The sequence below is a fragment of the Scardinius erythrophthalmus genome, assembly GCF_964197995.2.
Source record: "Scardinius erythrophthalmus genome assembly, chromosome: 8".
Taxonomy (NCBI): domain Eukaryota; kingdom Metazoa; phylum Chordata; class Actinopteri; order Cypriniformes; family Leuciscidae; genus Scardinius; species Scardinius erythrophthalmus.
Genome location: NC_138228.1, coordinates 18173545 through 18295575, shown reverse-complemented (window position 1 = coordinate 18295575; position 122031 = coordinate 18173545). Strand labels below are relative to the sequence as shown.

At 39.8% G+C, this 122031-nt stretch overlaps 6 protein-coding genes across 9 annotated transcripts; 2 read left to right on the top strand and 4 right to left on the bottom strand.

Annotated features, from left to right (window-relative positions):
- Nucleotides 1-3467: 3467 nt before the first annotated feature.
- On the bottom strand, nt 3468-14704 carry LOC308694504 (uncharacterized protein). Of its 2 annotated transcripts, XM_081372069.1 has the most exons (9): nt 14516-14704; nt 13726-13759; nt 11827-11903; nt 10473-10616; nt 6975-9036; nt 6811-6888; nt 6623-6667; nt 6299-6358; nt 3468-3767 (listed from the first exon to the last, which is right to left on the bottom strand). In XM_081372069.1, the coding sequence occupies exons 1-9, from the start codon at nt 14549-14551 to the stop codon at nt 3553-3555; spliced, it is 2751 nt and encodes a 916-aa protein (XP_081228195.1). In that variant the 5' UTR covers nt 14552-14704; the 3' UTR covers nt 3468-3552. The 2 variants fall into 2 exon arrangements, with proteins under 2 accessions (XP_081228195.1, XP_081228196.1); XM_081372070.1 differs by lacking the exon at nt 10473-10616 and having other exon boundaries at nt 14516-14702.
- Nucleotides 14705-18478: 3774 nt separating this feature from the next.
- LOC308694493 (cyclic nucleotide-gated potassium channel-like) lies at nt 18479-21040 on the bottom strand. Its single transcript, XM_081372049.1, has 3 exons — nt 20947-21040; nt 19843-20010; nt 18479-18603 (listed from the first exon to the last, which is right to left on the bottom strand). Exons 1-3 carry the CDS (start codon nt 21026-21028, stop codon nt 18569-18571), a joined length of 285 nt encoding a protein of 94 aa, XP_081228175.1. The 5' UTR covers nt 21029-21040; the 3' UTR covers nt 18479-18568.
- A 15541-nt stretch (nt 21041-36581) lies between these two features.
- Nucleotides 36582-47643, bottom strand: fkbp4 (FKBP prolyl isomerase 4). Of its 2 annotated transcripts, none has more exons than XM_081372360.1 (10): nt 47234-47643; nt 46164-46308; nt 45902-46044; nt 45695-45815; nt 42615-42771; nt 42441-42531; nt 42044-42127; nt 39312-39497; nt 37731-37970; nt 36582-37625 (listed from the first exon to the last, which is right to left on the bottom strand). In XM_081372360.1, exons 1-10 carry the CDS (start codon nt 47321-47323, stop codon nt 37530-37532), a joined length of 1353 nt encoding a protein of 450 aa, XP_081228486.1. In that variant the 5' UTR covers nt 47324-47643; the 3' UTR covers nt 36582-37529. The 2 variants fall into 2 exon arrangements, with proteins under 2 accessions (XP_081228486.1, XP_081228487.1); XM_081372361.1 differs by having other exon boundaries at nt 37383-37622.
- A 940-nt stretch (nt 47644-48583) lies between these two features.
- ddx11 (DEAD/H (Asp-Glu-Ala-Asp/His) box helicase 11) lies at nt 48584-75944 on the top strand. Of its 2 annotated transcripts, XM_081372965.1 has the most exons (27): nt 48584-48974; nt 49062-49271; nt 50324-50410; nt 51317-51453; nt 51522-51573; nt 51666-51773; nt 53646-53733; nt 53857-54065; nt 54142-54294; nt 55592-55638; nt 66294-66373; nt 66465-66506; nt 66606-66673; nt 66942-66980; nt 67063-67183; nt 67579-67707; nt 67787-67899; nt 68056-68128; nt 68213-68316; nt 70713-70862; nt 70934-71002; nt 72006-72106; nt 72420-72504; nt 72586-72661; nt 72903-73057; nt 74580-74649; nt 75294-75944. In XM_081372965.1, the coding sequence occupies exons 1-26, from the start codon at nt 48846-48848 to the stop codon at nt 74613-74615; spliced, it is 2661 nt and encodes an 886-aa protein (XP_081229091.1). In that variant the 5' UTR covers nt 48584-48845; the 3' UTR covers nt 74616-74649; nt 75294-75944. The 2 variants fall into 2 exon arrangements, with proteins under 2 accessions (XP_081229091.1, XP_081229090.1); XM_081372964.1 differs by lacking the exon at nt 75294-75944 and having other exon boundaries at nt 74580-75013.
- wash1 (WAS protein family homolog 1) lies at nt 74814-88074 on the bottom strand. Its single transcript, XM_081372966.1, has 11 exons — nt 87964-88074; nt 87105-87245; nt 83287-83398; nt 80106-80252; nt 79021-79157; nt 78793-78928; nt 78500-78707; nt 78143-78313; nt 76993-77151; nt 75616-75684; nt 74814-75528 (listed from the first exon to the last, which is right to left on the bottom strand). The coding sequence occupies exons 1-11, from the start codon at nt 87969-87971 to the stop codon at nt 75380-75382; spliced, it is 1437 nt and encodes a 478-aa protein (XP_081229092.1). The 5' UTR covers nt 87972-88074; the 3' UTR covers nt 74814-75379.
- Nucleotides 88075-89150: 1076 nt separating this feature from the next.
- iqsec3b (IQ motif and Sec7 domain ArfGEF 3b) lies at nt 89151-117361 on the top strand (the record flags this gene model as incomplete). The annotated part of the gene is made up of 15 exons (XM_081372072.1): nt 89151-89617; nt 92143-92217; nt 104038-104155; nt 104388-104696; nt 105108-105775; nt 108116-108277; nt 108991-109113; nt 109311-109477; nt 110353-110492; nt 112999-113124; nt 113208-113307; nt 113711-113869; nt 114578-114667; nt 114757-114797; nt 116948-117361. 15 exons carry the CDS (start codon nt 89151-89153, stop codon nt 117359-117361), a joined length of 3159 nt encoding a protein of 1052 aa, XP_081228198.1.
- Between the last annotated feature and the right edge of the window lie 4670 nt (nt 117362-122031).

The following is a 122031-nucleotide window of genomic DNA, read 5'->3' as shown; positions in this document are numbered from 1 at the left end:
CCTGAAACTGTGGTTCATTTATTTTGGCACTGCCCATTTGTAAGACCATTTTGGCAAAATGTTTGTGATTTTATCACAAGAAACATTGATGACCAATTTATGTTGTTTTGGAAACATATTTGATTTGGTCTTTGGGAGAACAGTAGAATCAAGCATAGTCAGGTTTATATAATACATTTTATTTTTTTAATGGCAAAATTTTATGTTCACAAATGTAAATTCTCCTGTAAAAAAAAAAAAACGTGTTTTACTTCATTCAGGAAAGAAATTGAGCTTTATACTGATTCACTCTGATTTTCTATGAAGCAAAAAGCAATTACTGTAAAACATTGAAAATTTGTAAATGCTTTACTATCTTCATGTAAATTAGCAATAGCCCCCTAGTGTGTATCTCAATGTATACACAAATGTTTGTAAAAAACTTTTTATTGATAATAAAAATAAATAAAAAAACAACAAGGGGAAATTCAACTATCGAGCAATATCCATATTTCCTTTTTAAAGAACTCCAAAGCTCTTAAGACAGGTAAATCTGTGCTGCATTCTTAATTTATTTTGTTAAAGGATATATTTTGACGAGATGTAATAATTTATTTTATTATTATTTTTCTCTTTATTCTTATCTATTTATTGTGTGCTTGTTCATCTGTAATAATGTGTATTTTTCATTCCTTGTTAAACGTTCAGTATTAAGTCAGTACATTTGTTATATAATTTTTATACCTTGAAAAAAAAAATATATATAGGCTATATATAGATAGATGCCTAATGCCTATGCCTAAATATCTATATTAATATTATTTATGATTATTGATGCAGAAATATAATCGATAACAGTCGATCGGCAGGAGCAGGATTTTTTTTTTTTTTTGATAAATCATGAAAATATTTTTTTCAGTGTACAAGTAACTTTGCAACTAAATGTTACCTACTGGTCATTAAAGTATTAATAGATGTCAACTTATTATAATAACCCTAACCCAAATTAATGAGTTAGTTGACATGTTGCAGTTACTTAGTTAGTAGAAAATCTAAAGTGGATCATCAAATTAAATTGTAACCATTTTTATCTTGTTTCCTCATTTATTTATACTTTCAAGTTAATGTTTATTAGGCTATTATTTTTTCCTGAAAGTGTTTGTACATTTTTCAATTTTCAAATGTGAATTTTCAAGAAACTGTGATTGTCTCTTAAAAGTCCTTCAAGGAGGACAAATGAATATGTTTGGATGTGCAGTGCTGGTCTGGAAAAACCTGTATGACCTGCTGCTGCTGTTGTTTTGCATGCAGCTTTTTCTGGCAGATCTTTGCATAAGCCATAATTTTAAACCTGAAAACTTAAAAGCAGAGAGATGTGCTTAGCACTTGACAAACAAACACATCTGCCTGGGGACTTCACTGTCTCTAATGACCAATGTGTTACCTAGTTACACACCAGGCAGGGAGGGAAGGGCTCAAGTTTACAACATTTTATTTAACCCTAAATGCAAGCATTGTTTGCTATATTTTTTTTATATAAACTATTACCTGATATTTCTCAATTTAGATATCTGTGAACTAATCCTTTTCCTATTTACTTTAGATAAAAATGGGTTCATATTAACACCCCTGGCTACTTCAAACGTTTTGTCATTTGCATGTTATCTTTTTGTCATCACATACAGGCGATGTTTATCATGTTCAGATTTTTATTAAGAAAGTAGGCTAAATAAGCTGTCATTTATGAGATGTTTTTATTAACAGAGACTTTTTAGAGAAAATTCCCTTGAAGAAACCTGAGTTTCGGTACACGCACGCACGCACACACACCCACCCTCTCACACACACGCACAGACATGTTGCGTTTTCATGTTTTATGGGAACTTTTCATAGACATAGTTATTTCTATGCTGTTCAAACTGTATACTCTATCCTCTTACTTCATTTGAGATCATTATTTACTTGTGGGAGCTGTTGGCTGATCGCCACAGTGTGGATTTCAGGTCTTTGTGGTGTCATTTGGTCATTGTTGGCAAACCCTGACATGCACAATCAAAATGATCATTACATTTTTTATTTTCATCAACAAAACAAGTGTTATATGCATCTAAATTGTACGGATACACTTCTAAATTATCCACTGTATCCACATATGCGTTTTAGAAAGAAGAAGAGTCTAGAAACTGAGACATAAGGTGTAAGTGTTGCATAGTACCACAAGATGGCAGCGTGAACATAAAAGTTTCATGGCATTATTGTATTGCTTCTTATTCACATGGTAGAGTTGTGGATCAGCTGACACGCGTGTATTCACTGACTCGTTTCTGAGGCAATCCTATTTGATTAACCCATCACAGAAAACTTTCTGCATTTTTACATTTCCAAAAAAACTCATTCTGTATGATTTATAAGCTTAAGTGTGACACGAGTCCCCATGAGTCTGTGTGCATTCAGGTTGAAGTCCCCACCGGGATAGAAAAACAGGTACACACACACACACACACACACACACACACACACATACTTGTTTTTGCTACGTCGTGGGGACTCCTGACTAGAAGGTGACACGTGGGGACACCAATTTCTAAATACAATAAAGCCATAATTTTTAGTCAGAAGTGTCTGGGGGAATTTTTGAATCCCAAAAATCAACTTTTTTTTCAGAAATTCTTAATTTTAAAAAGGTGAATATTTGTCTGGTTTTTCTATTCCGGTGGGGACCTGCCTATTGTGTCTTACCCCAAACCACCACCGAGGGGCGCTATTATGAGTTAGCTTTTGGTTATCTAGTTTTAATACAAATTTAAACTTGTACCAGATAAACAATAAATATTAAGTTTACATCATCATTAAAGAGTTGTTTAAAAGGGAGAATTGTCTATATTTATATTTTTATGGATTTTTACTTTATTTTACAATTTACAAATTCCCATAAACTCTTGTATTTGAATAGAGCATTTGTATGGATGTAAACAGTGACAACAGCCTCACCTCACTTCCTGTTTAACAGGAATCTATTATTCTTCAACTGAGAATCTGAAAAGGTTTACATTTGGATAAATAAGACAGTCATGTTGTATGGCAAGCAGGAAATGTTCACGGGTATCATTGTGTTTGCTGAATAATTATTTGTGCATACTGGAATCAACTCTGAATTAAAACAAGAGCACATGCTGGCATTCAACAGGGTTGCAAGATATATTGCCATTTGCTATTTGTGTTTTTTCTTATTCGTCATCCTAAAAATATTTCACGCACAGAAACCTATGAAACCCAATGATTTGTATTTGCGATGTGTATTAATGCGTTGCGGAATAATTCGCAATAATTACTTTTTTTAATTTTTTTTTATGCAAATGTGCCACAGTTTTGGACCACACTGAATTATTTTGAGTAGAAGACATTTGATGTACAACCCCCCATAAACCTCCCCAAGAAAAGTTTGGAAATTTGGGTAATTACAACAAAAACAAGAATCTACAATTTCTTAATGCTCTTGAACATTTATTTAACTTGTGTTTTGAAACACATTTTGAACATCTTGTTGCCTTCAACAAACATCTTCCTTTTCTTCTACATTTTTCGCTTTAAGGCATCAATACGATTCTTAACATAAAATTTCACCCCCTCCCAACTTCTCCCCCGAAGTGCCGCTGGTGACCTTTCAATGCACTCCATGCACTGGGCTTTACCAGGAACCTTCCCAGAGTGGATGTAGTCCATCAGAGTTTTTTCCACAGCCTGGATCTCTTCTTTAGACCACTTTCTCCGTGGGTTTTGTGTAGATACTGAATAAAAGAAAAATAAATAGGCTATTAGTAATTGTGATTGGGATAAAAGTAATTGTTAACCCACACAACATGAACGTGAATAACATCAAATAAATACATGGTATTCAGTTTTTCTCTCATTGTCTCAGTTTTATACATACTTTTTTGCTAAAATCTAGTTCGCATGGTTGAAAATCTGTAAATTCTGGCACATGTTTGCAAGCATGATACCTAGTAACAATATAAACATTGATACTGTATTAAAAAAGGACTATTTTGACAAAAATATCGCTGGTAATTTAGTCACTATCTAAGATGTGTATTGGATCTGGGCTGAAAATGGACCAAGCCAAACATGACAAAATATTTAGGTTTTATTGGTCATAACCATAAATGGCTGCTTGGGAAATTGAAATTGAAGTAAATTTGTAGGACCTTTCCCTTTTCTTTTCTTTACATATTTAAGCCTTTAGAAATGAAACATTTACGATATAGGACCTAATTAAAGCTGCACATAATGGGAGGGGTTTACCCAAGCTTAAATTATATTGGCCCACGGTGACCAACGGCAACACATCTAAAAAAACACAATTATAAGGATTTTGCTTGGAAATGAAAATATAATTACATATTTATGATCAATTTATTATATGGTGTAAATATACTGAAAAATATATGAAATACAATATATTGAATAATACACAAGGTATTGCCACTTTTCATTTATGAAAAATATATATTTAAAATATATTTACACTGTAAAATGTCATTAATTGAGTGTACTTCAAAAACACGAGGAACAAGATTTCCTTACATTTCTTAAGGGGGTGTTTTAATCAAAGTTGTAAGTTACTAGTACAAAGACTTAAGGGTGTTGGGACAATGATAGACTTTGTATTTATTTCTATTTATTAAACTGTAAATACTTTGTGCATGTCTGAAACTTCACTGAATAAATGCATTTAAAAAAGAATAACTCCAATACAGTTTAGATAAAGCAACATGTAGCATATTCTCAATGTTTCTTGATCTTCTGCTGGACTGAAGCACAGGCTCTGTTCTTCAGCACAAACCCTTTAAACCCCAACAGAACATTAAACACTAACAGGTCTGTGAAGATCTCAGCAGAGGAGGGTTAAACAGCTCCACAAACAGCATTACCAACTTCACTTATTACTAACCAGACTGACTTTATTTCTGTCAGACGTCTACACAAGTTCTTACTGAGAATTAACATTTAGATTTAGATTGATATTTAGATGTTGATGATTTATTGAAAATAACATAATATTAGTCACCAGATTGTGATCAGTGTTTGATTTTAGTTGGGCTCTCGACTTTATAACATTATAACATCAGCAGAAGAACAAGAAACATTGAGAATATGCTGCATGTTGCTTTATTTAAAATGTAGAAATCTATTGAAGTGATTTCTATTAACTTCTATGTTAAGTTGATGTTTTTTTGTATTTATTCAGTAAAGTTCAGTCAATAAATACAAATAAATTCAGTCATTGTCCCGACACTCTTTTGTATGTCATTCTATTAGAAACTTTCAAATTTGATTAAAACGCCCTTGAAATTTAAGCAAATCCATAAATGTTTTCCACGTTTTCGAAGTACACTCAACTAATGACATTTTACAGTGTAAATATATTGTGAATACATTTCTCCAATAAGTATATTTACACCATATACTTATCATAATATATTGATCATAAATATTGGAAATATATTTTCATTCCGTAAGGGTATCTAGTCGCGAGCCTGAATTCTCAGACAGTTCTGTCCAATACAACACTTGTAGATTAAGAAATGGTCCGTACACAGTCGCCGTATGGAGAGAAGTAGCCAGTAAAATAAGCACTTCCTCCACTTTGGATCTGCCATGCTGCTGTTACAAAGCTCTATCAGCACAGATCACTGAAACAAAGACGTTTTCCACTTTTCACCAAATTTGACCTCCACATTAAATTTAAAGGGTTAGTTCACCCAAAAATGAAACTTCTGTCATTAATTACTCTCCCTCATGTCGTTCCAAACCTGTTAGACCTTAGTTTATCTGCAAAACACAAATGAAGATATTTTTGATGAAATACGAGAGGATTCGGTCCTTACATAGGCAGCAACGTCACTACAACTTTCAAGGCCCAGAAAGGAAGTAAAGACATTGTTAAATAGTCCAAGTTATGAAGCGATGAGAAAACCTTTTGTGCACATATTTTAATAATGTCTTTATTAACTTTCTGGGCCTTGAAAGTTGCAATGGCGTTGTTGCATATGAATGGATCAGAATCCTCTTAGATTTCGTCAAAAATAACTTCATTTGTGTTTCAAAGATGAACAAATGTCTTACGGGTTTGGAACAACATTATGGGGAGTAATTAATGACAGAATTCTTCCATTTTTAGGTGAACTAACCCTTTAAGGGAACCCTGTTGTCAATATAAATGGGTCTCTTTGTAGATTCCAATTAAAATGACTTAATTCTGACTTTCACAAAAAATGGAAAGTGTGACATTTCATAAGACATTTGAAAAACAGCTTACCCTTTGTTGTGTGTGGTTTGTCCAAGTGCTTGCCAATTGGCTGCAGTTCTTTATCCTTGCCTGTTATAAAACATATGAGTATAACAGAGGAGACTTTAAATACAGATAATATACAGTAATGGCACAAAATGCTGACTAAATGGATACCAGTAATTGTGCCATACATCTAATTTCCCAAATATATTGGGGTTTATTTTGATATGAAATGATATGAAAAAAAATAAAAGCAAGTGAAACCATGCAAATCATAAAGTACTGGTTCTTTAAAAGGAAAACATTATCAGAAGTCTTCATAATCCTCCTGTTTAATTTAAATCGTATTACCTTTGGATGGTTGTTCAACTTCATTAGTGGACTCCATGGATTTGTCTGGACAAATAATAGCTCTCTTAGTAAAAGAATATTAAACAAGCAATCCTAAATATCAGTAAGCACACTCAAACTGTTCTTCCAGTAATATTCTAGCCTTTTCTAGCTTTCCCATCATTCCCTTTCAGTAGCTGACTACATACCTGCTGAATCTGAAGGTGAAGCAGCATTTCCAGTCTCATTTTCAGAGTCTGATCCATCACTGTCCATCAGTACTCTCTCTATAAAACATTTGACAAAAAAAAAACATCTATGGAGGAATACGTGTAAATGAATTTACTTAGTTATTAACTCAGGCCTGTTTTACCTTGTGGATCAATCTGGATCTCATCAAGATTCCTTCCTTTGAACTCAGATAGCTGTCCTCGTTCCATGGCCATAAGAATCTTACTTATCTTCGCAAGCTGTAATGTGCCTTCGGGTAACCTATAATACTGCCGATGGACCCTGATGTCATGTCCGAGAAAGTCAGCGAGGTCATCCATTTCATTGTCCTTTAAGTTGAGCACCTTGGACATAGTGGCCATGTGCTTTCTCAGTTTCGTGGAGGATAATGCCTCTGGGTGTTTTGCTCCGCAGCTTTGAGCAATCTTACGAATAACATCTGATCCTCTGAAGTGACTGAGTGCTTGTGGTCTTCCAAACATGAACACATTCTCATCGGGCACTTCACAGTTACGGCGAGTCTTGACAAGTAGCTCCATCGATGTCAGCATATCCGGTGTGAGAAGAATGGGGACCTTTCGTCCTCGTTTGCCTCTTATCTCAATTCTTTGGAAGTGCTCACAAAGTTTCTTCTCAAGGTCTGACAAAGCGAGCTCTACATCTGGATGAGTCAACGAGGTATCCCTCAGTGTAAAAGCAATAAGGGACATCTTGGATACTTCTCCTTCTCTTCTACGATTAAAAAGTATTACCTGACAAAGTGTCATTTTTGCAAGTTCTGCCCAGTTCTTGTTACTGGGTTCTTCCTCAAGTTTTGTTTGGTACTCCTTACTCTGTCTGTCAAGATACTGGTGCATTTTTTTCACATCTTCAGCGAAGGGAAGGAGTTGCGGAGAGTTCCATTTTGCCTCGCTCAAATTTCGGAGGGCCTGGGATGACACACACTCACTCCATTTAGTGTCACAGATTTGTTTGAAGGCCTGCACATTGTTAAGAGCATTCTTATCGCCTGACATCATTGCCTCGCATTCAATAATGCTGGCCAGTTTCTTGAGGTTGTGCCCTAACTTTAGTGCTAAAGATGGTGCTTTGAATGTGTTCGTTTCATCATTCAAGCCAGACACACTGTGAACTGCTTCGATCACATGGGGAAAATTAGCCGGTACAAAGAAATCTGACACCTCCTTCAACTTGCCAGTCTCTTTTCCTTGGAGAACTAGTCGCCCTGTCTCGCGCATCTTTTGCCTGATATATTCATGTTTTGTGACATCATGGCCATGCTTATTTAAGAGATGTTGCCCTAATTTTAATATGATTTTCTCTTTGCGGACAACATTTGTTATCTTATCCTCATGCATTTCAAGCACCATTTTCCAAAATCGTGCATTCACACTCTCTGGAACTGGTTCAGTATACGAGCAAAGGGCCTGAACTCGAGTTTTTCCTGGCTTCATTCCTTTGACTTTTTTGCTAAGATGGCATCTCTGCATGTGTCTCCATAATGATTTCCTCTTTAAGTAGGCCTCACAGTTTACACAGTGTAAGTAATCACTTGCTGTTACTGGTGCAATGGATTGCTGTCGGGGTATCACCAGTCCTTCTTCTTTAAGCACCCGAGTATTATGACAACGGTTCCCTTTATTTCTCAATAAACTCAGCTGTAATCTTCGCTCTTTAGACCCTTTCGGAAATGCAACTGCTCTTGCCACCTCTGGCTTATCTTTGTGCTTTGATTCCAAATGGCGAGCCATTTTACTGAATGGTTTAGAGCAGAACAAGCAGAAGTACTTTTTGCTGTATAGTCGGCCGCCATCTGTTTTCTTCTTCAGCATCATGACCTTCACATTAGAAGTATCAGGTGAAGAGGATTGGCCGCTGATATGCTCATCCGATGAAGAGGAGTCGCCGTTGTCATGTTCGTCACATGAAGAGGATTGTCCAGTGTCATTTTCAACAGATGAAGAGGAATCTTTGGTTCCACTGGTAGCCGAGGAACTAGAACGTGTCACACGCTTTCTTTTACATGGTTTAGATCTTGATGCTTTTGACTGAAACTTTCTTCTCTTTTGCTGTTTGACATTTTTTGCTAAACTCTCTTCCGTTGCTGACCTGTCACTCTCTGATTGATCCTCTGTGTCCGGTATATACTCGCTGAACTCTGAATTTGATTCTTCGGTTTCATAACCAAGCATTTTCCTGTCAGGCTGTGAATAAAACGTACGAGTTAGAAGTCTTGATCAGGAATGACAAGACAAACAAACATACTGCAATTACGAATGCCTGTCCAAAGTGAAACATTCAGTGTGCAGATTTTATAAATAATTATGCAACTTAATTTTCAGACTGTAGTGGCAATACTAGTAGTAGTGGCATTAGCAATGCATGAATATAGCAAAAAATTATAACCATTGAGTCGATTCATTGCTGATAGAGAAATATGTCAAGAAATCCGATCAGACATGAAGATGTGAGCTTAAGGAAATACAAGATTATGAACAAAAGAAAAAAGATAGCAACACAGGTTTCTCATTTGCTCTGCATTCAGATATTATTGGCGCTTTTTTCGCAGACACTCATAGCACGAGCGTGATCATCTGATGAGTGAATAACTCTTCTGACAGCCATCTAAGAAGGGGGGAGTTGGGCGGGTGGGATGAGCATCCCTATTGGATGAATCTATTAGTAATGACCATGAGCACAGTCTGTATTTGCATCAAGGCATGCAAGAATTGAGAGGTCTGATGATTCACCAAACACCGGTGGCACAAGGGACAAGTGGAGCAATGCAGTAGCAAGCATTCAAAGTTTCAAGGTGCGGGCCAAGGTGGGCCCCCCCCCCCCATATCCTAATATCCTAGAGAAGACATCGAGGGGCAATGGGAAACTCCAGACTATGTGCACACTCATAATGAACATAGGCACAGAATGTTTCGGTGTCATTGAAGAAGTTCAAAATTGATCTAGCTAAACCTATCAGAAGTATCTCCTCAGGGAGGACTGTTCACCACAGCACAGGACTGGCAGTGCCAGGTTGACCTAGGAAGGCAGCTTCAGTTCCCAAAGAACATCGCATATCCCACGGCTCCGCCCAAGCATGGTGTTGACATTGGTAGCGAAACCAAGTGGTTTTGATAGAACTAACTGTCCTCTAAAGACAGGATTGACAGGATAATACAGCAAAATATGAAGAGCTCGTCTCAATGTGTTGGAGCAATGGCGGGAGATCTCGGTGCGAGCCAGTTGAAGTTGGATGTCAGAGCTTTGCTGGGAAATTAGTTCAGCAGACTCTAAAACTTCTCGGTTTTAAAGGGAAGAAGAGCTATCAAGAACATTCATGAGGCTTCTGAAGAGGCCTTGCAATGGGCGGATCTGTGGCTTTATTTTGGGGAACCCTGTGGCTCACTGTCTAGGGTGCAGACTGAGCACTGTGACCTGGGCTCAAATCTAACCCAGGCCCTCTACTGCATGCCAACAAATTACCAATGTGTGGGCCAACTGCTGACTAGAAGGGCCTGCTGACTGAAAACGGCAAGCTCAATGTTATGATGTTGAAAAATGCCCCAACGTTCACTTGTTTTACAAACATAAGAATGACCTAGCAACCGAAGATATATAAACGAAAGCATTTAATACAACTAACCTTTGTTTTCATGCTCTGATATAAAAACATGGTCTTCTCCCGTTCATCATTTACAGTTTTCGTGTGCGCCTTCATGTATCGGTTTTCACAAGCATTGTGATGTGCTCTAAGTTTCTGGAGGTGACCCAAGTGACAGCTTTGAACCTACAAAACAAACAAACAAAAAAGGTTTTTGGAAGCTTTTCTTTTGCCATTTATGCTACCTCCAGAACTGAACCTTCACATAAGGATTTATTGTTGACAGCAAACACTCTACCATGTGAGCCACAGGGGATCCCCTATATTCCACGGAACAACTCATAAAGAGCAGCAAAATAAAAGGATAAAATAGAATTCAAATAGAATTTCTCAAATTAGAAATGTCTTAGTTATGGATACAGTGTCCTGTAACACAATTGTGACCCTGGACCACAAAACCACAAAAATCTGAATACATAATCTTTCCATTGATGTATGGTTTGTCAGGACAGGACAATATTTGGCTGAGATACAACTATTTGAAAATCTGGAATCTGAGGGTCCAGAAAAATCGGAATATTGAGAAAATCTCCTTTAAAGTTGTCCATTTCTATTGGCGATTGTGCTGCATCCATAAATGTTTTATATATTTGATGTAGGAAATTTACAAAATATCTTCATGGATCATAATCTTTACTTAATATCCTAATGATTTTTCGCATAAGAAAAATCGATAATTTTGACCCATACAATGTATTGTTGGCTATTGCCACAAATATACCCGTGCAACTTAAGACTGGTTTTGTGATCCAGGGTCACAATTGTGTTTGTCCGGTATAGGTTCAGTTGGTTGCCAACTATATAGTTAGTTAGTTGATAAATTTGTTGTCTTGTCAATCAGTTAGTCAGTCAGCTCCTTTACTGAACACAATAATTACATTATAACATACTTTATACTGCTGTTGGATGAATCAAATTAAAATAGCATGCTTTTTAATGCGTCTAACGAAGTTATTTCATTTTCAGAAAAACCTGTTCCCTTATATGGGTCATTAGCTGAGACCTTAATCTAGAAATATATCAATTTACAATAATGTAGTATTAAATAATAAAAACTAAAAACTAACTTCTAAAACTGTTTTGTCCCTTACCTCAACCAACAGTTTTATTTATATAACCCTGATGGCAGATGGCAGATTCTTCTAGAATGATCATTTTTATCAAGCTTGTATATTTAAATTCAATAATTTCACTTAAATGACAATGAAGATTACCTATTAATTGTCATTTAAGTGAAATTACAGAACTTAAATATACAAGCTTGATAAAAATGATCATTCTATAAGAAAATTTCAGATGGCAGATATATATATGTTTATCTGTGGATATAGCCTACCTTTGTCTTCTCTTCTGTCACATCATCTGTCACATCATCTGTCACATCATCTGTCACATCATCTGTCACATCATTCACTGCAATGTAAATCACAAAGACAAAAAAAAGTATTGTTATTTAAAATATTTTTCCATTTTACTTCCTCCTACTATAGCCCTTATGCACCAGAGAAACAAGCGCGCTGCATCTTTAGAATATTGTCTTTGAACTTCAGTTTTTGCGGACGCTCTGTATATCTCTCTGGCATTCGCTCTCCAGGAGTAATTAGCTTTTGAATTGGATTTTCTTAATGTAAAGTTAACGAAGATGTCTTAACAAATGTCAGTAGAACGGGAAGATTTTAAAACGAGCCGTTCATTCATAAATAGACAAGATCGCTGTGAAAATACAGACCGGAAGACAAAAGACAACGAGCTACATAAGGTCTATAGGATTAGGCTTAAACAAGAGAATCATCAGTATCGAATAACAAACTAATACATTTAAAATAAGTATATCAAAATAAGGCTGATATCAATGACACCAATTTAGCAAAACCTGTATTTACCACAAATTTAATGTGAACTGTGACTTTTAATTTCATACAATGATAAAAAATTACAACAAAAACTTAACTATCGTATCGGCTGAAATTGACAGTACACAGGACAACATGTTGTATTTCCTCAGCACGAAGTTAATTATATCAGTGGTTCAGTAACTGGACATTACTAACATGTCAAGTTTAGGGATAATTGGCCAAATTTATTTAGCCATTAGAAATTCATTTTCACCAACGATGAATGCATGTAAAATACATTTTTTAGATATCAGCGAGGTATTTTTTTATCTTTATATTGAACATGAAGAAAAGTACACTTGGTTTCACAATAACATGATCATATGGCTAGACATTTATCTCGTTTAATGCCACAATACCAAATCTTCTGTCCTTTGAAAGCGTCTCAAATGTTTAACAAAAAAGTAAAAATACTGAAATGTTTTTTTAAATGAACTTTTTCACTAAAATAAGCAGATATAATCACCTACTTGACTTTAATTTCTAATTTCTAAAATTTCGTAAAGAAAATGTACAGATCAAGTTATAACAAAAAAAATGTAAGTTTACAAAAATCAACCTTAGATTATATTAATTACTACAATCATCCCTTAATTACTTTGTGATAATGTAGTGGCCTCTAAACTTCTATTTAAACTGACCGGTTATTAATTAAAACATTATTTACCTAAACAAAAGATAGCAGATTAAAAACTTGAATTTCATGCACATCCATGAACTTGGCATGGTGTTGCAAGAGAATGAAAGGAGGGCGCATGGGGGGCTATGATGGATATTTCTTTTTCTCCAAGATTGTGCTTTTAAAAACCTTGGTTACTCTGGCTCATTAAGCTACATATATAAGCTTTAAGAATTAGGCTATTTTAAGTAATAAATGACGCACTACAATTTGACATAGCGTACCACAAATGAGTAAAATGTGTTTTGTAACCTACTATGTGCGTTCGATATAGAGGCGATGTCAAAAGCGTCAGTATATTACGCCCTAGGATGAGAATGCCCAAGGCGTCATATACTGACGCTTTTGACATCGCGTCTATATCGAACGCACATGGCACCCTTTAGCGTCAATATGAGACGCAGATAGATATGGGCCAGAAGGCGCGTCAGTATATGACGCCCTAGGATGAGAATGCCCAAGGCGTCATATACTGACGCTTTTGACATCGCCTCTATATCGAACGCACATGGCACCCTTTAGCGTCAATATGAGACGCAGATAGATATGGGCCAGAAGGCGCGTCAGCATATGACGCCCTAGGATGCCATGTGCGTTCGATGTAGACGCGACGTCAAAAGCAACTGACGCCCTAGAGTGAGAATGCGTTGCATTATCTCACCTGTGCATCCAGAGCTGCCATTCGTAACGTTAGTCTGCAAGCACAAGTGTCATAGACAGTCAGACATCATGGTCAAACATCACATTACACTGTATTTAAAACTGCAATGATAAAATTTGGCAATGTATTAAAGTAATTGACACTGTAACATAAGCCAATACAATACTGAAAATAAATGCCATTTATTGTCTGATCTTGAAAACTGCATTACAGAAGTAGAAAAAATTGTTCTGAATTTATTAAACTTCCCTCTTGCTTTTTTGAAACCCATTATTAGTGTTTATAGTGATAAAACGCATGAATCTCAGGCCTGGCCTCAGACTCCTCATGGCTGCACGTGTAGGCCGCAAAAGATCCAACTCCTGGCCATCTCACATTAATGTTACCAAAAGTGAGCTAAACATCTAGGTGAAGTAACAGGGACGCAAAATATGTCTTTCAGAAGTAACAAAGACAACAACATATTAAATTAGGCGAAGTTTAAAAGCGGATTACCGCAAAAAATGCAGTCACCTATGCAATCCTAACTGTGGCCTTAAAACATGAGCTTAAGACTCTTAGGAATCTAAAGCCCTAATTAATATATTATTGTTAGACTATCATTATTTTCATTTTGGTAGATTAATCTATACTTTATGCAAAGCTGCTTTGAGATTATGATTAATGTGAAAAGCGCTATGGAAAATAAAATGACGTGACATTTACGTTACGATATATGTGCAAACAATGCAAGTTAAATAAACAGCACCATATTATTTTGAGAACCTTGTACAAAAAGTCAAAAACTTACTTTTTCGTCGGATGTCTCGTCTCCTCTCGTCTCCATCTCGCCGTGTCCGTCTCATCCCTGCCTCTCGAGCATCTGAGTGTCGCAGGTGTGAGACGCGGGGGGTGTGTGTGTGAGACCCGGGAGAGTGGGGGAGGGGACGGTCGCGGTGGGGACTCGAACCTCAGGTTCTGTGTGATCTGGGTCCGCCATTACTGACATTCACTCGGCGCACTATATATATAGCTATGTTTATTACCCGCGAAAAAAAAAATTTCTTGTGCAGTTTTTGTATTATTTTAAAAAATGATGTATGCACATATGCTCTGATAATATAGTGTATAGGATATATTATGTTATAAAAGAAATACATTTTCTGCTCAAATTCAGATATGTTTTTTTTTAAGTACAAATAAAATTTCAGAATGTAGATGTTAAAATACATATTAAATGTGATATTAAAAAAAAAAACACATTAATGAATGGAACCAATTTGGAACTTTTAAAACAACTCACAAAAAGATTGACATTCATAAAAATAAAAAAAAATAAAAAAAATATTAGTAGACCTTGTACTCACCAGAACAGATATTATTTTTACCCTCTGAGAGGAGATCAAATAAATAAAATAGGTTTGAAAGCAGTGAGGCTTATTATGGATACGAGGCCTCCGCACACGATAACGTCCTTTAGAAACTGTCTATACTGATTCTGAAACTCTTTAACTGCATTCTCCTCCTCACTACTGTTAAAATAACAACAAACATCTTCACAGAAAGTGCTCTCCTTGCTGTTCAAGATAATGACTGACACCATGTATTGCTAGCACTTCTCTTGCTACTGCTTTCTCTCCAGACACACTGCTTGTTGTATTCCTCATTAGTCGCTCTGGATAAAAGCGTCTGCTAAATTAATAAATGTACATGTAAATGCGCTCACCTAAACAGCAGTTCGCCAGGTAGAGGAGAATGGAGAGAGACTTTATTTGCAAACTACATAAATTAACTGTCAATTCAAGTTAAAAACACTATCACGTGATTTCATTTATGGTAAGAATAACACATAGTAAAAATAATTCAACAAACGCTGAAGCAGTTTCTCCACACTGGGAACCCTTCCGGCTCAGCACTGGAGCAGATTCTCCCACAATGACATGAAATTACTTAGAGTAACACCTAACTTAAACAGAAATAAGAGTGTGTTGTAGACATTTACGTTTGCATGCACAGTACTGCATACATCCATACACTGGTGTGTGTTAGACTAGTGATTATGACACAGTGCTCATCATGTCCAGGATCTGAGTTCACCTGGTCAGATTAGCCATAATGATTTAGCACCTGCTCTCACCAACATCTGGACCCAGAGGTCAATGTGCAGCTAGGGTTAGGGTTAAGGTCAGGGAGAGGTACTGGTCCACCACATCCAGATGCTGACAGCATTAGGGTTAGGGTGGGGTCGGGTCAGGTTAGGGTCAGGGTACTGGTCCACCACATCCAGATGCTGACAGCACCTCTGCTTCATGCCCTGCTGGTTCTATTATCTGCTCTGCTAACAGGACTGGTGATGGTCAGTCCTCCACTGTGGCCTGTGGCTGCTCCTGCTGTGACACTGGGAACGGGAGCGCAGACGCTGGCACATGCTTACCTCAGCAGCACAGGGGCATTAGCCATGTTCTTAGCTAGCCATCATTGCCCCTCTTCTGCTTTACAGCAGCACATCTGGATGCTGGATCAGTAGATTATTTCTACATCTGTTTATCTCTCACGCTGTGCTGTTCACTTCCGTTAGCTTCATGAGAAGAGCTGTGTCTGGCCCGTTCTCTCACACTGAGCGCTCTTCTGCTGAGAGTTCTGCTAAAGCAGTGTCAGTCTCTCTCTGCTAGCTCACAGCATCTAGTAAGGCACACGGTGTTGAAGACTATATAAACTGTGAGATATGAGGTATGATGAGGGTGTAATGTGCTGCTAGGGTTAGGGTTAGGGAGAGGTAAGGCACAGGGTGTTGAAGACTACTGATATACTGTGAGATATGAGGTATGATGAGGGTGTCATGTGCAGCTCTGTTAGCCTAGCGGCTAGCATTTACCAGATAATAAAGGCATGAAACATTTTTATAAATAGTGTGTTAGTAGTTCACTTTTAAGGCTTTTGAGAGAGCACAGAGAATGTGTGTATCAAATATCACACCATTTGTGCAAAGGAATTACAAAAACAGACCAAAATATGTTGAATCCCATTTGTGATATACTTAAAAAAGCCAGAAGATTAGAAATAACAGCAGCTGCCAATTTTAGAAACAAAGATTGTATATTGTCAGGGCCTGTTCATTTATTAATATATATATATGCTCCTCTTTGATTCTGTGTAATGTATGCAGAAAGGCTCTGTCAGAAGGGTATCCCAGAGTGGAAAAACTATTATCATTTACTGATCATGATTTAATTAGTTTAGAATTAAATGATAATTACATATTATAGTAATGAAATAATAATGTATTATAATTACATTAACAAAATCACTTTGGAGTGTTTTTAACTAATTAATTAATTAATTAATTAATTAATTAAGTAATTAAGTAATTAATTAATTAATTAATTAATTAATTAATTAATTAATTAATTAATTAATTAATTAATTAATTAATGAATTATTAATTAATTTAATTAATTGATTTAGATTTAGTATATAATCCCCCCCCCCATTTAGTTTGTGGCTCAGTCTATCCAGAATCTTCATTCTAGTGTATCAACAGTAAATTTATTTAATTATGTTTATTTTATAAAGTAATATAAATAACTAAATAGTATACTAATATCCAGTATAAATATATATATATATATACCCTATTAACTCATATCTTACTATTACTAAATACTTTAATTTCATTATTGACCAATACCCCCAATAGGGCGCTAGAGAGTGACACACTTTTCAAGAACAATGTGACTCGTGGGGACAGCAATTCTCTGTGTGACCACCAGGGGCGCATAGATACACACTCACACAGATTTTTGTCTTGAAAACGGTCCTCATGAGGACTTCAGAAAAAACTGCATGGGGCGGGTCTAGACACTGTCTGGGAGGTGCCTAGGGGGCTTTGCCGGTGGGGACCTCAATTTAGGTCCCCACGGTGACACGAGTCCCCACGAGTCTGTGTGCATTCAGGTTGAAGTCCCCACCGGGATAGAAGAACAAGAACACACACACACACACACACACAGCTGTCTGAGAAAACCTGCTACCACTAGATGGCAGTATGTGCTAAAACAGACAACGGCACCGTAATCAAGCGTTCTTTTCTCATATAATACGCAAAATGTGGCTTAAGAAAGTGATATTGAAGTACCAAATATAGTACACAATATAGGCTTAACTTATTAATAAAGCATAGCCTACTTTGTAGAGGCAAACAGATTATGAACAACACCAATAGAACCACAAAGAAAACTGGAAGTACTTGGAAAGAAGTAGAATACATGAACAATGTGTTTTTCCCCTTTTTGCTTATTACAACATCTATTCTGTTTACTTGATTAATAATAATAATGATGATTAATTTTATAGCACCCTCTGAACTGATACTTGTAAATAAAGAATATTAATCTTGTTACTGATGATGGTAATGAACCAATAACAGCCACGGAGTGTGATGGATAAGACACATTTAAACTATTTTACAGATTGTTTGGGTCGATTTCCATCCTTTGCAAATATTTAAACAATTATAAATTGTAGGGTATAAAAATATCCTGAGAATAGAATTAGTTTCACAGCACCAGAGAGTAATCTTGACGGCACTCGCAAGAAAATGGATAAGATGGCTACATAATCAAATTCACAAATATTACACCATTTAAACATTGTTAAAAATACATAGGCTATTGAGTTACTAAAACAATCTTTGTCAAAGCTGTTACGAACCTTTGTTTTTAAAATGCTCGTTGGAAAAGGGGTAAGCAACATAAAAGGACATGCGGGGCAAAGTGCAGTTTAAACATTTATTAGAAGGCTAGCCAGGTTTCACCCCTGCATGCCTCATTCTGTTTCACTCCGCTTGTAAACTCAACAGGAGCCATTAGAGCAACGGGGGACAGGTGCGCGGGGCGGAGCCTAACAAGAGAAAGAGAAAGAAACTAATCAGAGCACAGAAACAAATACACACAAAATACAAATACAACACTCATAAGGCCTAGGCCGTAACAAAGAATATACTTGTTTGTTCACAGTTTAAACGTTCTTGTTTCCATTTGTTTCATTTCAAGATCTGAGGTGAATTATGCATTGTTGCTTTTACAATTACAAAGCTGGAGCACTAAATCACATTGCATGCTTTTAACATTAAATAAAGCACATAAATCATTGCCACACTTTGTGTTTGTTGTTCCAGCACAGAAAAATAAAAACCGTTTCTAAAATAAAATCGTTGTCTGTCGCCGTTGCGGCTGGTTAGGACAAACACTCTGATTAACATGGAAAAGATACCTTTTATCGGCGTCGCAGCATCGCGTGTAGTTAGGACACAGTGTAATATGACTCGTGACTACCGAGTTGTCTCAGAGAGTGATTTGTTCATTTTGTGTTGATCGCGCATGCGCAGCATCCAATAGGTTCTGCACTGGAAACAGAAATGATTAGTTTATCTCTCGAGTCTTCGGGTTCGGGTCCGAGTCATTCGTTCTTCCTGTCAGCCCCATAGAGGCTTTGCTGTCGGTACGGGAAACAGAAATGATTAGTTCACCTCTCGAGTCTTCGGGTCTGATTCTTCTGAGTCTTTGGTTCTTCTGTCACGTGATGAACGAATGACTCGAACCCGAAGTCGATAGACTCGAAACGTGAACTAATCAATTCTGTATCCGGTACTACAGACTGCAAAGCTCAGTTTATGAGGATGTCACGGGATGAACGAACAGCTTCGGTAGGTGAGGTAAACTAACAGACTGCATAGCCTGAAGACCAAGATCAATTAAGTACTCGTTTCTGTTTCTCATAATTTGGCCTTTTCCTTGCATTGCAATTTTTTTCTTATTCTAAATGCGATCAACATTTGATGTGTTTGGGGAATTTGGCTAACAAGTAACATTTTAAATACATTCTGCTGAAATGAACGAAATGACTCGAAAAAAGATTTGTTCATTTTGATGAACGAGATTCAAAGATCCGAGTTAGTAAAATGATCCGAATTTCCCACTACTAAACGAAATAAGGATGCATTAGCTCGACAAAATGATCTCGTGGCCACAACTTATCACGTTCCCACAAGTTAATGTGTCATGGCCACGACAAAATGAAGTGAACCGAACATGTCTCCTCCTGATGACCGTACAAAGCAACTCATAATGCAAGACTTACTTTCTCGATCATTTTCATGCTGTTGAACTGCTCCCCTCAGTTCGTTCACAACATGTGGGAACTCTTCCTCAATCTCCTGAAACTCTTGTAATGACAGGGTGAAAAGGCTGCAGGTGGTCAGCGTAGAAACTGTGGCCAACTGCCTTCCACCAAACAGGAAGCTGATCTCTGCAGAAACACAAAACTTAAAATGGTGAGTATGAGGCTGGTTGTTTAAAACACATTGGAGTTTCACAGCAAAGATTATCTGACTGACCATCTGATCAATCCGGCACACAAAACTGGGAAAACGTTTTCTTGATCTGGCAAGCTCTGTAATCTTTTTGAGCATTTTTGAGTGTGAAACTCATGTAATTGACGCTGTCCTCACGCTCTTACACAACACGTCTGTTTTCTCGTGTAGTGAAAAACATTGCAGAGTAAAGAGGACACTGACAACGTAGCGACAGACAAGAGGTTCTGTTTTATATGAAACAAATTGCATTTAAAGCAAAAGTTTAAACACCCGCTTTAAGTGTGCATGTTTTGATGTCCAAATGTTCTTGTTCTTGAATATTTAAATAGCATATAAAATAGCATATTTTTTAAAATATATATATATAAAATATATATAAATTTAACATATATATATAGTATATCATATATATCTATTATGTGTGTGTATGTATATATATAAAAATCAGGCAGCTGAAACTATTTAAATAGTCTCGGGTGATTTTTTTATTTCATTGCAAAATGTTATAACATTTTTGCCCAGCTCTTTATATAAGGTTGGATATTTAAGCATGTCCAACTTTATTCGCATTCATACAGTATCAGCATAATGTATACAGCAGATCTCAACTGCTTGATTGCTTGTATTGTTGCAGAATGTAAACTATACTATCACCCAGCTCTAATCTGATAAATGTGACTATCAGAGGCATGCAGAAATTCAGATATTTTAAACATTAATATGATTTTCTGTAAAGCTGCTTTGAAACAATGTGTATTTGAAAAGTGCTAAATTTGACTTGACTAACACTGCAATGTGGACCAGACCGTTACTCTACACGAGACTACTTCTCAACCGAATCACACAACAGTAAGTTTCTCATACATCACCTCCAAAGTAATCTCCATCACACAGCTCCATCTGGAAAGCCTCGTTCTTCACAAGCACCCGTCCACAGTCAATGAAGAACATTTTGTCGGGTTGAGCACTCTGATGAATGATGATGTCACCAGCATTGAAGAACTCCTTGTCCAACTTCATCAAGATGGCTTCGGTGAATTCTTTGTTGTGCGACAAAAATATGCCTTTGTTCAACAGGTTGGAGCATATTTCTGCCATGATATCCTTTGAAACAGAAAACATAGCACTATTAAATATTATTTTTATAAAAAGATACTGTTTGAGCCAAATGATTGTTTGAACAGCAGAAAAACGTATTGTTTGTTATCTGAAGTTTATATTTATGAATCAATTAGAAACCTTTCTGAGCTGTTTTGACACGATGTCAAGGATGTTCTTCTTATCCCGGTGCCACTTGTACTGGGCAGTGGTACGTTGGCGCAACACTCTGGGCAGCTTTTGGAACATTGTGGAGGATTGTAGCTGGTTTATCTGAAATATTTATATATCATGGCATAATATCATCAGAGCCGCCTTGTATTTATTTGTTTAATAAACAAACTTAAAGGGTTAGTTCACCCAAAAATGAAAATTGTGTCATTAATGACTCACCCTCATGTCTTTCCAAGCCCGTAAGACCTCCGTTCATCTTTGGAACACAGTTTAAGATACTTTAGATTTAGTCCGAGAGCTTTCTGTCCCTCCATTGAAAATGTATGTACGGTATACTGTCCATGTCAATAAAGGTAATAAAGACATCATCAAAGTAGTCCATGTGACATCAGTGGGTTAGTTAGAATTTTTTGAAGCATCGAAAATTCGTTGCTTATATATGCGTTCACGACTCCGCAGTGACTTTTTTGCCCAGCCATATTTATTTGAACCCGAAGCTCGGGCGCACCAGGTAACACGTCAGCAGCGTCACTGCGGATTGACAACAGACCCGGAAGAGAATACAATGCTGAATAAAGTCGTAGTTTTTGTTATTTTTGGACCAAAATGTATATTCGATGCTTCAAAAAATTCTAACTTACCCACTGAAGTCAAATGGACTAATTTGATGATGTCTTTATTACCTTTATGGACATGGACAGTATACCGTACATACATTTTCAATAGAGGGACAGAAAGCTCTCGGACTAAATCTAAAATATCTTAAACTGTGTTCCAAAGATGAACGGAGGTCTTACGGGCTTGGAAAGACATGAGGGTGAGTCATTAATGACACAATTTTCATTTTTGGGTGAACTAACCCTTTAACAAATACAAACAATAAACAAACAGCTTTAATTTTAACTCTTAAAATTCACCTTTACCTTGTATGCATTGCCAGTCGCAGACATGCTCCCAAATGATGTGATCACCCAAGAAATAAATGCAATACACATTATATATCCAATCACCATACTTACAATAGCTATCCACTGTTCATCCACACCTAAAAAAACAAACAAAAGGGAATTACTTTAGTTCAATGTAAACTACTTTTTTTTTTTCCAGTTCTTCAGCGGTGTTTGCTCATGTAAAACCTTATGCCACAATGCTAGGGTGCCATGGTATGACTAAGCCATTGCCTTTTTTGTTTTCATCTGGCAGATGTAAATCATATGTCTGATCACTTAAAAGTAACAGCACATCATAGATGAAATAACTTTGTATCACAGGTTTGAAAAAAAATCCCAAATCCTGATCGTAAAAGTGATGCTGTCCTTAGCAAACACCACCGATTAAAGTGATTTCAGGAGACATTTTTCTAGTACCAAAGACCAATTATAAGATTGATTATCATTTCTCAAAAAATAATTAATGTGGAAAGAATGTTGTGCGGCGTACGTGTTGGTGAGTCAGTTGATCTCCAGACCATTTGAGAGAAAGCTCTGGAGGAAGCATAGGAGTATTTTTCCCCGATCGAGGTATTCTGCAAAATGTAACAGGAAGAAAGGAAGACATGTTGAACACATCATGTCAAACAAATGCCTGCATAAGCAATGAAAAATAAGACGTACCTCAATTTTCTCTCTTACAACCCAGCAGTCTTGGGGAAACTCTTCCATTCCAGATATGAAGTACTGAATGCAAGTGTTCCAGTGCCAAATGAGGACCATCATCAGGAAAACTGAGACAACCCTGAATAACTTCTTGACTTCAAGCTGTACATCAGACAACTAAAATTATAGATAATAAAACATAAAGATCCATAGAACAGTAAGGGTGTACAAAATACAACCAAAAATGTCCTGTTGCTTGCTGGTTTTTTCATGTTACGACAGAGGAGGAAAAATGTAAGAAAAAAAAAAATGAAGCAAGCCTGTGAGCAAGCCAAAGGCGACTGTGGCAAGGAAATTTCTCCTCTGACTGTACAGTGTGAACATATTGCCATTGAAAATTTCTTGCATAAACATGACGGTGAGCTGAAACTTACACTTTCCAATTCAAACCAGGATCTCAGAAGCGCATGGAGTAAACCGGTCATACTGAGAATCTTCACAAACATGAGTATCTGCACCAACTCCGAAGCCACCAGTGAAGTAGTGTCAGTGTGATCAAAATGCTCCTGTGGTGAATTGGTTGTACTGTAAGAAGTATCTCTACAATTTGATCAGTGTGAGGGATATTAACTGATGAATACAATTACCACAATAATAATGATAGTGTCGACCGGAAATGCAATCATCACATCAGGAACAAACCAAGACCTGAAATCCTTTCTTCTTAATTTCGGATCAAGGATGACCTAGACAAAAACAGGAATGCATTGTATCCATTTTTAACCGTATTTTAGAAAGGTAAAGCCATAATAAATAATTCATATTACAGTATAGACATACAAGACAATGAAGGCATGTTCATACCTGACCGTCTTCACTGAAAATGCCCATTCGAAAATTAAGGCCAACATCAACACAAAACAGGAGGTCTGAGAATACATTGAAAGTCACCCAGTATTTGTGGGCACTTCCATGCATATCATCAGAAAATGCAATGTCCAGAGGAATCGTTATAAGGTTCACAAATGTTAAGACCACCATATACACAAGATAGTAGTGCCTAAAAGACAGAAAAAGGCCAATTTTAACATTTCTTTTTAGATCACTGTGATGGCATTAATGGCACATTGACAGACACAAGAAGACATTACATCCTCATGACAACATATGTATTTATTTAAATAAATAGGCTAGTGATAATGCCAAAGAAGACTTTATACCTTGAATTACCATGCAAAAACATGGTACATATCACATAGTATCATTAGTAGCACACGTTCTGTATTAATTTCAATTGCAAGTGTAACATTTTTAATTTTATCGTTACATTTTATATTACTTATAAGTTATATTTATTTAAATTGAATCGAGTGTATTAAAAATGTGAATGTGAAATATGTATTTAAATTGTGTTTGATTTTATTAAGATATTACAAAAAATATTTGTTCAGTGTAATCAGTTATCGTCTGTCATTCATGTTCACTAATAACTGTCCTAGAGATTAAAAAAGACGTTATAATATAGCCTAAATATATTTTTACGTTACAACGATCACACTTCTAATTAAGTTACCATTATGCTGATGCTGAATAATTAGAAACTGAATTATGTTAGCTTGGTTAATATGAAATATGGTGAGCGTTAGTTTCCAGGCTAGTGAGTCTCTGTGTTAACGTTAACGTTACCTGAAGTGACTCCGTGGGTTCAAGACGCAGCGGTGGGTTTCACCTTCAGCTTCTTTTTTCTCTTCATTTTCGTTGCCTTCAACACACACTGATCGTCTTCCTTTTACGAGATCTTTAAGTTCCGACCAGTTTGTATTTCCCTGACCAGTTGAGCTATTTTCATTAATCATCGCGACTGAGAAACTGCCTGGTAAACAACAGACCGCAGAAGTATTTGTTATTTGTTTCTGTTTGAATTTTAGAATGATGCGATTGCGAACTGGCGCGTGACAGTCGAGCAGTGACGGCAAATTACACTTTTTTAAAATTTCGTCTTCGTTCACCGGATTGTTTTCATTGGACTTATTGACTTGTAATATATTAAGAAATTATCCTGAAATCGTAAGACATTTTCGTGGACAAATTTTAGTACACTCCAATGACACATGCGCGCGCGCTGCGCGCACACACGGGTGTTGTTCATAATCTGTTTGCCTCTACAAAGCAGTGCCGGCCCGAGCCTTTTGGGGGCCCTAAGCAGAATTTGATTTGGGGGCCCCCTCCCACCACCTGTGCTTGACGATTATTGACACAATGTCACTCTATAATGTTACATTATAAATTAATACAATGAGGTTATGTATCAATACAAAATAAATAGCCTACTTAATAAAAAATAGATACTTAAATAAAAATGTTTTAACTTTTTCTTTACTCTTTTACTAACTCTTTCAAACTTCTGAAAACAAACTGTCAAAAAACATATTAAAAAAAAATTATTTGCAAAATATCCTCCAACGTTTTGCAACCCTTTGCAGTTTGAATGATGTCTTATATGAACATGACGGAGTATGTGTTTATGTTTCCACTGTTCGATCGCGCCTGCGCCTCACACACACACACACACACACTCACACACACACACACACACACACAACATATTCCAGCACTGCAATCTTGACATCGCAGCATGTTCGTTATAGCCGTAATAAAATATAATAATAAAATAGTCAACCTAACATATAAAAATTACACTGCTCTTTTTAAATAGTCAGTAGTAGCCTACAATTCGTACCATTCAGCGCTGCGTAGCCTAAGCACCGCTCCACTGTGATGTTTCCAAGCACATTTTTGCGCATGTGAAGAGAATGATTTTTTCCCTCGATATTGGATTTCAAGCACATTTTTGCGCTTGTGAAGACTAGGATGATTTTTTTCCCTCGATATTGGAACGTGGGTGAAGTACAAAGAAGCCTATAATAGAGCATAGTTTACCATCCAAATCCATCGCGAATGTTGAAACATTTTGATTCTAATGAGAGAGATCCGCTTTCACTTTCGCTTTAAATTATTTCGTTTTGGCTTGTTTATAGTTATTTTTTTATTCTTGTTCTGTTCTGAATATCATTAAATTTAAAGGATAAATCATTGATCAAATCAAATTTGTGTGAAATGGCTTAACATTACCGTGACTTTGCGCACGAATTTTCTATGCACGCGAGGTTATGCGCATATGACTCAAACACTGGCAGACACAGCAGCAGTTGTAGGCAGGTATATTGATCATGAAATCAGAATATTCTTGTCTTGAATTATTAATCCATTCATTAATTTATGTCACTTGTTTAATTTAATTAATATGTAAAAAAAAAAAAAAAAAAAAAAAAAACTCGCTTGGGGGCCCCCTGGTGGCGAGGGGGCCCCAAGCAGCCGCTTAGTTCGCTTATGCGTCGGGCCGGCCCTGCTACAAAGTATGCTTTATTAATAAGTTAGGCCTATATTGTATACTAAATTTGGTTCTTCAATATCACTTTCTTAAAGGAGAACTTTTTTATTACCAATTTTAACATGAGCTCATTTTTTTGTAAATTTGGAGTGCTGTCAATACAGAGAACAACGACAAAAATCGGTGTTGCCTACACTGTGTTATCCTCTTTTTAAAATTTGCACCCTGTTGACTTCAATGAGGCAAGTTTTAAACCTGCTTTTAGCCTCTTAACATCCTTGATGTGTCAATACAATTGCACAGCTAATGTGAGTGAGTGATCACGGGTGAATCTGACTGCAGTAGATGTGAAAGATATTAATAAAAAGCCAGCGCACATACCTGTATTTTCCGTTTATATACTGTCTATGGTATTTTCTTCCTGTTTTCGGTCGAAGTCCATAGTAATCGATTGTCGAGTTCACGCGCGTGATCATAACTAAACCTATGCGTGTGAACTCGAGCTTCGATCGATTACTATGGACTTCACCCGAAAACAGGATGTAAACACAGGTATTTGCGCTGGCTTAAATAACATAATTTTTATTAATATCTTTCACATCTACTGCAGTCAGATTCACCCGTGATCACTCTGAAGGAATCACTCACATTAGCTGTGCACTTGTGACACATCAAGGATGTTAAGAGGCTAAAATCTGGTTTAAAACTTGCCCCATTGAAGTCAACAGGGTGCAAATTTTAAAAAGAGGATAACACGGTGTAGGCAACACCGATTTTTGTCGTTGTTCTCTGTATTGACAGCACTCCAAATTTACAAAAAAATGAGCTCAATGTTAAAATTGACCGGAGTTCTCCTTTAAGCCACATTTTGCGTATTAAATGAGAAAAGAACGCTTGATTACGGTGCCGTTGTGTGTTTTAGCACATACTGCCATCTAGTGGTAGCAGGTTCCCTTATCGAGTCGGTCTCTCGACATTACGTATGGGGAAATCCATTTTCCTCGAATTATGAAGTCTGATTTGAATAACTCTTTTGCTTGCAAATAGCCAATGGCGATCCCGCCTTCACCTGATTGGCTGACAACTCCCAATATAGGTGACGGCGGGCGCCAAAAACCTCAGAATCTTTTTTCTTCACTCGAGTCTGGTTTCACCGTTGATGTACGCATTAGAGCGGAATATAGTAAGGAATAATATCCCCTCTCGCGTTCCGGTGGATTATCATCATGTCTCTTTGCTGCATGTGTGGTGGACCCATCGAATTCCCAGACGCACACGAGCAGTGTGTGCAGTGCCTGGGTCGGGCCCACACGGAGGCGGCATTCAGAGGATCGGGATGTCCTGCCTGTGAGGAGCTTCCCGTTAAGATCCTTCGTGCAAGGCTGGCCGTTACACGTAACGACGGTCTTGTTTCTCCTGCCTCTCCCCAGTCTGCCGCCCTCGTGCCGCGGACCGGGAGACGGCAGAGAACTCCATCTGTGGATTCTGTCGAGGCGCGCTGGCGTCGGCCCAACACCCACGCCATCCTCACGTGGCAGAGCCCTTATCTTACTCTGAGGCCAGTTTCCGCCCTCCCGAAGAAGCGCGGGAGATGGTCTCGTTTGGATACGACAGTGACGACGGCATGTCTACCAGTGCCTCCGACCCGGGAGCGTGGTCTGAGTCTCCATCTTAAGGCGCCCCCGCCTCGTTGGACGCAGAGCTTATGGCCATTCTCACAGAGGCTGTGGCGGATATGGAGCTGGAGTGGACAGCTCCCAAGGAGCTGCCGTCTAAGAGATGGATGGACGGTTCCTTCCTCGGCGCGGGCCGTCAGGCTGAAAGCCCGCAGAGACCCGCGCCCTTTTTCGCGGAGGTCCACGAGGAGCTCACCAGGTCATGGCGCTCCCCTTTTTCAGCTCGAGCCCATGCACAAGGTACCCAACTGCTCACGACAGTAGAAGGAGCGGAGAAATTGGGGTACGCGCGACTGCCTTCCGTCGAGGATGCCATCGCGGCCCATCTGGCGTCTGCTCCCGGCTGGAAGACCGCCCAGCTGCCTTCTAGGCCATGTCGGGCTACTGCCCACATCGCCGAGAAAGCCTACACTTCAGCTGGACATGCAGCATCTGCCCTCCACACGATGGTGATCTTGCAAGTTTTCCAAACAAGACTCCTAGGGTCCCTGGACGAGGGAAGCCCTGACCCGGAGCTGCTCAGGAAACTGCGCACGGCGGCGGATCTCTCTCTGGCGGCGTCTAAAAAGATCGCCCAGGGAATCGGCCGCAATATGGGCAGTCTGGTGGCCCTACATCGCCATCTGTGGCTGACGCTGTCAGGGATGCGCGACGCGGATAAAAGGCAGTTCCTGGACGTGCCTCAAGCCCCCCCCCCCCACAGCGAGGTCCAGGTCTTCATCAGCACAGCGCCCGGTGGGACACACCAGGCGCGCGTCCCCGAGTGCGGCAGAGCGTCGCGAGCCGGAGCCTCCCTTCCGCCAGAGGCAGTTTAGAAAGCCCCGTTTTGGTGCGAAGCCGGCCTCTAGCAGCCAAGGGCGCCCGGCGGGCAAGAAGGGGCAGCGTTCCTTATGTGCGTGTCGGGGGGAAGAGAGCGCGGGACGTGTTCGTCGGACCCGTTGCAAAGAGGGCATGTTCCCGCCCAGAGTTCGACGTGAATGTCTTGATTTTGAAACCGCTGTGTTCTGTTTCAATAAACAAAGTGCATTACATGTCTCAGCAAAAGAGCTTTCTTCCTCCCTACACTATTACCCGCGTCATAAGCGAAACCTCTCCCCCGGGGGACGTTTCGCAGAGCGGAAGCTCGGGGAAACCCGAGGAGGTGGCTGTTTATGTCCCCTTGCGAAAAGCCGCGGACGAGTCACCTGTCATTCATGTAGCGGTCAATGCTTCCCCGGTGGCTGGCGCTCAGCCCCCGCCGCAGCATGCATTAAAACCCCCCTTATCGAGCCACCTGAGCGCGTGGTCGACGCTCCCGACGGCATCATATTGGGTGTTAAACACAATAAAACGCGGCTATACACTCCAATTCGCTCGCAGACCACCCCGCTTCGGCGGTGTGATTATGACAGAGGTGTCAGAACAGAGCGCCCCGCTACTTCGGGCAGAAATCTCTTCTCTCCTGGCCAAACAAGCAGTAGAGATAGTACCCGAAGAGCGGAGAAATTCCGGTTTTTACAGCCGTTATTTTCTAGTACCGAAGAAGGACGGAGGTATGCGCCCCATCTTAGATCTGAGATTACTGAACAAAGCGCTCGCGAAACGCGCGTTCAAAATGATAACTGTGAAGCAGATCCTCGCGCACATTCAGCCCGACGATTACTTCATTGCAGTGGATCTGAAGGATGCATACTTCCACATTCAGATAGCCCCGCATCACAGGCGCTTCCTCCGTTTTGCATTCGAAGGTGTGGCATACCAGTTCAAAGTGTTGCCGTTCGGGCTGGCTCTAACCCCCGTTTGTATTTACAATGTGCATGAATGCAGCGCTTGCTCCCCTGAAGCTCAGTGGAATGCGCATTCTGAACTATCTCGACGACTGGTTAGTCATCGCGCGGTCGGAGTGTGTTCTCGAGGAACACAAACGCAGACTCCTCGCCCACCTGACGGGTTTGGGACTGTCTGTGAACATGCAGAAGAGCGCCCTTCAACCGTGCCAGTCTATCACATTCCTCGGTATGGTGCTGGACTCGCGCGCTATGATCGCGAAGCTGTCAGAGTCGAGAATCCAGTCGATTCGCAATACATTAGCCCTATTCGTTCAAGGCAGAGCCATCCCCCTAAAAACGTTTCAGAGGCTACTCGGTCTGATGGCAGCTGCAGCCTCCGTCTGCAGACTGGGCTTGTTGCACATGAGACCGCTTCAACACTGGTTACAGAGCCGAGTACAGCCGCGGGCGTGGAGAGCAGGAACGGAACGCCTTGTTATAACGAGTTCATGTCTGGAGACTCTAGCGCCTTGGTTTGATTCGACCATGTTAGAGCAGGGTACTGCTTTGGGCAGAGTGGTCAGACGAGTAGTGGTCACTACGGATGCGTCACTGTCAGGCTGGGGAGCCCTCTGCGATGGCAGACCGGCATTCGGTACGTGGACAGGGGACCAGACGCGCTGGCATATAAACTGCTTGGAGATGGAAGCGGTTCATCTAGCGCTGCGGAGTTTCCTCCCGTTTGTGAAAGACCGTCATGTTCTCATCAGAACGGACAGCACGGCAGTGGTGGCGTACATCAATTGCCAGGGAGGTTTACGTTCGCGATCCCTGCAGGGGCTAGCGAGACGGCTGCTATTATGGACGGACAGAGTACTCCTGTCGATTCGAGCAGTGCACGTGCCGGGCAGTTTGAATTGCGGCGCGGACATGCTGTCCAGGGAAGGCATTGTGCACGGAGAGTGGAGGCTTCACCCGCAGACGATAAACATGATCTGGAATCTGTTTGGCAAAGCGGAGATCAACCTCTTTGCATCGCAGGAGAACGCACACTGCCCGCTGTACTTCGCATTGACAACAGCCCCTCTAGAGGGAGACGCACTGTCGAGCCACTGGCCGAAGGGACAGAAGTATGCTTTCCCTCCGATCAAGTTAATGCTGCTGGTGCTGCAAAAGATCAGAGAGGAGAGATGTGCGTTAATTTTGGTAGCGCCCAAATGGCCCAACCAGCCGTGGTTCCCGGATCTGGTGAACATGTCGCGGTTTCCCCCGTGGCGGATACCACCGAGAAGGGACCTCCTATCTCAGGCGAAGGGCACCATATGGCACCCCAACCCGGAGCTATGGGACCTGCATGTGTGGCAGGTCAGCGCGGAGTATCACAGCGAGTGCTGCAGACAATAGCAGAGTCTAGAGCCCCTTCGACGAGGCGCTTATACACTCTGAAGTGGAAAGTGTTTGCTAACTGGTGTGTTGTCAAAAAGGAGGACCCCAGGAATTGTGATATTTCCGTTATTCTGACCTTCCTTTGAAACGTCAACACCACTAGCACACGGACTAGCTCACGGATCCCGTTAAACATGGCTGTGTCTTTGGTGCACTTCACCGCCTTCTTTCAGGGAGAGGACAAAATCGTTGAAGTTGGTGAAAACCACGGGTAAGTCAACTTTATGGGGTGACGTCACATAGGCGACATGTAGTCTTTCTCGTTATGTCTTTTCCACAACTGCTAGCCGAAGAATCATACCATATACTGTCAAACTCATAACATGAAAAGTTATATAAAAAATTCACAGACAACATATGTTCAATTCATGGCACAATTCAAACGGGATCAGAAAATAATTATTTTCTCCCATTCACTTGCATTGACGGTTTTTCAACTTTGAGGTCCAGCGGGGTTTTACGGAAGGGGCGGGACTTACCAGCTCTCTAGTCATGGTTTCGACCAGGTCGTGTAGGCAGTGCGAGCCATTAGCAATAGCTGCATTATGTTCACTATATCTATGTCCCCTTATTATGCCCGCATTTTTGCCGGCAGTGTATTCCTAAGCACCAATCACATTGCTGCAATCCCCCATTCACTTCAGTTCAGTGTTGCTTAACTAGGTGAGCGGGGCTACGTTGGTGCGGGCGCCGACTTGGCTCTGTGCCAGTAGGTGTTTCAACCAGGTCCGGTGCCTGAACCTGAGCTGTGTGAGGTAGGGATTAATGCTTGTGCTCTACTTGAGCTCGTGCGAGCTGGGCCGTGCTTTTCCCACACGGCGGGGGTTTTATTGTTCCCCATACGTAATGTCGAGAGACCGACTCGATAAGGGAACGTCTCTGGTTACTCACGTAACCTTAGTTCCCTGAGAGGAGGGAACGAGACATTACGTAACCTGCCGTGTGGGAAAGACTTCTGTCTCCTTACTCTCGTTCAGCTAAGATTCTGAGGTTTTTGGCGCCCGCCGTCACCTATATTGGGAGTTGTCAGCCAATCAGGTGAAGGCGGGATCGCCATTGGCTATTTGCAAGCAAAAGAGTTATTCAAATCAGACTTCATAATTTTTAGGAAAATGGATTTCCCCATACGTAATGTCTCGTTCCCTCCTCTCAGGGAACTAAGGTTACGTGAGTAACCAGAGACGTTTTCTCACACAGCTGTGTAGATCGTGCAAGGCTAAACTGGCGAAATGAAAGTCTCAAAATCCAAATGAATCAAATAGGATTGACTCAGAAACGAGTCAATGAATGCACAATGAATGATACACAAATGCACATCTTACTTGTTGCATGGAAATATTCTGACCTACATTAATACAAAATCGAGGTTTTGTACAACTATGTCTCTATTTGTACAAAATGCTGCACATTCATGCATTTCTGGATTTTGCACACACAAGTTGAATTGTATTAGTTTAAATGTAAGGACGCACATTTGTGAATTTGTCAAATAAATGGGTTGTTGTGCTGCACAACTTGTGCACACATTAATAATAAGCACCAGGCCTATTAACTTGTAGTTGTTTGTGTGTGGGTTGTGAAATGCTTAAAAACCGCGAAAAGAAAGTCTCAAAATCCAAATGAATCAAATGAGATTGACTCAGAAAAGACGTCAATGAATGCACGCGTGTCACCTGATCCACAAACGCACATCTTATTTGTTGCATGCGCAAATTATGATACACTAATACAAAAGAAAACATTTGTATTCACAAAAAAAATGTCTCTATTTGTACAAATTGCTACACTTTTATTAAATTCAGAATTTTGCACACGCAAGTTGAAAGGCATTTGGTTGTCAAGTCAAGTGTTTATTTATTTAGCGCTTTTCACAACACTGGAATAGCTTCCCACGCTTTTGCATGCAGCCAGGTGCAGAATGGCCTCCGGGCTCTGATCGCCACGCGTCGCGGGTTGTATCAAAGCAGCTTCACAGTATTAAATTAAAATAATAGATCAATGTTTTTTCCTAGTGGAAAACGTCCACGTTTGGTAATGCTGATCAATAGTATTGTTGATTGCTTAATTAAATAAATAATAATAATAATAATAATAATAAATGAATATTGTAAATAGTTGTAAATAGTAAAACATATCTGCAACCTTTATCAAGTTCATGGATTATTGAGCTTGCACGTGTTAATCATTTTGATACTACACTGCTCAAAAAAATAAAGGGAACACTTAAACAACACAATGTAAATCCAAGTCAATCACACTTATGTAAAATCAAACTGTCCACTTAGGAAGCAACACTGATTGACAATCAATTCCACATGCTGTTGTGCAAATGGAATAGACAACAGGTGGAAATTATAGACAATTAGCAAGACACCCCCAATAAAGGAGTGGTTCTGCAGGTGGTGACCACAGACCACTTCTCAGTTCCTATGCTTCCTGGCTGATGTTTTGGTCACTTTTGAATGCTGGCGGTGCTTTCACTCTAGTGGCAGCATGAGACGGAGTCTACAACCCACACAAGTGGCTTAGGTAGTGCAGCTCATCCAGGATGGCACATCAATGCGAGCTGTGGCTAGAAGGTTTGCTGTGTCTGTCAGCGTAGTGTCCAGACCCTGTGGACGTTGGGCCCTCATACCACCCTCATGGAGTCTGTTTCTGACCGTTTGAGCAGACACATGCACATTTTTGGCCTGCTGGAGGTCATTTTGCAGGGCTCTGGCAGTGCTCCTCCTGCTCCTCCTTGCACAAAGGCGGAGGTAGCGGTCCTGCTGCTGGGTTGTTGCCCTTCTACAGCCTCCTCCACGTCTCCTGATGTACTGGCCTGTCTCCTGGTAGCGCCTCCATGCTCTGGACACTACGCTGACAGACACAGCAAACCTTCTAGCCACAGCTCGCATTGATGTGCCATCCTGGATGAGCTGCACTACCTGAGCCACTTGTGTGGGTTGTAGACTCCGTCTCATGCTACCACTAGAGTGAAAGCACCACCAGCATTCAAAAGTGACCAAAACATCAGCCAGGATATGGAAGGAATATCCTGCCAAATTTAAATTGGCTTTTAGTGATACATTTTACTTCATGATAGTTGCATAGATACATATGTTTCGGGATTAATATTTGTATTGCGTGGTAACCGTTTTATAAAAGCAATAAGGTACTCTAGGCTAGTGCTGTATCTGAATAAGTCACGGCTGAAGGGCGTTGTTAGGCACGACGCGAATATGAAACATTGGCCAAGGTCCTCGGTTAAAGCCAGTGGGTATTAATGTCTGGCTATAATTGTTGTAGAAACTGTGTTACTAAGACTTCTGTACACCCAAATAGTTGAATTTCCAAAACAGCCTAATACATGAATGAACCTCATAGTCGATTATGGTCTAGTCTTGAGTCTAACATCATAACTAACATGGTCAGGCTGGTTGTTTCCATGTTCTAATGCTGCGGCAGCTTCCCGCAAAAGCTCACTAACAGATTTCGCCATATCTTGTCGTCTCGATTACAATATAATCACATTTAAATTATTTCGTTTCACACATTCAACTCATGCGGGACATCGATGACTTAGCTAGAAGGCGTGTCTCAGCGCCGTTACTAGAATAAGCCACACCCACTCATTAACATAGAATTTGCATGCAGGTTGTCTTTGAAAATGAAAACGAAAATGAAAACTGAAATAAAAGAGGAATTAAAATGAAAACGAAAATTTACATTTGTATTTGAATTGTGTCATTATTATTGCGTGAGCATTACTAAAGAGCATTATAAAAACTGTATTTGTAGTTTCTTTTTCACGTTTGGCTTTTCATTTTAATATTGGCACTTGGCAGTCTTGCCGCGAGACTGTAGTGAAAATGAAATGTGAAATCACCAATTGCATTTTATTTTTCAATTTGACAGGGATAATGCTGTGAAAATGAAATCATTTTATTTCATTCTCAATTTTGTCACAAATTTTGCGTGCTGTTTTCTGTAATGAAATCGTTAATATGGTTTTAATTTTCATTTTAATCATTTAATTTATTTATTTAAATTTGGCAGGATATTCCTTCCATACCAGGAAGCATAGGAACTGAGAAGTGGTCTGTGGTCACCACCTGCAGAACCACTCCTTTATTGGGGGTGTCTTGCTAATTGTCTATAACCTGTTGTCTATTCCATTTGCACAACAGCATTTGAAATTGATTGTCAATCAGTGTTGCTTCCTAAGTGGACAGTTTGATTTCACAGAAGTGTGATTGACTTGGAGTTGCATTGTGTTGTTTAAGTTTTCCCTTTATTTTTTTTGAGCAGTGTATATTCATCCCATAATAAACCATGGTACATTTGATTGAAAACAAGTCTGCCTAATTCAGTGGTGGTCAACTTTTGGGGCAATATTTAAAGGGCCCACAATATATTTCTGATAATTCTGCTGTGACAAAGCTGCTTATGTTCAAACTTTTTTATTTACAAAAACTAAGAATGGTTATATATAACAATAACTAAATAATTCCGTAAGTTTTAATAACAATGCTGTTCAGGGTTTACACTTTTTATAACTGACCTTTCTAGTTGTCTGTGATTACAGGAATTTTAGGAATTCAGTTACAGGAACTGTGATTTTATTTTTATATTGACCATAATACTTAGATAATACTATAATACTATTTTTATCCAATAAAATATATTAAAGCTTAAAGTTAATATAAATTTTGAAAAATTATATTCATTATAAAAAAATGTCAACGGATGTGATATTTTTTCCGAATCTCCATGACTTATCCATGAGCACCCTGTTTCGTAAATAATAAATGTCAGTTAAAGAAACATATGAAAGGATTTTAGTTTACTTTTAGATTGTTTATTAGCCAAACATTTATCTAGTTTTTCTGTATATTTGCAGACTGCAATTTCACTGGCTTATATACACTTCCCGGCCGGAAAAAAAGAAGAAAGCTCTCGGATTTCATTAAAAAGATCTGGGTAAACTAACCCTTTAAGGTCTGGACTCTGGACCTTTTAAGGTCTGAAAATGATTCTTCATTTTCCCTCCCAACCATTCTTTCACAATTTGAGCCTGATGAATCTTGACATTGTCATCCAGTGTCTTCCTACATGGTTGTTTAAGAAATGAAAAGCAACACACTCCATCAATTAGGGTTAGAAGAACTGTTGCCAAACATATAACATGATAGAAACATAATAATCACAGCAACAATGATCCAATCATAGACACTTGAGCATTTGTCTATTTAAATCCAAACAGCGACCCTTTTTTTTTTTTGGGGCCAGGCATTGTATCTTTAGAGAGATACTGACCCATTTTGTACTTCCACATTGTCCTAATGCTACAATCCAGACAATACAGCAGGATGATTTTGAGTTTGTTTTATTGTTCTAGTCAACATCAGAGTTTCAAGGACATGGGAACAGAACTGTCTGTATGTCTCTCTTACACACAAATCCTGTCCTGGTTGAGCTCCGTCACACAGCGCCGCAGGGTAAAGCGAGCCTCTTCTGCCATGACGATCCACCATGAGATATACAATGTGCAAGTACAATTTATGGAGAAATCATAGGTAATCTTGTCCAAAAGATAAAAAAAGACAGTGTAAGACTGCAGGTCTAAGTTCATGATCTCACTTTGTAAAATGACAAACATGTCAGCCCTATATTGATGTTCACTGCTAGAAAAGACTACACACAGAGTGAAGCAGACAAGAGGGCTCTTCACAGGAAATGTGTGTGGTTTCTCTAGAGATTCTCTATCAAAAGATTTCCAGTTGTGATAAGTTGTACACAATAAACTTGGAGAATTAAAAAAAAAAAACACTCAAAAGCTTACAAATCAAAGAAAACAATTGTCTTTTTGCCCTGGTGATCACCTCCATGCACGTGAAGTTTAGTGACGGGACAGAAAAGCGCTTTATTGTACAGCAGTGCGACTCAAAGAGTTTCTAAGGATCAGCATCAGTTTTTGCAGCCGACACGAGAGGCTGCAGTGCAAGCTACAGGCTGAGAATCGTTTTATTTCCACGTTCTCCAAGTGTAAAGAGACGCAGCAGAGAACATGGCCAGGCTGACTAGCTGCCTTACAGTAATGCACACACTAGCATTCATACTCACCCTGGCCATAAGGGTCTGGCCACAGTACAAAAGCAAACGTCTCGCTACATTAGATTAGAAACTAAAGCACGCACGCATCCTCACTTGCACAAACACACTTCAGGGGAACAGAAATTATAGAAGGTATATATATATATGACGTATATACATATATATATATATATATAAAAAAAAACTCTTAAAAAAAAAAAACACAGTAATTCATAGAAACGCATGCCATTATGCTGCGGTTTGTTCCTGGGCTCCGTTTTCTTCTATTTCCATTGCACTACCATTCTGTTTCTTTTCCTGCTCCTTTTCTTGATCCGCCTCCTTCTGAAAAACAGCAACCAAAAAAACAATATTAGATGGAAGACAAAAGATATTTGGCGGGTATTTCTTTTGTGCAGTGACTAAGAGCTAGTAACCTTAGACACTTACTTTAGCGTCTCTCTCTGCAAACTTCTGGAACATGTTGGCATAGAGGCGTTTGTCCTTCTCGTGTTGCGCTTTGATATGTTTCTGGCAGAGCACGATCTGGCTCTTCGCTGCCTTATTGGCTGGATACAACTGAGTGACGCGCTGGAAATCTGCTCTCGCCCTGTCAAACTCCTTCATGACAACCAGTGCCTCTCCTCGCCTAAACAAAGCCTTCTCATTATTTGGGTCCAGCTCCAGTGCCTTCACACACAAAAGAATGGAAAGCAAAAAACAAAAAACAAAAAAAACAACAACGATGAGAACAGTTTGGAAGGGTGCAATGGTCAGATTTACTTGCAATTTAAGCAAGAAACCATTTCTAAACAGCCTACTTAGCCACCAAATAAAAGAATTAGGACTTTTCAAAGTCAAAATCACAATGGCTGCGTTTACACTTTAAGTCTTAATGCACAGATCGAATCTTTTGACCATAGCCGATTTGATGTCCCACCTGATTACATTCATGTTAGACACGACTGGTAGCCGATATCCGTGTTTATATTGAGTGAGCGAGTTTGAGTTTAGTGAAGCTTGTTTATGTACAAAAACAGTGAAGTTATCACCTCACTGCTGTGAAAAATAGTGTAGCTTTCAGTAGCAAAGCAGTTTTATTTATAAAATTTTAAAACCAGTTTCCGTTCTCCTGAATGTTTCTGTGTGTGCGCGCAATTTCTTAACTATAAAGTTTCCACCTCACTAAAAAAAAAAAGCTGTGAGTTTAAGTGTGAGCGTCTGTTTCAGCTATCTTTGTGGGCAAAGTGTCGTCATCACCTTGTGGTGGCTTGGAATTCCAGGCGGAATCGGATATGCAAGTTTAGACATGTCAGATGTCCAGATATCGGATATGTACCCGATTTAAAACCACATTTAGAAGTGCCTCAGATCAGATGCGGAAAAAAAAAACGGATCTCGTGTGGATTTTTGTTTAAATGTGTGCAACAAATTATGATCTGCATCAGATGCGAGTAAAAAAATAAATAAAAACTTGTGCCAGTGTAAGCGCAGCCAGTAAGGCCCATTGCAATTAATTATAAATCATTAATAAAAAGTTTGATTTAAAATGTGTAGAACTGAGTAAGTAACAAGTGACAACAGAATCTATTGTGTACATATATACATACATACTATATATATATAAAATATATATTGAACAATTGACAATACTGAGCAAGTATGGTACCTTTAAAGAAGACTCAAGTGTGAACCCACATTAAGAGCAACTTTTTTTTTTTTTTTACTTGATACATGAGCAGCAATATGAAATGCCACATGAAATGCTCATTTACGTGAATCTATTTTGCACATTAACCATTTTATTTCAAGGCATTACATATTCAGAGCCATTATTAAGCATTCCTGTAGCTCAAACTATAGAGCACTAGCAACACTTAGGGTTGGGTTTGGGGAATGGGTTTGATTCCTTGGGAATGCATGAATTGATAAATGCATTAATGCAATGGATAAAAGTGTCTACTAAATGATTTATTAACTTTGGCAGCACTTGAATATGACTACCTTAAACCTTAAGTATTCATATCCTACCTTGTCACAGCTCTCGAGGGCAGGACTTGCTTCCTGCAGCTTTAGGTAGCACATAGCTAGGTTTAGGTGAGCAGCCAATCGCAGCGCTTTGGCTTTCTCTTCTTCATCCGGCTCCATACTGGACTCGTGCTCTAACCAGGACACAATGCGTTTGTACTGCACAGCTGCCTGCTTGTATTTCCCCTCCTGTGCACACGAAACACTCCAATTAATCAAACAAATCATTCAATGAGGGCAACCTCATAACAAACAACGACACACACTCATTATTGTGGTGATCTTGTACAATAAATAGGTTTTAAAATAATATACTATTAGATAGAGCTGGGTGGTATGACCAAAAATCTGTATCAGTATCTTTCAAGATTTTGGTGGTTTTAATGATACATCATGGTACTTTTTTTATGACTGGACCTTAATATATGTTTATAGTGGCTTATTTTGCTATCATAAGATGGTAACTCTTTTAAAATGTAATCATTAATCAAATAAAAATTTAATAATTGCTTTATTTTTGGCAGGTTTTGCCAGTAAGCAATTTGAAGTACGTACCCGATCGTCACACTATTCAAATTCTCAGTGTTAAGCACGATGACATGGTAGCATTTTACACTGAAGTAGGCTGCTTTTAAATAATTATTTAAAGCAAAAGTTCCTCTTTAGCAAAATTACATTTCTTTAATAGCCTAAACCAGCTATTATACCAGCTTTAATAGCCTAAAAAGTTAGGAGCTATAAATATGATTTAAGTGTGAGATTTAAATTATGCAAGTCAATGAAAGCGCACAGGTCTGAAAGACTAGATTATATTACCAGCCCTCTCCTATTGTGGTCTTTAGTTTTGAAATTAGCCGATGATAAATAAAATTAAGCCCATTCTGTTGCTTTTGTTGACGTGAACTCTGTTGAATTTGCATGAATTTGACCAAATTAAAAAGAAAATTATGGGAAACTGCTTCCATCAATATGTTGGAAACCACTCTTATCAGAATCATGTTTCTTAAACTTAGGTATATTTTTAGTTAAAGCTGTCAAGTTATTAAGCAATGTCTCATGTAGGTTCCTTTGTGTTTTATAAAATGAGCACTAGGAGGTGCTTTGATTTATTCATCCAAAAATGTCCAAATTCCATGACATTCCACTCTATACAGAAAGTTCCATTTGTGACTGGATCATGGGGCTCTGCATGATATTTGCCATGTTAAATTATTCTTGTTATAAAGTTATAACCATTAGAAAGAAGGGTTTGCATTCAATAGAGGTCCTCTCTCAATACACTATATATAGCGTTCCAGGGTTCCTGCAGGTTTCAGTTAGTCAAATTTAAGACCTTTTTAAGACATTTTAAGACCATAAAGATTGAAATTTAAGACCTACATGACGCATTGCCAAAACATATTCAAATCAAAGAATTCATTTTATTTCAATGAATTCAGTAATTGAAAAAGCATTAACTTAATTTACAGATAAAGCAATCACATTAGTAACCTTCCAGACCCAACAACGCGTGTCAGAGAAAATAACAGAATCAGATATAATTTTGAAAATTGTACTTTGCATATTATAGGCTAGACCTAATGTAAAAAACACATAATTAAATGATTTTAGTTGATCATAACTAGAGATGAAATGGCATGAACATTTCACTTAATTATTATAGTGCCAAAAATTATCACTGTTATCACAGAATCCTGTTCAAAAGTACTAATACTACACAATGAAATCAATTCACCAAGTTTTGTCGAAAAACAGCAAATAACAAATAAAATTAGCATCAATACGCACTAACATAAACATTAAAATAATACGATTAAAAATGATAGCCAGATTTTAAAAGTGTCTTGCAACATGTTATATACTAACATGTACAAGTTCAAATTAAGTTGACAAAAAAGGTTTTTATAAAAAGATAAACCTCACATATTTCAGACTTTAATTTATCTTTTTTGACTCATTCTATTTATAAAAAAATGATTTAGTGACATTTACAATACACTTTAGCTTATCTTTTATTATTAATAGTAAAATTCGGTCCGATTTTCCCGTGGCGTCTGTCGTTGCTATGCAACCATGCCCTGCGCTCTCCATAATGACAAAAAAGTTTTAGTGGCTAATGGCTTTCCACTGCCGAAAAACGCTTGCTGTAACTCTGTTACAAGATTTATTTACGGAGAAGAGAAAAACACCCGTAGTGTTTGGGTGCACCCGCTTCCTTCATGTCTTTTTTCCTGTTGCTGCGCCTGGAAAAAAACGAGCGCGTCGATTCTATTATAAGCGCGCTTACATTTGAATGAACTTGAGCGCGAAAAAGACGCAATATGTGAACTGCCTCTTGGCGAGCGACTTCGATACTTTTTTGCTACTTTGTAATAACTTTCTGCGGCCAGCGTTTCTGGAAATGAACGACGGTAAAACCTTTTTTAAGACCTGACTAAATGTAATTTAAGACCGCGGATGAAAATCTGCCTGTTTTTAAGACATTTTAAGGCCTTAAATTTTAAGTTCAGAATTTAAGACATTTTAAGACTTTTTAAGACCCCGCGGGAACCCTGGCGTTCTTCGTGGCCATTGAATAGATGCAGCAGTTCTTTCAGCTATGTACCGGTGTGGTGGCATTTAAAAAATACATACGAAAAACTGAAACTGGTAAACTGGATGAACCGTTATGCCGCATAGCACTACTATTACATTAAAATGGGATGTAGAGCATAAATACATGACATTGCTTCTACCTTAAAATACTGAGTTCCTTTCTCTTTGACGATGGCGCTCTGTTCCAGTTTCTCACTCGAGTTCATTTCCCAGGATTCTTTGGCCTGTGTGACAGGACACAGCATCTTAACCTCCTGACAATGACTTAGTACAGACATTACTGCATAACTGATCATTTACGGTCTGTACTAAGTATTAAAGCATGATTATTTTTACAAAGCTAGAAAAAAATTATATCATACATTACTGTTGTTCTTAGGGGTGGAGGTACGCTACGATCACGATACGCTTAATTTTATATTAAAAACCCACAAGTTCCCTACAATATAAACCCCCATAACATAACATTCCCATATACTGAGTAATGTGGGTGTAAATTTAGCTCTGCACTGCTTTTATTCAGGAGGACACACTGACCTTCTCAAATGCTTTCAGTTTAATTGTGTACTGCAGTGTAGCATTAGGTGGAATGTCGAATTTTTTGCTGCCAGCAGTTCCATAGCCATACCTGAAATTCAAAAATAAATTCATGAATAAATGAATTAAAACTTTCACAGATACTGTGCACAGGTGTAAGAAATGTGTGTTTACTTTGGTTTGATGGTGAAGAGCGCCTCCTCTCCCTGCTCCATGGACTGCAAGGCTTTCTCTACGCCTGGAGGCAGACCCAAACTCTCTCCATCTCCCACCTCAAACTTCAACTCACGCTCGTCGAAAACACGCTCTTCGTGACGGCCCACCAAACACACTAAACCAAAGAAAAGGAAAAATTAACTATGATGCACATACAAAGAATGATTAAATTAGTTTTGCTTCTTTCTTCTGATAACTTTGCATTAACTCACTTAGTGGACACTTGCAGACTGCCGTGTAGATCACGCGACCACTAAACAGCAATGTGAGTTCCAATGAGAAGCGCTTGAATTCAGCGAAGAACAAAAAATGTCTTGGCGATTTAAACTAGTTAAGCCAGATGAAACAACGCTGACAAACAGGAGAAACAGTGTGCGCAACGATACAGTCAGAAGGATTTTCAATCTACAAATCTTCATCATTCATTATGAATTTACTGTAGTAACACTAACTGCACCATGGCAGAAATGTGGGATATTCAGAACGAAAATTAAATTATTAATGTGGACATGTACTAAATGTATTAGAGGAGAAATGGAATATAATTGCAGTATTTTTTGTGATTAAATTATTGTGTTTGAGCATTTATAGTAAATGTATTTAGGCTACTGTTTTTCATACAAATACCATAGAAACCACATAGTTACATTTTACAATGGTATTGATTGAGGATGCATGTTTTTAACTATGGTTAACGTAATCTAAATCTATGCTACTATGGAAGACCAATGGTTAATTTAAATAAAACTCAAACAGTCAGAATATCTACATTTTACAATATAAAACAATTTACCGTTTTTGTAAATGACATAAATTTACATCTGCACCCTAACTCAAGCTACTGTGAAATGTGCATTTCTAAGAGACAAAACATGTAACATTAGTATTGCAGCCTGCGCTGATATGTGTCAAAGTTAGGCAACACACGTTTCATGACTTGAAACAATATCAGCCATTAGTGCAAGCAACTTAGTTTTAGCAACTAAGACATTTTTTCATTACAATCTTTATTTTGTTAAGTAAAAATTACTGGAAAAGTGTAAAGAATTCAAAAATGTGTTTGTCATGATAAAGAGTAGTTTAAAGCCACAATTAACAGTCTGGCTTCTATGACATTTTTACTTGGGAGCAAAAATCTGCCTGTAAACTAGGAAATAAAAGATTTGACATTTATCATGATAATTATCAATTTCAACTGATATGAAAAATGTTAGTGTGAATTTTTTTTTTCAATCACCCAGCCATCTTGAATATTTAAATATTTTTTTTTTTTTTTTTATACATATTTTACTTTTCTGCAGCACCTATCTTCCCAGTCTGTCAGTAACACTGTGTTTAGTTCATGTCTCTATGAAGCCCTTTCTGGCACAATGTGCTCTGATTGGTTGGCTGGACCATTGTGTTATGATTGGTTATCCACTTCGATCTAGTTTCGGAAATGTCACATCCCTTACCACTATGGATGTTCAAGACTAGTCGACTAAACAGTACAGCTGCTACTAGTCGATTACGCAGGAATATATATATATATATATATATATATATATATATATAAAAATTGAAGGGAGTTTGATTGACAGGCAATCTGACCAATCATAACTGAGGCAATCTGTCACGACACATTAAAAAGCCAAAAAACAGTATGCCTATTTATGGTTTAATTTTCTTTGACTGACCAAATTTGAAAGTTGAGACTTTGTTTCATATTAAATGTTACCTGCTCGGTCCTGTCTGTCAGCACGTTGTCAGTGTCCTCTATGTATTTTTCACGACATTAATAGCTCTAAGCAATTAAAGCGTGTGTGAATTGCACGTAGAAAATTAAGTTAAGGAACAACCTCGATCCATCAGGAAACGCCACATAGGTCGCTGCATTTCACTGCGCTTTATGAAGAGTTTTTCTTTTGCGCGAAGAAGCCGTTCACCGGAGATGTGTTAAGATAGCAGAGTGCATTCATGATTATCAGGCTGCAGGAATGAGCAAGTAATTTACCTCGTAACACTTACCTCTTACCTTTGTAACACTTTAAGACCAGCCGCTTCTGCAAATGACGCGGATCTGAGACGGATCCCATTTTCTCACAAATCTTTCCGTTTATTTAAGTATTTATTTTACTCTTTTAAGACTGCTCTTATGAGGACACATTTGACAAAACGGACATTTTGGCATAATTTGTGTTATGGTTCGTTCAATCCCGAAAGAGAACTCGATACGGACAAACTCTTTCTGTGGGTCGTGTGTGTGTGTGTCACATAGGACAGACAGCGCGGGCTCTTTTGTCTTGTCGCGCTTGAATGGTTTAAAAGCATTTGCATTAATAAGAGCATGATTATCCAACGCCAGTCAACGGGTGACGGAAAAAAACGTATAATGCGTTAATTGCATTAAATATTTTTAACACTTTAAACTGAAAAAAAGTTTAAAGTTTAAGTGATGAAACCGGTGTTGCGACTGAACACCATGTAACACCGACTTATGGTAGCAAGCCTGCTTACTGATATAGAGAATAACTCCCTTTGGAGTGGACTTTGTTCAATGTTCAACGTTCAATTTATTTATAAAGCACATATTAATACAACAAAGGTTGACCACAGTGCTGTACTGATGGGACAGAGTAAAATAATCATAAAATCACGTTCAAATTCTATAACATTGCCACAGACAATCACAAAATAAAACCTCAAAATCAGCGCGGCATTAATAATAACCCGTTACACCACTAACACAGCACTCATGAATGATCAAATGCCAATATGAAAAAATATGCTTTTAAATGTCGTTTAAACTCTCTAAGAGAGGAACATTGCCGGATATAATGAGGTAAACTATTCCACAGCCTGGGAGCAGCGGCCACAAAGGAGCGGCCTCCTCTCATTTTCCGGTACATCCGCGGGACCACCAAGAGATTTATGACTCGGAACGCAATACTCTCTTTGGTTTCTTCACCTGGATCAGAGTGCTTTGTGCTTTGCAGCCAATTGCATGCTCAAACAGCAACAAAAAAGCATGATAGAAGCATAAGAACAATATGTTTTACCTTCCACAGATGCACCCTCATTAGGCTTTGTGTAGCCCTCCCCCTTAGTGATGATCCTGCGAATAATTCCACCATCTTCTCCATCGGTGATGTCCTCCCCATGAAACTCGAACAACTCCACCTGCCAGACAAACAAATGGAAACGTCAATACAAAAACACTCCTTGTAATACTCCGAGAAGTCTGTTCACCTGCGTCTAGTCCTAACCTGGAACACAAGGGTAGCGTTGGGTGGGATTTTGGGTGGGCTGCCAGCAGCTCCATAGGCATACTCGGGTTTGCAAATCAATTGGCAGATCTCGCCAGTCTTCATCGTGGCCACACCGATGTCCCATGCTTTGATCACCTGACCTGTAAGACAGAGCAAATAATATTTTAAAGTAGTTGTGTTGCATGCTCAACAAAGTTTTTTACAATGTTGTCAGAGAGGTCACACTAACATTTAATCCCCTTTACCTTATAATACCCACCTTTGCCCAACTCAAAGGAGAACTTCTCCCCTCGATCACGGCTGGAGTCGAACTGTGTACCATCAAGCAGGGTTCCGACATAGTGCACAAATACTTTATCACCGGTCATAGGCAACTCAGAGCCTGTACCCTCCTTCTTGACCATCTGTAGAAGAGAGAAAGAGATTAATCATCAATCTGTTAGTAGCACTGACTGCACTACACCTGTGACCTGTCAATCTTCAAAGGCCATGGGGCAGAAAGATGTTCACGCCTAACGCTAATTAGGCTATACATTACACAATAACAGATAATTTTATCAACGTTTGTACATGGCAAATTCTAAAGGTGTGTTATATTGCACGTTATAATTAGAGCCATTCAGACGCTTATTTTTTTAACGCATTACATTGAAAATGTTTAACTAGCCCAAACATAAATGTGTCAGTTGTATATGAATACAAATTCGATGACACTTTATTGTTTACCGGACACGTGGGTAAATCTGTGCAAATGGAACAACATTGCAACGCTGTTTAAATCAACGGAAAATTCACCTTTTTGTCATCATTTACTCGTCCTAGTGTCATTCCAAAACATAATTACTTAATTTTTGTCTAAGGAACTCGAAAGGAGATGTTATTCATGTATCAGTCGGCAGTCGCCTTTCGCTTTCGTTGTGTAGGACAAGATGCAATGAAAGTGAATGGTGCCATTCGCTAATGTTTTGCTGTATCTCATTTTGTGGTTCACACAAGAAAGAGACTCATAATGTGTAAGTGTTAGACATTGAGAGTGAGTGAATGACGACAAAAGTGTAAAAAAATTTTTTATGTGGTTGACCTACCCCTTTAAGCTCGACAAAATCTCTAGCGACAGGCGGTGTGGGAAACCAGTTAATATTAACGTTTAAATAAATTAAACGTTTATACGTATGGTATTTGCCTGCATAGAACAGCTAAGTTATAGCTGGAGTAAAGTGAGCTAACAGAGTGAAATATTGGCTCTAACGTTAACGTTAAGTTACATGCATTCAGCCAGTCACACCTCCCTCATGGAGTCAATGCGGCTCAGTGCACTGCAGTATTTACCTTTAAAACACCTCCATCTTTCTTTGGGGTGATGTCTTCACCCTCGACGGGGATGCTGCAACCTTCAGTCACCACCTCTTCTGCAGTCATCTTTGATTTAATATGAAAATTTCCTTTTAAATAGCCCAAACAATAGATCCTATCTCCTCACAGAGCGGTCTTTCCTTTAAAGAATCACTGAAGACTCGACGTCTGCAGAACTAAACGGCTTTAATGGCGCTATTAGGAACGGACTTGGTTATCTACAGCGCGAATGTGTAGGTTAGAGGCCGTTAAATGTGGTTTTTGAGTCCACAAACTGGCTGAGCGATGCGTTTATATAACGTTCGGCCCCGTCGCTGAAAACTGAACCGACTCAGCGAACTTTCCAGAGCTTGTGTACTGTGTGGAGGCTCTAGAATTGACTAGGCACCGTCGCTAAAATCTTAACCAAGTCATTAACGAAAAAGGGGTTATACTGTTTGTTTATATGATCAGATTATATTGTAGATTATATTCAAATCACTTTATGTGTACTGAACAAATAGAATACATATTTGATTGATAAAATACATTTTAACATGAAGCATGTAGCTTGTCATGCAGTTTCCCACTGCATACTGTACTCAATGTAACATGTATAATGAAAGATAATAAGATTGTTTAAAATAAAATACACATTTGTATTATACAACACACTTTAAAACAATACTATGTCACGTGTAAGTGTCAGAATTTACCCATGGAGATAGATAGATAGATAGATAGATAGATAGATAGATAGATAGATAGATACCAATATTAAATAGACAGACATTTTAAACAAAACATGACTAATGTTTAAACAAAAGAATGACAGATGGAAGATTTAAGAAAGCAGTGTTGTCACTGTTAACTAAATAAAACTATTAAGTCATTGAAATAAATCTGGAATAAAATAAAATAAAATTAGAATAAAAAATTACTAAAACTGAAATAAAAATAAATTATGGCTAAATAGAAACAAAAAAAATCTAATGAAAAGAGCACATAAAAAATGACGGAAACTGAAAATATAAAAAATAATTCAAAATATGACTAAATACTTTAACAGTATATAAATAATACAAAATGAACACTGACATAAATCAAACAATGCAATAAAACATAACATATACAATAAAATATTTAATAAACAGACGACTTTAAAAATTCTGATGTTTAAACAAAAGAATATTAGTTAGTGAAAATCAACGGAAGGCGTTCAAGAAAGGGTGAAAATCTCCCAAATCTGTTCTTGTCTCGGTTTTTATGAAAGAGTGAAATTTGATGCGGGTCCCTAGCTTCTAAGAAAATTTCCCTGGTTTTCATTGGCTAAAGCAGAAGGCTGGCGCGTTTGTTCGACGAGGAAGTTTACGCGAACGTGTTTTCTGTGATATGGATTAACGCGATATTTCTTTACAGCCATTTGTGATTTCAGTGCAATTGCGAGGGAAAGCCGACAGATTTAGATATGAACTTTTTCACATAGTGAGTTGACACTGTGAAGAGTTTATTGTCAGCGTGTAACTGGCCCAAATGCAGTGTTGATTTGTTGAGTTTATGTGGTGTTTAGTCTGTATTTTGGAATCTAACCTGATCCCGATTATATGATATGGAGAGCAAGAGCGGTCGGTTTCCTTTCCCCTTCCAGCCCTATCCTATTCAGGAGAGCTTCATGGAGGCACTTTACACTGCTCTTGATCAGGGGAAAGTCGGTATATTCGAGAGTCCCACTGGCACGGTCAGTCTGCGCATTAGATCGGTTCATCTCACCATCTCAGTACAGATGACAGTGGATGTTTGAGCTTTCTTGTGTTTGCTCCTGCAGGGAAAGTCTCTGAGTCTTATATGCGGCGCACTGACGTGGCTGAGAGACCAAGAGGAGGAGAAGAAACGAGAGGCTGCCAGACTTCTGGATAAACCGGAGGAGTGTGACGCTGTGAAGGAGGAGAACGGCAACAGCCAACTGTCAGAGCCAGACTGGGTGTCTGAGTTTGTGCAGAAGAAAGCGGAACGAGACATGGTGAACAAGCTAAAGGTACGAGAACCTTTCACAGTTCATCAGCTCTTCAAGTCACGTGTTTCTAAGCAGGGGTTTTCGTGGGCTGTAAGGTAGTGCTAAGGGAAAATGTGAGAAAAAACTGAAAAAATAAAAATAATATTAAAATTATTCAATAAATAATTTGATAAAATACTATTTTACAAATAAAATGACTAAAATTATTTTTACATTTGTTTAAAAATTGTATATATATATATATATATATATATAATATATATCATTATACACTATAGTTCATTTATGTAAGTGAGGATAGCAAAATAAAGTAAACTGTGACATATTATACCCCAAAATTCTTTATACAGTGGACTACCAGTAAAATGTATTTATAGACCAAAAATTATTCAGACACTTTGACCTGACCATGTTTTGCGGTGGTCTTGGAAATGATTGGCTGGAGTTTTTCGAGTCCTGCCCGTTCCACAGATGATTAAATTGCTTAATTTTCATTTCAGTGCTTCTAACTCAGTGGCTGTAAGTGGGTTAGGAATAGGATTTCAAGTGATTTTGAAAAAATGGACAAAAAAGAGAATCACATACCCCACCTTTAAGTGTTTTTTCTTTAATTGCTAATGCGACATTTTAACAGACATTTTAACACTAGGACAGTCTAACAGAAGGATGGCCAAAACCAGTGAAATATCAACTGATTTGATAACTCTGAGTTCTTGTCAAATTTTACATTACATTTTACATTTATTCATTTAGCAGACGCTTTTATCCAAAGCGACTTACAAATGAGAACAATAGAAGCAGTTAAACTAGCAGTAGGACAACAAAATGCAAGTGCTATGACCCTTCTCAGTATAATTCAACGAAATTTTATTACCATTTTCTAAACTATAGCGAATAAACTGTTATAATGTGAGAAATGTTGATGTCTAAAAAAAGTTTGGTTTGACTGTATATATATCTAGCTGCCTTTCACGAGGTTGATCATATATGCAAGTCCATGGTATCTAAAAGATTGAAAACCCCTGTATATAAAAATGTAAAATAAAATCATCCTTGTCCTCAATTTCATTCAGGATGAAGAGCTGAAACGGAAGAAGCGTGAGGAGAGACTGGAGATGATCCGACACAATGCCCAGCTCAGATATGATATGAAGAGAAAAGTGAGTGCATGAACAGTGGGATCTGAAAAGCCCTATTCGGACGGGACAAGTTGAACATGGAGAGGTGGGGTAAAGTAATAATTACCAGAGCTTCTCTGTGATTTTAGTCCCGTCCGAATGTGCCATCTCAGTAATCATTGCAGACAATGTCAGTGACTTTTACCTTCAGTAAAAAGGTCCGGAAAAATTACCTCAGGTAATACTAATCCAGTGCGAATAGACCTGCTGTAAATATGTATGTAAATATTCCGTCATTCCCGGTTTTTCAAGTATGGAGATGCTTGAAAAAGCATTCAGTTGCGTTCTAGATGCTGGGACAAATCTGTGGCAAAACTCAAGTGTTTCCCACATACCATTCAGATCAGAAAGAAGATCGAAAGCACTTGTTAGAGGCACGAAACATCTTTTAGTGTTAGGTAAGTGCCTTTTACCAACACAATCCAATCTGAAGTTAATTAATACATCGTTCAACCGAACATAACTGTTTTATATATATATAAATATAGGTTATGTGTATGTTGCGCAAGTGATATCAGGAAGCAACGTAATACACACATGACGACAGGAGTGACTGCGATGCGCAAATCGAGTTACTCCTCTCACTTCTGCTAGTTTTACTGAGATATCTTATCCCGTGCGAATTGGCCATTAATATTACAGACGTCCGGTGGTAAAATAAGATTACTCCATCTACCCTTGTAAAGTTAATCCCATCCGAATAGGGCTAAAGACTGCAATCTGGGGTTTACCTGGAAATAAACAAAAGGTTGTTTATTTTTTATTTTTTTAATATTCAATAGTCTAATCTTCACAAATAAACACATCAAGTTAGGATCTGCTTTCTTTCATTTGCTCATATGGATATTTACCCAGTTAAAGTCATGTCACTAATTGCACCTTTAACAGGCCAATGGAGATGATGAGGCTGTAAAATTACTGCAGCTCAGCAGAGAGGGGGTAGAGTCAGAGAGCCACGATCCAGAGGAGGAGAGGCTTATTGTAGCAGAATATGAGAGTGATGATGAGGCCACGACAAAGAGCAGGTATTGATTGTGTTTGTGGATGAGTGTGTGTCTCCCAGCCTTGAGTTCTCATAGCGTTCCCTCTACAGGCTGTGTGTTGATGACGATGATGAAGATCTAGAGGAGGATCATGTCACTAAGGTGCATGTTTAAACTGCATGTTTAAATCCATCCTGCATTGGTGAACAAGGTTTTTGTGCATGTTTAACAGTGTATTTGTTTTATATCTTAAGATTTATTACTGTAGCCGAACTCACTCTCAGCTGGCTCAGTTTGTGCACGAGGTACAGAAGAGTCCATACGGGGACACTGTCCACTTGGTTAACCTGGGCTCTAGACAGGTAAACATGCACCAGATTTATTCTTGCGATTACAGTTTGATTGATTTTTAAACGCTTATGCCATTATTGTATACACACACTACCGTTCAAAAGTTTGGGGTCTGTGATATTTTTTTTTAATGTTTTGAAAAGAAGTCTCTAATGCTGCATTTATTTGCATATATTATTACAGTAAAAAACATACATTTTGTGAAACATTATTGCAATTTTTAATAACTGTTTTCTATTTTATAATATATTTAAAATGCGATTCATTTCTGTGATGTTAAGCTGAATTTTCAGCATCATTACTCCAGTCTTCAGTGTCACATGATCCTTCAGAAACCATTCTAATATGATGATTTGATGCTCAAACATTTATTATTATCAATGTTGAAAACAGTTGTGCTGCTTAATATTTTTGTGGAAACTGATGCATTTCTTTTTAGGATTTATTGATGAATTAAAAGTTCAAAAGAACTGCATTTATTTGAAATATAATTTTTTTTTTGGTAAAATTACAAATGTCTTGTGCGTTTCCATTACAGATTTGCGCAAAACTTTTGCGATTTTTATTTATTTTTTTCTCTCTAAATGTCGACAAAAAACTCGACGGCGTTTCCATTAACCGATGTTATGCGACTAAAACTTTTTTTAAACATTTTTTCCTCTCGCGAAAAGTCATTCCAAAAATCATGGCAACGGACGTTGGTTTTACGTATATCCCAGCCACTGCACTAGCCATTATTAATTAAAGGAGCCGTATGTGTGTTATCCAAGCATTAATGGTAAGGAAAGATTATATTTGGAGCAGCACATATGAGGTGTTTCTGAGTGTTTTTCCCTCATTTCTGCTTCGAGGTCTTGATTGTGGCATTTCTTTGTGGTTTAGAATCCAGTATTCCTGTAATTATTTTGTCTTTTATGAATTTAATAAAGAACTCTGTCTCATATTCTGTCCAAACATACAGCGTCATCTACGTCAAGTGACTGTAAATGCGCAAAAACTGTTTCCATTGTAGTTTTGCGAAATATTCCTTTTTCGAATTTCCTGAAAAACCACCTCATGCGAGCGTAAATTTTCTTTGCGATAAATGGGAGTTTTTGCGAAATTTACGTGTTTCCATTGGGCGTATTTTCAATTCGCAATTTCAATTTGCGCAATTTGAAGGGTAATGGAAACGTGGCTACTGTCACTTTTGATCAATTAAATGAATCCTTTCTGAAAAAAAGTATTAATTTCTTTCAAAAACAATTTACTGACCCCAAAAATGATAAACAGTAGTGTATAATGCTGCAATTATACTAATCAATATATTTAATATGATAAAAATCATTATAATAAAAACGAAATAATGAGTACCTATAACAAGGATTATGCTTTTACTTTTTTTTAAGGGATAGTTCACCCAAAAATCACACTTAAGATTAGGGTTCAATTCTCACTATAAAGTAACTGTTAACTTTGACATTTGCCACAATAAACACCTAATTACTGCTTATTAATAGTTAGTAAGGTCTTTGTTAATTAAGTATTGGGTAGGATTAAGGGATATAGAAAAAGGTCATGCAGAATAAGGCATTAATATGTGCTTAATAAACAGCCAATATCCTAGTAATATGCATGCTAATAAGCAACTAGTTAATTGTGAGAACTAGACCCAAAACTAAAGTGTTACAGAAAATTCTGTCATCATTTACTTACATTTTTGGGCGAACTATCCATTTAACCTAAAATTTTTAAATTTTCTGAAGAAAATGAGTGCTGCTTGCCTGAGCAAAAGTCGCAGCTACAATGCTAGGCCAGCTCTCAACAATAAATAATTATGAACACATTGACGAGTTCATTAAAGGCAAAACAGATGATTTCTGTGTAATTTTTGCCCTTATTAGAACCTGTGCATTAATCCAGAGGTCATCCGGCTCAGAAACGTCCAAATGATGAACGACCGCTGTTTGGAAATGCAGAAAAACAAACATGGTCAGAAATATAAACACAATCTCAACCATTTCAAGCCTAGTGTCATTGCTATTTGAAATGCCCCAGTGATTACATAATCTGGAGAGAATGACATAATGAGGAAGTTCTGACCTGCATCTGCAGAGAAACGAAAAAAAGCACCAGACTTGGAGCCGAAGCGGCGTCGTGGTGATGCCAAGGCGACGTGTGCCTTCTCGGGTTTTGAGAATTTGATGGCGATGAGGGATGAAGTGCTGGTGAAGGTGCGAGACGTGGAGCAGCTCCTACAGCACGGCCGGGAAACACACACGTGTCCTTACTACAGCACACGGATGGCCATACCTGCAGCTCAGGTACGCACATACCCACTGGAATACACTCTCATTAATATAAAACTGTGTGCATTCAGTCTTTCTCTCTTTTTCTCAGGTGGTGGTATTGCCGTATCAGTCGTTGCTCCATGCTTCCACCCGCAAAGCGTCGGGGATCAAACTAAAGGATCAGATTGTCATTATAGATGAGGCTCATAATCTGACTGACACCATCTCAGCCATACACAGTACAGAAATCAGTGGAGCACAGGTACATGCATGCACAAACTCACTGATCTAGAGAACTCAAGACTAGTTAAAGGTAGGGTAGGTCATTTCGGAGAGGCTAGCAATAGCAAGCTGACTTTGAAAGCATAAGATCCAGCCGTCTGAGCGTCTACAAAGCCACGCCTCCTTCAAAACACATGAACACAACTCACACAGCAGAGTCTGCTAAGCGTCACGAGAGACGGCACTAAACTACCTCATGTCTCAAAGCACATAACGTTACAATAATAATGGGTCTCATTCATACAAGTATGCGTCCACACAAATTTGTGTGAAATGTGCGTACAAACGATTTTAAGAACAAATCATGATTCACCAAAAAATGTGTAATAATTTTTATCTACATTTATGAAAAGATATAGGAACAACTGAAACCACACGTACGCAAAAAGCACTTTGTACGGCCTTATAATCGTGTGAAGTTATATTTCATCCTAACACGACTATAATTATATTGAAGTGTGTTCATAAAATTCTATATTAAAATCATTAAATAATACACTTTAATTTAATCTTAAATACATTTCATAGGCTTCAGTAAAAGAGTAAGAAAAGCTGTGTTCTAGCTTCAGCTGCGAGGTTTCTCTGAATAACGCAGATATACACGTTTGGCCAGCTGGCTAATGAGAGGTCTGTAATCTGGGTCTGTATAAAAGGTGTTTATTGTGAGAACTGGTGAGAATGGCACACTTGGCATTACTCGAGGATCGGGCGAGAGTGCGCCTGCAAACAGCGGCAAGTTTGAAGAGACACGAGAGTGAGGAAAGCGTGTGCGGAAAGCCCATATATGGAGATGGTTTTGGCGTGTTTTATGCGTGTTTTATGCAAATTCATTTGGGAACGTATAACGTCATGGGTTGCCAACTCGTAATTACGGTTACGACATGGCGTGAACGCAGCATAAGCTTGTTGTTTTGGTTCAGGAGGAACTGTTTGTTTGCGGCACTTGGTGGCTTTCTGTCTACAACTCTGCATAGCCTTACAGAACGCGCTGATGGCTTGAATGTCTGCGTGAGCAGGTTTGTGGAGGTTTGGAAATACATATGTTGACAGGCAGGTCGGACAACGTATCATTGCATTTGGACCGAATGCAATGATTGGACGCACATTTTTTGGCCTAGAGACAACCATAGAAGATACATGTACATGTTTTAATATTTAGAACACTTCTATTATTGATTGCTATCAGGATGTGAAGAGAGTTTCAACCAGAATAACAAAAGTGTTTATAAAAAAATGCTTACCCTACATTTAACTAATCTGCATTTCTTATGTTTCAGCTCTGCAGGGCTCATTCACAGCTCTCTCAGTACTGTGAGCGCTACAGGTAAAAAAAACACATTTCAAACATTTTGTACATTCTGTTGCAAACCCATTCTTCTGTGGAACACAAAAGAAGAACTTTTGAAGAATGTTCGCACACTGAAAATGAATGGTACTTAGGGATGGGACAGTATGAAAATTTAATATCACGATTATAGTGACCGAAATTATCGCGATTATCAATATTATCACGGTTTTGTTAAAACGAGATGAAAGTGTTCAAAAAGAGTTGATGCTCACACAGAAGACATTTCAACAAGTTTTATATATGAAAATCAACAAACAACAAATAAAACAAGCAGCTCTATGCACTTTTTAAAGCATTTCCTTCCTTATAATGACGGTCGTCAATAGCAACGCATTATAACACCGCGCACATCCATTGTAACGGCCACCTAGTGTTAAGTAGTGTTCATGACATGAATGTGGATGTGCCTTTAAAGGAGAACTCTGGTCATTTTTAACATTGAGCTCATTTTTTTGTACATTCGGAGTGCTGTCAGTACAGAGAACAACGACAAAAATCGGTGTTGCCTACACCGAGTTATTCTATTTTTAAAATTTGCACCCTGTTGACTTCAATGGGGCAAGTACTAAACCTGCTTTTAGCCTCTTAACATCCTTTATGTGTCATTACAAGTGCCCAGAAGATGTGAGTGATTCCTTCAGAGTGATCACGGGTGAATCTGACTGCAGTAGATGTGAAAGATATTAATAAAAATTATGTTAATTCAGCCAGCGCAAATACCTGTGTTTACATCCTGTTTTTCGGTTGAAGTCCAAAGTAGTCGATTGCCGAGTTCACGCGCGTGATCATATGTACTAAACCTATGCGCGTGAACTCGGCAATCGACTACTTTAATTTTGTATTTTGAGAGAATTTTATTGAATTTATTAATATTTATGCAATATTTATGGTCCATTTTTGCCATTATAAATAATAATAAAAAAAAAAAAAAAAAAAATATATATATATATATATATATATATATATATATATATATGTATTTTTTATTTTATTTTTTAATGCAGTATTTTAGTTTAATATAGAGTCTAGGTCTAGGCCTTCAAAAAAATGTTTTAAGCAGATTAGCACCATCTGGTGAGAGTATGGAGAGAAAGCGTAGAACCATGGTGTAACCACTAGATGGCATGTACAGCTCTCTATGGAGAGGCATCTGAATTCCCCAGCTGTTTATGGACACATTTTTTTTTATTTTTTTTTTACAGAATTTGTAACAAAAAATGCAATTCATTCAATTATAACACTTTATGTAAAATAATTTTTTTTTTTTTTTTTTTTTTTCTATTTCCCATTCATTTTCTATGGGGGTCATTTTTAAACGAAGACCACAAGTGTGACTATTTTTTTACAACTACTTAGCATGCTCGGATCATGACCTCAATTTTTTTGTGTGTTCACATACCTAATGCCATAAAAGTCACCAAGTTTCGTAAAATTTCGATGAAGCTGTGATTTTTAAAAATTCAAAACAGATTTTTTGTAATCAAAATTTTTGGTGTGTATGTGTATAAAAGTGTGTTTGTATGTGTGTGTGTGTGTGTGTGTGTGTGGGTGGGTGTGTCTTTTTTGCACTCTTGATGTTGTAGAGTGTCACCCCTTTACAGCTGTGTACTTTTTTTTTTTAGGATTGTGGCCGATTTGTAGATTGTACACCAAAAATTCGGAGAATTATTTTTTTTTGTCAATTTCCCATTCATTTCCTATGGGTCTGTCTTTTTTGACAGTCATGTGACAATTTTTTTTACGACCACTTAGCATGCTCGGATCATGACCCCAATTGTTTTTTATTCACATACCTAATGCCATAAGTCACCACGTTTCATAACATTCCGATGAAGCTGTGGTTTTTAGAAATTCAAAACAGAAAATGTTTCGGTCAGAAATGACCGAGGAGGACCGTCTGAGGGTTAAGATAACGTTTCGGTTACTCACGTAACCTCTGTTCTCTCTAGAAGAGGGAACGAGTATTGCGTAGTTGCTTACGCTACGGGAAAGCCTTTCTTTCTCGAGATACTGAAGCCAAAAATTATCCTTAATTTTTATAATCTTGTCAACGCAGTGCGGCAGCCTGCAGACCTAGGGCAAGCTAACTAGCGTGCCCATTGGCTGCCCTGCGGCAACTGCAGCAGCCTACCGCTGAGCCCTTGGCGTGACGTCACGACCAATGAGCGCGCTTGGCGCGCTTAATGCGTCACAGCCCGCGAAAAGGGGTGTGGCTTAGCGTATATAAACAGGGCTCGGAGGCTGCTTCTCTGGTTTCTGTCGCATGAAGCGAAATGAGCTCGTGGCGCGAGCACGGCGGGCTACGCAATACTCGTTCCCTCTTCTAGAGAGAACAGAGGTTACGTGAGTAACCGAAACGTTCTCTTACGAGAGGTTCTCTCGTATTGCGTAGTTGCTTACGCTACGGGAACGCCCTTGTCAACGCCGTGCGCGCCCAGCATCCACTGAATGAGTCCCAGGGAGAGCCCGGGGAACGTGATAGCGGAGAGCCGGGCAGCCCGAAGAGGGCTAGCGCCGTACATAAGCACACACTAGGGGGTTAGGAGCGGCACGGCCGGTCCTAACTGACAACCTTGCATAGTGCAGCTCAACCAGTAGAGCTAAATCACACAACGTAGCCCGCGCACAGATAGTGGGCTGGCATACGCGAGACTTAGACTGATAACACTTTCGCCTGCAAGGCGGGAACATCCAGGTTGTAAAACCTAACAAATGTGGAGGGGGAGGCCCAGCCTGCCGCTGCACAAATGTCATGAATGGGAATCCCGCTGGACCATGCCCACGACGAGGCCATGCCTCTAGTGGAATGAGCTCGAACGCCCAATGGGCACTGCAGGTCTTAAGACGCATAAGCAGCAGCAATAGCGTCCACTATCCATCTGGACAGGCTGTGTTTCGAGGCGGCGAGACCCTTGGTGCGCCCACCAAACGAAACAAAGAGCTGATCCGAGCGCCTGAAAGCGGCGGACCGTGAAATGTAGTTTCTCAACGCCCTGACCGGGCAGAGGAGATTACTATCGGCCTCGCTGCCGTGCGTCGGCAGGGCTAAGAGGGAAATGACCTGTGCTCTGAAGGGAGTGCCCAAAATCGATGGCTGGCAGCCATCTGAAGGGAGTACCCATGCCTCGGTCTGAGAATGACTTTGGAGTCATTAGGTCCGAACTCGAGGCACGCGGCGTTAACAGATAACGCGTGAAGGTCTCCCACTCGTTTGACTGACGACAGAGCTATCAGAAAAACGGTTTTGAGCGTGAGGTATTTCATATCCACAGTTTCCAAGGGTTCGAAGGGATGCGCTCTCAGGGCCTCCAAGACCAGAGAAAGATCCCACATAGGAACCGAGGGGGGTCGCGGGGGGTTCATCCTCCTGGCTCCCCTAAGGAAGCGGATGACGAGCTCGTTCCTTCCTAATGCGCGGCCCTGCTCAGAAACAGAGAGCGCTGAAATGGCCGCAACATAGACTTTGAGCGTGGAGGGGGACCTGCCCGCGTCCAGTAGCTCTTGAAGGAAACACAGTATTCGCGATACCCCACATGTCTGTGGATCGAGCCCCTTAGCAGTGCACCATGTGTTAAACACTGACCATTTCGACATGTAGAGCCGCCTCGTAGAGGGGGCTCTAGATTGTATGATCGTGTTCATGACCCCGTCTGGCAGATCAGCGTGTAATCGTTGAGGCTCCACGCATGCAGAGACCAGCGCTCTGGATGGGGATGCCATATCGATCCGCGTGCTTGAGAGAGAAGGTCTCTCCTCACCGGTATCGGCCAGGGGGCTGAGTCTGCCAGCTGTATTAGATCCGGGAACCAAGCTTGGTTCTCCCAGCATGGGGCTATGAGGAGCACTGAGTGGCGCGCTTCCCTGATTCTCTCGATGACCTGAGGCAGCAGAGAGACCGGGGGAAAAGCGTACAACGGGCCGCTGGGCCAGATCTGGGCCAGCGCGTCCTCGTTCTTCGAGAAGAACTCTGGGCAGTGAGCGTTGTCTTTTGACGCAAAAAGGTCGACTTTCGCTTTGCCGAACCGTCGCCACAGTCACTGGACTGTTTGGGGGTGTAGAGACCACTCCCCAGGGGGAACGTTGTCCCTGGACAGCCTGTCGGGGCCCTCGTTCAGGTGGCCAGGCACATGCGCGGCTCTCAGCGAGCGCAGAGAGTGCTGAGCCCACACGAGGAGGCGTTCCGCCAGGGTGCAGAGCATCTTTGATCTGACACCGCCCTGGTGATTCACGTAGGCCACTACCGATGTATTGTCCGTGCGGACTAGAACATGGTGACCGTGGAGGAATGGGAGGAAGTGTTTGAGCGCTTTCTCGACCGCGAGCATCTCTAGACAGTTAATGTGTAGGAGATTCTCCTGGTCTGACCAGCGGCCATAGACCGGTCTGCCTTCGAAGAGCGCTCCCCAACCTAGGTTGGAAGCGTCTGTCGAGACAACTTTCCGGTGTGAAATCACTCCCATAGTCACTCCTGTGTGATACCATTCGGCTGCCAGCCAGGGCTGCAGGGCTGAAATGCAGCCCTGATTCACTCTGACTCGCAAGCCGCCGGCCGCCCAGGCTCGGTGGGGCACGCGCATTTTCAGCCAGCGTTGGAGCGGGCGCATGCGCAGTAAACCCAGCTGGAGCACTGCTGCAGCTGAGGCCATATGCCCCAGGATACGCTGGAATGTCCTCAGCGGAACCCGGCTGCCTATTTGGAGGGATGCGGCGAGGAGGCGGATGCGGCGCGCGCGCTGCTCCGACAGTCTGGCCGTCATAGCCACCGAGTCCAGTTCTATTCCAAGAAAGGAAATTGACTGACGGGGTGATAGCGAGCTCTTGGTCCAGTTGACCGAGAGACCCAGCTCCTCCAGATGGCTGAGAAGCGCTGTTCTGTGAGACACAAGTTCCGTCTCTGACTGCGCTAGAATAAGCCAATCGTCCAGATAATTCAGTATTCGCATTCCCTGTTTCCTCAGGGGAGCGAGGGCCGTGTCCATGCATTTCGTAAATGTACGGGGTGCCAAAGACAGGCCGAACGGCAGGACTGTGTACTGATATACTCGACCCTCGAAGGCGAATCTCAAGAATGGCCTGTGACGGGGAGTTATCTGGATCTGAAACTATGCGTCTTTTAGATCGAGAGAGATAAACCAGTCTCCTGGGCGAATCTGCGCGAGGATTTTTCTGGTTGTGATCATTTTGAACGGCCGTCTCATGAGGGCTTTGTTCAGATGTCTCAGATCTAAAATAGGTCTGAACGCTCCGTCCTTCTTGGGCACGAGGAAGTAGCGGCTGTAAAAGCCCGACTCGCTCAAAGAAGGATGAACCTGTTCTATAGCCCCTTTGCGCAGCAGCTTCGCTATTTCTGCTTGAAGCAAGTGCGCAGCTTCTGAACTCACTCTCGTCTCCGTCTGTGCTGTATAGCGCGGAGGGCGACGAGCGAATTGAAGCGAATAGCCGTGTTTTATAGTTTTCAGCACCCATTCTGACGCGCCCTGAATCGCTTCCCATGCTTCCGCATGCATAGCTAGGGGTCGAATGGTCTCTGGGCTCAGATCGCCGCGCTGCGCGGGATGGGGAGCCTGTATCAGAGAGAAAGGCGCGGCGCGCGCGCCGCTGGTGCTCGAACACGGGGGCTGGTAAACAGTATTGGCCGACTGTACAGCGTTCAGTAGCTCGGTCCCATCGGATGGAGCGTGATTTGCTGTCAAACATCCCAGGCGCGAGAGTGGCGTGGGGATTATAATGTCTGCAAGTGAGTGCGCGTGCTCGTGAGCGGGCGCAGGGTTTACACTTATGACACGGCCAGTGTTTGGGAGCTTTAGAGGGTTCGTGACCCAAGGTAACTGGCTGGCAGAGCGAGCAGCGGGTAGGTGTGAGCACAAGGTTGTGGGCACATTTTCTACACTTAATACTCGAGCGGCTTGCGACCGCTTTATGAGAGAGCGCTCTGTACGCGTTACCATGGGGACCCTGTTTGTGTGAAGCAGTGAGCACATGGGAGTGGGCACATTTTCTACACTTATAACACCCTCGGCTTGAGCCGCTGTTGCCCGGGGTAACCGAGTGGCAGAGCGAGTTACAGGTAGATGTGAGCACAGAGTTGTGGGCACATTTACTACACTTATTACTCGAGCGGCGTGTGACCGCTTTATGAGAGAGCGCTCTGAACGCGTTACCATGGGGACCGTGTTTGTGTGAAGCAGTGAGCACGTGGGAGTGGGCACATTTTCTACACTTACAACACCTTCGGCCGGAGCCGGAAAGCCCGAATTTACACTCTTTCTGAGATTTATTTGGGCCGCCGTAAAAACGGCGTTTGTGTGCAGGCGAGCGAGTGGTATTACTGGCTCGTTGGCTGCGGTGTAAGCTGCTGCAGTAGCCTGCACTGAGGGGACTGACAGAGCTGGGCGTTTTGATGGCGGTCCGGCCGCAGCGGGACTCAGCCATCTCTTCCTCCCTGCGGATGCTAGGAGGACTTCGCGGGCTCAGACTTCAGCGTTATCTTGGGACGCGGACCCCGGGGGGGCGGCGGTCTGTGACGGCTGGTCGAGCGCGACCTAGGGCGGCCGCCCTGGCGTCGCTGCGAAGTGGTTGGTGGCCGAGACGAGCGCTGTGTGGAGCTGCGCGCAGGAGGCTGAGCTTGAGAGCGGCCTGCGGCTGGGCTCGAGCGGCGAGGCAGGAAGAGATTCATAGCCTGCGACGCCTTCTGCACTTCAGAGAAGCGGTCCACAATCCCGCTGACCGCAGGGCCGAAGAGGCCGGTGGGCGAGAGCGGGGCGTTGAGGAAAACAGCGCGTTCTGACTCACTCATATCCGCCAGCGTCAACCATAAGTGTCTGTCGATGACGGTGAGCGCGGCCATAGATCTGCCGATGGCTTGTGCAGCGGTCTTGGTAGCACGGAGCGAAAGGTCCGTCGCGCTGTGCAGATCTGTCAAGGCTGTATGATCCGAGCCCTTCTCGTCCAATTCGCGGAGGAGGTCGGCTTGCAGGATCTGAAGAACAGCCATCGAGTGCAGGGCAGAAGCAGCTTGGCCGGAGGCGGCGAATGCGCGGCCGGCGAGAGCTGATGTGGTCCTGCAGGCTTTAGACGGCAGGGCAGACTTTGAGCGCCATCTAGCAGACGGCGGGCAAAGGTGCGTTGCCACCGCTTCCTCAACGGAAGGGATGCCGGTGTAGCCTTTCTCGGCGGCCCCGTCCACCTGGGAGAGGGCCGAGGAGACAGACGAGCGGAGTCTAGCGGAGAAGGGCGCGCTCCACGACTTCGATAGCTCCTCGTGGAGCTCAGGCAGGAAGGGTGCTGACCTAGAGGCTGGCGCTTGGCGGCGGCTAGGCAGAAAACACCCGTCGAGTCGGTTAGGCGCGGGCTCCTTGGGTGGGGACCAGTCCAACCCCAGTCGGTCGACCGCTTTGGTGAGGAGGCGGATAAGCTCCGCGTCGACACTGGAGCGGGACCTGCCAGACTCAGGAGTCGAGGAGGCGGAGCGGTGAGAGCCCGACCACTCCTCGCTGTCCGAAGCAAGCAGAGAGCAGCTGTCAGCGGCGTCATCTGCTTCATCCCCTGAGGCGACGGCAGTGCGGGCAGTAGCCGGCCGCTGCGCGTCGGTGAAGGGCGGGGGAGAAGGAGAAAGCGAGGCTCGCGGGAGGGGCTCCGGCGAGCGCTCAGCTATAACCACCGGCTCGGGAGGCCTTTGAGAGCGGCGTTTCCTGAAAACCCTGAAGAGGCAGCCGGGGAAGATGGAGGATCGTCAAACATGGCGAGTCGAGCCCGCAGGGTCGACATCGGCAAGTCCTCACACTGTTCGCAGCCGCCCGAGGAGAGGGCGCGGGCTGCGTGGTCGAAGCCCAGGCAGAGAGCGCAAACCACGTGGCGGTCTCCATCGCTGAGCGGGGCTCTGCACGAGCCACAGGATGAGCGAGGCATTTGAAACAACGCCTCGCGCTCTTTTAGATGCAAAAGTGTGTCGCGGGGCGAACACGCAAACACATACAACACAGAGCAGTAAAGGATATAATCGCCGGATAGCGAAGCAGGCAGGGAAAGCTGAAGGCGGCGAAGGCGGCCGGCGTCCTCAGGCTGAGATCCTCGGCGTGCTGGTCGCTTGTTTCGACGGCGGCTTCCTCAGAGAGCAGCGATGCGAAGAGCTTCGCTGAAAAGACAGAAATCAGAGAAGCAGCCTCCGAGCCCTGTTTATATACGCTAAGCCACACCCCTTTTCGCGGGCTGTGACGCATTAAGCGCGCCAAGCGCGCTCATTGGTCGTGACGTCACGCCAAGGGCTCAGCGGTAGGCTGCTGCAGTTGCCGCAGGGCAGCCAATGGGCACGCTAGTTAGCTTGCCCTAGGTCTGCAGGCTGCCGCACTGCGTTGACAAGATTATAAAAATTAAGGATAATTTTTGGCTTCAGTATCTCGAGAAAGAAAGGCTTTCCCGTAGCGTAAGCAACTACGCAATACGAGAGAACCTCTCGTAAGAGAACTACTTCTATTGATACTTTGCAGTCACGTGACTACCACGGATACCTGGCAGGCAACAAACGGGTATTTTCAACGTTGAGTCCTGTAGTTCCAGGACTTTCTAGTAGCTATCAAGTCTGTTAGCGAGCTAGCTGCATAACTATGGACTAGGATTAACTCCAAGGTAGCTAAATTGTGTAAAGCAGACAAGTTTTTTTAAGATAATCGAGCAGTAATAATTCCTCCATAAATAATCTAGCTCTACTGTTGGGTCATCTCTGGTTCTCATTGAAAATCATAGATATCGCAAACCTCAAAACAACCTATCACACACTTCTGTTATTGTTAGCAAAAGACGACAGCTGTTAATGTGCGTTCACACCGCCACCGGCGAGAGCGTCAAAGTGCCCGTAAATCATTCATTTTCAATGAATTATTACTGCTCGATTATCTTTAAAAAAACTTGTCTGCTTTACACAATTTAGCTACCTTGGAGTTAATCCTAGTCCATAGTTATGCAGCTAGCTCGCTAACAAACTTGATAGCTACTAGAAAGTACTGGAACTACAGGACTCAACGTTGAAAATACCCGTTTGTTGCCCGCCAGGTATCCGTGGTAGTCACGTGACTGTGAAGGTTGCTTATCTCATCTGCGGTTAGTGCATCCAATTGCACAACAACTATCTGGCATGTCGTTTACACCTCAAAAAACAACTTTTGTATAGTAAAACTGGCGACCCTTGATTAGTTTACTGGGTTTCGTTGCTGGAGAACGACGTTCTTGCCCGCCAGCCAGTACTTGTGACGTCACGTGCAAGGTATCAATGGCGTACGTTTTTGTATGCATGCTGTTTTTTATGCGAGTGAGATTGCTCGCGCAGAGGAAGATGAAACTCTACTGACGGTTGTTTTATTATAATGTGTTTACTTCCACTTTGATTTGTAGTGTTTTAGAGTGTTTTCTTTTCCCTTTTAACATTCGCTCTTCGACATGTATGTGAAGAGTGTGCTTAACTGAGAGAAAACATCTATAAAAGTCTCGTGGAACTTCCAGTTCATTTGCACTGTCATGTATTCTTCATCTGGGCACTGTGGGCAGACTTCAAACTCTCTGACAGACGTTACATCATGTATCACAATGGACGCGCTCTCTCGTTTCATTCAAATACAACTTGCCGTCTTGTGTCTCCGTTTTTAATTGTATTGAAAATTAAATCAGAGTTGATTTATTGTTTACAGAGTTTGATAATATTGTTGTGATCATCTTGTCTGAACGATTGTTTTGAACGCTGTACATAATGGATTTATAAACAGGTAAGATTTAAAACATTAATCTCAATTCAATGTCCCCGTAATTATGTGGTAAAAAAAAATCGGTGTAGGCTAATAAGTGTATAATGAATATAAATTATTATCCCTTAAATGTCACTCTTAATAGTCTTATTTGAACTTGTTCGTTCGTCTTTGGCTAAGCCACTTGCTGCAAACGTTTCTTTGCGGAAGCTTCACGTTTATTTCAAGTGATTGATATAAAATAGTTCAACTTAAAACAACATTATGCCCAATTATATCCCAGACGTATTTTTGGTATTGAGGTCAAAGTTAACTTGCCTTGCGTTCGCTATGCAACAGTGGGTGATGGTGATGGAGTGCAGTGCGTCAGACTGTTGCTGACTGAACAGGATCTAAAATCGCGATAATCAAACACGGTTTTAATGATAATTAAATTCTAAACGATATTACTAACCGTCAGTACATTTTATCGTGGTTTACTTTATAGTGAAACCGGTAATCATCCCATCCCTAATGGTACTAATGCTGTTGAGCACCAAAATGTTTTTTCTCTTATGCTCACAAGACTGCATATATTTGATACAAATATAGTAAAAAAAAAACAGTATTATTATGACATTTTATTACAGTTGATAAGAACTGCTTTCTATGTATATATATTTTAAACTGTAATTTATTCCTGTGAATTTTCAGCATCATTACTCCAGTCTTCAATGTCACATGATCCTTCAGAAATCATTCTAATATGTTGATTTTCCGCTCAAGAAACATTATGCTGTGGAACTTAAAAAACACGCACAAAAGTACTGAAAATGAAGTCAGCTAGAGGAATGTTTTTAAACATCAGATATTATCATTATGATTTACTGTACATGTCATTGTGTCGGATGGCTGCAGAAGTCGACTGAAGGCGAAAAATCTGATGTACATCAAACAGATCCTCTTCGTGCTGGAGGGGCTTGTGCGAACACTCGGAGGTAAGCTGTGCGCTGCATTGTTTTGTTTGTGTATTATCTTGTTCATCTGGTTTTATCTAGATGATTTATTGCCGTCATTTCCCGTGAACAGGTAAAGTGGGTCAGAATCCGAACACTCAGTCCTGCCAAACAGGTAAACAAGCACAACATGCATAGAAACCTTTCCTTTTTCCCTCCTTCATGAAGTATTTCTAAAAATGTTCTTTTGGTTTTGAATTTCTTTACACAACAGGAAGTGAGCTGCTGACTATCAACGACTTCCTGTTTAAGGCTCAAGTTGATAACATAAACCTTTTTAAGGTATTACTCCAACTCTTGTGTTATTATAGTTATTTATGTACTATTATAATATTTTGAATTAGTTTTTATTTTTAATTTTATGTGCTTTTGTCATTAAGTTTTTCATCTTACATTGATATTTTATTTTTGATTAGTTTCAGTTAACAAAAACAAATTTTAATAGTTTTAGTTAATAACATCACTGCAACAACTTCACTGGCACATTCTGGAAACAAAAACATGTTATTAATAATATTAATTTGACATTGGTTTAATCTGTCTTTTGAAGGTTCAGAAATATTTTGAGAAGAGCATGATCAGCCGAAAGGTCAGTACGAGAACACATTTATGAATTTATTTTAACAAGTGTACATAAACGCACACACTGATGATCTGTGTCCTGTGTGTAGCTGTGTGGATTTGTGGAAAAATATGAAGGCAGCGGTGTACAAACACACTCGAAGAACAAAGAGAACCGTCGTATACAAGGACTCGGGCGTTTCCTGCAGACGCTTCAGAACAAACCTACAGGTACAATCTGGTCTCAGTAAACATTTAGGGTGTGTTCACACTTGTCAGGTTTGGTTCGATTAAAACGAACTCTGGTGCGATTGCTCTGTTCGTAAGTTTCATTTGAATAAGTGTGATCCGAACCCTGGTGCACTCCAAACAAGTGGACTGAGACCGCTGAACTCTGGTGTTTTTTTTTTTTTTTTTTTTTGGTTTGTATCTTTAGGTTTGGTGTTAAAAGTGACAGTGTGAACTCTAAGCGAACCAGGACTAAATGTATCATTTTCTTTTTTGGTCTGGACCAAAAGAACCAAAGTACAAGCGTGAACACACCGTTAGTTCCTCATTATACATCCTGGTGTTGGAGGAGAAGCGGCACTCAGACGACGTTAAAACCTGTATTTTTGATGTTCTAGATGTTTTAGAACAGCAGGTGGCAGTAGAGGACAACCCAATCATGGCTTCTCCAATGATGCTGGTTGAAAGTTTCCTGTTCGCCCTCACTAACGCTAACAAAGACGGACGAGTCGTGATACAAAGGCAGGGTTAGTGGGGTATTTGATCACCTGCACACAGATACACATGAATTTCTCTCTCACAAATAATTTGCCGTTCTTTCTCCAGCATGTCTTGCCCAGAGCAGTGTGAAGTTTCTCTTGCTGAATGCCGCAGTTCACTTCGCACAGATCGTCCAGGAGTGCAGGGCTGTGATCATCGCCGGGGGAACCATGCAACCCGTCAGTGTATACACACACACACACAGACAGACTATTGGAGACAGCGACACAGCTGTCTCACTTACATAACCTTAAACTAACACATTAAAGATTCTCAGTGTTAGGAATATCACTCTGAAAGCAAGACTGGTTTTTTTTAATGGTAATGTTTTGCAGGTTGCTGATTTCAAAGAGCAGCTTCTGTTTTCCGCAGGGGTCACAGAAGACCGTATTTTAGAGTTCTCATGTGGTGAGTTTACGTTATTGTGCTCATTTCTTCTTACCCTTTGCAATTTTGCTTATTATGTGTGTAACTGTTGCATAACGGCTTCAGGTCATGTCATACCCCCTGAGAACATCCTACCCATAATCCTTTGCGCCGGCCCCTCAGGACAACAGTTGGAGTTCACTTTTCAGACTAGAGACACGCCGCAGATGGTAAAACTTACATGTGCAAACCAAAAATACCACAGATGGTTGCATGCAAACACAAAAATCGCCTTGTTTTCAATTATGGCCACAAAATACACAGAAATATGGTGACCAGGAGGGGACTTCACATGTTTGGTTCACTTAGTTTTGTCATTGCCACAAAATAATATAGCCTAGGCCTACGAGAAAACATTTTTATCTATCCCATCCCACAGTCTTTTAAATCCATTCACTGATGGCTTTTTATTTATTTAATTTTTTTATTCATTCTTCTTATTAATATATTTTAATAAAACATTTTATTATTATTATTATTATTATTGGTTAGGCCTATCTTTTTATAATTATTGCTATGTAGGTTCGGTTTTATCAGGGTTTTAGGGTCACCGTTTCAGTACGGTTCGGTAGGTGCTATGTTCAGGGAAAAAAGGATTACTGTCAGATAAAACAATCAAACTACAAGCAACGGCACAGATAAATACAATAGAGTAAAGATGCAAGTAAAATCAACCGTGCTTTTAAGGTTTTTCAGGTATGTAACAGTTTTCAGGTACAGAAATTGAATAAAGTAATCAAATTGCATCTAATCTTCACTGTATAAATTAAATAAAGATTAATCATTATTGAAGTTACAAAAGCTACTCAGTCAAGAGCAGTGAGTGATTTCCTTGTCTTTTGTTATTTGATTAACGTTAAAAACACACAGCAGGAATATTAGGCTGCTGTCACTTTAAGACAATGCACAAATCCAAAATACTGACTGACTTTCATTTGAATAGATTTAAAAGACTTGAGATGAATACATTTTTTTTTGTAGCTTAAATATTCTTTTAACAATATACCCTTGGTTTCACAGACAAGGCTTAAGCCAGTCCCAGACTAAAATCCATTTTTGAGCTGTTTTAACTGAAAGCAACTTGCAGTATCATATTTTAAAATATTTCAGTGCCATTGTTTTGTCTCATGATGCACATCAGTAATGTTTTTTTTACTAAGGCACATTTATAATAGCTACTTAAATGCCCTAAATGAACCAAGGACCAAATCCTGGCTTAATCTGTCTGTGAAATCGCGCCATAGCCTTTTAATACTAAATTATTCAAACTTTATTCAAATGCTGTCATGGGCACAAACTATACATTTGTAATTGAAAACAGACACTCATTTATCATTACATGCTGGCGTAGCCTACAAAAATACAGTCATAAAGTCCAAACTAGATTTGCATAATGGGGCATTTACAAACGTAATTTTACACAACATTATACAGACATTTATTAATGCATTAATTAGGTAAAGAGATGCATGAATTTAAAGGGAAATTAAAGCAAATACATAACAATGAATATACAAATATAACCAATATTAGTAATACTACTACTACTACTACTAATAATAATAATAATATACAAAATGCTAAATAAAAATAAATTATTTGTGAATGGATTAAAATAGTTTCCTTGTAGGGATATTTTATTTTATGTTCTTACATATTCTTTTAACATTTATTGATAATGACAAACTTCATTTGAATGCTGTCTAGGCAACATTGTGCACAATATAATATAGGCTAATAGTATAAAATAGTTAAAATAATCCTTTCTAAATTCAAAATAAAATATTAATTTATTAAGTTACATTTCTGCTAATCACAGGTTGCTATGGTTATCCAGGTTTGTTTGCGCATTAAACTCGTAACCACAAGAAAAATGTCGTTCCCTCAACATAGGATCTCAAGGCCACGACTTCACATCACGTGGAACATTTTATCACGTTCCCACGAGTTAAAATGACATTCCCACAAATGAATATCTCGTGGCCATGATATATTATCACGTTCCAGTGAGTTAATATGTCGTGGCCAAGACAAAACTAAGAAAACCGAACATGTCTTCTATGGTTATGATCAGTGTTGGGGGATTACAAGAAACGTGTAATTGTAATCTGATTACTTTTTCAAGTAACGAGTAAAGTAATTAAAAAGTAATGCAATGCATTACTTTCCATAAAAGGAACTATGTAACGCAGGGATAGACAACTCCGGTCCTGGAGGGCCACTGTCCTGCAGAGTTTAGCTTCAGCCCTGATAAAAACTCACCTGCCTGTATCTATTTAGTAATCCTGAAAACACTGATTGCCTTGTTCAGGTGTGTTTAATTAGGATTGGAGCTAAACTCTGCAGGACAGTGGCCCTCCAGGACCGGAGTTGTCTATCCCTGATGTAACGTAATAAGCTACTTTTTTAGGGAGTAATGCAATATTGTAACGCATTACTTTCCGCAACGTTGGTTATGATTTAATTTTCAAACAAAATAGTTCTGTATAATCAATGATAGATTGAAAAATCAGGGAAATAACAAAAATATGTTCAGCATGATCTTTATACCCGTTTCCTATATCAGATGGAGGAGACAGGCCGTGTTCTATCAAACCTCTGTAACATAGTGCCGGGGGGCGTAGTCTGTTTCTTCCCCTCCTACGAATATGAGAAGAGGATTCTGGGACACTGGGAGAGCACTGGTGTCCTCCAGCGGCTGCAGTCTAAGAAGAAGGTACACATTCGGCAACACTACCATGCAAAGTCAGGTTATGCTCGAGTTAAGATGCTCTCTGTGTGTTTCAGATTTTCCAGGAGCCGAAAAAAGCCGGTCAGGTTGAGCAAGTGCTCACTGACTATTCCAAGTGTATACAGGTGTGTTAGTATGTGAAAATTACTATACTTATATTACACGCAAACACTACTGTGCCTCATGCAGTAAACCAGAACAGATCTATTTATATCTAAATGTAATACAGATTGTTTCAAAAACAGCATCACATGAATTCTGTCTGTAATTACTCACCCTCATGTTGTTCCAACCCCGTAAGACTTTCGTTCATCTTCAGAACACAAATTAAGATATTTTTGATGAAATCTGAGAGCTGGATCACTCCTTCATAGGCTTCTATGTAATCGATATCTGCCATCCCTGAAAAGTTAGTAAAGACTATTGTTAAAATAGTCCAAGTGACTACAGTGGCTCAACCTTAAGTTTATCAAGCGACGAGAATACTTTTTGTGCGCAAAAAAACCTAAAATAACGACTTTATTCAACTATTAATTTTCTTCTGTGTGGGCCTCTGAGTGAGTTCATGAAGTGTAACAGCGCAGCGCTTCTGGGTTGTACGTCAGAACGTAGGCTCACACATTACACACACGACCAGCGTCGGCTAATAGTGAGCCTACATGCGCACAAAAAGTATTCTCGTCGCTTGATAAACTTAAGGTTGAGCCACTGTAGTCACTTGGACTATTTTAACAATGTCTTTAACTTTTCTGGGCCGGCAAGTTTCAATAATATAGAAGCCTATGGAGGGGTGAGACAACTCTCAGATTTAATCAAAAATATCTTAATTTGTGTTCTGAAGATGAACGAAAGTCTTACGGGGTTGGAACAACATGAGGGTGAGTAATTACTGACAGAATTAAATTACTGACAGAAGTAATCACAGACAACTGTGTCATTATTCAGCTCAGTTTAATTCAATGTTGTTTCCATTTAGTTCATTAACTGTCAATGTTGGTGCAGGTTAAAAATGTTTTCTCATCCGATAGTGACAGTGAAGTAAAATCGATAATATTGAGCCATATTAATTGTCTGTCAAACCATTTTTATAGTGTTTTTATAGTATAAAATGTTTTTTTATTCATGCAGCACTGCAGTAATGCCGGAAGTGGCCAGACGGGGGCGCTGCTATTCTCTGTAGTCGGAGGGAAAATGAGTGAAGGAATCAACTTCTCTGATGACCTTGGCAGGCGAGTACTTGCACTATATTCCAATAGAAAACCACACTATTGCAGTATGTATCCACCTTATTTTAAACGTCATCTTCACAACATGAATGGCTTTTATTCGAAAGTACATATTACGACTTTTTTTTTATTCACGTTTCTAAAACGTTTTATTTTGGTTACATTATTTGTTACATTTTCTGTTTATATTTATTTATTATAAGGCAGTGCATTAAAAATAATTGAACATAGAAATGATGCCAAATATCATCTATGAAAGCATGTTCTTATTTAATCGTTAAATGAAACAGCTTTTTGCATTTATGGATGTGTTTAGATGTATCGTTATGGTTGGAATGCCGTATCCCAACATAAAGTCGCCAGAGCTCCAGGAGAAGATGGCTTACCTGGACAAGCACATGGTGAGACGTCCTACGGGATGGTGCAGATGTGAACTTGCAAAAACAAATCGGCCATTTCTAACTCTCTCCCTTCTGTTTCAGCCTCACGTTAGTGGTAAAAGTCCTGGGAAGGCTTTGGTTGAGGGTCTGTGCATGAAAGCTGTCAATCAATCTATTGGTGGGTGGAGCCACATACTCAAGACCTCCTGTGATTCAATGCTGTGTTTCACAAAGGGCAAACTAATGCAGTTTGTTTAAACACAATGTCTGAACTAAGAATAGCATACTAGCATTTTATTAACAATTCAGCTATTAAGACAATGCAATCTGCCATTTAACAGTTTAAGATGTTTAGTAACTGATAAAGCAGAGTAAAGGCACAATTTAACACATTTGTTTCTGACTTCCTGCCCCTCCAGGTCGTGCGATCCGTCACCGCGGCGATTACGCATGCATAGCGTTGTGCGACCATCGGTACGCCCGATCAGGCACGCTGCAGAAACTTCCCCAATGGATTCGTTCCAGTACGCACACGCACACAACGTTTGGTCCCGCCTTCGCCAGCGTCAGGAGGGTAAGCATACTGCATATTGTGCAGTATATAGTGTATATATATTGCTTATTTTTTTTTAATTGACTGGTGACCTGAAGGTTGCGGGTTCGATTCTCAATACCGGCAGGAAAAGACTGAGGAGCCCTTGAGCAAAGCACCTAACCCCCAATTTTTGTGTAAAAATGTCTTAACTTTTGCCAGACATAACAAATGATTAAAAAATGCAGTTTATGTCACCACGTCATAGTGGAAATGGAAGGTCAAGTTAAGCAGCACATTACCATGTGCTCTGTTTTATACTGTAGCTCATCCAGGAATTCCATTCACACTGTGTACAGTATGCATCAGGGATGCGATTTTTCCATATTTATATGGATTTCTGTATTTTACGAGATTTAAAGGAACACGCTGACTTTTTGGGACTTTAGCTTCTTCACCGTATCCCCCAGAGTTAGATAAGTCCATACATACCCTTTTCATCTCCGTGCGTGCCGTAACTCTGTCTGACGCACCCACCGCTAGCCTAGCTTAGCACAAAGACTGGAGGTAAACAAATAACAAGGTCACATGGACAGCCATCTTCTAACCGTATACATACTGGGAACTATATTCTCAGAAGGCGAAGCACTGAAACTTGTGCGGAGTGATTTGCTCACAGCACCTGAGAAGCTCCGTGGTGAGGAGCAGAGTTCGCTTAGAATTGGAGTAAATCACTCTGCAGAAGTAGCAGTGCTTCGCCTTCTGAGAATATAGTTCCCAGTATGTATACGGTTAGAAGATGGCTGTCTCTCATGTGTCACATGTAAATAGGAAAATGTTGGCATATTTTGTCACTTATTGGGAGCAGTATGCTAGCTGGAGCCATTTACCTCCAGTCTTTGTGCTAAGCTAGGCTAGCGGTGGGTGCGTCAGACAGAGTTACGGCACGCACGGAGATGAAAAGGGTATGTATGGACTAATCTAACTCTGGGGGATACGGTGAAGAAGCTAAAGTCCCAAAAAGTCAGCGTGTTCCTTTAAGGTCCCCTAGTGGTTTTCCATCAAAAATAAAAACAAATAGACAAGACAGTTGAAAGCAAAGACAGTTATAAATAAATCAAGACAGTCATAAATATAAGTATTGTTATTTTACTGTTATTATTATTCAATATTTGTATTTTATTTTACAGTACAATAGTGGTAATATTTCTTTGATTTGTTTAATTTGTAAAATAATAAAATTATTTTTGATTATTATAATAATTATATAGTCATATTGAATAGGTGAATTTGTCCCTAGCTGATCACTAGCCTCATGCATACCACATTGAGCTTTATTTCTAAATTAGCAGGTAGGATGCCAATCTCAGAGTGCGATAGACAGGAGCGCGCGAAGTGCAATTGAGTGTCTCTCCAGCTGTGCGCTGTTTTAATGAGACAGACGTTCTCCAGCTGTGCTCTCTGTAAGCACGCCTGTTCTAATGACAGGAAGCGGAGGATGACAGGATGAGAAGGATTTGTTAGCAAGTATGCTCTCCGTCTGATCCTTTATTTGGTTCCGCAGTTTTTCCTGGAGAAGCGACAGAGACCGCCACTCTGAGGCCATCGACTCGACAGCGTGTAAAAGTACTCCGGTGCGTCCTGCATTATGAATGTTTGTTTGATTATTCTGGCCTTGTGAATTATTGAGTTCTGCCACTTCTGTCCTCGTGTGTTTTTTGGTTCAGTTCTTGAATTTCATTGAAATAAAGCTCATTTTTACAAAACCAAAATGTGAAGCCAACAGACTGGTTCATATGGGCTAAAACAATCATAGTAGATTAGAGTTTATTTTTCTGTACTAAAGCTACAAATGTTTTAGTGCATGTAAAACTTGTTTTTATATACATTCTTTTCTTCCTTAATGGAATATGATTCACCATCAACTTCATTGTCACCTTGTTTTGAATGAGAAGTGAAAAATGTTCATCAAAAAGTGTGATTAAGTAAAGTCAACATAAAACAACCATAATGTCAGATTTCTGAGTGAAACTGGTTAACGTTAACCAATTGCTTGTGTGGCCTAGATGACATCAGATGTCATTTCAGAACTAGAGGAACTTGATGAAAGATTAAATTGCACTGTTGAATTTAGATGTCATGTTGACTTTCATAATATAATCTCTCTGGCTCTAAGGGTTTTAATGACATTTAAAACACGTCTTCTCATACTTTTGTTCATTCACTGACCTTGAGGTTACAAAACAAGTGACAAAATGTCTCACTTAACACTCCATAGCTCTCCTTGGAGAGACAATATTTGCAGACTCTTTGAGGATTTCAACTCCCGACTTGAGTTTCCCACTCAACCTTGGGTCGCCATGGTTACGCCTCCCAGTCATCCTCATCGTCTGCGGCCGGTTGCTGCGGCGCTGGAAGGGGCGGGATCACATCTGACATCCTGGCGAACGCTCCGCCGGAGCTGGCAGGTGCTTCAGATGAGTCTCCAGCCCCTGGAACCTTGCCAGAGATACCTGTCAAATATTCACAAGGGGAAAACAAGCATCAGGCTGCATGAAAACACAGACATTGAGGCACTAAAATGAAGGTTTCAAACGCACCTTTCCTGCGTAAGGCCAATTTATTGAAGAGGTCCGACATCAGGTCTCCACCGCTGACCGCTGCACCAACTGGAAAAGAAGATGATTGCTAGTTTAAGTCACAGGAAAAATTCGCTTTTTCTATAAATGTTACACATTACAGGACTTCAGAAGATTTTTTTTAAGAACTTAAGACTTGGTGACTAAAGACATTCATGTTACAAAATATTAAATGATGTTCTTTTAAACGATGTTAAACTTTCTATTCAAAGAATCCTGAAAATACTTTCCACAAAATATGAAGCAGCACAACTATTTTCAACACTGATAATAATAAATGTTTCTTGAGCAACAAATCAGCATAATTAGAATGATTTATGAAGGATCACGTGACACTGAATACTGGAGTAAATATGCTGGAAATTTAGCTGACATTACAGGACTAAATTACATTTAAAATATTAAAATAGAAAAAAATTATTTAAAATTGTTATAATATTTCACAATATTACTGTTTTTATGTAATTTTGTTCAAATAGCATAAAAACCTTTTCAAATGAAGAATCTGACCATCCACAAACTTTTGAACAGTAGTGTATATCACACACAAGTCATACGGATCACTTTTATTGTGCTTTTTTTACCTTTTCAGAGACCCTTTCATTGAAACAAAAATAAGAGTGAGTGTTCCTCAAAAGAAAGAAAAGCAGTTTCCAAAGAATGCCTGTTATTTTCTGCATTAAACAGTCCATATTTCAGGAGAATAACAAGTAGTAAAGAATATGAAATTATGTTCTCTCAAATCTTAACCGTGGCATTTATTCTCAACCAAGTCCTAAATCATTAGTAATTACCTCTCAGAGATGACTAATTCAAAATACCATATAGTTTATCCAATGACACTATATCAATGAAGAACTTGTCTTAAATATCTGAGACTTTGTGAGTCAAGAGCCAGTCGATTTCAGAGCAAATGTCAAGCAGATTTAAAAAGGCTTAATAGGGCAGATTTAATGAAAGTAAATGTCTCTTTTGACCTTTCCAAATACCACAGCGCTCTTCCTTACATCAGTGATCCTGAAACAATGAATTCCTCGTTTAAAAAAAAAGAATACTATTGTACACTTATTATATTGATCTTGCTAATTAATTGCAAGTACATTTTTACATATATTCTGGGTGGTTGCCAGGATGTACCTATGCGATTACTAGGTGGACCCATGTCTGTACATGCGGCTTGGGTACCATAGGATTTTTTATGCTCGCCTTAGCAAACACTACTAACAAGTTCTTATTCAAATTACAGTTTAGCTAATGTTAACACCCTCTAATTGACTATGTTTGACAGTATGCACGGCCTACTTTTAGCACAGAGTGTAAACACTGGTGGCGTCTGACCTTGCTCTTGCTCCTTCTGTTTCTTCTTCTCCATCTTGCGGCCCTTCACATTTCGGAGGTTTGCTTTGCCGATACCGCCGGCGTTTCGGATCGACTCCAGCAGGCTTGCTCGTCCGTCCGACGGCTTTACCACCTCAGTAGGGGCGCCTTTCATCACACCTTGTAAACATAAACACAAAAGAATGTGTTTGACATTCACAGCCATTCAAATGTTTGATTTATTTTTTTAAAGAAATGAATACTTTTATTCAGCAAGGATGCATTCAATTGATGAAAAGTAACAGTAAAGGCTTTTATAAAGTGAGATTTATTTCAAATAAATGCTGTTCTTTTAAACTTTCTATTCATCAAAAAATCCTGGAAATTTGTTTTCCACCAAAAAATATTAAGCAGCACAACTGCTTTCAACATTGATGATAATAAGAAATGTTTCTTGAGCAGAAAATCAGCATATTAGAATGATTTCTGAAGCATCGTGTGACACTGGAGACTGGAGTAATGATGCTGAAAATTCAGCCTTGTATCACAGGAATAAATTACATATTAAAATATAATAACATAGCAAACAGTTGTTTGAAACTGTAATAATATTTCACAATATTACTGTTTTTACTGTAATTTTGATCAAATAAATGCAGTCTTGGTGAGCATAAGAAACCTTGTTCAAAAAGATTTAAAAAACAAACAAACATTAAATGGTAGTGCATATGGACAAAAAAATATTGTTTTTGTTGTTTGTGGGCAGAAGGCAGAAATATAAAAGTCATGTTTCAAATAGGTTTAGGTTTTGAACACTTAAAGTGATAGTTCACCCAAAAATGTAAATGTTGTCATTACCACACAGTTGACGGCACCCATTGACTTCCATAGTAGGAAAAAAAATACTATAAAATACCAGTCAGCTCTCTGGTTAACAACATTCTTTAAACATCTTCTTTTGTGTTCAACAGAAGAAAGAAACTCATTTGGAACAACATGTAAATCAAAACATTTTGATAAAACTATCCCTTCAACCATCTTTGCAGTCTAAAAAAAGTTGAAAGAAAGTAGACCAATAGCAATTCAATATTGCCATGACATCATCACAGTCGGTTTGCCTCACAAGCAATAACAATAAAATGATAAAAAATACAATGAAAATGAATCTTACTTGTGGGAGTGGCTTGGCTTGATGTGACAGCAGTGTATTCTGGTGTGATAGGTGGAGGCGGGGGTGGAGGGGGCGGGGCTGGAGAAGTTCCAGGGGGCGGGGCCAATACCTGGGCTGGCTCTGGTGGAGGAGGGGGTGGAGGGGGCGGAGCCTCAAGTCTAAAATGAGAGTCTTAAAAAAAAAAAAACAAGTATTCAAAAAAATGTTTAGACTATGAAGGAAAACATAGGGGTCACATTATACGTCTTTATTCATTTTTTATTACTATAATAATATAAACAATAATATAAAAAATACATTTTTTCTTAGAATATGACCTCTTTAAGTTTAATAAAAGAATGTTAATAATGATCCCACCGGATCCACTAGATTCATCATGCTCTGTGCCAAACGAGGGAAGTTCAGGGATGCTGTTGCTGACAGGAACGGATGGTGCGAACCCTGGGCCGAGGTCAGCGCTGTACATGAGGTCATCGGCGATGCCGGGCAGGTCAGGCAGGTAAGACGGCACATCGATCTCCGGCACTTGCCCCAGGTCTGGCACATAGAAATAATTCTCTGCGGTCTGAGAAGAAAGCGTGAAAGAGACATCAGCTAAGCTTGCATCCTGTTGTCAGTTTCTTGCCTTATTATAGGTGTGACTGAACAACCTGTCTTTCAAGCTGCTCTCTCTTGGTGATCGACAGCGGTGCATCAAACGGTTTATCTTCCTTTTCCGTCTCTAACGTGGTGTGTGTTTTAGTTACAGCGCCCGCCAGAGGGTCGAGAAACACATATTTCTTATAGCTGAAAATACACAAACACACATAGCGATGATTATATGAGCGTTAATAAGGTTGCAGCATTCAGTCAATATGTGTGGGTGTGTGTGTACTCACAGGTTCTCCGTTGTGTTGAACAGCAATAAGGAGCTGACTGAGTTGACATTTCTCGGCAGACTTCCCAAACCCTCCTCTGTCTCATCCTCAGAGTGCTTCTTAGTGTTTACGCACACTGGCAAATACATCAACTTCTCCTATGAAACACATTTGTTGGTCATTTCATGAATCATTTTAAGTGTAGTTGAGAGTTTTACACTGTGATTTGACGTTACAAACCTAGCGCTCAAGGTCGTGAAACTACAAGGAGCTTCTTAAAAAGAGAATTTAATGCTGAAACGAATATCTTTAATTTTTCATTTAACAATGCTTGTGTGGTTGATTATTGCCTACACAAGTGAACTGTCCAATGGTATTTTTAACTCGATGTATACATTTCTCATTAAAAAAACAATTGGAAAATGTTTTTTCAAAATGCAATTTAAAATCTGTATTTCAAAATTATTCTTTAATTAATATTTTATTGATTTATTTAATTACATTTTAAAACATGAATTAAATAAAGTTTTAATGAAATTTAATTATTTAAAAATTAATTGAATAATTTATTATTTTAACTACATTTAAAATAAAATGAAAATAAGCTTAAAGGTCCTTGCACACTGAGTCTGAAATTCTCGTCCGAAATTTTACTTGTAAGTGTCACAAAAATCATGGCAACAGAGTTGATATAGTAATATTATCATATCAATTCTGTTACCATGATTTTTGGAAATAAAATAAATAAATCACTTTTTAAATGTACAAATGAATCTACAAATTTAAAAATGTAGTTAAATAAAACAATCAAATATAAAAAATAAAAAAAATGAAAGAGAGTTCACTTCCCCTCTTTATGTCAGATTTTTGTTGTTGTTGAAAACTCCATTAAATCATACAAGGGAAATAATTATGAACTGCAGACTTTAAGTCTTTACAATAATGCATTCCAATCTAAAAGTATATTAAAAAAAAATAAAGACAAAATGCTAGCTTATATCCATTAATTTCCACATATTTAAAAACAAAACAAAATATATGATCCATATACTCTACAAAGTGAGCATGACAGGAAGTCATTGTCATGTTTGTCAAATTTGTTTCACCTTTAAGGACTTGTCATCCAGTGGGCGGAGTTTGCTCTGAACTTTAAAGCGAGGCCGCTTTTGGGACGCGGGATCAACTGCACCCGTAAAGATGGAAGAATAATCCTGCAGTTTTTCTGGAGCGGGGTATTTGGCACTGGAGAACACCTACACAAACACATCAAACATATAACCATTTAAAGCGCCCCTATTATGCTTTTTCAAATATTACCTTTCATGCAGTGTGTAGTAAGGCTCTTTGTGAATGTAAAATGTAAAGTTTTAAAGATCAAAGTGCACAACAGATAAAGTTGCTAAATTTTTATTATAATAATGTAGTAAGGAGAATGTGGGGGTAAATGTGCTTAATTGTCATAAAAATAATATCCCAACAAAACTTAATTATTCTAAAATAAGCTCTATTTTCTTAATATAAATAATGTTTTTGCAAAATAGGTTTTGTAATTTTCACTGTTTTAACCATTAGTCAGGGTTCTGTCACTTCGGTCTGTTTATTCTTGGTTTGGTGACAGAGCTCTGACACCCCTATTGTCTTGTCATTGTGAGCATGTTGTCATGTTTGTTTCTATCTGGCATTGGCTCTCCTGTTTATTGTCTTGACCAGCCCCACTTGTTACCTGATTATAGGTTCAGTTGCCCTACCTCCTTGTTCGCTCCCCTATTTATTCTCCGTGTGCTCTGTCTTTGTTGTCGTTGTTGGACGGTAATTGTTTCTCATGTGGACGTCTGTAAAAATAAACTTGCATGGCTCCTCAGTGATAAAACTGGCCATTTATTGATGGTGGAGGAGCGAGTTTTGTAATCCTGCGAATCGCATGATTGACTGCTGTAAATAAAATGTCTTATGCTTGGAATAATACAAAAAAAATTGTATTTAATTTAATAATAGGGAAATAATGTTCTATTTATTATTTAAATCTCATTTTTATAAATAGAAAGCTAGAAGCACGTACGGTATATTCGAAATGGTTTTCATATCCTTGCATTTTATCTCAAAAGGATGTCATTTTAAAAATATGGCTGCTTGGTTTGTATTCTTAATGTTGTGTATAATAAATAGCCTACATATTTTAAAATTTTATCATATATTTCTGCCACAATATCGGCCCCTTTCAAATGTTTACGTGCTTTGTTAGATTTAGCTTAGCTGTATTTGGCCGAGCGGTTGTTTGGGTGGCTCGCCAATGTATTCGATTTCTCTAATACATAAAATAAGTACGTTTAACCAGAATTTGTGTGGGGAGAGTAATTTATTGAAGGTTTGTAGTGTAGCAGTTCTTCAGCAGCGATGTTAGCATGTCATCCTTCAATAATCTTAACCCAAAGTTCTGTCTGTGTGACAGAACTTTAAACATGAAGACAAAAGGGCTATATTCAATTGAAAACTGTTAGGACCTCCCACAGGAGATTGATCTACACTGCAATTTACTCTGAGCAATGTTGCTTCTTTCAACGTCTGTATGGGCCATTTGGTTCACCCCTTCACAGACACAGATAAAGTTGACTGAATCTGAGGCACAGTCACAATGTAAATGCATTTGACTAAAGATGACTGGAAATACATGTAATATTTCAGTACTTCTTTCTCCTTTTTGTTCGCTGAGGTGGAGCTGTGGTGAAATATTGTTCTTGTAAATACTTTACAGAATTTCAGTAATTAAAGTGTACATCGTACGTACGGTGCTCGGCAGTGATCAAAAAGGAATTAAACAGTGAATTTTGAAGTGATCTCTTCTTGTAAACTCAGAGATGTGGATTCGGATGGCAATTAAATCACCACACGATCTTGGTGTTTGTCAAAAAACAGTAGGTAATTTGGCCGGGGATTTTTACCCGGGTGGTGGGAGAAAAACACTGACATTCTGGATTCGGATGGCAATAAAATCACAGACTAACCCCTGTAAATGTTGAAAATACCTTACGACCCCATGAGAAACAATTACCGTCCGAATAGGGCTATACACTCCATGTGTGCTATCCTGTTGCAAGCCTTGTTGTGTCCTGCACCCAGCCTTGTGCTCAAGCCCCACTCTACTGGATGCCTTGGTGTTTTTTTCGAAATAAAGAACACTGAAGTTAGGGCTGCACAATTAATCGAATTTCTAATCGCGATTACGATTATGGATGCCACGATTACGTAATCGTCCAAAGCCGCGATTACAAAAAAAAAAAAAAATCCACTCTGCGTGCATTTAGAGCATGTAATGAGAGGCAAATCACAACTACTTCAGAAAACCCCGCACAATAGGAAGGAACTACCAGGCAGCGACGTATGTGTACGCTGAAATAAAAAGTCTTTCACCTCAGAAAAACGAACGTTCCTGTCATGTCAGCCGTTATAGGCTACTGTGTTCGTAAGCGCACACTCTTCAATTGCACGCGCAAATGCGGCGACGCGCGCTGTGTATAAAAGTGCAAAGGAAACTACGAGCATGCAACGTTGTCACGTTGTAAATTGGTAAGTCACAAAATAAAAGTAAAATACCAATAAATCACGTTACTGGTACGTCGTGTGTTAGCTGAGAAGGATTTGCATGCAGGGATGATTTTCATTCTATTCACCAGGAGCAGTTTCCATGTTTCATTAACAGTTCTTGTTAGTATTGTGTATCACCATGGTAACTGTCGTTTTAATATTAACCCCCAAAATCATTTTATTTTCACAAAAAAAAAGTTATTTTTTATATAAATGACTGTGGTGGCTCATACCAACATTGTATTTACAAAAGCTAGTTTGGGACTGCTATTTAATAGCTGTAGCATAGGCCTAATGTTTATTTATTAGTAGTCTTTACTATTAGTCATATTCTTACAATTTATGTGTTAAGTAAAGGGGGACAGTGTGTGTGTTCACAATTTTTAAGTAAACATATATAATAATATGCCTATATATATATATATATATATATATATATTCAATGTAAATTGTGATAATCGTAATTAATAATCGCAATTACAATTTCAAGGGAATAATCGACAATTATGATTTTTGTCATAATCGTGCAGCCCTAACTGAAGTGCATCTCTGCATTTGGGTCCTAACTTCCTACACCAACGCTGACACCATTAGCCTACATGTATGCATATTCACATGCTGCTCCAGACAGTTCTTGCAGAATACGTTTATCTTCTACACTGTGTCCTGTGTCCTCAGACACTGTGTCTGAATCATCTGCATCACCTTTGTGGCTTTCTTGCTTCCTTTGATCTTCTGGACTCTAGCCTGAGCCAGTTTGATCCGGTCTGTGACGGTCTGAAGGTGTGCACGGTTCTTCTCCACGCTCTGAGACACCCTGTCAAAGCCAAACCAAGTCAAAAAATGTCTGCAGAATACAGGTGTTGACATATTTAGATCAGAACTTCACCAAAGTGTAACCTGAAATTCAATTCTGAACTAATTTGTTGTTGATTGAAACTGTTTTGCAATGAATCCACTTTAAACCAGTGTGTTTGACTGATATTTAACTATTCAACACTGATAATTTCAATTTTCAATCTTACCATGGTCTTGTCAAATACTTAAATATATTCTGTTTATCAAGTATTTCTGAGTGAAATCTATGTAAATACTGCATTAAGTATAAATTTAGCTTTAATTTGCTATAAGCGGTAAGGTACAAGTGCATTGTTAATTAATAAAACAGTATATATGTTATATACAAATATAAACACTACCATTTAAAAGTTTGGAGAAATTAACACTTATTTATCAAGCATGCTTCAAATAAAGACTTTTATAATGTTGTTTTATAATGTTATAGTTTTAGAATGTAAAGTATTTCTATATAAAATAAATGCTGTTCTTTTGAACTTTCTAGTATTCAAAGGAAAAAAAAATATATATAATTGTTTCCACGAAAATATTACGGTTTAATTTTAAAAAGTAATATTTAAAGTTTATTATTTTAACTGTATTTTTGATCAGAATAATGCAGCCTCAGTGAACATAAAAAAGTATTCTTTAAAAAAAGTAATAATAGTAATTTATATATATATATATATATACACATATATTTAAATATATATATATATATATATATATATATATATAATGTGTGTGTGTGTATGTATACACACCCATATGCAGTATGTGTGTATATATATAATATAAATTATATTATAAAATATAATAATATATATACACACATATATTATATAAACAAAAACGTTTGTGTTAGATGCAATTAATTGATTTACTGGCCACTATGGCCTTTATATATCAGCATTAGTCACTGAAAAATCTTAGTTCACAGTCTATCTTAAATTTCACATAAAATTCTGCAACAACCAGGATGAATGCGAAACTCTGCAGCAAACTTCTCCAAACAACAGTCTGAATGACAAGCCAAGCAAACGGTCACGGTGTACTGCAGCATGCTATTGCTTTGCAGACAAAACAGCATCTATACTCTGACCTTCTGGCTTTATGACAATGCCATCTGTCTTGGCCTTTTTATTACACCTACTGTAACTCACTGACCACAACTCTTTCGTTCTTCTACACTTCTTCTGTGGACAAACATCACAAATGGGAAAAAGATCCCTTGATTGCATAAGGTAGCTACAGTACGCCAGCCTGAAAACAAACAAAATGCAGCGGGAATGTGAGCATAATTGTGCATGTGTACAGTCCTATCATCACTAATAAGTGCGCTCTTCTGTAGCCTATGGCACTACATGCTGTCTGAAAAGACCCTCCATTAGAAAAGGAGGGAAAATGACAGAAGAATGACTAAAAGAGAGGGGGGAAGGAGAGGCTTAATAGAGCTGACCTAGAAACGCACTGCTTCACACACACACACACACACACACACACACACAAATATGTTCCCTGGACCCCTACGTGCCATGTTGTCATGGTAACGCTGTGGATGGTTTTCCAGCATGTTCAGCTGGAATTAGCATATTTGAGCACTCACTCCCTCACAACTGCGTCTAATGCAAAACACACCTTTCATTGTATTTCTCTTTTGTTATTTTCGCACAGTCTAAACACACTCTCTCCTTCAATAGCCAGGCGCAACAATGAGGATGGCCCGGGGCCAGTGTGAGGGAGTTTTGGGCCCGTTGACGGCACTTACTTTATAGGACCAATGCTGTGTTTTCACTAAATCTTATGTTTGTTGATCATGTAGATTTGTTCTTATGCCTTGCACTCATAATCATTTGCTCTGATTTATGCACTGAAATGTTGTTCCTTCTAGAGTTATCTAGCTGGTCAACATACAAGATTTTGATGAACCCGTTCCAACAAAACTGTATGAAGTGATAGATTTCATGAAGTTAAATTGGTCGCACTACCATTCAAAAGTTTGGGATCCATACGATTAAAAAAAAAAAGCTTTTAAAGGAAGTCTCTTATGCTCACCAAGGCTGCGTGCATTTGATATATTCAAAAAATACATTAAAAACAGTCATAATGTGAAATATTCAAATAATTGTAATACTATTTCACAATACTGTGATGCAAAGCGGAATTTACAGCATCACTACTCCAGTCTTCAGTGTCACATGATCCTTCAGAAATCATTCTAATATTCTGATTTGCTGCTCAAGAAACATGTATTATTATTATCAATGTTGAAAACAGTTGTGCTGCTTCATACTTTTGTGGAAACCATGATGCATTTTTTTCTCATGATTCTTTGAATAGAAAGACACTTTATGTCTTTACTGTCACTTTTGATCAGTTTAATGCATCAGTGATTAATACAAATATTATTTCTTTAAAAAAACAGTAGTGTATATAATGTCCAGCCTTTAAAATGTAACTAGTAAATTATTTATAGTATTTTTTTGTTAAGAACTTAAAATATAATTTTAAGAAAAATCTATTTTTTGTCATATAAAATGTGTTGCTAAAATAAATGTATTTTTAGCAACATGTTTTATATGTGACAAAAATATTTTGGTAACACTTTAGTTTAGGGTCCAATTCTCACTATTAACTAGTTGCTTATTAGCAAGTATATTACTAGTATATTGTCTGTTTATTAGTACTAATAAAGCACATATTAATACCTTATTCTGCATGACCTTAATCCTAGGCAATACCTAAACTTAAATACCCTACTAACTATTAATAAGCAGTAATTAGGAGTTTATTTTTGGCAAAAGTCGTAGTTAATAGTTAGTTAATCGTGATAATTGGACCCTAAACTAAAGTGTGACCTTTTATTTTTTTCATAAAATCTATATTTATTTATTGTAGCTGTGCCAGTGAAAATGTTATTAACTTGTGCGCAAAACTGGAATATCATATAAAACATTTGCGAAAAATGCAGTGTTTCCATCCCATGTGTTCAAGAGAACAAAACTGTCCCTTCCTGGGAAATTTCCACAAAATATCTGTAATAAAAATATAAGTTTCCACAGCGGCTCTTTTTTCGTACATCATAAAGTCAATTCCCCTAAAACCTAAAAGATCCAAAAAATTTCATAAAGGCATCGTAAATCAAGCAGTCTAATCCAAATCCAAGTCTTCTAAAGAGACAGGATGGCTTATATGATGAACAGATTTACAAACGTGCATACTGAAGTAAACACAGACATTCAATGAAAGTTTATGGAGTTTTAGTGACATTACTACATTAAACTACTATATATAACGTTGAATATAATGTATAATAATGCCATGGGGAATATTTGTGGGTCCTAATATTATTTTAGTGATAATAAAAAAAAAAAAGTTTTACTTTAAAATATTGTGATCATAAAGTATCGTGATTTGTATCGAACCATGACATGAGTGTATCGCTGCACCCCTAATTGATGCGTGTTTTGAGGTTTCCATCTAGTGGGGTTTTTTATGGAAACCCCAAAATGTGCATAAAAATAGGAGGATAAAAACATAGCTAATGTTGAAAAATTATGAAAAAACGTATTGTTGAGACCTGAATAGGCGACCCAAAAAATTGTGTGTACCCTTGATCTTTTACATCTCTGATCTGCAGAAAAACACTCTGTACTAAGACTGAATGTGAATAAATGTGTGTTTACCTAGTAAAGATGTCTGTTGATATAGTTTCCAGGTACTGTAATGCATCAGTGATCTGATGGACAGCCTCTTCCCTCCTCAGGTCTGGCTGGATGAGGGGTACAGAGTACACCTGTCCCTCCAGGTAACGTTTCTGCGTCATCCTACACATATACACACCAATGAATCATTTAATCTGTGTTAAATATGTCGCTGAACCACACTTTAAGCGTGTGTGTGTGTGTGTGTGTGTATATATATATATACACACACACACACACACAAAATGTAAATATAGTGTTATATTTTGCCATGGCAGTAGCTAAATTGATATGTTGTGTTACAGGTACAGTATACACTGCATAGGTTACTGAAGTTGGCACCCCACAATACTATTTTTGTTGCAATGGACAATGGATGGAAATGCAAATTTAATATCCTCTGGGATTTGTGTTTTTCGCCCCCTTTCATCACAGTTACATGTGTCACGTATCTAGATCCAATCTAGAAGACTTTAATCTAGTACAGCGAAATTGAAACACTGATCCAGCCTTAACAGAAACAAACCCAGAGGCTTAACCAAATGAAAGTCACATGATGACTCGGACAGAGGTTTAGATAACGTCGAACAAACAGTGTTATGCTGTATGTCGCAATACAAAACCATTAATAATAAGAGTGTACAATAACACTATGACAATTATCTATTTAAAAAAAATCAACTGAATTGTACAATGACTCTCATTAGATCTACACAACGCAGTCTTCCTCCTGCTATCTCCGGAGGAAAAAACACAGCGGCAAGAAACTCAAAGGGATGCCTATAAGATGTCTATGAAATATTGCTATGAAAATAAATGCAAGTACAAGGGAACACTGTACCTGACCATTTATATATCAAAAGCACAAACGTTCAGAAGATTGAAGGCGCTCGGAGTCTGTCAGGATCAAAACTTCCGCACTCTCAGATCACGTGACGCCTGACGTCGGCGCGTGCAACAGGGGAAAAAACGCATAATAAAACAATAAAAACAAAGCAAATTTTTAAGTTTAAAATCTGTATACATATCAGTATGTTGGGATTAAATAAAATGTTTATTAAAAGGCTATTAAAATGTTGACAATGACTAATGCATATGTTTTAATCTTATACTGTTAATTTATTATTAGTTATTATGTATTCCTCACTTTTTCACGAGGCATTCCTCTTTTATTTTTCTGTAGGCTACATTTTGTGTTGGTCATAAGAATATTAAAATAATTCTGAAAGAATATAAACATCTACCAATAAACTCTTGACTTTGTGTTGGATTCCATGTAGGCCTAGGCTAAATGCGTAAACTGGAAAGACGTTTGGACGTTTCAGATTAGCTAGTAGTGTAGGCTATATGACTAACCATGTTCACATTACCTTTTATATTTGTATCTATTTTTATTATTATTTGCATTGACGCTTTAGTATTATTTAGTGAGCAACAATCATGTTAATGCACTCTGCTGGAGAAAAAGAACATTCATTTGGTAACTAAGCAACAGAAATCTAAATTTGTAACAATAAAATAAGACTCTTGGCATAGGTATTTTAAATATACATTTTCATGAGTAGCCAACATGGGATGATAATTTTTACTGAAGATGCAAACCAAAGGAGCCATGTCGAGGTAGTTAATAATGATGATTCTTTATTAACAACAAATCCGAATCAATTAATAAACAAAGTAGATCTCGATTTCTAATTATTTAGCTATGAGACTCAATAAACCAAACAAACTCCATTATTGCGCCTCATTGCGTGCCCCTTACGTCACTCGCGAATCTGGCCACGCCCCCTTCAATCCTGTGTTTGGACATCCTCGCATCAGCAACACTCCGCGCATCCCTTCATGCGCGCTCTGGACACGGATGTGGAGGCGGAGGAGGGAGTCTCGCGCTCTTTCTGTCTCTCTCTCGCTCTCTCAGTTCAGCCATTTAAATATCAACCCGTACATCAGGGGGAGCCATACTGACACCGAGACGCCCTGCTTGGATCACATTATTGCTCGGCTTTTTCAAGAGGAGCGTCGCACGGGATGTCAAGCCTCCTGGATAACCCTCTGCAGGCGGTGCTCTATCTGAAGGAGCTCACCGCCATCGTGCAGAATCAACAGAGTCTGATTCAAACCCAGCGATACCGGATAGACATACTCGAGCGCCGGCTGGAGGATCTAGCGGGTGAGAACCGGCAGCTCCGGGACTCCAGCAGCAGCCATCACCGGCACCCTCCCCGCTATCACCCGCCTCCGCCCCCCCGCACCTCCAGCCTGCCCCGAACCAGCAGAGCCGGGACACCCCCGGTTCAAACTCAGCAGCAGCAGGAACAGCACCATTCCCCTCTGGACATGCAGCTTGTGCCTGCTGGACCCAGCAATGCCAGTCCGGACTCTGCTGATGAAGATGAAGATGATGATGATGACGCTCAGAACCCCTGCTGTAGGTCCCTGGTCCCACAGACACCTGCCACCTTGTGCCGAGCTGTGGGACTCCCACGGACATCTGAGTGAGTTCTCATAGCACAGTTTCTCAAATCACTCTTTCTTTAGGAAAACACGAGATCGATGAGATGTCGAGGCAGATTAGATGCGCCAACAGGATTACATAACAGAGGAATTTCACTATGCAGGCCACAGTGAATATGCAATTGCACATCAATAATTCAGTGATCATAAAACGAGTGATGATTTGCATTTATAAAACCTTTCAGCGTTCTGTTTTTAAAATCATGTGGGTGTGTAATCAGTTCTTATATGTATGCGAGAGAGTCTGTGTGTGTGCGTTTGCACTGCTATGTCCAGTCTTGAAATAACCACACACTCTAAAATGGAAGAAAAACGATTATAGGTCAGCATTAGCACAGCACATTCACTATTTCCAGGGCAAAAGGTCTCAAGAAAGAGGTTTTTAATGCACCTGATTATTTTGCTGCAAGAATGCATTTTAAAAAGCACTTAAAAACACTTTATTGCCAGGGATCTACATGCGCGCGCACAGATTTATGCATAAAGTGAGGCTTTCAGTGACATTCCCATAGTGTATGTGAATTTGATCCGCCAGCTGGAATTTAATCCACAGTAAAAGAGAGAAAGATTGAGAGACTGAGTGTGTGTGTGTGCTCATTTGCTTCAGTGCACATCTTACGCTGCATTTGTAGAGTATTCCCTCTGTGTGTGTTAACCCCTCGAGCAAAACTGGAATGATACATTCTGCTCTGATTTGTTTAATTGTAGCATTATCGTTTCCTTTAGGGTAAAAAAAAAAAACACTTAGTCTTGGGTCTGAGAGTATGTTACCTTGCTGTGTGTTTATGACAGAATACAATTAGTTGTACTGGAAGTGTGAGACTCTCATTGCTAATGAGTTTTAAGGCCGAATTATGCTCATGCACGCAGCTCATTAAAGTTAATCTCACATCGCTATCATCAGCGTGTCTGGTTATGACAGGTATAATTTGAGACTTTTGCATCTTTATTAGCGAGTGAAGATGGACTGTTTGCCATAGACAACATTATGCCATCATTTACTCACCCTCATGTCGTTTTCTTTCTTCCATGAAACATGTAGCGGTGCACTTAAAAAAAAAAAAACAAGCAAGCAAGCAGCTGGGAATTTTACATACACAACAGAATATTGCATTAATAATGAATATTATATAATAACCACAATAGCAGGAGTGTAAGGAAGTGATATGCAAATGTGATTATATTAATAGCACTTCACATTCTCATGTTTTGCTCGAGTGAGAAGTAAACATATTTGATGTGCTGTCAACAATGGAGGGCTCAAACAAGACTCACAGAAACAGAAAACGGGAAGGAGTTGGGGATTCGGAAAGAATTGTGAGCAGCCATTTATATACCCTTGCTCGAAATTCATTTAAGTATGTTGTTTAGCATCAAGAAGGCTAGTGGTTCTCAACTGCAGGTCTGAGGCACCTGGAAGAGCAAATAACCATTTGTAAGGTAAAAGGATATATGACTCAGACTACATTAAATACAGGCTCACTTGCATCAAGGACATGGTTTGTGCCAACTATAATATGTTTTCTGCTGTGAATGTCTGGCTGTCCTTTTGGTTGCTATTTCCTGTAGCTCAAGTAGAAGAGTATAGCGCTAACAATGCCAAGGTCAAGGGTTTGATTCCCAGGGAATGCATGAATTGATAACATGTATACTTTGAATGCAATGTAAGTTGCTTAGGTCAAAAGAGTGTAGCAAATGCATAAATTTACTTAAAGGAGTAGTTCACTTTAAAATGAAAATTACCCCATGATTTACTCAACCCTCAAGCCATCCTAGGTGTAGATGACTTTCTTCTTTCAGACGAATATAATCAGAGTTATATTAATAAACACCCTGACGCTTCCGAGCTTTATAATGGCAATGGATTGCAACCATCAGTTTGAAGCTCAATAAAAGTGCATTCATCCATCATAAAAGAACTCCACACGGCTTCGGGGGTTTAATATATTCATATTTAAAACTTTATAAAGTAAAATAACTAGCTTCTGGCCAAACGGACATACGGATTCGGCTCAAGTGTAAAGCGCAACTTGTGCAGAAGCAATGCAACGTACTGCTGGTATTTACGCTACGCCATGACGCACTACGCTACTTACGATGTCTCAAGTCGTTTGGCCAGAAGCTATAGTTATTATATAGCTTAGCTATCCCCCCGAAGCCGTGTGGAGTTCTTTTATGATGGATGAATGCACTTTTTTTGAGCTTCAAACTGATGGTTGCAATCCACTGCCATTATAAAGCTCGGAAGCGTCAGGGTGTTTATTAATATAACTCTGATTGTATTCATCTGAAATAAGAATGTCATATACACCTAGGATGGCTTGAGGGTGAGTAAATCATGGGGTAATTTTCATTTTAAAGTGAACTACTCCTTTAAGGCCCAATAATCTGGATTCTGAAGCAAAACTAGTTCAGTACCATCACACTTGAGTGCTTGAGGAAGACAAATGAAATGACATGTAAATAATAGTATTAATTGCCATAATGTGGATTTGAACATTTTCAGGAGTCAGACCGTCTTGCACCAGTTCTGCTGTCCAGCACCAGAGGCCCCAGAGGGAGATCCCAAAACCTGCTCCAGGTGAGGATGACACCTTCTGTAACAAGCCAATCGGAAGAGTTACACTTTCTACATATCAAGCAAAATGTGCAATATGAACAACAGTAAGAAGTAAGCAGTAAGGAGAGCGTGAATATACTTGTTTACCGTAGCTGTCTGCATTGGTTAAGTATTCCATCTTTTAAATGGTAGTGGTTTTCTGTTTGCGGTCCCTGATCTATTGGCCTGAGGCATTCTGGGTAATGGGATTCAAGCCAACGGAATGTATGTGTGTGCGAGAAAGAGAGTTAGTGTGTGCTGCAGGTGTAGCTTAACCCTGGTCCGTCCTTTGTCTGATAGACTGGAAAACTCTCGGCATGGATAAGCACCGTCATTCAGGTGGAGAGAGAGGCTGTGCGTGTGTGTGTGTGTGTGTGTGTGATGTGCATGTGTGAATGTGGCAGCTCTGCACTATTTTGGGAACTTCAAACCATCTGAGCTTTGTTGACTGCATATTTTATGCTGCCAACAAAACCAAGTTTTAATAGCTATTCTTAATAAAACAGTAGGCTACATAATAACTGTGAACATAATCAACAACAGAAAATATAAAGGTAAAAGAGTAGAAAAACTCGAGAGCATGTAGATGTGAATTTGAGAACTTGTACAATAAATATTCGTACTTGTACGTGAACATTTACACTCACAGCTCTAATGTGAAAACCTGTCAAATAAAAATCTAAAGTTGAATGCTGAAATTTGCACTCGCAGACAATAGTCACAAACCTGCACTGAGACATTTCTTGAGTGGCCGTCCTGAACATGAAATGCCACCCACTGATTTTTTGCTGTCACTAACAGAATGGACTTTGACTAATAACATTTTTGTCTTCCAGGATAAGATCTTTAAACAGACAAAAGGTTGTGCTATGGGGGCATGTTACAGCCCTTCCTATGCAGGTTTGTACCTGGGCAAATGGGAGGAGGATTTTGTTTTGAACCAAGAAAATAATGTGTTTCACAAGTTTATTATCTGGTGGGGGCGCTATATTGATGATATATGTCTTTTGGTCTGGCTCGGAAACAGAGTTGATTGAATTTCATGGTTATCTGAATAGCATTAATCCAAACATCAAGTTGTCTTTAGAATATAGCAAAGTGTGTATTAATTTTCTTGATTTGACAATTTCAAAAGATAACCAAGGAACCTTGCATACATCAGTGTATAGAAAACCGACAGACAGAAACACAATTTTACATGCCAAGAGTTTCCACCCAAATTGGCTTAAAGAGAATGTCCCATATGGGCAGTTTCAGAGAGTGAAGAGGATCTGTGACCAAGATCATGTTTTTGAAAGTAAATCACTAGAGATGATGTCACGATTTAAGGAAAGGGGATATCGAAGCTCTACTCTCCAAAAAGCTTACACCAGAGCCAAACATGTAGATAGGGCATCATTACTACAAAGGAATACACTGAAACTAACAAAAGAGAGGTCTGTTTTTGTCACTACATACAGTACAGAGGCTGAACAGATAAGGCAAATCATACAAAAAAACTGGGGAATTATTGAAAGTGATGAGGTATTAAGTCAGGTCTTTCCTGAACCACCTCTCATTAGTTTTAGAAGATGTCCCACCCTACAAGATAGACTGGTTCACAGTTATCTTAAACCAGAAGTAAAACAAACATGGTTAGGCCCTAGGCCCATAGGTTCTTACAAATGCCAGCACTGCAACCATTGTGCTAATGTAAGACAAACCAAAATTTTTCATGATGTTGGTTCTCAAAAGGAATTCACTATTAACCATTTTATAAACTGCCAAACTACCTTTGTCATTTATAGATTGGAATGTTCTATGTGTGAAGTCTTTTATGTAGGAAGAACCAAGCGGCGTTTATTGGACAGACTGGCTGAACACAAATACGCAATTCGCACAGGTAACACCAACTATCCCATGGCAAGACACTATATGGAACATCACAATAGTGACCAATCCACCTTACAGGTCTGTGGGATTGACCACATCCCTTTGTCCTTAAGAAAAGGCAATAGGCAAAGGCAGCTGAATCAACGGGAAGCTTTCTGGATATATCGCCTGCAGGCTACTAAATATCCAGGCTTGAATGAGGAACTTGACCTTAGTGTATATCTTTGATGTTCTGTTGTCCTATGGTGGTTTGAAATTTGTATACTATGCTTGTATTTTAACTTGTATGGGTCACCGTGTTGGGTACTGGTATGTTCCTTTCATGAAGTCAGTTTTTGTGTGTACTTAATTGATTTGGTAAGAAGTGGAAATGATGACATCTGCTGTCTCTTGTGTGTACTAACAATTAACCTTAGCACCACAGTTGACAGATGGAGACTTCTGATTGGTGGACTGTTAGTTCATAAGAAACTTTGTTTGTTTGAGATCTGTTTAACTCCCAGAAGAAGGCATGTAGCCGAAACGCGTTGGAGTTTTTTAGAAGGTTAATGTGACCAAGCCATAATAATAAAGGCTTTTTAACTTTTGCAATTGAGAGTGCCTTGGAGTTCCTTTTTCCTTTTTGATTAGTCACAAACCTGTATTCTGAATTTAAAGCTGCAGACAAGTAGTCACAAATGTGTAAAATGACATTCTCCGAAATACAATGACAGACACAAACTTGTAATATATATTTGCATTTAATCTTACATTCACATTCGCAGTGCAACCTCAATTAGGCAATTGCAACTTCTCAAATCTGTCACTGCAATTTCTAATTTCATGCCTTGACTTTTGATACTCTTTTCGCGATATATCATGGCGATATTCTGTGCTCATCTGCTTTGCTGTAGTATGCATTGGTGTTTACTGAGTTTGATAATATCAGAGAATGTCTAATAAGGCAGACGTAGACGGGCTCTGATAATATCATTTATTTCAGTAAAGCCAGTCATTAAGCCATTGGCGTTTCAGAGCGTCCCAGAGGACGCGGGTTTCGTGACATCATCGCGTACAATAGAAGTCCAATTTCATTGGCTAGGCGCCAACCAATAAAACGGCTCCTTCGAACACCCCCGCTCCCGCCCCCCTTTCTCTCTCACCGTCACTGAGTTCAAGTGCACAAGTTTTGCACCTAATATAGTATATCGCCATGATATATTGCGAAAAGAGTATCAAAAGTCAAGGCATGAAATTTGAAATTACAGTGACAGATTTGAGAAGTTGCAATTGCCTAATTGTGGTTGCACTGCGAATGTGAATGTAAGATTAAATGCAAATATATATTACAAGTTTGTGTCTGTCATTGTATTTCTGAGAATGTCATTTTACACATTTGTGACTACTTGTCTGCAGCTTCAAATTCAGAATACAGGTTTGTGACTATTGTCTGCGAGTGCAAATTTCAGCATTCAACTTAAGATTTTTGTTTTACAGGTTTTCACATTGGAGCTGTGAGTGTAAATGTTCACGTACAAGTACGTATATTTATTGTACAAGTTCTCAAATTCACATCTACGTGCTCTCGAGTTTTGCTACTCTTTTACCTTCATAGAAAACCTATACTTTTGTGTCCAAGTTTGTAGAAATTATCACCTTTTTTTTTTTAAGCAAACTGATAAGGCAGAAATTACAGAAAACTCTGAATATTTTTTTCCAATGTTTGAACATAAGAGCAGCTTTACTCCTGTAGAAAATATATTTACATTTTGTTCCAATAATGGTCGAAACCAAGATAAGCACATAATCAAAGTGCATTTTGTTCCCTTTCGTGGTCACTCCGAGTTACGTCGGATGACGACGAATGGGGTTTCGCTTAGAAAGCCTATCACCTTCGAGTATATAAAACGAGCCAATGGCAATGAAATGCCATGGGTCTGCGGAATTTGCATAGCGTATCTCCGCCCCACGCAGGGGGTATATAAGGAAGTACACCGGCAACATGGAGATATGTTTTTCGCTTCGGAGCCGAGAGACATTCTTCACTCCACTAGAAGCCTAAATCCTGAGTTTTCTACAACTCTTCATCTTCGAGACGAGCGAACTCTCCGGTGTTGGTGTGACGGCGATCTCCAGCGAGTGCACATTACCCTGCTGATCTGGTCAGTGATCTGACAGATAGTGTGTTTCTCCCTGGTCGCTTCAACATCCGCAGAGTTTTTCCTCTCACAAAAGAGCTTGCACGTGGCACGTCTTTTTAAAAATGCCTCGCCCGTGCACTTCTGGTTGCGGTCGCAATGTGTCTTCTTCTGATGGGTACAATCGCTGCTTGGTGTGTTTGGGCATTGATCACGCTAAGGCAGCGTTTGTGGATGACTCATGTTCTCACTGTGGGAACATGACCATCTCCGCGCTTCGGTCGAGACTCAATGAGCTCAATCGAGCGAGAGTCCCCTCATCCACACCCCGATCTACGGTCTCCCCGAGAGGCTGTACTTCGGCTGGTGGCCAGGGTGACGGTGTGGAACAAACCGCCGACTCGTCCACGGTCCACACCCCCCTCTCCAGCGCCGGTACCTTCGAGTGTTCAAACTCCCTCTCCGGTCCCTCTACGGAGGCCCCTCGAATCTCGTTTGGCGCTCCAGAGGAGGATGCAATGTCAATCGCTGCATCACAAGGTGGGCAGGAGTCCTGGGAAGTGAGGATTCGGCTGTGCTGCCACCTTCGGGTGTGCTAGCATTGCCCGAGTCTGATCCCGAGATGACGGCCATGCTTTCCCGGGCAGCCGCGGCCATTGGACTCGAGTGGTCCCCGCCACCCGACCCAGTGCGCTCGCGGCTGGACGATTGGTTTTTGGGTGCGGCCGCCGATTCACGTCGGCGTCCCGCCCCAATACCTTTCTTCCCGGATGTGCATGAGGAGGTCACGCGTTCCTGGAAGGCACCATTGTCTTCCCGTGATCGTTCGTCGACCTTCTCCGCCTTTCCTCCCCTCGATAAGGCCGCTGCTTGTGGGTACACTGGGGTTCCCCCGGTGGAATGTTCTGTCGCGATGCAGCTGTGTCCGGCAAGCGCTTCCTCTTGTGGTGTCCCTAAGCACCCATCCAAAGCCTGTAGATTTTCGTCTACCTTGGTGGCGAAGTCTTACAGAGCGGCGGGACAGGCAGCCGCCTCTTTGCATGCCATGGCCATCTTGCAGGTCTACCATGACCGTGCCCCCGCACAGGGCCGCTTTGCCTCCTTCGCCTGGGCCGGTCATTCCGCCTCGCTGCACCACCGACGGTACATCTGTGGTTCGAATGACCCCACTGGCGCAGTTTCTGGAGGCCTGGCTAGAGCTTCCCAGACTGTTCCGCTGGGTCGCGAGAACCATCAGGCTCGGCTACGCGATTCAGTTCGCGCGGTCTCCTCCCCCGCTTCAGGGGAGTCCGCTTCACTATGGTCGGTGGCAATGCCCCTGTCATGAGAGCGGAGGTCGACACCATACTGGCGAAGGCAGAGGCAGCCCTTGTTCCCCTTCGGGAACACGGGGTTCGCATCCTGAACTATCTCGACGACTGGCTAATCCTAGCTCACTCCCGAGACCAGGTTTGCGAACACAGGGACCTTGTGCTCCGGCACCTAGCTCGTCTGGGCCTTCGGGTCAACTGGGAGAAGAGCAAACTCTGCCCCGTGCAGAGGATCTCTTTTCTCGGTATGGAGATCGACTCGGTCGCCATGTGCGCGCAGCTTACGAGCGAGCGCGCGCAGTCACTGCTGACTTGTCTTCGCCAATTCGACGACAAGAGTGCGGTTCCACTGAAACTATTTCAGAGGCTCCTGGGGCATATGGCATCCGCAGCCGAAGTAACGCCGCTCGGGTTGCTTCATATGAGACCGCTTCAGCTTTGGCTTCGCTATCGAGTCCTGAGGTGGGCATGGCAACACGGCACGCTCCAAGTCCCAGTGACTCCAGCCTGCCGTCAGACCTTCACCCCGTGGACGAACCTCAGTTTTCTACGGGCCGGAGTGCCCTTAGAACGAGTTTCCCGGCATGTTGTTGTATCAACAGATGCCTACACCACGGGCTGGGGCGCCATGTGCAATGTCAATTGCCTCGAGTTGCTGGCTGTACGTCTGGCCCTGCACCGCTTCCGTGCGTTGCTCAGGGGTCAGCACGTATTAGTCCGTTCAGACAATACCGCGACAGTAGCGTACATCAACCATCAAGGTGGTCTACGCTCCCGCCGTATGTCGCAACTCGCTCGCCACCTCCTTATATGGAGTCAGAAGCATCTGAGGTCGCTTCGAGCCATTTATATCCCGGGAGACCTGAACCAGGCGGCCGACGAGCTGTCTCGGCTTCGCCCTCTCGCTGGAGAATGGAGACTCCATCCCCAGTCGGTCCAGCTGATTTGGGATCAGTTCGGGGACGCACAGGTAGACCTGTTTGCCTCCCACGACTCGTCCCACTGCGACCTGTATTATTCCCTGACCAAGGGCACGCTCGGCACGGATGCACTGGTGAACAGCTGGCCGCAGGGCCTACGCAAGTATGCGTTTCCCCCAGTGAGCCTCCTTGCGCAGACCTTGCGCAAGATCAGGGAGGACGAGGAGCAGGTCATTTTGGTTGCCCCGTATTGGCACAACCGGACCTGGTTCTCAGAACTAGTACTCCTCGCGACAGCACCTCCCTGGACAATCCCTCTGAGGAAGGACCTGCTTTCTCAGAGACGGGGCACCTTATGGCACCCTCGTCCCGATTTTTGGAACCTCCACGTGTGGCTCCTGGACGGGACGAGGCAGGTTTGAGTACCCTACCACCAGCGGTGGTGGCTACCATCACTTCCGCTAGAGCATCGTCCACGAGACATGCCTATGTGTTGAAGTGGAACTTCTTCGTCAACTGGTGTTCTTCTAAACATCAAGAACCCACGAAATGCCCGATCAGTGTCGTGCTTTCCTTCCTGCAAGAAGGGTTGGAGCGAAGGCTGTCTCCCTCCACCCTGCAAGTGTATGTTGCCGCCATTGCCGCACATCACGACGCAGTTGATGGTAAGTCTCTGGGAAAGCACAACCTGATCATCAGGTTCCTGAGGGGAGCAAGGAGACTGAATCCTCCTCGTCCTCCCCTCGTACCCTCTTGGGACCTCTCAGTGGTTTTAACTGCCCTGCAGAGTGCTCCCTTTGAGCCTCTGCAATCAGTGGAGCTTAAGTTCCTGTCTATGAAGACAGCGCTCCTGGTTGCATTGGCCTCCATCAAGAGGGTAGGGGACCTGCAGGCATTTTCGGTTGACGAAGCGTGCCTGGAATTCGGGCCGGCTAACTCTCACGTGATCCTGAGACCCCGGCCTGGATATGTGCCCAAGGTTCCCACCACACCTTTTCGAGACCAGGTGGTGAACCTGCAAGCGCTGCCTTTGGAGGAGGCAGACCCAGCCTTGGCACTGCTCTGTCCAGTACGCGCCCTTCGTGCTTACGTAGATAGAACGCGGTGTTTTAGGACCTCAGACCAGCTCTTTGTCTGTTATGGTGGGAAGCTGAAGGGAAAGGCTCTCTCCAAGCAAAGGTTGTCTCACTGGATAGTGGACGCCATTGCTTTGGCATACCAGCAGCAAGGTCGACCATGCCCCCTTGGTGTGACGGCCCACTCCACTCGGAGTGTGGCATCCTCTTGGGCTCTAGCGCATGGCGCCGCGCTAACAGACATCTGTAGAGCTGCAGGCTGGGCGACACCTAACACATTCGCGAGATTATATAATCTCCGAGTGGAGCCAGTTTCTTCTCATGTACTCGCTTCAACGAGCCGGTACTAGATTCTGCTCAGGTGTCTTCGCTTGCTCGCCATTCCTCTCCACGGACGGGATACGTGCGATATTTCCTCAGGTGAGCCTAATAAGCCCTGAGTCTCCTCCAGCACTGTCGACGTCAACGCCAGAGTTATGCCACCGGCAGCTTTCGCGCTTGGCTAGGTGCCTCCATGTGCATGGTTCCCCCTCTGGGCGACCCCCACATGTGTATTTCCACTGTAAGCCTCTCTGAGCATGTGTCTTTCCCTCGGCAAGCCACCTTGCCACCCCTGGGGTTGAAATATTCCACCTGCGGCTGGACACCCCAGTGTTACTCCATATGCAGCCCTCTGGGTCATATGTGTTTTCCAAGTCCCCCCCCCTTCGGGCTGGGCATAATTGCATATTTCCTCTGAGATATGCTTCCCAGTGTACCTTGGTATTCCTGTGTTAAGTAGGACTCCTTCGTCCGTGCTAGTCTCACGACAGGGAGCTCAGACTTACGCAGGGCACTGGAAGACAGCCGAGGTGGCGTGATTAGACTGGGGACCCCATTCGTCGTCATCCGACGTAACTCGGAGTGACCACGAAAGGGAACGTCTCGGTTACGTATGTAACCCTCGTTCCCTGAGTAGGGAGCGGAGACGTTACGTCTCCCTGCCACGTCCCCCTGCCACGTCCGCTGTACCGCTGGGAACGCCTGAGTTCAGTCTCGGCTCCTCAGCGAAGACATATCTGCATGTTGCCGGCGTACTTCCTTATATACCCCCTGCGTGGGGCGGAGATACGCTATGCAAATTCCGCAGACCCATGGCATTTCATTGCCATTGGCTCGTTTTATATACTCAAAGGTGATAGGCTTTCTAAACGAAACCCCATTCGTCGTCATCCGACGTAACGTCTCCGTTCCCTACTCAGGGAACGAGGGTTACATACGTAACCGAGACGTTTCTTGTATTAAAGTGTAAAAATTTACTTTTAACTTTCCAGGAAAAAAAAACTGTCTGATGTGGTAGCCATAAATTCACCGTAAAAAATTCTGCCTGTATAATTTATTTCTTATAATTGTATATTTCATTAAGTGATATGATGTTAATATATCAATCTACTTCAAATGCTTTTACCTTTCAAATGTACTGATAATTACCGCAATAATACAGGAGGTTTATTAGAAAGCCACATAATGAATCAGGTTCTTTATAAGTAGCCTGTCCATAAAACATGACCAATATTCATATATAGGAAAACAAAAAAACATCAGGGTAACACACAACACCAAAATAATGCATTAAACACATTAACTAAATAACCGGAAATGTAACAAAACAACACAGAACACAAAAAAATATAATTATATGTGATGTCACGTAGGGACTTTTAGAAAATATTACTGTTTGTATTTCCTTTCTGTTTTCCACTGTAAATTATGGTATTTCATATTTTTTACTTTTTAAAAAAAACATACATTTGACAGTATTTTACAGTACAATACACACACACACACTGTATATATAATGTCATGTTAAACCATTTACAATTTTTCACAGCACTCTAAGAAAGAAAAGTCATAAAAACATGCCAAATGTGCCAGTGTTAATATGAAGCAATTTTTCGTATTGTTTTTTCTGTTTTACCAGTATTTTGAATTACATACTGTAGGCCTGTTCCATTGTTTTGTGTTTCAGGGTTGAAACTTTTATCAAAGGACATTATTCCGTTTTTCTCTCAGTGTGTGTGTATATAATAAGGTATCATAGCCTATAGTTAAAGGGTTACTTCAGGATTTAGCATTAAGCTTTGTATTAGTAGAAAACCTGTAATATTTTCGAATTACCATGCTTTCCCCCCTCATATCCCCCTGAGAGGAGAGATTTATGTATTTTTTGTCTGGAAAAAATCCTCAGATGATCCGCATGTTTTCAGCCCGCCCATAGGAGGTGGGATCTCACTCACAGAATGTACACAGTATTAGCCGTCTTTCTTTGGAAGCTAAGCTAGCATGCTCTTGTTCTGTGGAGAAAGCTGAATAATAGGAGAAAGCTGAGTAAGTAGGGGTTACCATCTTTTTCCCGGACTTGTCCGGCGGGCGAGACTGTTAAAAATGTCCGGGATTCGGCTTTTGCGTTCTGTGGTCGCCATTCATTGTTTAACTTACATGCACACCTCTCGTTTCAATCTAACTGAATTAATTCCGATCGTTGAATCTGACTGTAGTGTTTACATGAACGCTAAACAAGTGATCGGTTGATGTGCGTTTTAACATTGCTAAGAAAATTCCCGCTCCTCCGTGAGAGATGCGAGACCCGGCGCGTCTCAGTAATGACGCCACCGGCCTCGCGCCGTTCTCCCGCGGCCGTCAGCCTCGTCCTGCTCGCCACAGTAAACATGATGAATGGCGACTGTAGAACGCAAAAGCAGAGAATCCCGGACATTTTGGGTCTCTAAATCCCTGGCAAACTCATCACTTACTTAGGCTAGCCTTGTTGTTTTCAACTGTGCTCTCTAACCGGTAGGCGTGGCCTACTAAGGCAGCGAAGCAAGTGCATTCTGGGAGTTGTTGTCTTTCATCCACATAAGCCAAAAATACATTTTCTGGCTTTTCTCAGTCTAGAAAGCTCCAAATTCAAAAATTTCTCCACATTTCTTCTACTTAAATGACCTTTTTTAAATACACATTCATCTTCCCAGAAGTGAAGTATCCCTTTAAGCATTGTTTTTACATTAGCCTTTTTACAAGAAATTACATGAATTACAGTGTTGAGGAAACATGCTTGGGTGTTCAAAACTTGTTGGCACTTTGCCACGTTTTTTTTAGCATGTTTCTATGTAGTTTTTGGGACGCGACTTGGCGATATCATTTTTGCCCGTAGCACAAATGGTCCAGGTTCAGTGGTAAACTAAATCTTTATGCTTAGAGTTAGAAGTTTGTTTAAATCACTAACCCTAAGCCTGAGCAAGCACCAGTAATGAAGTTTGCAGATTGATGAACCGGAGAGAGCAGATCTTTATTTTTCCCCAAATGATTACTAAAGAGAGAATGGGAAAAAAAGGGAAAACATAAGCATGCATTAGCTTCTCACCTCTTATTTGCAGGAATCGACAGCCTGGGTTTCTGCTTGATGTTGAAACTTGTAGTCATGCTCAATCTGTTTTTTAAACAGCTTGAAAGAGAAAGCATATTTATTTGAGTCATATCACAGGAAATGACATCAAACTCACTTCGAGTTTGATCACTTCGCAACGTTCTCTCACATAAGGAGTGATATCACATTTCAGATTGGGTCCTCAGATCAATCGTGTAGAAACTTAATGATCTGTACCGACCATGTGGATTGGTGTCTGTTCTCACTCTCGTTTAAGGTTCTGCTGCATTTGTTCTCGTTCCTCAGAGGCAAACAGCACTCGGTGCATGAAAGATGGAAACCCTGCTCTCTGCCCCTCGTGTATGAGTGCTTACAGAGCTTAAGTGGCCTTTACTCCAGGGTAGCAGCTAATGTGCTGACAGTGAATGCGGTCTAGTGTGCTTGTGTGTGTGTTGTAAACCCGTGTCTACACTGAGAGAGAGAACCCAGAGAAAATGGAAATGGGGTTGAGCTGTGTTGTTAAGCAGAAGAAACATACTTTGTGACATCTCTCATGATTTAAACATCCGCTTTCCACTCAGAGATGATTTTCATGAGCTCAACATGAGAGGAAAATGGCTTTGTCATGTATGGGCTTACGTAAGATAGAGAGAGTGCTGTTAACCTTTGAGATTGGGTTTGATTCAGTCTTTGGTTTTGGGGATTTATATGAAACCTATGCATTGTTAAATTTTTGTTTTGTTGCAGAAGCAGTGTTTTATACACTTTGTGATATAATGTTTTAAATATACAATTTAAATCAAATAAAATGTATTCACTGAATAGTTTAAAACACAAAACTGAATTTTATTTTATTGCAATTCAAATTTTGCTATTGTGTTCAATGTACAGTTTCTGATAATTAAAAGATGATCTAAAACCTTCACTTGATTACCTCATTTCCCACGAAGACTGCGTTGAATTTGAAACCCGTGAAACCCTGCATGTAGTAATTAAGCAGAGTTAATTAGTCCTGAATGCGCACTGGGTTCTGATCAGTCTAGATTAAAAGACAGCAAATCTGGGTCAGCCACTTCTCACTTGTGTCATTCGAATCCTCAGCTCGATTCCTGCTGCAGGAGAGGAACAGAAAGATGAGAAAAAACACGGTCAGCCTGACGTGCAGCCCTGCTCACATCCTCCAGAATATGAGCTCTCTCCTGATCTCAAACAAAAACAGGTAAGCCCCAACGGACAGGCATCTGTGCATGTGAAACTGACTGTCTGTCTATCTATCTGTCTGTCTGTCTATATCTATCTATCTATCTATCTATCTATCTATCTATCTATCTATCTATCTATCTATCTATCTATCTATCTATCTATCTATCTATCTATCTATCTATCGGTCTGTCTATCTATATATCTGTTTATCCATCTATCTATCTATCTATCTATCTGTCTGTCCGTAGATAGAGGAACTGGAGCAAAAGTACGGTGGTCCTTTGATTTCCCGGCGTGCGGCCTGTAAGATTCAGATGGCGTTTCGCCAGTACCAGCTCAGCAAGAACTTCCAGAAGATCCGTAACTCAGTTCTGGAGAGTGGGATCCCGCGGCGTATGTCAGTGCGCAGGGTCCGGGTGCAGAGGGAAAGTTTCTCTGCTGAACGGGCGCTGATGGAAGGATGTTCACTCATGGGCATCCCGCTCACACACTCCACGTCACTGCCGGTGGCCACAACAACCACACTCACACACCTGGAGGACACTTTCACCGAACAGGTACAGTTACACTATTAACACACATGATGATACAGCATGAATTCTGTGCAATCAGTTCAGCCTATTTACTGTAGTTACTATTCTGTTCTATTCATACTATTTTATTGTTTGATTCTATTGCATTTGTTCTTTGTCCTCTGTCCTTTGTTTTGTTGTATTCCGTTCTATTGTATTCCGTTCCATTCTATTCTATTGTATTTCGTTGTCTTCAATTCAAATGTTTTTCTATTCTGTTGTATTAGGTTCTATTATTTTCAGTTCTACTTCATTAAATTCAAATGTTGTATTCTGTTCTATTTTATTCAAATTTCTATTCCATTCCATTCCATTCTATACTATTCCATTCCATTCCATTCCATTCCATTCCATTCCATTCTATTCTATTCTATTCTATTCCATTCTCCCTGGCAGGTTCAGACATTAGCACGGTCTATTGACGAGGCTTTGAGCGGCTGGAGTTCTATTCGAGACGGGGAAGGAGAGAAGTCCTCTGCGGCCCCTCCCTCTGGATCCCATCCCGAGGGGCTCCTGATGGACCCCAATACCCTACAGGAGGCCCCACCGGGCAGCTGTGGGGAGAACCTACCACGCAGCGCCAGTAAACTCATGATGGCTTTCAGGGATGTGACTGTTCAAATTGATAATCACAACTTTCGCCTCTCCTCCTCCTCCATGCTGGAGTCAGTTTCCCTTGGTAACGGCATATCCAAGGAGACCGGCTCTGAAGCCCAAACGGGGGGAAAGATCGCAGGCCAGTCAACATCGTCAGCCACGGAGATGCCTGAGTTTCCACCTCCGCCACCCAGCGAGGAAGAGAAAGAGAACCAACAGCCAACCGGATCGGATGCAGCACCGACAGCAGGGGCGGGCCTGGAGAGGAAACAGACCAATCAGATTGCACCCGAGACGGCGGAAAACAGCTCAGAGCCCGTCAGTAGCAGCAGCACCTCGACATCAGCGTGCGAGACGATGATTCTGTCTCTGCCCCGCCCACACTGCCAGGACACACCCTGCGGAACGCTGTCGACGGATATCGCACGCAAACGCCTTTACCGTATTGGACTCAACCTCTTCAATGTGTGAGTACAAAGGTTAAAGATAAATCTTTCCATTTAAAGTGGCTTTTTTTAGTGTGTGTTACTGGTTTCACAGTTTGTAAGGCTCAGATGTCCCCACAAAGACAGTAAAACCTACAAAAATTCAACGTTATTTTAGTAATTTATTTAAATTCATATAACTATAGCTAGAAAAGCTAATTTTTTTCATTGTAAATTTTCAATTTTGGCTTTTCAAAGTCTTATTTGAAAGTTCTGAAGAAAAAAAAACAGTGTAAAGGTTTATAAGCCTTGCGAACAAACAAACATTTGATAGATTTGTTCCAAATACTAATCCAAAATATGAGCAACAGTCATAGTGATGTGCCCTTTAGCCAGACGGTAAGACCCACTAAATCTAATATAAAAACAATAGAATTTATTGGCGGGTACATTTGCTGTAAATAAAAATATGATTTCACAAAAGAGCTTTTGTTTGCCGGGTTAGTTTGCCCATGACTAAAGAGTTGAGTGCATTTTCATTATGCCTGCTGATACACACTGACAAATACACACACACTTGCACATGTATACATACACACATACTCAAGAAGACTATATTACACTCCCTCAGGGGTGATTGTGAAGCTCTTTCTCTGCTCCATTTTGTGTGTGTAGCTCTTTCAGACAAACACACACACACATACAGAGAGCGAGAGAGAGAGAATAAAGCCAATCCTCAGAGGATTCAGAGTGCATCAGCACTCAATTGAAATCTCTGATCAGATTCACTTTGACATGCTTGACGTGAGTAGTGCCACGGTTGCCACGGTAACCAGGTGATCTACACTCACGGCTTTACTCAGGCTGTGTGACCAAGGGACAATGTTGTTTTTACAAGGTTTCTGTCAAGATGTATGCAGGTATTGTATTTTTTTCCAGCTATTCACTCACAATGAGTAAGGGCAACGTAGCACGTTTGGGGTGAAGCACGTGTGTGTGTGTGTGTTTGCATGTGCGTTTGCCAGTATAAGGTCAGATGTGACCTGAGAAGATGTTCGGAGTGGTGGAAATAATGCACGTTACAGTGATGTCATCTCGGAGTCTGATGCTAAAGAAAGCAAGAAACAGACAAATACAAAGAGAGACTGAGAAGGAAATATCAGTATTATTATAAATGAACATCTCAATGCAATAGCGCAAATAAAACAGAAGCTTTCACCGGTGTCCATTCAAAAAGGCTTTATGGCTTGTTTTTTCCCCTTAAATCAACTTATAATGAAGCAATGTGCTGCTCCACTTCAAGTTTTTCATTTCACACTCCTTGCCTTCACTACTCGCTTTACTTGAAATGTCTTTATAAAGGTCTTTACTGTCACTTTTGATCAATTTAATGCATCCTTGCTGAATGAAAGCAATTTCTTATTGACCCAAACTTTTGATTAGTAGTGTACATACATAAATATAAGATACTCAGTCCAGCTGTTATTGGCTGAGGGCTGCTAATACAGACGTTGTGGTGCACATATGGGCATGTGCGTCTCTGAAACAGAATGATGTGATTGGATGTGGAAAGAGTAATCTGAAATATGCTGTATGTTTTTAGCTATGAATATCTCTCCTATCACATTTATATATGTGAACCTGCGCACAAGCACAGAAACCTCTTCAGGGTTTTTCCCCCCTGGAAACATAATAACTTTCACAGACACAGACTAAATGCAGATTGTTTGTGTATCTTCTGTTAAAAGGGCAGAAATCTGCAGAATTTTGTTGAATGTTTTTTAACATGGTAAAATATGTCTGCAAAAAATCATTCAATCATGCTTAAGAAATTATGTACACTATTGATCAAAATTTTGGAATTAATAAGATTGTTTATATGTTTTTGAAAGAAGTCTCTTATGCGCACCATTTATTGGCTCAAAAATATAGTAAAAACAGTATTATGAAATATTATTACAATTTAAAATAACTATGAATAATATTTTCCATACAGTATATTTTAAAATGTAATTTATTACTGTGACGCAATTTTCAGCATCATTACTCCAGTCTTCATTGTCACATGATCCTTCAGAAATCATTCTAATATGATGATTTGAGGATCAAGAAACATTTCTTATTATCATCAATGTTGAAGACAATTTTTGTTTGTAAAATTTTTTTGTGGAAACTTGGGTAAACAGGTAGTGTACATTTAAGTATAAATAAATATAAAAAAATTATATTAAATGTACATGAAGGTATATTATATCATAGCATTATATAATATAATGTTAGCTAATTGTCTAAATGATAGTTACTATAAAGTGTTAGCTCTAGCTTCTTTAGAAAAAGAAAAATCATTTGTTAGTACTCATCTACATCTTGATCTTCCTGCAGAAATCCAGACAAAGGCATCCAGTTCTTGATATCCAGGGGCTTTATTCCGGATACCGCCATTGGCGTTGCTCACTTCCTGTTGCAGAGGAAGGGTCTGAGCCGACAGATGATTGGAGAGTTCCTGGGTAACAGCAAAAGGCAGTTCAACAGAGATGTGTTAGAGTGAGTCATGTCTTCATAAACCTTTATGCACTATAGTTTTCTATGTATCATAGTAATTTTGCAGACGATCTGTCTGATGAGGCAAATATTTAGTCCAAAATCCTGTAAAACATCTATATAAGCCCTATTTCTATCTATATTCCCCCATCTATATAAATTATTAAAGAGAATCAGAATCAGAATGAGATTTATAGCCAAGTACAGTATGTTTACAGTATGTTTGTCATGGTGATAAAAAGCTTCCAGTGCACTGGAACAGCAGCAAGATAGTAATAAATAAATACATATTAACAATATAAACATAATAGATGTATAACATATGTACAAATATACTATATAGAAATACAATTATGCAAGGGATTGACAAGATTATCCAAAAAATGTCAGAATTGTCAATGGCAATAAATAGAAAATCTAAATAAAAAATATTGTGTCAAAAAATAATATTAAACTATAATATTAATTAACGAACTATGAAATGATATTCTTGTTTTGAAAGGGAAACATTACGATTAGAGTAAATAAGACGGCATTAACCAGCGCATACATATTACTGCATATTCAGGATTGGGGCTTATAATTTAAGAACCAACCACTGAAGGTAATAATGGCACATTTTCATTTCTTACAGTGCTGGAGCTTCATAAATTGGGCTCTTAATTCAAACAGAGCACATTTATGAGGTTTATGTGGCCTCTCTCTCTCTTTCTCAGCTGTGTGGTGGATGAAATGGATTTTTCAATGCTGGAGCTGGATGAAGCTCTGAGGAAGTTTCAGGCTCACGTGCGAGTGCAAGGAGAAGCTCAAAAAGTCGAGAGACTCATTGAAGCATTCAGGTGAGAATCACACACACACACACACACACACACACACACACACACACACACACACACACACACCAGTAAAGAGTCATTTCCTAAACACACATGCAATTTTTCAGATTAACTATGGCAGTTTTATCCACAGCAATTACTGGGTGCAGTACATTTATTATAATGCGCATTCCTATGTAATCTGTTGTTCCTTCTTTCAGTCAGAGGTATTGTATGTGTAACCCTGACGTGGTGCAACAGTTTCATAACCCCGACACCATCTTCATCCTGGCCTTTGCCATCGTGCTGCTGAACACAGACATGTACAGTCCCAACATAAAACCAGAGCGCAAGATGCTGCTGGAAGACTTCATACGCAACCTACGAGGTGTGTTTATGTGTGCTGTGCTAATTAAAACCAGAGCGTGTTGGTGTTTTGAGGTCAGAGATTAAATATTTGATTTTGAATCTTGATGATTTTAATCAGCTTTCCATCTCCATGTTTAAATTAGCATTTTTTTCATATCAAAAGAGTCACTTTGATTATCTCCTAGGAGTGTAGGCAGTGTGTATGTGTGTGTGTGTGTGTCTTGGACAGATTCCTGGTCTCTGATCAAATCATTTTTGATCTGTTGCCTACTTCCTGCAAACACATACAGTATAAAAGAGCTCTTCTTTAAAGTGAATGTAAAGACATGGGGACTGGAACGAAATCAGATTGTTATTAGTCAAGCTCTAGTTTATAATAGGACTTTTCCATAGAGCCAAATAAATCCTCAATTTAAACAGCAATAAGTCACTTAAAAGTACACAGTGGCACCTCTGCTTTTCTATATGCCGTTTTCCTTGTTAACAAAAGATTTATTTCTATTACACAGGCTATACAGTTTTTCCTGCCTTAAAAGGATAGTTCACCCAAAAATGAAAAGTCTGTCATCATTTACTCGTCCTCATGTTGTTCCAAACCTGTACGAGTTTCTTTCTTCTGTTGAACACAAAGGAAGATATTTTAAAGAATGTTTGTAACCAGACAGTTGACAGTAGCCATAGTATTTTTTTATCCATCAACTGTTTGGTTACCAACATTCTTCAAAATATCTTCTTTTGTGTTAGAAAAAAACCCATACAGGTTTGGAACGAGTAAATTATGACAAAATTGGCATTTTTGGGTGAACTAGGCCTATCCCTTTAAACTATATTTTTACTTTTGTATTATGATGTAAAAAAAAAAAAAAAAGAATAAATAAATAAATTCCCCTTCAGGAGTGGACGATGGGGCAGACATTCCGCGGGAGATGCTAGCCGGGATTTACGAGCGGATTCAGCAGAGGGAGCTGCGCTCCAATGAGGACCATGTGACCTACGTTACCAGGGTGGAGCAAAGCATTCTTGGAATGAAGACGGTGAGTCAGTTCTCTACCAATTAAACAAAAAGGTCATGTAAAAGTGAAAAGTGCATCACCTTTTGGTTCGGTTTGTACCAGTTACAGATTTGAAAAGGTGATTAGTGACAGTGAGAGAGCTGACCAAACTGTCTTCTTAACTTTACAGTGGGTCTTGCTGAGCCAAACATTGCCTTTACTATCACTCATACTAGCGCAGCGGAGGGCCGACGTCCTGCAGAGATTTATCTCCAGCTTGCCCCAAAACACCTGCCTGGAAGTTTCTAGAATGCCTGAAGACCTTGATTAGTTGGATCAGGTGTGTTTAATAGGGGTTGGAGCTGAACTCTGCAGGACAGTGGCCCTCCAGGAGCAGGATTGGACACCCCTGTAGTAGTGTAAGTGATCTGAACAAACCCTAACACACTAGGTATTGAACTTGTCCAGCACCGTTTATGTCCAGGGATCCTTCTTAACCATTTTAAGGAACAAATATTTAGAAAAAACTATTATGAAATTGTTATTGCCAAATGATGATTGATATATATGAAGATTTGTTGATTAAGTTGAAGATTAAGTAAAGATCATGTTCCATGAAGATATTGTGTAAATTTCCTACCGTAAATATATTAAACATTTATTTTTGTGAGTGAATGCAGCACAATCGCGAACATAAATGGACAACTTTAAAGGCGATTTTCTCAATGTTTCGATTTTTTGCACCCTCAGATTCCAGATTTTCAAATAGTTGCATCTCGGCCAAATATCGTCCTATCCTAAAAAAAATGGAAAGCTTATTTATTCAGCTATCAGATTAAGTATAAATCTCAAGAAAATCCCCCCCCAAAAAAGACCCATGTGACTGGTTTTGTGGTCCAGGGTCACATATGCATTTGATTCACTAAAAAAAGCTCATAAGAGTCATTTGTTCAGGATTCAGACTATACTGGTTGTACTATACTGTATGTTTTTTAATTCACTGAAAAGAAACGGCTCATAAAAAAACATTTGTTTGTGAAGCGGAATACACTGGTTGTGCTGCATGTTTTTTATTCACTAAAAAGAACCAGCTCAGTAAAGAGTGATTTGTTCTGTAATCAAAGTTTTGCGCTATTAACGGACAAGGTTCATCATTTTTTTCTTATGTACATGAACCTGGTTCTGCATAAGAACTTGCTGAAAAATAAGGAAGCTAAACAACATGGGTTTCATATACAAGTCTGAAACATAAATTTGATCATATTTTTAACTTATATGACCCCAAAAACCTTTGCAAGTCTGAAGTTTGATTAACATGATGAAGTAAAAATAAACTTCAGCCAGTTAAATTCACATAACAGCTTCTGGTCATTATACAGGGTGGGCCATTTATATGGATACACCGTAATAACATGGGAATGGTTGGTGATATTAAAGTCCTGTTTGTGGCACATTAGTATATGTGAGGGGGAAAACTCCTCAAGATGGGTGGTGACCATGGTGGCCATTTAGAAGTCGGCCATCTTGGATACAACTTTTGTTTTTTCAATAGGAAGAGGGCCATGTGACACATCAAACTTATTGGTAATGTCACAAGAAAAACAATGGTGTGCTTGGTTTCAACGTAACTTTATTCGTTCATGAGTTATTTACAAGTTTCTGACCACTTATAAAATGTGTTCAATGTGCTGCCCATTGTGTTGGATTGTCAATGCAACCCTGTTCTCCCACTCTTCACACACTGAATGGCCCCCAAGGTCTCCCGATCTGACCCCCTTAGACTTTTATCTTTGGGGTCATCTGAAGGCAATTGTCTATGGTGTGAAGATACGAGATGTGCAGCACCTGAAACTACGGATACTGGATGCCTGTGCTGGCATTTCTCCTGCGGTGTTGCTATCAGTGTGTGAAGAGTGGGAGAACAGGGTTGCATTGACAATCCAACACAATGGGCAGCACATTGAACACATTTTATAAGTAGTCAGAAACTTGTAAATAACTCATTAACGAATAAAGTTACGTTGAAACCAAGCACACCATTGTTTTTCTTGTGACATTACCAAAAAGTTTGATGTGTCACATGGCCCTCTTCCTATTTAAAAAAACAAAAGTTGTATCCAAGATGGCCGACTTCTAAATGGCCACCATGGTCACCACCCATCTTGAGGAGTTTGCCCCCTCACATATACTAATGTGCCACAAACAGGACTTTAATATCACCAACCATTCCCATGTTATTACGGTGTATCCATATAAATGGACCACCCTGTATTTTCCCACCTCTGTATGCCAACAGCTGAGTGAATCAGTTTAGAAAAACAGGTATAAAAACAGGAAACTTGAGACTGAAACTGCTCATTAGTTTGGTGCTGTAATTTTAGATTCCACATGACAGCGCAGCAAAACACTGTACCTCCATATGAAATATTCATTTCTTTCATCAGCCCATGCTGCATCAGAAATCCCTCTTTTCATTTCCTGTGCTGACGGAAGCTGTACCTTCTGAATTGAATTCACCCGATATTTGATGTCTCTCTTTCTTCCTCAGATACTGTCGGTTCCTCACCGTAGGCTGGTGTGCTGCAGTCGACTCTATGAGGTCACCGATGTAAATAAACCGCAGAAACAGGCTTCGCATCAGAGAGAGGTGTTCCTCTTCAATGACCTGATAGTGGTAAGAGACACGCAGATGAAAGAATATTCACACACGTACAAACAAACAACTGAAAATAAACTAAATCTTTCTTATGATGTTAGATCCTAAAACTATGCCCTAAGAAGAAGAGTGCCGCAACATACACGTTCTGCAAGGCCATGGGTTTACTGGGAATGCAATTCCATCTGTTTGAGAATGAGTGTAAGAACACAAGCACACACAAAACAGTTAAATGTTATATATGTAAATATTTTACTGTATTTATAAATACAGTAAAAAGTATGTTACAGTTATAGTTGTCCATAAAAGTACTACGGGGGTAGTACTACCATGGATTTGTACGTAAAAAAAAAAAAAAGACAAAAAACAAAAACATTACAATAATTAAATAACCTTTTATATCACTTTTTATATAATTCAGTTGCTTCTGAAGAATGACCAAAATTTTACTCTAAAGTGTCATTTTGTTCATTTTTAACCTAATTCAGATGGATACATTTTTTAAATGATAAAAACAGGAAAATTCACAAATCCTCAAAGCTGGACCTTACTCAATACTTGGAGTATCAGATGTGTGATACACAGCGTGTTTTCTCCATCACAGATTACCCTCATGGAATCACGATATTGTCTCCGTTCTCGTCGGAGAAGAAGCAGGTGGTGAGTTTCTGTTCTCAGAGCTCAGAGGAGCTGCTCAAGTTTGTAGAGGACCTGAGAGAGAGCATCGCAGAGGTGGCAGAGATGGAACAAATTCGTATTGAGTGTGAGTGTATTTGCATGTTACTGCTCATTTTGCTCATTTTACTCATGTTCACATGCTTTAGCTTAGTGATAGTCACATTTGTTAAATTCTACATAAAAAAATATGTTTCTGGACGTCTATGTTTTGTCTAAAATACATCCCATAGATTTACATTGAAAAGCTAAAATCTGGGGAACAGTAAGAAACCACCTAGCAATCACATAGCAACATGTTTAACAATCTTAGTGGTGAGTTTTGCACAGGCAAACATCACTCACATTTGCTTCAGAAAAGTTTTGATCTATTCACTCTTAAAAATAAAGAGTTCAAAATAAGGTTTTGCAGCAATGCAAGCAAACCATTTTGGGTTCCCCAAAGAACCTTTCGGTAAAAAAATCATAATAGAACCATTTTTTAGTGCAAAGAATATTTATAATAAAGAACCTTTATTATTAAGTGCGTTTGTGCTTTTTCAGGTTAATACACTTTAAAATAGCATCATTATTTATAGTACATTATTGTGTATAGGCTGTATGTGTGGGCTATGCTGTATGTAATAGAACAGTGTTGTTTATTAGCACTATAAATAATTAAATAATTTGTAACATTTTAATTCATTATCATTTTCTAAAGGTTAGCTTGAATAAAAATGAATTCTCTACATTCCTCTGAGGTTTGAATGCTATGGTTGTGGCCAACATTAAAGTGAATTATGCATGTGGTTCTCAGGGGAACTAGAAAGACAACAGGTTGTGAGAAATCAAACTAACAAGAATGGCACACAACTAGACATCCACGCTGGACCTAGTTCTGCTTCAGGTACACACACTTACACACACACACACGCGCTCATACACAACAATAAATAAGACTGTTTTTCATGTCTTGTGTATTTGTATGGCTTGCAGGGGATGATTTTTATGAGAAAACAGGAAGCAACACAGTAGAGGTTTGTATCAGTATATTGTGGTGTGAGCGCAGTGCAAATTATGTTCCGATTCTGTGTGCATGTATTTATAGTGTCCTCAGAAATTTTGGACCCCTAGGCAAAGTGTGGTTTTGGATAATATCAGCATAAATCTGTATTATTTTTAGTGATGACTTTGCAATGATTAAGTTGCAAGACTATGGAAATATATAAATATATATATACATATATAACTATGCAAATGTATTTAAAAAAATCAGTGAATTCAGAGCATAGAAAAATACCATACAAGAGCAGTTTATAAAGCATCTTCAAACTGTGTTCTGATTGATCTGTTGCTCTGTCAATCAATCAGTGAAGCTAAAAAATGTGCAACCAAGAAGAAAAATATTGTCTTCAATGATAATTGCATAATACGCCAATGCATTTACACCAAAAATGTTGAGGATTTTTATGCTGATATTGTCCCATTTTTAAACCTAGGGTGTTTCCAAACTTTTTTGGGGACATTGTAGGTGGTGACAGCATGTATTGTAGTTAACATCACTATCTCCTTGCAGAATCAGAGATAACCTCCCCACTGGCCCCCCACTCCCTGTCCTTTGACCCCTGAGCTCACTCTGTCCCTGTCAGAATGGAGACGCCCGCCCTCGGTGTCTTCACTGCAATCACACACCACTCGTGCAGAGCAATAACAGCACTGCCGCCCCTCAGAAAACACCACCCCACTGCCCTCTAATCTCTAATCTATGGCTTCTCACTACAGCTGCTGTTGTTGTGGGGTGAAATTCTTTCAACTTAAAAATCTTTGTGGAAATTATGTCGATAGTGTATTCAAATAAGACACACTGATAAGCGCATTCACACATACAGGGCCCTATTTTAACGATCTAAGCTCATGGTCTAAAGCACATGGCGCAAGTGCACTTTTGCTAGTTTAACGCGCCCAGGCATGTTCTAAAAGGGTTGTCCCTATTCTCTTAATGAGTAATGGGTGTGTTTTGGGCGTAACATGCAAAAAACAATCAGAGTCTCATCTCCCATTCCCTTTAAAAGCCAGTTGCGCTCGTGCCATGGCGGATTCGCTATATACATGGCGGAATTTGCAAGCGGAAAAACTGAATGCTTCTCCAGAGAGGAAACGGATCAGCTTGTGTGCGAGGTTAAAGCTCGCAAGCAGATCATCTACGGGACAAGCCGGATTCCACCATACACATTATTAATCTTTTACATTGTAATCCTTTTATTTTTAATATTTGGCTAGTTTGTGTGCTGTTGCACGTCCCTGTGTGTGTGATAAGCAGAGTGTATGTGCGTTGTGCACCCGCCTTTAGGCTCATATTACTAATGTGCCCTTTAAATAACAAAAAAAAAATACGGCGCCATTGACTTTAGACCAGGTTTCAGTTGGTCAATGGCCAGGTGAATGAATAGACATTCAGTTGGTGAATGTCTATTTCAGTTTCCTCAAAATAGCAACGCGCCAACAATGCGATGTGATGGGCGCACAAATGGGCACATTTGCTATTTAAACAACGTGGCGCAGGGTGTGAAAATGATAACTGCGTCGGGCTGAAACTAGCAAAAAAAAAACACTTGTGTCAAGCCTGGCATTGTGCCGGGTGTATGATAGCGCCCACAGCCTAAATTGGAACTCTCGCACTGGAACTCATTAAAATTCAAATACTTCATTAAAAAAAGAGCCGAAACGAAAAGGAATGAGCAGTGGTTAGTGTGGACCGACAGGCTACATGAGTTTGCTTTCACGAGATGCCTCGCACATAACATAAACACACGCACACAAGGTCTGTCAAGACAAGGTGCAAATTATCCAGCATGCAATAAAGACCCTCGCTGCCAAGCGTCTAGGCCCTCCAGCGGCACTTTTAATGCTTCTTACAGACGGATAAAAATATAACAGTCTGATTAGCAGCGCGGTAATAAAAGGAAATGCATAAGATAGCAGTTAATTATCCAAATCCCGGCAGTTCAAGTAGGAAGTCGCCCTGCTTTCACCCACTTCGACTGCGCTGCATGTACGTAGTTGTGTCACGTTCTGCCGCCTGCATGCTCTGTGGCATGGCCTCGTCGTGTGATCCGCACCAGAGGGCCGTGAGAGTGCAGCAGGCCAGGCTGATAACGCTTCCTGCTTCTGGCTGTTTCTAAACTAGGTGTCAATTCACAACAGGCTCCAAACATACCAACTCAGCTCTCCTCTGGCCCCACCCAGCGCTCAGCAACACCTGGCCGTCCTGCCTAGCCCCGCCCCTGGCTCCACCCTCACCATCTCCCCAGACACCCTGATCCAGTGCCAGCAGATCGTCAAGGTGATCGTCATGGATGCCGCCGGGCGTGGCCACGTGGAGGCGTTCCTCAGCCACAACCCCGCCCACCGCCTCATCCAATCGGCTGTGTCCACGCCCACCAGGTCACGGGAGGGGGGCAAGCAGCAGCAGCAGCCGCCCCTCCCTCCCCCGCCGCCTCCTTATCATCACCCGCATCAGTTTTGCCCCCCGACCCCTCCACCACCACGCCACCTGCTGAGCCAACGCAGGTACTCCAGCGGGACACGCAGCCTAGTCTGAATAACCCACACTCAGAGATGAGTTTATACCTGTTAAAAGGACACATCCCCTAAATTGAACATTCTGTCTTTATTTAATCACCCACATGTCGTTCCAAACTCATGCTGCTAACACACACATATATATATATATATATATATATATATATATATAAAAGCACAATTAAAGTACTCTGTACAATTTGTGCACTATATTCCAAGTCTTCTGAAGCGATAAGTGAGCTTTGTGTGTCACTGAAAATCTCCACTGTAATTCTAAAATGACTTTCACTGGCACATTTAAATGAACTTTAGACATTTTAACTGAAAGAAATAAGACATATTTGGCAGTTTATGAAGTGTCAACTGTCAAGTATTATTTAATATTATTTACATACTATTCTAGTATTTATTAATATATTAAATTTGTTTTTATTTTTATATTTAAATTTTTCATTTTAATTTGAGTAATTATGTTATGTGCTCTTAATTTTTTTATTTCTATTTAGCTTTAATTTAGTTTTAGTCATTTTAGCACTTCAACAAAAATATTTGAAATTTATAATAAATACTTACAATAAAAATATTTTAGTTCAATTGGTTGGCAAGGCACCACTTCTAATGTTTGTTTAAACTTTTTAAGTTAAAGTTTTTCATCTAATATTTATATTTTATTTCAGCTCCATTTCAATTAACAAAGCACTGAGATTTTTTTATGAACTATCATTGAATGGAAACAAGCTATAAAAATTCTGCTCCTTGAAAAAAAAAACAGCATATGGATTTTAAAGCAACATGAGGGTGAATAAATATTGATGGAATGTTCATATTTATGTGAACTATTGCTCTGAAAACTAAACTATCATGTACACTCTTTTTCTGAAGACACAAAATAGCACAAGCAACCCAGTCTGAACTGTTAGGCTCTGATCGCTCGAAAGAAGCTATTCTTAGAATAGTTGGGTCCTCATGGCCTTAAAGTGTGCATTTAAAGTGAGTAGATGTATAGTATTTTTTTAAGATGGTTTTTTTCTCAGATCTTTTTTGTGTGTGTTCACCATGTCCCTGCATTCAAATTGAGTGTTTAGATTTTGATTTCTCCTTAAACACTCATGTCGTGTGACCTGAACTACAATAGATGGATGTAGTATAGAGAGAGTGCTTGTGAAGGTGAATTTGTTCAAAGACACTAGCATAAAATAATGTTTGCAATTATATTTATGTTCACATCATATTTTGTATGGAAATAGGAAATCACCACCCTCTTTCAAAGGTCTTACCTGTTAGTCTAAATTCCAAAGACGAAATCCAATTCCAGTATTTGGATATACATCATACCTCAACATTTCTGAAAAAGAAAAATGCAAAAGTAACTTGGTTAGATAAGAGAACACCCCTTGAGTTAGTTTAGATACAACAATAAACAATTTGTGCACACATCACTGCAGTAAGGCAAATCATGTGACCTCTTCTGCTTTCCCATTGGTGGTTGTCACATCATGTGAATCCACATTGGCATTCAAATGGCAGAAAATGAATGATTTTATTGCTGCAAATCACTGTCTTTTAGTGAATTATTCAAACAGTATTGTGAATGTCCTGAATCCAAAGATTTTGGATGATATGTAGGTCAGGACGTGGCCACTAAAAAATAACTAACTTCCAAGATAAAAGCTACAGATTATGTCTGTATACGGCATCATCTACTGTCGTTTTTTTCCCAATCCCCTGAGAAATTGAGGACGCTGCCAATGCATCCTGTGTGGAGGAAACGCTTGATCGTGAGAGCCGTGCTCCTCATTCCTAACAAGGGTGTTGACTGAGCTCTAGAAACCCTTTAAAACGTTTGGACACCCGGCTCTAGACTCGTGCCTTCCGACAAAAGTATTTTAATGTCCTTTAAAAAGCACATTTGAATTGCTAATCAGTGTTGAAACCAACTTCTATGCGATACCTGCTTAGCGCTGACTTATCCAAATCAGATATTTACATCATTGACAAGCAAAAAGTCAGAAATTACTTTTTATTTGATTGATTTATTTTATTATATATATTCACATTTGAATGTACATAAAGTATTAATCTGTTCGGCATTACTGATAGTACTGGTATAAACATTATATTCATTTTCTCTTTGCTAATGCATTTTTACAACATATTTTTAGAGCGACACAAAGCAAAAAATACAAAATTTGAACGAGGGTGGTGAGATGTTTTACCAATAGAGCCAGGGGCCGGTTTTAACCCAGCGAATCATCTCAAATCAACCTGTTTATTTTGTCCGGTCTCTCTGTAGCGTGTTACTGTGATCAAACCTGGTGCTCAGGTAGCTTCATGTGAAACCAGGTGCACATCAAACCTCTGAGAAAATATCAAATGTTGTATACTACAAGGCTATGACTGAGAAATTGTATATTTTTAAAAACGTATCACTTAAAATGTTTATTAAAATATTATGTTAAAACTTTTTTTGGGGGGGTGGGGGGTGGGGGGGGGTATTTGTGTTTTAAAGGGATCTGGTGGATTATGTTTGTGTTTGCCACTTTGAACTCACGTTTTCTGTATTGCATGTCATAAGAGATTCATTATGTTTATGTGCAGATATCTATAAAAAGATTTTATCGGGAGTATATCGACACTAATATTTATGTTTCTATTTTCTTTGCTTGGTTTTCGAATCGCAGAACTAGTTTTTAATAACAAATATATCCGTTTTTTTTTCCAAGGCATTACTGGAAATGATGTCATTCTGTGCTTAGACACAGAAATTACAGAAAAGCAGCAAAAAAAAACAAATATTTATAAATCTATTTATTCATACAAAGTAGGAGAATGAAAAGCTTTATTGTATAATTTGCACAGCTGTTTATTCATTAAGATGCGCTGATCAAATTCAGTCTTTTCTTGGTGTACACCTGCTCTGACATGTTTCTGGGACCATTCAAATCATGTACGCTCCTCTACCACACACCACGACGAGTCAGAAGCTATTCATTTTCTAGGTTAAATTAGTACGTAGCAATATATTTGTTTCCAAGAACATCCCTGACACATTTAAACCCAGCGAGGGGCCGAATTCTGACTGTGAAGTTGTGAACATGCACTGCATTTTTGTGAAAATGCACCATAAACTGCATCCTAGAGTCCATATAGTTTCAGTCTAATGTGAACTTCTTGACTCAAATTCTGTCCCGGAAGTTCATTATAAAAAAGAGAGGCTAAAAAAAGAAGTCAATGCTGAAATTCATGTATAACTTGACAAAATATGGCCTTGTGATGGTCATTGCAATGGTCCCGGTTTTTACGATTTATATTTATATTGAACACTATTATGAAGTTTTATATAGTGTGGAGACACTTGATACGCTCACATTCATATCCTGTATATGCAATGTCACTCAATCATATCTCAAAAATCATTAAACGTGCAGAAAATAGAAAAACTTGTGTGTTTCTTTGTTTGTGTTTCAGTCCTATTGTACTTTCAAATCATGATGGTATTTATGACCCGCAATCAGCAGCCTGTAAAATAATATTGGAAATCTATTGTTCGGCTAGACCTTCTCAAATACTATTGACTGGATACATTAAATGCAGCTGGCATATTGATTCAACTTGACATTCAAGAGTTTGCTCAATAATTAGTAGGGGTGTAACCCCGCGGGCCAAAACTGGCCCGCCGGATTATTTTGGAAGTCCGTTTTTTTTTTTTTTTTTTATCAGCCTATTTTTATTTTACAATAACGGTTTACAAATAGGCCCCGCATATCATTCGTTCAATCGTTGTTTTTTTTTTAAATTAAAACCAAAAATTAAAAAATTAAAAACAATTTGTTTTTCCATTATTTATTTCCTGAACTAAAATGAAAAAAACGAATAACGACTCGTTTTCCGATTTTCTGATTGTGCGTTCAGATCAAAAATAGAAAAAATAAATAACAGGTTTAGACGAATTTTAATGTTGAATTTTAATTTAACACCTAGCAGATATACCAATAATTTTAAACAGATCAATTATTCGGCTATAACACACTGATAAATAATGTGTAGCCTATTACCTGATAAAAAATATTTGCACTATGCTGCTGCACAAAACTCTTCCAATACTTGAGAAAAGCCGTGGCCGCGCGCCTACATCTGACAATATTGTTTTCTTGGTTGTGGTTTAAAAATAAACATTCTGACATAAAACACTCAGTCAGCTACACTGTTTACTTCTGAATATTATATTTTGGGTTCAAACACGCGCCGCTGCACACCACACATACTTAGTGTTAAATTTGAAAAATACTGTTCGATAGAACTGCTTTGTTAACTTACCACGGTTATCTGCGTGCTTCCTGCGATGAAGTTCCACATTTGCGGCTATCCAACACGAAAATGCAGCAAAGCCTTTCACAATATTGTTTTCTTCAGATAACTCCAAATTTCTCCCACACACTGGACTTGATTTTTGATGACTATTGTCGACAACTTTACAATCTCCACTAGCTATTCTTTTCTTCAACTCTTCGGCATCCATCTCGACGACTGCAGTGCAAGCAGATCGCGCGCGCGGTTATGAGGAATTTTTAAAACTGAAAGTAGGTAGATTCCTGGGAAGGCGTGGCGCGTGGGCACAAATAAACTGATTTGGATTTTAAATTATTTTATAAACTTGAAATACAGGCATATTTTTGTAGATGTGTTTCT

Bases quoted from the DNA above. Each gene is read 5' to 3' on its own strand.
- fkbp4 (XM_081372360.1), bottom strand. From the start codon at position 47,323: ATGACTGCAGAAGAGGTGGTGACTGAAGGTTGCAGCATCCCCGTCGAG. The intron at 42,128-42,440 runs GTCAGTGTGTCC...CCTGTCACACAG, and splicing joins AACTGAAAGCATTTGAGAAG to GCCAAAGAATCCTGGGAAAT. The intron at 39,498-42,043 runs GTAGAAGCAATG...TCGTGTGCACAG, and splicing joins AAGGAACTCAGTATTTTAAG to GAGGGGAAATACAAGCAGGC.
- LOC308694493 (XM_081372049.1), bottom strand. From the start codon at position 21,028: ATGTTCTTCATTGACTGTGGACGGGTGCTTGTGAAGAACGAGGCTTTC. The intron at 20,011-20,946 runs GTGATGTATGAG...GTGTTTCTGCAG, and splicing joins TGATGGAGATTACTTTGGAG to AGATCAGCTTCCTGTTTGGT. The intron at 18,604-19,842 runs GTAAGTCTTGCA...TTCTCTTGTTAG, and splicing joins GCATGAAAATGATCGAGAAA to GCTCCGCCCCGCGCACCTGT.
- ddx11 (XM_081372965.1), top strand. From the start codon at position 48,846: ATGGAGAGCAAGAGCGGTCGGTTTCCTTTCCCCTTCCAGCCCTATCCT. The intron at 51,774-53,645 runs GTAAACATGCAC...TGCCCTTATTAG, and splicing joins TTAACCTGGGCTCTAGACAG to AACCTGTGCATTAATCCAGA. The intron at 72,505-72,585 runs GTGAGACGTCCT...CTTCTGTTTCAG, and splicing joins CTTACCTGGACAAGCACATG to CCTCACGTTAGTGGTAAAAG.
- wash1 (XM_081372966.1), bottom strand. The intron at 83,399-87,104 runs GTAAACACACAT...TGGCTTTGACAG, and splicing joins TCAACAGACATCTTTACTAG to GGTGTCTCAGAGCGTGGAGA. The intron at 78,929-79,020 runs GTGAGTACACAC...GTGTATTTTCAG, and splicing joins TTCAACACAACGGAGAACCT to CTATAAGAAATATGTGTTTC.
- LOC308694504 (XM_081372069.1), bottom strand. From the start codon at position 14,551: ATGGAGACGAGAGGAGACGAGACATCCGACGAAAAA. The intron at 11,904-13,725 runs GTGAGATAATGC...TTTACATTGCAG, and splicing joins TGGCAGCTCTGGATGCACAG to TGAATGATGTGACAGATGAT. The intron at 9,037-10,472 runs GTTAGTTGTATT...TTTTATTCACAG, and splicing joins ATCAGAGCATGAAAACAAAG to CCTGACAGGAAAATGCTTGG.